Source organism: Pleurodeles waltl, chromosome 2_2 (genome assembly GCF_031143425.1).
Source record: "Pleurodeles waltl isolate 20211129_DDA chromosome 2_2, aPleWal1.hap1.20221129, whole genome shotgun sequence".
In the NCBI taxonomy this organism is placed as follows: domain Eukaryota; kingdom Metazoa; phylum Chordata; class Amphibia; order Caudata; family Salamandridae; genus Pleurodeles; species Pleurodeles waltl.
This window is the reverse complement of record NC_090439.1, coordinates 770,879,699-771,023,877: the sequence shown is the minus strand read 5'-3', so window position 1 is coordinate 771,023,877 and position 144,179 is coordinate 770,879,699. Positions and strand designations below refer to the sequence as shown.

The window sequence follows — 144,179 nt, the reverse complement described above, 5'->3', positions numbered from 1 at the left end:
AACAGCCAAATTTGTTTTCCCTCATTGAAGTAAATGGCCTTCATAGGCTAGAATGGGGAGACTTTATTTTAAATTTTAAAGTCTCCTTAAATGTTGCATACCAAGAATTTGGTATCAAATTAATTGTTGTAATAAATCCCACAACTTCCAGTTGTTGGATTTAATATAACTTGTTCAGGTAAAAAGTTTAGACTTTACCTAAAAAGTTGCCAATTTCAGCTCTGCATTGTTTTTGCTGCTGTGCTCTGATTGGCCAGCCTGCAGCAGCTTTTGCCAAGCTGCCTTGATGAGGTGTGAAGTGGCCTGGCTTCACAGAAAGGAATGTGCTTGGGGGAGAGAATCTCCCCTCAGCAGATGGTGAGGCAGGAAGGGGGAGGGCTGCCAAACTGGTCTTCAAAGGCAGAGAAGGACATCTGGAGCACCCAGCAACACCCCCACATCCTGCAACCCCAGATAACTAGGTGCCCCCTTGATTAGATTAGGAGAGGGCAGGAGAGGGGTGTGTTTATGATTTTTAGCCACACCAGTGGGTGGGCTTAGCCAGATGTAACCTCCAAAAATCAGATTCAGCCATGTTGGATTTTTAGAGACTGTTGCCTTTTGGGATGGATTTTTGCCACACTTCCCAGGAAGTGGTCATCACAGGGGGACGACCCTGTACCTGATTGGAGGACCAGGACCCCCCTGCTTTTTACCCAGGCGCAAGGATAAAACTGGCAGACCTGCCCCCACACCTCAGATCCCCGCCAGATTTCAAGAAGAAAAGAACTAAAGGAGAAGAAGGACTGCCCTGCTGGAGCCCTGGCCTGCACCTGGAACCTGCACTCAGAAGGACTGCACCAGCTGCACACTTGGGCTTCACCACAAGAAGGACTTTGCCTGGCTTCACCTGGTTCAAGGAGGGACTCCCTGTTTGCTACAGGTGAAAAATTGCTATCCAGAGTCCCCCTGCACCAACTCCTGAAAAGTGACCAGCTGACCACTGTCCAGTGGCCAAAAAGGAGGTTGCGCCAGGTGCATTCTGGGAGTTGAAGTCCGCACCCCCCAAGGACCATCACAGAACTTCTAGACCCTTGGGGTGAGCTGTGGACCCCAAAAGAACCTTAAAAGAACATCTGGGTGAAGCCCCAGAAGTTTGGAAAAGATTTGAGAATTTTTGAAAAAAAGCTCCAGAGAGGGACCGACCCGCCGCGGAAATTCTAGCCGGCTTGCCTCAACCGCGACCCGGCCTGACTTGGTGGTTCGTCCCGGTAAAGAAAAACCTCAGAAAAAGAGACTAAGTCCGAAGGTAAAAAGTTGACCGGGACCTCCCAGCCATCGTATCCGAGAAGGGCTCCACGGACGTCGGATCAAGATCCAGGTTTACCCCGGTCGAAGGATTTTCATCTCGAAAAAACGACTAAGTCCGAAGGTAAAAGTCTCCACCGAGGAAACCCACATCGCGTATCCGGACATGGGCTCCAGGAGGTCGGATTCAACTGGCAGGTTCGTCCCGGTGAAGAAAAACTTCAAAATAGAGACTAATTCAGAAGGTAACTTTTTAACCGAGGCCTCCCGCGACTTGTAGCCGAGCAGGGCTCCATCGCGGTCGGCCTGAAACTTTGACTTTGCCCCGGTCCTGGTGCAACCAGATGACCCGATTGGCGCTTTTTGTTTCTAAGCGCTAGAAAAATAATAATTTTTTAAAAATTCATATCTCCGGTTCCCTTTATCCGATTTTATTCGTTTTTGTGTCATTTTAAAGATAAAAATATAAACTATTTTTATAAATTGGTTTTGCATTTTTAAACTGTTTCCTGTGTTTTATTTAATTACTGTTTTGTGATATTTCAATGCTTTACACACTGTCTCCTAAGTTAAGCCTTGACGCTCGTTGCCAAGCTACCAAGGGTTGAGCTGGGATTAATTTACTGAGACCTAACTGTACCTAGGTGGAGGTGGGTGGCTTGTTGCTAGGTGTAGGTACCTACCTGCCCTTACCAATAACCCATTTTCCAACAGTGACAGAAGGCACAGCCCATTTAGTTGTGTGTGCCCACTCCTCCCTCCACTCTAGCACAGATGGCTCATCAGGATATGCAGGCTACACCCCAGCTCCCTTTGTCTCACTGTCTAGAGGGGATTCACAAAGAGTCCAACTGTCAAACTGACCAAGGCAGGGAATCCACAAACTGGCAGAGTCACAGAATGGTTTATGCAAGAAAATGTCTACTTTCTAAAAGTGGCATTTGCAAACTAACAATCCAAAAACCAACTTCACTAAAAGATGGGTTTTTAAATTGTAAGTTCAGAGACCCCAAACTGCATATTATCTGCTCTCAAAGGGAATCTATACTTTAATAATATTTTAAGGTAGCTCTCATGTTAACCTATGAGAAAGATAGGCCTTGCAATAGTGAAAACTGAATTTAGCAGTATTTCACTGTCAGGATATGTAACACACATCAGTAAGTGTCCCACCTTGAACATACACTGCACCCTGCCCATGGGCTACTAGGGCCTATCTTGTTACATGTATGAAATGGGAAGGTTAAGGACTGGCAAGTGGGTACACTTGCCAAGTCGAATTGGCAGTGCAAATATGCCAGTCATGGAGAAGCCAATTATACATACATTATACATAGGAGCACTTGCACTGTAGCACTGGTTAGCAGTAGTGAAGTGTCCAGAGTGTCGAAAACAGCAAAAACAGAGTCCAGTACACATCAACAACCTAGGAAGCAGAGGTAGAAATTTAGTGGAGACCATACCAAGGATGCCAAGTCTAAAACGTGTCCCCTCCAGCTGAAAGTGGGAAGTAACTACTCAACCTCAATGGAGTTTTGCTCACTAAGGAGGAAGAATCTGGACAGACCATCAGCATTGGCGTGTTCTGTGCCAGGGCGGTGTTCTACCGTAATGTAAATCCTCTGTAGGGAAATGAACCACCTCAACAGTTTTGGGTTCTCACCCCTCATCTGCATTAACCATCTGAGGAGCCTGTGGCCTGTCTGAAACCGGAAATGAGTCCCAAACAAGTAGGGTCTTAGCTTCTTCAGTGCCCAGACCACAGCAAAAGCTTCACGCTCAATTGCACTCCACCCACGTGACCTGGGAAGTAACCTCCTGCTAATGAAGGCTACAGGTTGGTCTAGACCCTCTTCATTTAGCTGTGAGAACACTGCTCCTATACCATCCTCTGGGGTATCAGTTTGCACAACAACCTCCTTTGAGAAATCAGGTGCCTTTAGCACAGGTGCTGTGCACCTGGCTGCCTTCAGGGCATCAAAACTGTCTGGCAAGACTCTGTCCAGACCACCTTCATTGGTTGCTTCTTGTAAGTCAACTCATTCAAGGGGACAACAATGGTGCCATAGCCCTTGTCAAAATGTCTGTAATATCCAGTAAGGCACAAAAAGGCCCTAACCTCAGTCTGGGTCTTGGGAGGCCCCCAAGCCAGAATGGTGTCAATTTTTGGCGGCAAGGGTGCCACCTTGCCACTCCCTACTTGGTGTCCCAAATACGCCATTGAACCCTGTGCTATCTGCCACTTACTGGCCTTACTAGTGAGGCCTGCCTTTTGCAAGAACTGCAACAGTTTCGAATGGTGCTGCAAGTGTTCCTCCAAAGTGGAACTGAACACTGCAATGTCAACCTGGCAGTCTGCACTGAAATCATCCAGTCCTTCCAAAACCTGGTTGACCAACCTCTGAAAAGTGGCGGGGCATTCTTTATCCCAAAGGGCATTACTTTAAACTGGTAGTGCCCATCTGGGGTGCAAAATGCTGACCTCTCCTCGGACCCATCAGTTAAGGCAATCTGCCAATAACAAGTCGTCAAATCAAAGGTGCTACGGTATTTGGTAGCTCCCAACTGATCAACAAGCTCATCAGCTCGGGGGATGGGGTGCGCGTCAGTCTTAGTGAATGCATTGAGATCCTGGTAATCCACCCAGAACTAGCATTCTGATGTGGCACCAGGAGCAACAGCCTTTGGGACCAAGACCACTGGGCTGGCCCAAGGACTATGGGAAAACTCAATTACCCCTAGGGTTAACTTCTTTGATACCTCATCTTTGATGCTCACCCTGACCTTATCAGTCACTCTGTAAACCTTCAGTTTAACAGATGAACTGTCCCCAGTGTCCACATCATGGGTACACAGGTTTGTGACCCTTGGGCTCAAGGAGAACAGGGAGGCAAACTGACCCAACACCTGGCAACAGTCCTTCTGTTATTCTGGGGTTAGGAAGGGGAGAGGTTGACACCGTCCACAGACCCATCCTTCTCTCCAGCAGACAGGAGGTCAGGAATAGGCTCACTCTCTTTCTCTACCCCATCATCTGTTGCTAAGAGCACAGACAATTCAGTTAGCTCAAAGTGCGGCTTGAGGCGATTCACATGTAGGACCCTCGAAAGGTTCCTGGGCTGCCGCAAGTTCACCAGGTAGGTGACTTCGCTCTTACACTCCACCACCTCAAATGGCCCAGTCCACTTTTCCTGGAGTGCGCTAGGCTCCCCTGGAGCCATTGTAGGAGGCTGGACTGGCTTGTAGTGAGTACCAAGGGGTACTTGCACCTTGCACCAGGCCCAGTTATCCCTTATTAGTGTATAGGGTGTCTAGCAGCTTAGGCTGATAGATAATGGTAGCTTAGCAGAGCAGCTTAGGCTGAACTAGGAGACGGGTGAAGCTACTACAGTACCACTTAGTGTCATATGCACAATATCATAAGAAAACACAATACACAGTTATACTAAAAATAAAGGTACTTTATTTTTTATGACAATATGCCAAAGTATCTTAGAGTGTACCCTCAGTGAGAGGATAGGAAATATACACAAGATATATATACACAATAGCAAAAATATGCAGTATAGTCTTAGAAAACAGTGCAAACAATGTATAGTTACAATAGGATGCAATGGGGAAACATAGGGATAGGGGCAACACAAACCATATACTCCAAAAGTGGAATGCGAACCACGAATGGACCCCAAACCTATGTGACCTTGTAGAGGGTCGCTGGGACTATTAGAAAATAGCGAGAGTTAGAAAAATAACCCTCCCCAAGACCCTGAAAAGTGAGTGCAAAGTGCACTAAAGTTCCCCTAAGGATAAAGAAGTCGTGTTAGAGGAATAATGCAGGAAAGACACAAACCAACAATGCAACAACTGTGGATTTCCAATCTAGGGTACCTGTGGGACAAGGGGACCAAGTCCAAAAGTCACAAGCAAGTCGGAGATGGGCATATGCCCAGGAAATGCCAGCTGTGGATGCAAAGAAGCTTCCACTGGACAGAAGAAGCTGAGGTTTCTGCAAGAACGAAAAGGGCTAGAGACTTCCCCTTTGGTGGACCAATCCCTCTCGCCGTGGAGAGTCGTGCAGAAGTGTTTTTCCGCCGAAAGAACGCCAACAAGCCTTGCTAGTTGCAAATCGTGCGGTTAGCGTTTTTGGATGCTGCTGTGGCCCTGGAGGGACCAGGAGGTCGCAAATTGGACCAGGAGAGAGAGGGGATGTCGAGCAAGACAAGAAACCCTCTCAGCAGCAGGTAGCAACCAGAGAAGTGCCAGAAACAGGCACTATGAGGATGCGTGAAACAGTGCTCACCCGAAGTCGCACACAGGAGTCCCACGTCGCCGGAGACCAACTTAGAACGTCGTGCAATGCAGGTTAGAGTGCTGTGGACCCAGGCTTGGCTGTGCACAAAGGATTTCCGCCGGTAGTGCACAGGGGCTGGAGTAGCTTCAAAAGTCGCGGTTCCCAGCAATGCAGCCCAGCGAGGTGAGGCAAGGACTTACCTCCACCAAACTTGGACTGAAGAGTCACTGGACTGTGGGGGTCACTTGGACAGAGTCGCTGGATTCGAGGGACCTCGCTCGTCGTGCTGAGAGGAGACCCAAGGGACCGGTAATGCAGCTTTTTGGTGCCTGCGATTGCAGGGGGAAGATTCCGTCGACCCACGGGAGATTTCTTCGGAGCTTCTGGTGCAGAGAGGAGGCAGACTACCCCCACAGCATGCACAAGCAGGAAAACAGTCGAGAAGGCGGCAGGATCAGCGTTACAGAGTTGCAGTAGTCGTCTTTGCTACTATGTTGCAGGTTTGCAGGCTTCCAGCGCGGTCAGCAGTCGATTCCTTGGCAGAAGGTGAAGAGAGAGATGCAGAGGAACTCGGATGAGCTCTTGCATTCGTTATCTAAAGTTTCCCCAGAGACAGAGACCCTAAATAGCCAGAAAAGAGGGTTTGGCTACCTAGGAGAGAGGATAGGCTACTAACACCTGAAGGAGCCTATCAGAAGGAGTCTCTGATGTCATCTGGTGGCACTGGCCACTCAGAGCAGTCCAGTGTGCCAGCAGCACCTCTGTTTCCAAGATGGCAGAGGTCTGGAGCACACTGGAGGAGCTCTGGACACCTCCCAGGGGAGGTGCAGGTCAGGGGAGTGGTCACTCCCCTTTCCTTTGTCCAGTTTCGCGCCAGAGCAGGGCTAAGGGGTCCCCTGAACCGGTGTAGACTTGCTTATGCAGAATTGGGCACATCTGTGCCCAAGAAAGCATTTCCAGAGGCTGGGGGAGGCTACTCCTCCCCTGCCTTCACACCATTTTCCAAAGGGAGAGGGTGTCACACCCTCTCTCAGAGGAAGTTCTTTGTTCTGCCATCCTGGGCCAGGCCTGGCTGGACCCCAGGAGGGCAGATGCCTGTCTGAGGGGTTGGCAGCAGCAGCAGCTGCAGCTGCAGTGTAACCCCAGGAAGGGCAGTTTGGCAGTACCAGGGTCTGTGCTGCAGACCACTGGGATCATGGGATTGTGCCAACTATGCCAGGATGGCATAGAGGGGGCAATTCCATGATCATAGACATGTTACATGGCCATATTCGGAGTTACCATTGTGAAGCTACATATAGGTAGTGACCTATATGTAGTGCACACGTGTAATGGTGTCCCCGCACTCACAAAGTTCAGGGAATTGGCTCTGAACAATGTGGGCGCACCTTGGATAGTGCCAGGGTGCCCTCACACTAAGTAACTTTGCACCTAACCTTTACCAGGTAAAGGTTAGACATATAGGTGACTTATAAGTTACTTAAGTGAAGTGTAAAATGGCTGTGAAATAACGTGGACGTTATTTCACTCAGGCTGCAGTGGCAGGCCTGTGTAAGAATTGTCAGAGCTCCCTATGGGTGGCAAAAGAAATGCTGCAGCCCATAGGGATCTCCTGGAACCCCAATACCCTGGGTACCTCAGTACCATATACTAGGGAATTATAAGGGTGTTCCAGTAAGCCAATGTAAATTGGTAAAAATGGTCACTAGCCTGTTAGTGACAATTTGGAAAGAAATGAGAGAGCATAACCACTGAGGTTCTGATTAGCAGAGCCTCAGTGAGACAGTTAGTCACTACACAGGTAACACATTCAGGCACACTTATGAGCACTGGGGCCCTGGGTTACCAGGGTCCCAGTGACACATACAACTAAAACAACATATATACAGTGAAAAATGGGGGTAACATGCCAGGCAAGATGGTACTTTCCTACACAACCCCCCCCCCCCAAACTAAGGACAATAAGACTAGCCATGACCTGATGAGTCTTCATTGTCTAAGTGGAAATATCTGGAGAGTCCATCTGCATTGGAGTGGCTACTCCCAGGTCTCTGTTCCACTGTATAGTCCATTCCCTGTAGGGATCTGGACCACCTCAACAATTTTGGATTTTCACCTTTCATTTGTTTTAGCCAAAGTAGAGGTTTGTGGTCTGTCTGAACAATGAAGTGAGTGCCAAACAGGTATGGCCTCAACTTCTTCAGAGCCCAGACCACAGCAAAGGCCTCCCTCTCAATGGCAGACCAACGCTTTTCTCTAGGGGTCAACCTCCTACTAATAAAAGCAACAGGTTGATCCTGGCCCTCAGAATTAAGTTGTGATAGGACTGTCCCTACTCCTAATTCAGATGCATCAGTCTGGACATAGAATTTTTTAGAGTAACAAGGGCTTTTCAGGACAGGTGCAGAGCACATGGCCTGCTTCAGCTCCTCAAAAGCTTTCTGACAGTTTGCTGTCCATAATACCTTTTAAGGCATTTTCTTGGATGTGAGGTCATTAAGAGGGGCTGCAATGGAACCATAGTTCTTAATGAACCTCCTGTAATACCCAGTGAGGCCTAGGAAGGCTCTCACCTGAGTCTGAGTGGTAGGGGGAACCCAATCAATAATTGTTTGGATTTTCCCCTGTAGTGGTGCAATCTGTTCCCCACCAACAAGGTGTCCCAGATAAACCACCGTACCCTGCCCTATCTGGCACTTTGAAGCCTTGATAGTGAGGCCTGCCTTTTGCAGGGCCTCCAAAACTTTCCATAGGTGGACCAGGTGATCATCCCAGCTGGAGCTAAAGACAGCTATATTGTCCAAATATGCTGCACTGAAAGCTTCCAGCCCTTGCAGGACTGTGTTCACCAACCTCTGAAAAGTGGCAGGTGCATTTTTCAAACCAAAAGGCATTACAGTAAACTGGTAATGTCCTCCAATGGTTGAAAATGCAGTCTTAGGTTTAGCATCTTCTGACAATTTGATCTGCCAATACCCTGCAGTCAAGTCAAAAGTGCTTAGATACTTGGCAGATGCCAGTATATCTATGAGCTCATCTGCCCTGGGTATAGGGTGAGCATCAGTTTTGGTTACCAAGTTGAGACCTCTATAGTCTACACAAAACCGCATTTCCTTCTTTCCATCTTTGGAATGGGGTTTTGGTACCAGTACCACAGGAGAAGCCCATGGACTGTCAGAGTGCTCAACCACTCCTAGTTCTAACATTTTCTTGACCTCTTGCTTTATGCAGTCCCTGACATGGTCAGGCTGCCTATAGATCTTACTTTTGACAGGCAAGCTGTCTCCAGTATCTATAGTGTGCTCACACCAAGAAGTGGTACCTGGCACAGTAGAGAAGAGTTCAGAGAATTGATCTAGGAGATTTATGCAATTGTCTTTTTGCTCAGCAGTAAGGCAATCAGCCAAAACTACACCTTCCACCAGAGCATCTTGTTCTGTGGAAGAGAAGAGATCAGGTAGAGGATCACTGTCTTCTTCCTGTCCCTCATCAGTTGCCATGAGCAGGGTGAGATCAGCCCTGTCATAGTAGGGTTTCAGGCGGTTGACATGGAGCACCCTAAGGGGACTCCTGGCAGTGCCTAAGTCAACTAAATAGGTGACTTCTCCCTTCTTTTCAACAATTGTGTGGGGTCCACTCCATTTATCTTGGAGTGCTCTTGGGGCCACAGGCTCCAAGACCCACACTTTCTGCCCTGGTTGGTACTGAACCAAAACAGCCTTCTGATCATGCCATTGCTTCTGGAGCTCTTGGCTGGCCTGAAGGTTTTTACTGGCCTTTTTCATGTACTCAGCCATTCTTGATCTGAGGCCAAGTACATAATCCACAATATCCTGCTTAGGAGCTTTTAAAGGTTGTTCCCAACCCTCCTTTACAAGTGTGAGTGGACCCCTAACAGGGTGTCCAAAAAGAAGTTCAAAGGGGCTGAAGCCCACTCCTTTCTGGGGTACCTCCCTGTAGGCAAAAAGGAGGCATGGTAGAAGGATATCCCATCTCCTGCGGAGTTTTTCAGGGAGACCCATAATCATGCCTTTGAGAGTTTTATTAAATCTTTCCACCAGTCCATTTGTTTGTGGATGAAAGGGTGTTGTGAACTTGTAAGTTACACCACACTCCTTCCACATGGCCTTTAAGTATGCAGACATGAAATTGCTTACCCTGTCTGATACTACTTCCTTTGGGAAGCCCACCCTGGAAAATATTCCCAGGAGGGCCTTTGCCACTTCAGGTGCTGTAGTGGTCCTTAAAGGAATAGCTTCAGGATATCTTGTGGCATGGTCCACTACCACTAAGATGAATCTATTGCCTGAAGCAGTAGGAGGGTCAAGGGGGCCAACTATGTCAACCCCTACCCTTTCAAAGGGAACCCCAACCACAGGCAGTGGAATAAGGGGTGCCTTTGGGGTGCCACCTGTCTTGCCACTGGCTTGACAGGTTTCACAGGACTTACAAAATTCCTTTGTGTCCTCAGACATTCTAGGCCAATGAAACAGGGGAACAAGCCTGTCCCAAGTTTTCATTTGTCCTAGATGCCCAGCTAGGGGAATGTCATGTGCCAGGGTTAGGAGGAACTTTCTGTACTCCTGAGGAATCACTAATCTCCTGGCAGCTCCAGGTTTAGGATCCCTATGCTCAGTGTACAAGAGGTTGTCCTCCCAGTAAACTCTGTGAGAGTCACTGACATCCCCATTAGCCTGTTTGACAGCTTGCTGTCTGAGACCCTCTAATGTGGGACAGGTTTGCTGTGCCACACTCAGCTCCACTCTGGCAGGCCCCCCTTCACCCAAAAGCTCAGCAGTGTCTGCTTCCAGCTCCTCTGGTGTAGGTTCTGCACAGGGAGGGAATTCTTCTTCCTCAGAAGTTGAATCCACTGTAGAGGGAGGGATAGTAGGAAGTGGTTTGCTTCTACTAGCGCTAGCTTTATGGAGCACTTGGTCCATTGTTCCAGGATCCAATCTTCCCTGTCCTTTTTGCTTTTTGGCCTGAGCCCTTGTCAAAGCAAAAATATGCCCTGGGATGCCCAGCATTGCTGCATGGGCCTCCAACTCCACATCTGACCAAGCTGATGTCTCCAAATCATTCCCTAATAGACAGTCTACAGGTAAATCTGAAGCTACCACAACTTTCTTTGGACCAGTAACCCCCCCCCCCCAGTTGAGATTTACAATAGCCATGGGGTGGCTAAGTGTGTTGTTGTGAGCATCGGTTACTTGGTACTGGTGACCAAGTAGGTGTTGTTCAGGGTGGACCAGTTTCTCTATGACCATAGTCACACTGGCTCCAGTGTCCCTGTAGGCCTGAACCTCAACACCATTTATTAGGGGTAGCTGCTTGTACTTATCCATATTAAGGGGACAAGCAACTAAGGTGGCTAAATCAATAGCCCCCTCAGAGACTAACACAGCCTCTGTGGCCTCCCTAAAAAGGCCAACCCCAACTAAGTTACCAATAGTGAGCCCAGCTACTCCCTTGGATTGGCTATTAGTAGGTTTGCTCCCACCACCACTGCTATTAGTAGGGACACTAGGTGTAGCAGTAGGGGTTGTAGTGGTAGGAGGCTTGGTGCCTTTCTTTGGACAACTGGGATCTGTTGTCCAATGGCCTTTTATTTTACATAAATAGCACCATGGTTTCTTTTCCTTGTTTTGATTAGAAGAGGATTTGGGCCCACCACCCCCACCAGAGTGTTTTTGTGGGCCTGATGAAGACATATTTTTAGATTTGTCCCCACCCTTGTCAGAAGACTTACCATCCTTCTTCTTGTTGCCATCTTTGTCACCCCCTGTATGAACTTTTCTGTTCACCCTTGTTCTGACCCATTTGTCTGCCTTCTTTCCCAATTCTTGGGGAGAGGTCAGATCAGAGTCCACCAAGTACTGGTGCAACAAATCAGACACACAATTATTAAGAATATGCTCTCTCAGGATCAAGTTATACAGGCTGTCATAATCAGTAACTTTACTGCCATGTAACCACCCCTCCAAGGCCTTCACTGAATGGTCAATGAAATCAACCCAGTCTTGTGAAGACTCCTTTTTGGTCTCTCTGAACTTTATCCTGTATTGTTCAGTGGTTAAGCCATAACCGTCCAGGAGTGCATTCTTAAGAACTTTGTAATCATTAGCTTCATTTTCTTTTACAGTAAGGAGCCTATCCCTACCTTTTCCACTAAATGATAGCCATAGGATAGCAGCCCACTGCCTTTGAGGGACATCCTGTACAGCACAGGCCCTCTCAAGTGCAGCAAACCACTTGTTAATGTCATCCCCCTCCTTATAAGGGGGAACTATCTTGTGCAGATTCCTGGAAACATGCTCTTTTGCAGGATGACTATGGGGAATACTGCTGCTGCCACCATGGGTTTCTAAACCCAGTTTCTGTCTCTCCTTCTCTACTTCTAAAGTCTGTCTATCCAAATCCAGCTGTTGCTTCTTGAGCTTCAGTCTGGTTTGTTCCACTCTCAATCTATTGAGCTCCCTTTCTAACAATCTGTCATCAGGGTGGGTGGGAGGGACATGCCTTGAAACAGAAGTATGGTGAGAATGGACAGAAGGAGACCTGTCCCTTACAGAGGGCACCCTAACAGCTTGGCTAACAGAAACATCAGTACCACTGTGGTGAGAATAAATGCTTTTGCTATGATGTGAGACAACACTATTTGTATGGTGTGACTCCACATCATTACCAACTATGCTAGACTGTCTAGTAATGGGCAGGCTAGGAAGTTTCTTTCCTGAATCTTTTCCTGGGGGAGTCCCTGGATCAGATTGGGAACCATTAGCTACTTTTTCAACAGATGGGACACTTCTTGCCTTATCTTGTTCTCTAAGCATGTTAAGTAACAATTCCAAGGAAGGATTCTTCCCTACACTCAAACCTCTCTCTATGCAGAGACTCCTTGCTCCTTTCCAGCTAAGGTGATCATATGCAAGTTTGGACAGATCAACATTTTGGCCTGTGCCAGAATTTTTTAGAGAGAGTTAAAGTGATAGAAAAAGATAAAAAGTTTGTCAGAGCTTTTAGAAAGACAGAAAAAAAACTTTTTCAACTTTTTAGAACTTTTTAGAAAGTTAGAAGTACTTTTCAGCACTTAGAAAAGAGTGAAAAGAGGAAATGCAAACCTTTTTGGCTATGTGTATATACACTGACCTTGTTTTGTATATTTTTCTCTTATGAAAAGTACAATGACAAGAGTGGTAAGTAGTCTCAAAGCACTTATCCCACCGCTGCACAACCAATGTAGGAGGCTGGACTGGCTTGTAGTGAGTACCAAGGGGTACTTGCACCTTGCACCAGGCCCAGTTATCCCTTATTAGTGTATAGGGTGTCTAGCAGCTTAGGCTGATAGATAATGGTAGCTTAGCAGAGCAGCTTAGGCTGAACTAGGAGACGGGTGAAGCTACTACAGTACCACTTAGTGTCATATGCACAATATCATAAAAAAACACAATACACAGTTATACTAAAAATAAAGGTACTTTATTTTTTATGACAATATGCCAAAGTATCTTAGAGTGTACCCTCAGTGAGAGGATAGGAAATATACACAAGATATATATACACAATAGCAAAAATATGCAGTATAGTCTTAGAAAACAGTGCAAACAATGTATAGTTACAATAGGATGCAATGGGGAAACATAGGGATAGGGGCAACACAAACCATATACTCCAAAAGTGTAATGCGAACCACGAATGGACCCCAAACCTATGTGACCTTGTAGAGGGTCGCTGGGACTATTAGAAAATAGCGAGAATTAGAAAAATAATCCTCCCCAAGACCCTGAAAAGTGAGTGCAAAGTGCACTAAAGTTCCCCTAAGGATAAAGAAGTCGTGTTAGAGGAATAATGCAGGAAAGACACAAACCAACAATGCAACAACTGTGGATTTCCAATCTAGGGTACCTGTGGGACAAGGGGACCAAGTCCAAAAGTCACAAGCAAGTCGGAGATGGGCATATGCCCAGGACATGCCAGCAGTGGATGCAAAGAAGCTTCTACTGGACAGAAGAAGCTGAAGTTTCTGCAGGAACGAAAAGGGCTAGAGACTTCCCCTTTGGTGGACCGATCCCTCTCGCCGTGGAGAGTCGTGCAGAAGTATTTTCCCGCCGAAAGAACACCAACAAGCCTTGCTAGTTGCAAATCATGCGGTTAGCGTTTTTGGACGCTGCGTTGGCCCTGGAGGGACCAGGAGGTCGCAAATTGGACCAGGAGAGAGAGGGGACGTCGAGCAAGACAAGGAGCCCTGTCAGCAGCAGGTAGCACCCGGAGAAGTGCCAGAAACAGGCACTACAAGGATGCGTGAAACGGTGCTCACCCGAAGTCGCACAAAGGTGTCCCACGTCGCCGGAGACCAACTTAGAATGTCGTGCAATGCAGGTTAGAGTGCCGTGGACCCAGGCTTGGCTGTGCACAAAGGATTTCCGCCAGAAGTGCACAGGGGCCGGAGTAGCTGCAAAAGTCGCAGTTCCCAGCAATGCAGCCCAGTGAGGTGAGGCAAGGACTTACCTCCACCAAACTTGGACTGAAGAGTCACTGGACTATGGGGGTCACTTGGACAGAGTCGCTGGATTCGAGGGACCTCGCTCGTCGTGCTGAGAGGAGACCCAAGGGACCGGTAATGCAGCTTTTTGGTGCCTGCGGTTGCAGGGGGAAGATTCCGTCGACCCACGGGAGATTTCTTCGGAGCTTCTGGTGCAGAGAGGAGGCAGACTACCCCCACAGCATGCACAAGCAGGAAAACAGTCGAGAAGGCGGCAGGATCAGCGTTACAGAGTTGCAGTAGTCGTCTTTGCTACTATGTTGCAGGTTTGCAGGCTTCCAGCGCGGTCAGCAGTCGATTCCTTGGCAGAAGGTGAAGAGAGAGATGCAGAGGAACTCGGATGAGCTCTTGCATTCGTTATCTAAAGTTTCCCCAGAGACAGAGACCCTAAATAGCCAGAAAAGAGGGTTTGGCTACCTAGGAGAGAGGATAGGCTACTAACACCTGAAGGAGCCTATCAGAAGGAGTCTCTGACGTCACCTGGTGGCACTGGCCACTCAGAGCAGTCCAGTGTGCCAGCAGCACCTCTGTTTCCAAGATGGCAGAGGTCTGGAGCACACTGGAGGAGCTCTGGACACCTCCCAGGGGAGGTGCAGGTCAGGGGAGTGGTCACTCCCCTTTCCTTTGTCCAGTTTCGCTCCAGAGCAGGGCTAAGGGGTCCCCTGAACCGGTGTAGACTGGCTTATGCAGAATTGGGCACATCTGTGCCCAAGAAAGCATTTCCAGAGGCTGGGGGAGGCTACTCCTCCCCTGCCTTCACACCATTTTCCAAAGGGAGAGGGTGTCACACCCTCTCTCAGAGGAAGTTCTTTGTTCTGCCATCCTGGGCCAGGCCTGGCTGGACCCCAGGAGGGCAGATGCCTGTCTGAGGGGTTGGCAGCAGCAGCAGCTGCAGTGAAACCCCAGGAAGGGCAGTTTGGCAGTACCAGGGTCTGTGCTGCAGACCACTGGGATCATGGGATTGTGCCAACTATGCCAGGATGGCATAGAGGGGGCAATTCCATGATCATAGACATGTTACATGGCCATATTCGGAGTTACCATTGTGAAGCTACATATAGGTAGTGACCTATATGTAGTGCACATGTGTAATGGTGTCCCCGCACTCACAAAGTTCAGGGAATTGGCTCTGAACAATGTGGGGGCACCTTGGCTAGTGCCAGGGTGCCCTCACACTAAGTAACTTTGCACCTAACCTTTACCAGGTAAAGGTTAGACATATAGGTGACTTATAAGTTACTTAAGTGCAGTGTAAAATGGCTGTGAAATAACGTGGACGTTATTTCTCTCAGGCTGCAGTGGCAGGCCTGTGTAAGAATTGTCAGAGCTCCCTATGGGTGGCAAAAGAAATGCTGCAGCCCATAGGGATCTCCTGGAACCCCAATACCCTGGGTACCTCAGTACCATATACTAGGGAATTATAAGGGTGTTCCAGTAAGCCAATGTAAATTGGTAAAAATGGTCACTAGCCTGTTAGTGACAATTTGGAAAGAAATGAGAGAGCATAACCACTGAGGTTCTGATTAGCAGAGCCTCAGTGAGACAGTTAGTCACTACACAGGTAACACATTCAGGCACACTTATGAGCACTGGGGCCCTGGGTTACCAGGGTCCCAGTGACACATACAACTAAAACAACATATATACAGTGAAAAATGGGGGTAACATGCCAGGCAAGATGGTACTTTCCTACAGCCATCACCCACATTTTCTGTCCAGGTTGAAACTCGACCAGAGTGGTATTCTGGTCAGACCACCATTTCATGTCTTTCTGGCTTGCTTTTAGGTTCTCTTGTGTGAGAGCTCTGAAGCGGGTAGTCTGATTTCTAAAAGCCAGCATGCAACTGAATGCATCCTGAGGAGGTTTTCTGGGGGCTTTCTCTAAGCCCTCCTTCACCAGACTCAAAGGTCCCCTGACAGGGTGCCCATACAGTAACTCAAAAGGACTAAATCCAAGCCCTTTTTGAGGCACCTCTCAGAAGGCAAACAAAAGGCATGGTAAGAGGACGTCCCAATTATACCTCAAGGTCTCTGACAGGCCCATAATCATGCCTTTCAAGGTGTGTTTGAACTTTTCAACCAGACCATTGCTTTGAGGGTGGTAAGGAGTGGTGAACTTATATGTTACCCCACATTCCTGCCACAGAGTCTTCATAAAAGTAGATATGAAATTGGTACTCCTATCAGATACCACTTCCTTTGGAAACCCCATGAGGGTAAAGACCCCCATCATCGCATGTCCTAACACAGGGGAGGTGAATGATCTCAGAGGAATGGCTTCTGGGTACAGGGTGGCTCATAAGCCTGTTGCCCATGCCTGTCTTGGGATCCAGGGGCCCCAAGATGTCAATATCAACTCTCTTAAAGGGTCTACTAACCACAGGAAAAGGTTGGAAGGGAGCCTTATATTTCCCCCCACTCTTGCCACTTGCCTGACATGTCTGGCACGACCTACAATGTGCATCTGAGTGCCTGCACATTAGGGGCCAGTAAAAGTGGGTGACTAGCCTGTCAAAGATCTTGTCCTTTCCCAAATATCCAGCTAAAGGTTCATTATGAGCCACACCCAGTAGGAAGGCTCTGAAGCACTCGGGTACCACCAGAAGAAGGGCTGACCCTGGCTCAGCAACCTTAGGCTCACTAGACAGGAGGCCATTCTCCCAATAGATCAGGTTACACCCTGGCTCCTTGCCAGCTGACTGGTCTGAAGCCTGCTGCCACACACCCTCCAGGGTAGGGCATACTCTCTGTGCCTCACAAAATGCCTCCGTGTTGGGCCTCCCTTCCTGTTGCCATTGCGACAGCTCAGGGACTTCCCCCAGCTCAGCCACCTGTTCCCCTGTAGCCTCCGGGGCATCACCCTCAGGTTCAGCCTCCTCCCGGACCATGGGAACTTCTTGGACCGGTTTCCCACACCCTTTGCCCTTCCTCTTACTGGCAGAACCCTGGGCCACTTTTTCAAACTCCAGAGGTTTCTGACCACTCCGACAGGCTGCCATTGAACAGATAGATATTCATACCCACACAGGCAGACCCAACATCTCCAAGTGTGACCTGTGTTCCACCTCCTTCCAAGGGGAATCCTCTAGGTCATTGCCAAGCAAACAATCCACAGGCATGGTTGGACTCAGCTACTTTGAACGGAGCTGAGATCTCCCTATTCAAAGGGAGCCTGTGCCACTCTTCACAGGCGCTTTGAGTTGTCTACCCCACCTACTTGGTGAAGTACATGGGGACCCATCTGCTCTTCAGACACCAGCTGACTTCCCACGGTAGTCACACTGGCTCTGGTGTCTCTCAGAGCCTCTACCCTCTGTGCATTGATGGTCACCCACTGCCTGTACTTCTTAGTGTTCTCAGGCCTAAGAGTTCTCCGGACTATCTCACTGTCTCCTAGTGAGACAAGGGTCATCTCAGCTGGCTCCCACCTACCTGGAACCAACTCCTCCCCAAGCTCTACACTGGCCTAACCCTGTGACTGAGCAGCAGTGGGTGGTGGTGTACCCTTGGAGCATTTGGGGTCCTCCCTCACATGACCCACCTGATCACATGTGAAGCACTTGTGGGGACACCCATCTATAGATTTCCCTTTGGAGAATCATGGTGTCTTATCACTGGAGGACTGGGAATCCTTTCCCTGGGAACTAGGTTGGGGTCCTTTAGAGAACTCCCCCTGTTTATCCTTACCCCCCTTCTTCTGAGATGGACCCTGCACACCCTTGGCATGGTCCCCCCCATAACTCTTCTGGACCTGGATGCTCTCCCAGCAGTATGCTTCCTGTGCAAGCTTCCTGGGGTCAGTCAGCTTGCTGTCAATCAGGTGCTAGGGCAGCTCTGGAAAACAAAGAATGCACAAGTGCTCCCAAGCATTTAGATTGTAACGCCCCTCATATAATGTTACCTTACTGCCCTTCACCCAACCATCTAGTGACCTGCAAAAGGAATCTACACACTCCAACTAAGTTTGGGACTCTTTCTTTTTGTAGGCCCTAAACCTGTTCTCATACTGCTCAGGGGGTCATACCATATCTTGTGTGTATGGCGTCTTTCATTATGGTGTAGGTGAGCCCCTGAGGATCCCCTAAGGATGTCAGAGTGTCCCTTCTCTCTACCTCCTCAAAGTGCTTCCACAGACCCGCCCCCCCAATGTGCCTCAGAGACCAGTTTCATATGGAGAGGGACTCACACCCCTTGAACCACATGTATATGTCATCCTCCCTCTTATAGTCCTTCACTAAGTCTTTAGGAATGTGTACCCTTCTCTCAGACTGCACTGTAGGGTTGCTGCCACCATCTCTACTGGACTCGCTCCTCTGATCATGCTCCCTAAAGCTGAGCTCATGAGCCAGCAGTAACTTTTTCTCTTCAATGGCCAGTCTCCTCTCTTCCATCTCCCTTTGCATTCTACACTTTTCTAATTGCAATTGGTGTGCCCTCTCTGCCTGCCTGTCCTGTAACTCTTCAGGAGTCAGACACTGGGACAACACATTGCTACCTGCCTGGAGACCCTCCCCGCAGGCATAACAGGTCCACCCACTATACCATTGTGTATACTCTGCACCTCCTCATCCTCATCCTCCTCTACTGTGCCCCCTAGCCTCCTTGGCTGTCACCCAGGTCCTCAGTGCCTTTTGCAGCTGCTCTTTCCTGGTGGAGCTCTTAATGGGAGAGGCAAGATCCTTACAGAACTGTTTCAACTGTGTAACTTTCCAGTTTCCCTAATTCAAAAACAGCTCCAGCTGGTGCATCTCCAGATTGAGATGTGATGGCAAATCAAAAGTGCAAGGTTCCAAGGCAAAAAAGAGTTCCCAATGAGAAGTTCAAGAATCATCAAAAATATGGAAGCAGGAAAAAAAAGTTCAAATAGAGCAAAAGCAAAACCAATACTATGTGGTCACGTAATGGTCTGCACTGAAAACAGTAGTGTACACTTAATCACTGTATGTCAAGTACAAATCCAAATCCAATCCTCACCGGTAATCACCAATGTTAGAAATTAGGTCTTTGTTTCACAGTCAGGTTACCCCCGTCCAAGCAAGGATCCTCACTCTGGTCAGGGTAATGGAGAAACACACTTAGATAACCCCTGCTTACCCATTTGGTAGCTTGTCACAGACATTCAGGCTTATCTCAGAACCAATGTGTAAAGTATTTGTACGAACACACACAGTAATACAGTGAAAACACTACAAAATGGATAACACACCAGTTTAGTAAAATAGGTAATATTTATCTAACTCAAACAAGACCAAAACAACAAAAATCTAATATACACAAGTTAAGATATGAATTTCCAAAAGAATTAACAGTCTTGTTCCATAGAAAACAATAGAAACGATGATTTTGCACAAAGTACGTGGTTAGTGTGAAAAATAAAGCTGCATGGGCGAGTGTGCATTGGAAAAGGCAGTGATGTGTTGATTTCTTCCTTGCAAGGGAGGCCGTGCATTGTTTCTTCTTCAGTCAGGTTGGTGATGTGCCGTTTTTCTCCCTCACAAGAGAGGGATGCGTCAATTTCCAGATGGGGCACCTCGAATCCACTCAGAGTAGGATTGACTTTGATGCCAAGAGACAATGCATGGAAAATCCTGCTGTACGGTGTTAGAAAACTGCCCTGCATGGGGTTTGCGTTGTTATCAGCAGCCGCAAACGAGTGTTGCATGTCGTTTCTCAAGACGCAAAGCATCAATCTCCTAGCTGTGTTGCAGACGGTGCGTCGAAAATGGATTTTCAACTCTTGTCTGCCAACTTCACCAGGTCCAGGTGCTGGCAGAAGAAGTCTTTGATGGCCCTGAGACTTCAAAACATTAGACAAGCTCAGTTCAAGGCCTTCCTTGGAGATTCTTCACAAGTAGGAATATACCACAAGGTCCAGTCTTTGTCCTCTTTCACAGGCAGAAGCAGCAACTGCAGGATAGCCAAAAAAACACAGTGACAGATAGGGGCACCACTTTTCCTCAGCTCTTCAGCTCTTCAGTTCTTCTCCTTTCCAGAGGGTCATCTTGAATCCAGATGTGATCTAATTTTCAGGGGGTTTGGATCCAATACTTATACCCCTTTCTGCCTTTGAAGGTGGCATACTTAAAAGGAAAGTCTCTCTTGTTCATAAGATCCTGCCTTGCCCAGGCCAGACCCCAGTCACACACCAGGAGGTTGGAGACTGCATTGTGTGAGGGCAGGCACAGCCCATTCAGGTGTGAGTGACCACTCTGCCCTCCACTGTAGTACAGATGGCTCATCGGGATATGCAGGCTACACCCCAGCTCCCTTTGTCTCACTGTCTAGAAGGGATTCACAAACAGACTAAGGCCCTCATTACAACCCTGGTGGTAAATGCCGCTTACCGCCGTGCTGACAGCCGCCAACATACTGTGATCGGGTGTTATACCGCTACGGTTATTATGACCCACTCAGAGAATTCAACCACCATACAGACACCCACACAAGTCTGCCAGCCCAAAGGTCAGTGATAAACTGGTGGTACCAAAACCCACACCGTTACGCCAACAGAAATACACCCACAGTATCAGGACCCACGAATCACCGCAGCGGTATTTCAACCGTGGTAAACCAATGGCAGTACACACTGTCGCACTCAAAATACACACACACACTAACAAAACTACACCACATTGGATAATTCAAAATACACACATCTGACACACATACACACACACCACACCCACACACTCAGACCACTATAAAACACACACTCACATTACCCACAACCCTTTCAATGAAAAAAAAAGATTGATAACTGAGAGAGAGACAAGCCGGGAGCACCCACTCAATCTGAGCCACAGAACACCATCACCTATACACCATCCACGCACCTCACAGCACACACCCCAACACAGCACCCCACACACCCTCACACATACCACTCACACCACATCCATGGCACCCCAAAGACACCACACGTTTTCAGAGGAGGAGCTAAGGGTCATGGTGGAGGAAATCATCCGGGTAGAGCCACAGCTATTTGGATTACAGGTGCAGAAGACGTCCATTGCTAGGAAGATGGAGCTATGGCGGAGAGTCGTGGACAGAGGTGGAACGCACCGACCTATGGGTGAAGGTGCGTTCCGTGGTTGCAAGACACCAGGTAGCCGTACAGAGGACTGGCGGTGACCCCCACCTCCTCCCCCACAACTAACAACATGGGAGGAGTAATTCTTGGCAATAATGCATCCTGAGGGCCTCGCACGAGTAGCAGGAGGACTGGACTCTGGTAAGTCAAATCTTTACTATTATATCCCCCACCCTTCCTGCATGCCATCACGAACTCCTACCCCTCCCTCACACTCATCACTCCACCACCTCACATATACCACACTATCACAACCCACTCATCACAAAACCAAGCCCTGCATGCCACACCAATGCATGGACACCCATCACAGACCTGCATGGACACCCATCACTAAAGCATGCACAATAGGGAGAATCACCTAGCCCACAAAATCACCACTCACACAAGAAAAAGCTGACAGGGCAATCACAACCATACAGGGAAACACACCCATGCACAAGATGGCACATACAGATACAATAACACTGAATTTACTTCCCCACAGGACCCCTACTCAACGTCACCGGAGAGGAGGTGCCACCAACATCCAGTCCCCCCCTCCCAGAAGAGGCCCCCAATGATGACAGCAGCCCTGCACACCTGGATCACGATGACCAACCTGGTCCATCAGGGACCTCTGGACAGTCAGTTACCCTGCCACAGTCCCATACCACCACAGAGCCTCCCCCCTTAGGAAACACCAGCACAGCACCCACCCAGTGGGCCCATACCTCTGTCCCCATGACACGTCAATCAGCAGTGTGTCCACCACTACTGGGACCCCAGGCAACCCCACAAATACAGCACGATCAGGGACCTGGGGTCAGTGGCAGTGGGCACACGATTCAGGGGACAGAGGCACAGGACAACAGGGAAGCTTGGAGGACTGCTGTGTGATAGGGGAGAACAAGCCTAGGGAACCCACTCTCCACGAGGCACTTGCAGCGATCCTGGGAGCATACCAACATTCCCAGGAGACGTTCGGCCAGATACTGTACAAGTTTCAGGAAACCCAGCGGATGCAGGAGGGACAGTACCTGGTGATTACGGAGGACCTCAAACACATCCACACCATCCTGGTCACCATTGCAGGGGTTCTGGCTGATATAGCCAACACCATGAGGGAGGCAGTGGCACACCAACGGGCCCCTGACACTAGCCACACTGATGAACAGCCCTCCACCTCCGCCGGCATTAGTGGACAGGAGGCCCCACCACAGGACCAACTGGCCACCAGCACCCCAACCCCTGCAGAAGGAGAACCACCCCGCAAACGGTCCCTGCGATCCAGGCAGAAGCCAGAGAACATTGCCAAGACCCCCGCCAGGAAATAAGTCTCTCCTGATTGTCACCCTTCTGTCCCACTCTGTTACCCTGTTCAACTTGAACTGCTATTGCTCCCCTTCCTATGCCCCACTGGACAATGCACCTGTGATACCAATAGACTGGACACTACCCTGGACTTTCCTCCATCAGCAACCCAGCCCATTGCAATACCCTCTCCACTTATTTGCACAAAAATAAACACCCTTGGAACTAATACAAGTATGGAGTCTGTCAATTGATTCAAATATGTATTCATTTAACAAGCTGTAAACATTGCAATTTAATTGTACAGTCATGTATACATAGGTATGACCTGTAGTGGGCAGCAGGGAACACACCAGGAGCCAGAGTGGGGCACATAGATCTGAAAATAGAGATGCGAAAGGGTACAGTAAGTGGGCATACAATATCGAAATTCAGGCTGCCATGTACAATGTCCAACACAAAACTTCAATGGAAAGTGAAGTTACAGTGTCTTACCTATGTGTCACTTGAAGTACTGTTGTATGAGTGATCTTCTGTTGTCCATCTTTTCTTCTTCTGTCTCCTCTTCCTCACTGTCCACAGGCTCTACTGCTGCCCCAAGACCATCTCCAGGCTCATCTTCCTGCAGAAAAGGCACCTGGCGTCTCAAGGCCAGGTTGTGCAACATGTAACGATGATCTGGCACACCTTCTTGGGTGAGTAGTACAGGGATCCACCTGTCTGATGGAGGTACCGGAACCTGGCCTTCAGGAGGCCAAAGGTTCTTTCAATGATCCTCCTTGCTCGCCCATGTGCCTCATTGTAACGTTCCTCTGCTCTTGTCCTGGCATTCCTCACTGGGGTCAGTAGCCATGAGAGGTTGGGGTAACCAGAGTCACCTGAAAATATTCGAGGGATACCTGTTAGACATACACTCACCCTTAGGGATAACCCCACACCCATATACCTACATCAACTGGGTGGGGACCATGGGCTCACTTATTAGCCACACCCTGTGCCTCTGGAGTTGAGACATCACATTTGGAATGCTGCTTTCCTCAAGATGAAGGCATCATGCACAGAGCCAGGATACTTGGCATTCACATGGGAGATGTACTGGTCCGCCAAACACACCATCTGCACATTCAGAAAGTGATAGCATTTTCTATTCCTGAACACTTGTTCATTCCTCCGGGGGGTGAGGGGGGCACATGCTACATGTGTACCATCAATGGCACCAATGATGTTGGGGATATGTCCCAGGGCATAAAAGTCAGCTTTCACTGTGGCCAAATCCTCCACCTGGGGGAATACGATGTAGCTGGGCATATGTTTCAGCAGGGCAGACAACACTCTGGTCAACACGTTGGAGAACATAGGCTGTGACATACCTGATGCCATGGCCACTGTTGCTTGGAAGGAACCACTTGCCAGGAAATGGAGCACTGACAGGACCTGCACTAGAGAGGGGATACCTGTAGGCTGGCGGATAGCTGAAATCAGGTCTAGCTCTAATTGGGCACACAGTTCTTGGATTGTGGCCCTATCAAGTCTGTAGGTTAGGATAATGTGTCTGTCCGCCATTGTTGTCAGGTCCACCAGGGGACTGTACACGGGAGGATGTCTCCATCTCATATTCATCCTCAGCGGTTGAAGTCTAGGGAGAAAAACGGTGAGCAGAGGGTCATATTCACACATATGTTGAAATAATGATGCATCACTTCCTTTACAGAAACAGTATGTGAATTTGAGAGTCAGTTGATGTGCCAATGTCTGCTGTGATGCAGTTAGGTGCCATGGCCTGTGCCCTACTGAAATTGCGGCTGCCTGACCTGTGAGGAGAGACAAGTGGAAATGAGGTAATTCCGTTGGCGTTGTGTGCCGTAGCGGGCGGCGGTCAACGACCGCCGCGCAACTTCACATTGGTTAACATTAGGCCCTATGGGTTCCAGGAGCCAATGGTGATCTACACCGGCGGTGACAGTACGCACCACCATGGACGTGACTGCCATTTTCTAACTGTTCACTCACTTGCTACCTGACCTTCAACAATAGAGGACCTACACTGCAAGTGCTGCTGTGACATGTGTCTGGAAGCGACAATGGCTCATGTGTCTGGGGAAAGGGCCCCTGCCTTCACTTTGGAGGAGTTGGAGAGACTGGTGCATGGGGTCCTACCCCAGTACACTTTACTCTATGGTCCTCCAGACAAACAGGTGAGTACAATGTGAGCATGATGTGTGGGCCATGAATGTTTGGAGTGCTGTGAGTGTAAGCCACATGTGGGGGGGGGGCGAGGGGTCCTGAGGAGAGTGCTACATGTATGGTGGTCAATGTATGTGTGTAAGGGGATGGGAGGGATATGGTGGGCCAAAGAGTATGACAGTCCGGATGGTATGACTAATCCCTTTTCTGCTGTCTTTTTCCTGCAGGTCAGCACCCATCAGAAAAAGGTATTTGGTGTGCCATTGCCAAGGAGGTGCAGACCCTGGGGGTCTTTGAAAGGCAGAGCACCCACTGCTGCAAATGATGGCAAGACCTGCGCCGCTGGGCAAGGAAGACGGCAGAGGCCCAGCTGGGGCTGGCCTCCCAATGAGGAAGGGGTGCCCATCGTACCCTGACACCCCGATGTTCCGCATCCTGGCGGTGGCCTATCCGGAGTTGGGTGGGTGCTTGAGGGCATCACAGCAGCCACAAGGGGGTGAATATAGATTCAGAATCATGACTTTGTACGTGTTAAGGTTTTACGTGGGTGGGGGATGTGGACTGTGGTGCCCCTAGGCCAGGGTGAACATAGCAGGGTCGGTCTCTTGTTGGTCAGGTTCTGAAGCACTCCAACCCCAATGGTGTTAGTGGGCATCTACTACTGGGCAGAGCCCTATTTGTTTCAGTTGTGCAGCTGATGGCGTTATGCTATGTACCTCATGGGCTGGTGACTATCCTTGTAACTGGTAGTGCATGGCCTAGTGCAGAGGGCTGCTCCCTGTGTGTTGTGTACGCCAACGGTAGTGTTGTTGCTGGCATTGACCAAGTGTATCCTCTGTCTCTCCCCCCCTTTATGTTTTGTCACCCTGTCCTTGTGTGCATTAGCATCATCTGGCAGAGGAGCAGAGGCACCAGTGACGGAGGAAGCTGCATCCCACATGGGCCTAGAGGCCGAATCCACCGAGGATGAGGGCACCAGTGGGACAGAGGGCATGGGGAGCACCATGACGGAGACAGGAGGGGACACTAATGACAGTGACTCCTCCTCCGATGGAAGCTCCCTGGCGGTGGCAGACACCTCTGTGCCTACCCCAACAACAGGTACAGCTGCCACCCCCCACCAGCACTGCCCTCCCAGCAGCCCCTCAGCATGTGCCCGCCCACCCAGGAGGGTGGGCATCTCCTTCGCCCCAGGCACCTCAGGCTCTGCCCCAGTCAGCCCTGCTGCCCTCAGTGAGGAGGCTATTGACCTCCTTAGATCCCTCACTGTTGGGCAGTCAACCATACTGAATGCTATCCAGGATGTGGAGAGGCATTTGCAGCAAACAAATGCATACCTGGAAGGCATTCACTCTGGCGTAGCAGCCCAACAGATAGCATTTCAGGCTCTGGCCTCCGCACTGATGGCAGCCATTGTCCCTGTCTCCAGCCTCCCCCCTCCAACTTCCTCTACCCAGTCCCAATCCCCTCAACCCCAGTCTATCCCAAGCACACTTTCAGACCAGCATTCACCCAAATCAACACACAGAAGTGGCTCAGGCAAAAACAAGCACCACACTTCATCTCACAGGCACTCACAGAAGCACCATCCCCATTCAGACACACCAACAACCACTGCCTCCACTGTGTCCCCCTCCTCCTCCTCATCCACCTCCCTCCTAGTAGCGTCTCCACTCACACCTGCATGCACTACATCCTCATCCACTACCTCCATCACCAGCACGCCCATCACTGCACACCCCTTGAGAGACTGTGGCTTTGCACTCCCCAGGACCAAGCAGCGGGCAAACAACCCACTTGACAGACTGTGGCTTTGCACTCCCCAGGACCAAGCAGTGGGCATGTAGCCCCCTCCAGGAGCAGTGGAATTGTACCATCTTCCGGCTGAGGTGCCCCCCCTCCTTGTCCCCCTGAGGTGCTTGTGTGTTTTCGACCTGATGCCCCTGCAGTGTTCTCTCCGTTTTGAGGCAGGAGTCAAGTGTGGGCTTGGCCTATGTGTTATGGCCCAGTGGGCCACGGACTATTTTTGTGTGGACATTGTCCCTCATTTTGTATATATTGTATATATTGTACATACTGTTCATTTATTTATGTACATATTTCTACGGATTTCTAATATTACACTAATTTGACTCCATTCCTTTTGTCCTTACGTTATTCCTGAGGGTTACGGGGTGTATATGTAATGTTATTGCATCTGTTTGTGTGTATGGTGTTGGAGGTGAGGGTAGGGGTGTGTGTGTTGTGTGTGTGTGTCACTCTCTTTTTCCGCCCCCCACCCCTGTATTCTAGGTGCAATACTCACCGTGGCCGTCGTCGCCGGCGTTGGTGCTCCTGGTATATGAGCAGATATACCAGCATGGGGAGGACCTGCATCTCGGGCTCCATGACGTCCTGGTTCTTCCTTGAGTATCGAGAGGTAAGTGGTTTCTCTTCAAAGTATTGTTTCTGCCGTGCTTTTGATGGCGTTGGTACCGCCCCAGAAAAGCTGGCGGATCGGCGTGTTGTAATTCTGTGGGTGGTACATTGTCTTCCGCCTGGCTGTTGGTGGTTACCACTGCGGTGTTTGTTGCTACCACCATGGTGGTCGGAGTGTTAAACTGGCTGTCTGTGTTGGCGGTTTCCGCCATGGTCATGATTCAATTTTTGTTAACGCCAGCCTGTTGGCGGTATTACCGCTGCTTTAACACTGACCGCCAGGGTTGTAATGAGAGCCTAACTGTAAATCTGACCCAGACAGGGAATAAACAAACTGGCAGAGTCACACAATTGTGTAAGCAAGAAAATGTCTACTTTCTAAAAGTGACGTTTTCAAACTAACAATCCAAAAACCAACTTCACTAAAAGATGTATTTTTAAATTGTGAGTTTAGAGACCCTAAACTCCATATTTTTATCTGCTTTCAAAGAGAATGTGCACTTTAAAATTATTTAAAGGCAGCCCTAATGTTAACCTATGAGAGAGATAGGCCTTGCAACACTGAAGACTGAATTTAGCAGTATTTCACTGTAAGGACATGTAACACACACCAATACATGTCTCACCTTGAACATACACTGCACCCCGCCAATGGGGCTACCTAGGGCCTACATGAGGGGTGCTTTACATGTATGAGAAGGGAAGGTTTAGGCCTGGCAAGTAGGTACATTTGCCAAGTCGACTTGGCAGTTTAAAACTGCACACACAGACACTGCAGTGGCAGGTCTGAGCCATGTTTACAGGTCTAGAAATGTGGGCGGCACAACCAGTGTGCAGGTCCACTAGTAGCATTTGATTTACAGGCCCTGGTACATCTGTTGCACTTTCATAGCGACTTACTAGTAAATCAAATGTGCCAATCATGGATAAGCCAATTACATATACAATTTACATAGAAGCACTTGCAGTTTACCACTGGTAAGCAGTGGTAAAGAGCCTAGAGTATCAAAATCAGCAGAAACACAGTCCAGCACACATCTATATCCTGAGAAGCAGAGGCAAAAAGTTAGGAGAGACCATACCAAGGATGTGAAGTCTAACAGATAGATAGATAGATAGATAGATAGATAGATAGATAGATAGATAGATAGATAGATAGATAGATAGATAGATAGATAGATAGATAGATAGATAGGTTATAAGGTAGATAGATTGTGTTTGAGGAGGGTTTTAACAACCACAATCCCATTCGCGGTTAACCATTAAACGTTACTAACTTAACCTGTGCTTAACTCTCTGGTAGCTTGGCACAAAGCAGTCAGGCTTAACTTAGAGGCAATGAGTAAAGTTTTTATGCAGCACGCAAACAGCACTAAAGTTAAAACAGAACACAAGATAAATCCCACACAAATTTGGAAAAATAGAGTGAATAAGGTTAATAAATTATTTGAAAACAAAACAACAAAAATCCGAACAAGAGATATGCAATTTCAAAGATTTTAGGTAATTATAGTGCCTAAAGGCACAAAGTGCCACTCACCGTTATTTGGTGGAGCTAGACCTGGGGAAAATCACAAGTTCAGTCTGATTGCGATGGAGTGCTGGCCAGATACAGAGACCAAGTTAGTCCCACTAAAAAAAGTTACCTTTTGAAACTCTGGTGCCAAGAGCCCAGTTTGAGTGGAGAAGGCTGCATAGAGCAAGGAAAGCATAATGGATGGTCATCGCTGTTGCACAAATAGCAGGCCGGACGTCATGGCCTGTAGATGTTGCAGCGCAAAGATTCTGTTGGGTGTAGCGGACAGTCATTTCTGGAGCATTAGCGGTCACCGTAGGCTGTCATCACTGTTCTGCACAGTGCAGATCTTGTGTTGCCAGTTATTGTCGGCCACGTAGCACAAAGAGTTAAGCCCACTGGAGCTTCACTTTGATGACTGTCACGAGCAGCAACATCTCAGTGTGAATAGGTCCATTCACAGTCAGGAAAATCCCAAAACTTCAGGATTACTCCTTTTCTTCACAGGAGGAGCCCAAATGATGCCACTCAAGGGCCCAGAACATAGGAAGCACCACTTGGGGATCAGGAACTCACTCCAGCAGAGACTAGTCAGGCAAGTCCAGTTGTAGGTCCAGGCAGGTCCAATGCAACAAGCCAGCTGGGCCATTGCAGGGAGGCCTCTGGAGCATGTTATATTCCTGTGGCTCTGAACAGGAGGCCAGTCGGCTCACCCATGGAGTTACTTCAAGCATCGGGATGAGGACTGCAGGCTCAGACATCCTTCTCAGACAGTAGGGCAGGCCTGAGGAAGCAGGGTAGTCCTTCTTCTGTAGTATTCACAGCTCCACATGTGTACTGAAAAGTTGGTCTGAGGGTCCACTATAATTACCTGATGCCAGCTTTGAAGTGGGTGAAACTTCTAGACTTCTCTCCACATCTGGTTCTCGAATTCCCTTCCTCCCTGTCCTGGTCCCAGGATGTCTGGAGTCACAAAAGACTAGAGTGAAGTTCTTTGTGTGTATGCTGAGAAAATCCTTTGAAGTGTATTTGTGGTAGGTGTCAGCTCTGCCACTCCCATCAGGTCGCGATGGTCTATACGGCCGATGTCCGGTCTCCCTTTGAGATACTCTCTGGGGGTAATACACAAAGGTAAACTTTCAACCTACTCCTAGTCGTGTAACCCGGGATACAACCTGCAGGCCCAAATGGTTAGGAGAAGGAATTGCCAATTTCTAAAAGTAACATTTTCAGAACAGTGATTTAAAAATCTGACTTTACCATTAATGAAGACTTTTAATTGATTTGATTATAAACACAGCATTTCTACTAGTTTCCCAACAAACGCTATCACTTTTTAAATCTAATAAGGTAACCAATTTTATTCTAGGGGAGAGGTAGGCCTTGCAGTAGTGAACAATGAATTTTAGTTGTTTACTACCAGGAGAAGTAAGACTTAAAAGTAAATGTCAACCTTTTTAAATACACCTCACCCTGACCCATGGTCTGTTTATAGCCTGCTTTGGAAGTGACATATGTATTAGATAAGAACTTTTAGATCTAGAAGAGGTTTATTTTGTCAGGTTGAAATGGCAGCTCAAAACTGCACACAGGCTGCAATAGCTGACTTAAGACATGTTGAAAGAGGCTACTTAGGTGGGTGGCACAATAAGTGCTGCAGGCCCACCAAAAGCATTTAATTTACAGGCCCCGGGTTCGTGTAGTATTCTTTTATTTATTTATTGCATTTATAAAGCTCAAACTGTCACCAAACTGGTATCCTGGAACTGAAAGCTTATAGATAGCCACAACACTGCAGACATAGAAATAAAGAGTGCACATGAATGAGTGGCGGAGTTACTCAGAGAAAAGCCAGGTCTTTACAGCTTTCCTAAATTGCAACAGTTCCATTGATGACCTGAAAGCAGGTGGTAGTTTGTCCCACAGCTAGGCCACCTTAACTGTAAAAGCCCGACCACCTTGTCTTCTTTTGTAAAATGTATTTATGCAAACAAGATAAGCAGCCCTCAGGTGTAGAAATCTCGTAGGAGTGTGTTCTTTCAATCTACATTGTAGAAGCACAGGGCATTTGCCATGAAGAGACGTACACACAATGCACTTCGCTCTAAAGATGATCGTTTGCCTCAATGGATGCTAATGCAAATCCCTCTTTGCATTGGATGCCACAGATATACAGGGTTTGTTTAAAGCAAGTTTAGCTGCTGCCACCTGGACTCTGTACAGTCTCCTAATCAAATAGTCAGGAGCTCAAAGTAATAGGGTTTTGCAGTGATGTAACCCTAAAGAGTGTGTCACTGCACACAAATGGAGATTTAGCTTGGATGGGTAGTAAAGGTAACACCTTCCTAAGGCCATGTAAGAGTGTGATACTGGTGCCTGCGACTTGATCGACATGGCTCTCCAGAGGTTTATCGTAGTCAAATAAGACCCCAAGATTGCGATCTGCACCTGATGGTCACAGCTTCTCTTCTGTTGGGAAGGGCCAAAAATTGTGGGGGAAGTTCCATGGGGATTCTATTTGCTGAACAGTATAAGAATTCTGCTTTATCCCCATTTAGATTGAGGAAATTTAAGATCCTCTAATAAACAATATCTGATAAGCAGCTCTGAAAAGCTACCAAGACGTCCTGCTTCTCCTTATTGAGGGACAGGCAAATCATGATGTGTATCATCTGCATAGTTGACCAGCCTGATGTCATATTTCTTTATAAGAGTGATCAAATGCCTCATATAGAGACTAAACAGGACTGGACTAAGTGCTGAGCTCTGTGGAATGCCTTGATGCAGACTTTTAATTTCTGATCAATAGGGGGAAAGGCAACAGCCTCACACAAATCTGACAGGTAGAATTCCATCCACTTTGGCACTGTACCCCACGCCAATTGAGGCTAGTCTAGTCAGAACGATTTTATGGTACCACTTTGCTAGTGAAATAATAAGTAAAATATAAATGTTTCAATTGGGTGTTACCATGTTTAGAGCAAGAGCACAAGCACTCTAGCACTGGTTAGCAGTGGTAAATTGCACAGAGTGCTAAGGCAAACAAAATCAAGGTCAGAAAAATATGGAAAAGTAAGACAAAATGTTTGGGGGAAACCAAACCAAGGATGAAAGATCTAACAGATAGATAGATAGATAGATAGATAGATAGATAGATAGATAGATAGATAGATAGATAGATAGATAGATAGATTCCAAGTAAAATCCAAAACTTCTAAAAAGAATTACCAAATTATAACAATTTAACAAAAGAGCAAAGAAGAAGGCCTCTGTGTAGGACTATGTATACCAGCCTCCTCTTTAGGACCATCCCTCTATAACTTCCGACTTTCCCCTTAAACCAATCTTCGGATATTTACCAGATTGAAAAATAATTATTTTTGCTATGTTTCATGGTAGATTTCATGCAGATTTCTCAAATGGGCCAAACCTTTAGCACACAATTGTTTTTTTTTTTATTATTGGTTTATGTGATCTAGCCATAACTACATTAGAGTTTCCACTCACTGTATACATATATATATATATATATATATATATATATATATATATATATATTGAAATGTTTTACCTTCACTTTGTAATGATAGGCACCTGGCACCTATCACGTAATAATATATGAAGTATTCTGCTGCCCTTGGAGTCTAGATTTATGGTATATAAATGTTTATTATTTTTATGATTATTATTATTATTTTAAGGTTGATGATTATTATTATTGTCGTTGTTGTTAATAATAATAATAATAGTAATAATATTTCCTTCTTTTAGCTCACTTGACCTCTCAATTATGTAATTGCTTGGTCAAATGTCCATTAGGTACCAGGCTTTGATGGCTGCCTGCCATCCTCATTGAACCCCGCGCTACATCTATTTTCAAGTGAGCCAGGCATTTTTTATTGGTTGATGAAACAAAGACAATGTTATTTGAGGAAAGACAAAATGTGAGAAGCTGTTGGCTAATGCTTCAAAACCACAGCAACTATAAGTAAACGACCGACACGTACAACACTATTTGTGAATTGATACACAGAAACAATTCACATTACCTGGTGACAATAAAAAACTTATTTTCTGCAATTGATGTACTTATAAAGGAAGCCGGCAGACCATCTGAAATCTTACAAATAAAAGGTTTTTTCAAATATTTTATCTGTCAGTGAAATACATCTCTTTTTATCAAGACAGACATTATAAACAGTTGCCATGGCAGCGAGGGCAACAGTTCAGTCTAATTTAGATCACGGAACCCCTTCTGAGCCAATAAAATTGCAAAAGCCACAGATAAATGCACATCCACTGATCAGCATCACATGGCCATCATTTTTGAACCACATCATTATAACTGCAGCGGCTTGCATTTGTGTACACCCGACAAACATTCGGAAAGGACATACGCTATATATTCCAAAAACGGATTCCTGTTTGCAATCTGTATTCACCCTCTGATATAATCTCTCTCATGTGACTACAGAAACATCTTCCAATGAAATGTGCCCTCCCGCAACTATCATACCCTGTAGCTGTCTGATTTTTTGTGTACCCCCTAAACTCCAGTCTCCGAAAAATGTGTGTTAGCTACTGTAAAACCACAGACCACATGCAAATCAAGGAAGATAATCAATCAAGGTGGACACACTGCAGGTGGAAATAGCCAACAAATGCCCTCGTCAAAAGGGAACACACAAACAAGCATCTGTGAAGGCCCTCTGTGCTCGAGGCAGTTTTCTCACAACTTTGTGAAACGCTTTGGTGAATCTTTATAGTAGGAATGAAGAACCAACTCAACGTGCTCGTTTGAGTCGAAAATGTTAGAAAGGCATCAGGCTTCGGCTTCAGGTGCGCAGGGTGAGTGCAGCAAGCCTGATGAGAATCTAAGCATGCCGGGAAAAGAGAGGGGGTGCTGCTGGAAAGAAAATGAAAGGTAATGAGATACCAGTTCATGCATTATGCATGACTGGAAACATGGCTACATAAAAAGGCAGTTATTTCCACAAGGTTTGACTGCAATCATGCACGTTATCTTCCAAAAGAAGGGATAGGTAGCCCCGTCGAAACCATGGGGCACTGAAACGAACTTCTACATCACACCTGTAGGTTTTTAAGCGCAGACAAATACGTCTTAACTGGGCGTAAGGAACTAGGCTTGTATTTACTTAATCAGATAGTTCTTAACAAAGACTCAACTTCCAAATATTCAACAAAACTTATTCTTAACCAAGCGGTCTGGTGTTTCCTCACAGTTGTGGTGGCGACGGTGCGTACGTAAGTGTGTGAGCAGGTGTGCGTTTGTGTGTGTGTGGGGGAGGTTCGTGGGAGTAGGTTTGCGGAATCTCATTGAAATAACAGGTTATATGGCATTTTTTCAAGATGTGATGAAAAAATGCCATTTGAAATCATTCATGCGCACTTTCAGCAGAAAGAATTCGGATAAACGTTGCCGCGATAGTCGGGCTTGAAAACCATAACGTGACTTATCGATGCCATAAAATTTTACTGCTTCTGATAAAATATGATATATTTGATTTTTTAGATAGTTTGAGTTTACTGTTTGTGAGTTTGGTATGTTGCTGAAGAGTTAGCTGCTATGTTGATTAATCTTGTGGGTCTACATTTTTTTTCCATATCTATTTGTATTATTTTACAATAACAGTCGCAACTGTGAAGCCTTTAAAAAAGGGTGCAATACATAGTTATGTATACAAACTACATACACATTCTCGATATGAACTGGATCAGGGGGAATAATAAACAAACCGAAAGGAGGACACGTGAGTGAGGGATAATAACGTGTGGGGTGGGGAAGGGGGTCGAGGCGTCGCTCAGCAGGTAGTGTGGTGAGAACGGCAGGCTTTAAGTATGGCAGAAGTTGCAGGGGGGTCTAGTGAGTAGTTGGGGTAGCCACCATGAATCCGGGGTGAGTCTCATGCTAGGCATTCACTTGAGCTTATAGTGTAAGGGACCTATGGGCATGTTATGTAGTTTCCATGCATAAGACTCAGCTTGAGTAACAAGTCATTTCCTCAAGGTGGGCAGGTATTATTTTTGGCTTTAATGTTCACATAAATGTCCCACTTCCCACTTCCCATGTCTGCCATTTCTCTATCTCAGAGGGAGCGCAACACACTGCCCCCCTTGTGCCCACTGTAGGTGCGAATTCAGCCATTTAGTAGTGTTCAGAACTGTAGCCTTCCACTGCATTGCAATTTGTTCTTTAAACAACACAAACACAAGGTTAATGAACCTGTGTAAATGGTTGTCCCTTTTAGATTTTTAGAGCCCGAGGAGGAAGGACTCGGAGATGGGAGACAATGCATGGCCCGCTAATTCTGCTGTGGTGGCAGGGGATCTCTACCCATGTCAGTTGTAATGGGGGGGGGGGGGGCAGTCCATACCATATGGTAGAATCCAGCCTCAGCAAGCTTTTAATGTGGGCACTCGGATGTGGATGTAGGGAACATACGCTGATGCATTGTGGGGAAAGATATGCATGGTGTATGTAATTAAATTATGTGAAACACAATCTGGGATTCCTGGATACCTCTTTTACTTGTTGTAATGCTCGTGTCCAAGTCTTAGTCATCAGTGGTTGTGAAGTACGGCATTCCAATGTATTAGCGCTATCCCCACATCTGCCTGCACTGTTGTGGTTAATGCCTCATATAATGTTGTGATAGTTCGACGAAGTCCACCATATGTGAGGACAATGTGGAGGATAGATGATTGGGGTGGTTCTATATTACCAACACCCACATGGCTCTTAGCGCATGCTAAATGTCATGATAACATAGAATGTACAGTCATAGGTATCTATAACGTCTCCGTAGGACATAGGAGTTCCCTCTTGGTAGAGATCTCCTAAGCTATCTATTACCACCGTCCTCCAAGGTGCCATGTTGTGTCACTCAGCCAGCCTTCTCATGCCTGGTAATTGCTCCAGGCAGATCGACAGGGAGTAGTGCATAATAGGTGTTCGCAATATTCGCCATTTGCATCAGACTAGACCCCCTTTGTGGAGGACAAGTGCAGCCAGTTAACCAGGTATACCATTTGGTCGCACCCATCCTGACACTGACAGCCGCCTGTTCTGCGCTCATGGTCCCCACAAGCCAGCACAGTGGCCACTACAGCTGTACTGTGGCATTACATAGCTCAAAGGTGGGCACGTCCAGACCTCCCTTGAGCAACAGCTGGTGTGCCATGGCTAAGGCTACACTCCAGCGACTCATTCCCCACATAAACTCCAATAAAAGACCATCTAGTTCTCAAAAGAAATGTCTAGAGTGCACGATTGATAGTGCAGCAGATGTTAGAGCACTAACATCTTAGCTATTGCCAATCCTCCAAGAATGGATAAGGACAGTGAGCACCAGAAGTGGAGAGATCCACGTATAGAAAGTAGCATTTGATTCACATTGCCCTCCTTGAGAGCTCTTCAGTATGGTATATTTCAATACCTAAATACTGAAATGTCTCATAGCACCATTTAAGTAGGTGCTCTGAGGGAGCGACTCTGTGGGGCTCTAAGGTCAAGACGAGAGGGAAGACACAGGACTTAGAATTGTTCAATGTGAGGCCAGAGACTGCTCCAACAGCATCCAACAGTCATATCAATTCTGGAAGGAAGGCTCGAACATTATTCAGGAACACCAGTCCATCATCTGCGTAAAGTGATACAATGTGGTAAGTGTCCAATTCCCAAATACCTTAGTGCTGTGCCTGCAATCATAGGCAACACAAAAGCGGCACCTGTACAATTGTGAAAAGCAGTGGCGATGGCAGACACCCCTGCCTAGTGCCTCTTATGATTGGGAAACTGTCCAATATCAGCTACCCTATTTTCATCCGGGCTACTGGGTTCGAATACAGGATACAAATCAAACCAGAAATCCCAGACTGAACCCCAAACATTGTCATGTCAATAAAAACTCCCAGCTGAGGATGTCAAAGGATTTCTAGATATCCAGGGATACTGCCACCCTTTCATATGCTTCTGATGATGTACCATGGAGTATCTGCAGGAGTCCCCATATATTGAGGAAAGTACTCAGACCTGGTATGAATCTCGACTGATCTTCATGAATCAGCGTATCGATTTGGGGAGTAACATTTTTGCGAGGATTTTACCTAGGACTTTGCAGTCAAGGCTAAGGAGAGTCAATGGGCGATAGAAGCGCACATCCAGTGGATCATGTCCCAGTTTTGAGAGAACCACTATCAGCACTTCACACTGTGAGCCTGGAAGCTGACTGCGGGTTTTAGCTTCATTAAACACCTTCAAGAGAGCTCGAGTGAGAAGAGTGGAGAATGAGGCATATTATTAGATTGGTAGTCCTTCCCAGCCCAGGGTCTTGTTCCTGGCTATCTGGGCTATGGCTGCTCCAATCTCCTCCAGTCAAATTGGTTCTTCCTGATAAACTTTCTGGAGCAGGGATGGATAAGGTATGGGGAGGCCATCCATGAATCTGTCCAACTGTGCAGAGGTTGGGGCCTCGACCACAGCTTACAATATGCGGTAGTAATCTCAGAAGTTATCGTTGATCTCAGCTTATGTGGAGGTCATGAAGCCATCATCACACCTGATGGCTCCAATCAAAGAAAACTGCTGGTTCTCCCTTACCAACCATGGCTCAAGCGATCGCCTTCAAGTGGTTCACGTTCAAGCGATGTTTATAGTCGTGTCTACTTTAAAGCGCCTCGGCCTCCATCTCCACCTCCCTGCGTTGTCTCTCAACTCTTCACTCCAGGCAGTCACTGCCCTCCCCAAGGGGTGCAGCTCCTGTTCCATTGACATAAGTTCATCCTGCAGTATCCACCAGTCACCCCAAGTGGTCATCATGCAATTATCCTGCACCACTACTTAATAGACGTCCCATTCTTTAGCCCAAAGTGGAGTGGATTCCTTATTATGAAATGAAGGGGAGTCTAAGAGTGTTTCAGTTGGAAGGTGCAATGTTGGGATTCCCACCGGGCATGGTCTGCCCCACTGTAGAACTACTTGCGGTGGGTAGTGATTTGAAAGAGTATGGGCTAAGTATTCCAATTATTGGATCAATGGGCCCAGTTGGTCAATGCTAAGAATCAGATCGATCCTAGAGTGAAGTTCATGGACCAACGAATAAAAGGAATACTCGTGATCCGTCGGGTGTCCAAGATGCCATAGGTCATAAAGCTGCCTCTGTGTCAGGTCAGTCAGGTACAGAAGTGCTGCAATGTCAAGTTATCCATCACACCCTGTATAGGGGTAACAGATATATCCCAAGCCACATCTGGCATGCAGTTAAAATCCCCACTCTATATCCATGGTGCCACTGGGTTTCAGAAGATGACATGAGTGAGTAAGTCAAAAAATTCAGATTGATTGGAATTGGGCACATTGAGTCCCACTAGTGACACACAAGTGCTATTGAGGTGCCCTTCCAGTACTACATGTACTACATGTCTACCCTTTGTGTACAGCATCACTAAATAGAGGCCTTCTGGTGCAATCCATAATAATACATCATGGGAGAATGCTGAGAAGGATGTTCCATATGCTTGTCCTCCCCATTTCAGTCGGACTTTCTGGTGTTCTGTGGCCGTGAGGTGAGTTTCCTTTGGCATGGTGATATGTGTGGTGGCGATTAAGGTATGCATGAATTTGATGGTGTTTATTATGAGTCATCATGCCTTGCACGTTTCAAGTAATCACATTGTAATGCAGGGTAATAAATTGGTGTGTATACCCATCGTGTATATTGACAGTGTGTGTACCAGGTGGTGGATGGGATACACCTGGTGACCCTTGTCCACCATACACAGTAATTGGCATGTGAGTACTGCAGCTGTGTCTCTGACCAGAAAATCCTTCACCAATACAGGTTTGCATATAAAGGCTTCACATAACCAAAGTTAAAAAAACTTTAGAAAAACATGCCCCCCAGGTAAGGTGACAGTTGAACCCTCCGCCGAATGCCCCTAGACAAAAACCTTAAATGAGGAAAACAATACAGTGGATGAATCATGCCCATTTGGTAGTCTCTTAGTGGAGTGTGGAACTCTAAATGTTTATCATCCCCTTGACCGAAGCCCGATTCAGAGGCCTCAGCATCCAGCACCCAGCCACTGATAATTAATACCTTACCTTCAGTATGCCCACACCAACCATCAGTGATTGAGTGCCCCTCGCAGTCCAGCTGGGTTCTGGTAGATACTTCAGATATAGAAGTGCAAGGAAAGCTGCATTATAATGTGAGTTACGTAATCAACAAGTGCTGCTCCAGGGCAAAAATGTCCGATCTCTACATGTAATCAGTGGAGCATGGTGTGACCTTCGGGCCCTGGTATCTGATGTTGACATTCCCGAACATCCAGTATCAGAGCCAGACCCTGGGAGGCACTCAGGTTGTAAAAGTTTGAAGGTGTTCATTTTGTGCTGTGAAGCCTTCTTCACCTCCCCGGCCTGTTCCTCCAATCCCTGATCCTTGGAGTGTCTGAATGTTATAGATTTACATCTGCACTGGTGAGGTCTTAGCATAAGCCATTCTACCACATATGGGTCCTCCGAGGGGGTTGTGCCATGCCCTTGACCTGTAACCAAGTCCAGACATCTTTAGGGGTGAAAAAGATATGAGACGTCTCTCCATCCACCACTCAGAGTTTTGCTGGAAATCAGAGGGTACACTGGACGCTCGGTTCCCATAGTCATTGCTTGAGTTTGGTGTAGATCCCCCACTGACCATGTACTTCTTCCATGAAGCCTGGTTAAGCAGTTATGGGTGTGCCCTTATATCTCCAGGGGCCCTTCGTTTGGAAGCGCTCGAGCACCAGGTCCCTGTCTCTAAAATTGAGAAGTCGGGCTATAATGGATCATGGCAGAGCTCCTGGGGGATGGGTGGTCTGCCAGGTATCTGATGCGTCTTCTGAACCAAGAAAAACTTAGGAATCTTGTCAGCAAAAACCATGTCCATCAGCCATTGTTCGACAAAGAGCTTTGTATTGGGGCCTCCTGAGCATTCAGGAAATCCTAGGAGGCGAATATTGTTCTGCCTAGACAGCTCTTCAGCATCCTCTGCCCTGCGGTATAGGAATACCACTTCTATGATCAATGATTTCATTCGCTCCTGCTGTTCCTGCACCATTTCAAAGTGGTCAGGGTGAAATCCACTTTATCTACCTAGTAGGAAAGCTTGTGGCGATCGGACCAGAGCAAATTGACATAAGGGAACCTGTGCTGATTTTGGCTTCCAGTGACATTTTAGAGTCCAGGATCGCTTGGAGTACTTTCTCAAACTGGTTAGAGTGTGTCTGCAGGGTGGCCTCCAGGTGATTCAAAGGCCCTGAGGTGCAGTCTGCAGAAGCAGGAGAGGGGGTCAGACCCGTGACATCTTGTGAGAAAGGTTTGGGGCCTGGGTTTCACCATCATGATGAGGTGCAGTTCACAATGTAGGCTGGGAGAATGGGCAGCGGGTGTCACAGCATTTTGATTCCCAGTATCATGAGGAAGGACCAAGCAGTTGGCTGTCGCTAGTATTGAGCAAGGTTGGAATGCAGCAGCCCCTAGGTGTGGCATCGGCTGACAGCACCACGTCTGGCAGGGGGCAGCAGGGTATGCATTTCCCATCTTCTGGGGAAAGTGGCTTGCGGCAACAGGTGGCCTCCCTGTTACTGGATGTTGTGCAGTATATCAGAGACTGCCTCTTTGTGGGCTTCACTGGGCCCAATAGCACCTGCAGGGCAAAGGTGGAGCCCGGGTGTACCAAAAGGTAAAGGCAAATTAGTAGTGGAACAAAAGAGGATGCACTCCAGTTCAAGCATTGCAGAGGCAGAGGGGCCGAGACCAGCAGCTAGATGCATTTTCTTTGATGTACAATCCATGTGGAAGGCCCCTCTGGGACAACAAGAGGCAAGGAGGCCTACATTTGGTACAGACAAGGCAATTAGGAGGCTGAGCAAGCATAGAACAGGAAAGCATGCTTCAATGATATAGTCCTTTCACAGTTTAGTTCAAGGGGCCTGGCCCGCAGTGCACACTGGTGGCAAAGACACTCACAGAATACCCCTACCACACTGCCCAACGAGAAGTGCTCCCCTCCTGGCTTCCGTGCAAGAGCACTGTCAATGCAGAGCAGTGTGGTGGGCTAACAGAAAGAGTCCACGCAGTAGTGTCATCACTCACCCTCTGATAAGGGTAGCAGGTCCACAAGCTCCAGTCTCACTCAGGGGCAGTGGTGTCCGTATGAGTGCTCCCAGTACATATCACGGGGTCCCCTAGAGCCTGGATAGGGGCAATGAATGTCCCTCAGACCACCATGAGGAAGTTAGGAATGGCCACGTAACCTCTACTCTAATGGGCAGGGCACCTGATGCATCACTCCAGCAGGCGCTGCTGACAATAGTGTTGCTCCCTTTGCAACCAGATCAATGGCAGCATACAGATAATGGAGCGGCCCCCAACATGTCTGCATTCACCTCACCCTCTGCAGTTCCTCTTGTGCCCAGACAGGTATGGTAAGGGTGGGTGACAGCAGCACTGCTTCTTTGACTTGCTGCCTTGAAGCAAGTCTGTGTGCCTGAGGGGGCATGCACAGCCAAGCTAGAGATTCCTCAGTAATAGCATCAGGTGTCAGCTGCTGAGCTCCAACTGACACTCCCACACCAACACAGGCAATAGCGGTCCAGCTCACTGTCGCTTCAGGGTCATCAGCACTCCTTATGCAGGCCTTCCTCACTCGTCCAGGTGGCTCTGAAGGCTTTGGGTGAGTGCAAGGGAGGTGGGCAACTTCTTTCACCAGGCATGTCACATCCAGGGCTTCACTGGGGCAGGAGCACCACATGACAAGGATGATATTAAGTGATGTACCCTTGCTGCACGAGGTGCTTGGGCAACAAACCTTAGCTTTTCTGGGTTGGAAAGACAGGATTTGTGACGGACAATGTCTCGGCCCATCGGAGAGTTCATTACTGTGTGTCCATTACAACCATCATCTTGTGGGTCTTCACTAAATTACGATTAGAGCCTTCCAAGGCAGGCCATTAAAGTTTCTTTGGGTGGTAGGAATAAGTATTACACAAGTACACACTGTCTTCCTAGATTACATGGAAACACAAGCCAGGCTGCCGAGTGTAAGAGGGCCTTGAGTTTTCATTTTCCAGTGAGGGGACTTCTAGGGCTCATTCATTAAGAGTGGACGGGGTCAGGTCAAACCCTGGATGCTTTTAGACGGAGCCGCACATTGCTAAGATAGCACCCTGGGTGCAAGGAATTTTGGTGCCCTTGTTGATGCTAGAGAATAGAATGGAGGCATCAGGGGCCTCTTTTGTGTTCACTGATCAGTCCCTGGCTGAGCAGTGACTGGACCCTGAACACAAACATCTCCGTGCTCTCTCACACTTTTGAGGGTACTGTTGATGTGTTTCTGCAGACGGGAGAGGGTAAGGGAGGGTAAGAGAGGGCAAGAAAGGGGGATAATAGGGTGTTCAAAACACTTCCGATGGTATGATAATAAAGGACTATTTTAAACTGACAAATCTGACAGAGAAACAAGCATTCAGGGACACAGACAGGTTTGGAGCAAGACGAGAGTGGAGCTGCAATTTGCATAACCTTAATACACACGGCTGTGTGTGTCCCTCTGAAAACTGGTACCCTCAGCCCGTCCCAGCTTTCCCATGCCAAAAGACGGCCTTGTTTTTAGGCCAGTCACACATTGCTACATGTATGGATACCCACACTGAACAATGATGTGTTCTTTAAGATATTTATTTTATGGAGTGAAAGAAAACAAAGTTCTTCACAAAGCAATGCACAAGGCTTCTTTTATGGAGTTAGCACCATTAAAGACACTTCTGGCAGTTCTGAGCACATCCGTAATCAGTGAATCACCAGTAACACAGGCTTATTACAGTCACTCCCACTTCTTTCTGTTTGAAATATCTCATGCATTTCTTTTGCTTCTCAGAGTCCTCGACCAAAGGAGTCTTTGTTTTGTAAGTAACCTTGGGGAAGTTGGTGACAAAGACGATATCAAGTGCCACGTTATATCAATAGCGGTGTTAGAACAATAAGGGATTTATTAGTGTTGATCCTGTGAGAACATGCGCTAGTGCATGTGTCTTGCTTGTGAGACACTGTTGTTAACAAAAAGGGCTTAGAGCCCGCCAGTTGCTTACCATTTGTTGGCTTGCATGGCACTCTTCTTTACAGCCTCGTAATTCATCACTGCAGGCCTAGCATCATTTCCTTTCTGCTCTGTAGAGCAGGTACCAAGCACTGATTAATTCAACTTAATCCATGCCCATCTGCTGCTCCCTAAGTGATTGAGGTACTATTTTGTTCTTTTCAACTTTTAGTGCAATGCAAACAGAAGGTGTGTGACAGAAAAAAGATGCCCAGCAGGACTAACAAAATTCCAAATATTTATTTTCTATAGTCATTGCTTTAAATGGGCTGGTACTCACCGGTACTGAGTACTAGCACTTTTTAATTTTCTCCGTTTGAGTACGGGACTTCTTCTCAGGCAAAGAGAGTACTGGCACTCAAAGGGACCAGGCCTGATGCAGGTGGTGGTCTTCTTATTTTGTATCTCAGCAGCACTTTCCACACTTTCTGCACTGATCACTGTGAAACCTAGGCCGAGCGGGGGCAAGAGCACCAGAAGAGAAACTCTTGTCACAGGGACATGGCAATCTGCATGTGCTGCTTACTCTGCAAGTCATCAGAGCAGGGGTGTGTTGGCAGTGTCTTTGGCTTACCATGTGATGCTGCATAGTGGGGGTTGAGAAGGGATTGTAAAACCTAATGGGCAAGGGTGTGGGATGCATTCTTCAGGGCAGTTTAGCTTTAAGCATGCTCATTGTTTTACATGACTGAAAATCTTTGTTCATCAGTGATTTATACTAAACATTTTTACATGAATGTAAACCCAATGTAAACCCATGCCCTCTCTACCAATTGTATCAATCTCAAGGAAATTAAGACCTAAAAGATAATATATATCTATCTATATCTATATCTATATCTATATCTATATATATATATGTCTCTCTCTCTCTCTCTCTCTATATATCTATATATAGAGAGAGAGAGAGACATATATTATAGGTAGGTTCCTAAATTTACTTGGAGAATGCCATAGAAATTCAGCAGTTATAGTTAAAGTTATTTCAAGTAACTATAACTCGCGCCCTCACCATGCACTGTTTTCCCATAAAAAAGTGACTGTTAATGTTTCATTGATATTTTTAAAGATGTTATAAAAGTTGTCATGAGTGCTGAAATACCTGGGGTAATTAGCAGTGCCTGGTGAGGGGGTGAGTTATAGTTACCTTAGAATCACAAGTTATAGTTACTTGAAATAACTCTAACAATAACTGCTGAATTTCTATGGCTTTCTATGAGTAAATTCAGAGCCTAACTATAATGTCCCTGTAACCTTTGTTTTTTTTCAGTGAATTTCTATGTTTTGTAAAAATTTTATTTCCTAACAATAACCTCCCTGTAACCTTTGTATTTTTTCTGTGAATTTATATGTTTTTTTCAAATATAATTTTCTTTTAATACCTTTAGCCATTTTTAATACCTTCAGTGTTTTACTACCTTGAGCCAGGCTCTTCTGCCAACCTCCTATAACCAACCTACCGTGCGTCGTCTTACCCTTTGTTTCTGCCTTTCTGCTATTTTTTTTCCTTCTGTTTGTTCATCTCTACTAGTTTCTTGCCTTCTTTTTCTGCTTCTCTGCCCATTTTCCGATAGTTTCTTGCTCAATGTTTGTGCCTTCCTGCTCATCTCTTGCCCTCTGTTTGTGCCTTTCTGCCCATTTCTCGTCCTCTGTTTAAGCATCTCTACCCGTTTTTCGCTCATTTCTTACCCACTGTTAGTGTCTTTCTACTCTTTTCTGCCCTCTATTTATCTCTTTCTGTCCAATTCTTGCCCTGTGTTTGTGCCTTTCTAGTCATTTGATGCTCATTTCTTGCCTTCTGTTTTGGCCTTTCTGCTCATTTATTGCCCTCTATTTATGCCTTTCTGCTTATTTCTGCCCTCTGTGTATGCATTTGTGCCTCTCTGTTTTTTTCTGTCCAGTTTCTTGCTCTCTGTGCCTCTCTGTCCTTTTTCTTTTTATTGCTTGCCCTTTGTTTGTACCTCAGTCCTACCAAGTGTCACGCTTGTAATGTTAGGGTAATGCAATTTAAGTTAGGTTCCCCCATTACCGCATGATCGGTAATTTGTCACACAAACAAATCTAAATGGGATAATTGCCTGTCTTGTTGTGAAGGGCACTACTCTATTCAATTAGCTGCCAGACAGTGACACCAAGTGGCAGCCAGCTCCAATGATCAAAACAACCTAAAAGTACTCCTGGCACATGGGCAAGCTTACATACATACCTGGGAAGGGATGCTGTTACCCGACCAGGCCTGAAGAGTGTTCCGAAAGAACTATGCCGGAGCTGCTGGTAAGAGTATTGGGACAAAGTGGATGAGGTGGCTTAAGACTTGCTGATTGTAGTGCTGTAATGCATGGGTGGCAAAATAAATCCAATACCTTCTCATTGCGCTGTTTGCTACATATTAGTAATTGCCACTAGCAATTTGTCCAATCCATAGTTAATTTATTTTTAGCACATCATGATCACAGGCCTAAGTAAACTGGGAACCAAGTTAGTGCCTGTTGGACCTGGCCCTTTTTGCAGGGTCATCCCAAACCTTTTGCCTCCTTCCTCCTATTTCTTCTGACCAGTATTTGTTAGCTTTAGGACTCTGGGCACTTTACCACTGCTAACCAGTGATTGGTTTATCCATGATTGGAATATCTGTTTTACTAATAAGTCCCTATGAACATGCAGCAGAGATGACCAGGGCTTGTAACTCAAATGCTACTAGTTGGCCTGCAGCATTGACTGTGCCTCTCACATGAGTAGCTCTGTAAACATGTCTCAGATCTGCCACTGCAGTGTCTCTGTGTGCAGTTTTAAACTGCCAATTCGACCCCCAACCTTCCTTTTTTATACATGTACAAACTCCTAAGGTTAGCCGTAGGTAGCCCCATGGATTAAAGGTAAGACATGTACTGATGTGTTTTACTTGTCCTGACAGTGAAATACTGTCAAATTCGGTTTTCACAGTTGCAAGGCCTATCTCTCTCATAAGTTAACATGGGGGCTGCCTTTAAATATTATTAAAACGCAGATTCCCTTTGGAAGCAGACAGACATGTGGAGCTTCGGGTCTCTGAACTCACAATTTAAAAATACATCTTTTAGTAAAGTTAGTTTTTAGATTGGCAGTTTGAAATTGGCACTTTTAGAAAGTGAATATTTTCTTGCTTAAACTATTCTATGACTCTGCCTGCTTGTGTATTCCCTGACTGGGTCAGACTGACAGTTGGGCTGTTTGTAAATCTACACTAGACAGTGATACAAACCAAGCAGGGATGTAGCCTGCATATCCTGATGGGTCACCTGGGCTAGAGTGGAGGGAGGAGCTGGCACTTACACCTGAATGGGCTTTGCCTGCCCTTACAGAATGCAGTCTCCAACCCCCTGGTGTGTGTCTGGGGCCAGGCCTGGGCAAGGTAGGATCTCTTGAACAACAGAGACTTTCCTTAGAAGTTTACCTACTTCAAAGGCAGAAAGGGGTATCAGTAGTGGACCCAAAACCCCAGATTTCCAAATGACTCCTGGAACCAAGAAGAGCCTCTGCCAAGGAGAAGAGCTGAAGAGCTGGAGGAGTAGTACTAGCCATTTGCCTGTGACTGTGCTTTGCTGGGGTGGCCTGCAGTTGCTGGTTCTACCTAAAAGAGGACAAAGACTGGACTTTGTGGTATATTCCTGCTTGTGAAGTGACTCCAAGGGCTTGGACTGAGCTTGTCTCCTGTTTTAATGTCTCAGGGCCATCAAAGACTTCCTCTAACTGCCCCTGGACTCTCTGCTGAGACTCCTACCCTGCAAAGTGGTGCGCTATCCAATCCCTGGGCACTTGAAAGCTGACGCTGGTGGAACCAAAGTGGAAATCCATGCACAGGAGCCATGTGGAGAAAATGTTGATGCACCACCTGCAACGCGGCTGTAAAAATGACGCACAACCTGCAGTGCGGCTGAAATCAACGCACCACCTGCATTTGTGGCTGGGAAATTGATGCATCGCCTGCAACACGGCTAGAGAAACGATGCAACACCCACTTGCGCCTGCTAAAATCAATGCAAGCCCCACGCAGGGCGGATTCTCGTCCTCGTGCGGCTGGATTTTGCACGCAACTTTGGTGGGCATCAAAATCGACGTGAACCTTTCAAAACCCGAGGTGAGTGTCTGGAAATCAATGCACCGCTCTCTTGTGGAAGAGAAAAACAATGCATCGCCTGCCTGTCCAGAGCAGAAATGATGCACGTCCTCACTTGCTAGTAAGGAATCAACACATCGCTGACTTTTCCGACTCGCCCCTGCTGCTTTATTTTTGACGCAAACCAGGTACTTTGTGTAACATTAATGCATCTATTGTTTTCTATGGAGTAAGGCTCATTTTACTTGAAAAATTCATAACTTTACTTCTGTATGTTAGATTTTTGTTGTTGTGGTCTTGTTTGATTTAGATAAATATTGGTTATTTTCCTAAACTGGTGTGGTGTCCATTTTGTAGTGTTTTCACTGTATTACTGTGTGTATTGGTACAAATACTTTACACATTGCCCTTGAGGTAAGCCTGATTGCTTGTGCCAAGCTACCAGGGGGGTGAGCAGTGGTTATCTTAAGTGTGTATCTCCATTGCCCTGACTAGAGTGAGGGTCCCTGCTTGGACAGAGTGCAAACTGACTGCCAACCAGAGACCCCATTTCTAACACCTGTGCTCAGCAGTGAGGATAGGACTTGTATTTGTACTTGACATACAGTGATTGGTGTACATTACTGTTTCAGTGCAGACCATTACGTGACCACATACAGTTTTTTCCTCTTTTGTTCTCTGGTGTCCTCCTAGATGTATTGTTGATACTAGGGACTCTGGTTAGTGGTTACACATGTGAGGCATTGGCAGAATGAAAGTCAACCTCTGGCACCTGTACATCTATACAATGAGGGAGCTAAAAGTTTTCTTCAGGAAAGGAGACTGCCTGTGAGGAGAAGGTCCACAAGGGAGGATCTGGAGTCAGCCCTGTTTTGTTATGAGCTAAAACACTGGCAAACAACAGATGATTCTGAGGAGGAGGACTACTCTGAAAGTGAGGGCAGTGGCCCTAAGAGAGAACAAGAGAGAGAGGGTTGGCTTCTAGCTCATGAGTAGAGTCCAGGAGAGCTAGATGAAGAGGTCGAGAGAACTGAGGCTGAGGGAGCCTTAGCCAAGGAAAGATAAATGTTTGCAGTTCATTGTCGGAGCTTTGGAGAGCTGAAGCTGGAAGCCATGAAGGCTGAGTCCAGTTCAGATGGTTGAAGGAAAAGTATTGCATCCAGTGCTGAGGAAGAAGTGTGCATGCCCAGAGACTTGGGCCCATATATATGCTTTTTGACGCAACACTGCGCAAATGCAGTTTGCGTCAAAAAGTATAGCGTTGTCTTGCATCCGGGCATCAACTTTATGGAATGCCGCAAACCGGCAGAAAGGGTGGGCTAGCGTAAAAAAAAGTATGTTAGCCGGGTGGGGGTGAAGGGGGTTTTGTACCAAAAATGACATTAGGCTGGTTAGAGGCAAAAAAGAAATGCCTCTAACCAGCCTAGCATCATTTTCTGACGCAAAACTATCCATACCACATGACTCCTGTCGTAGAAAAGACAGGAGTCATGCCCACCACCCCAATGACCAGCACAGGGGACCAGTGTCCCCTGGGCATGGGCACTACACTCTGTACCATGCAGGGGGGCCCCAAGTTAGGCCCCCAATGGCACTTTAATTTAAAAAATGAAATACTTACCTATACTTCCCCTACTTACCTGGGACGGGCCCCCATCCTCCGGTGTCTCTCTGGTGTGGGTGGGGGTGTTCCGGGGGTTTGAGTTGGGCACCTTTGAACCCATTGAATGGTGTTCAACCGTTGAAATGGGTCCACGGGTCCCCTAATGCCTGGTCTGACCCAGACATTAAATACTGGTGCAAACCAAGCTTTGCACCATTATTGAGCTCCTCCTCCCACCCCTGAGTAATTTTAGCATGCGGGGATAAATATGGGGCTATGGGGTTAGCACCATTTTTTGGATAAAAAAGAAGGCCCTTCGGTGGTATGCACAGGTCCAGAAGTGTACTGTACAGTGGGACTTGGGGTCTTAGTTCTATATGTGGTCCCAGCCTTGAAGTAGAATGAACTATTGAAGTTTTGCCCCCACAGAAGGGTCTGGAATTTCCTGCCACTCTGCCTTGGCTTCACCGGTGTTGGGGTCACAAAAGGGGAGTGTGAAGTTCTTTGTGTGTTTGCTGAGGCAGTGTCTTTGAAATTCAAGTGTGAGAGGTGACAGCTCTGCCCTTCACATCAAGTCATGATGGCCCTTATTGCCAACACCCAAACTCTCTAATGTGTGGTGGTCTGGGAGAAATACACAAAGACCCACTGCCAACTATGCCAAGTAATGTGACCCAGCAACTGGCTGGAGGCACCAAAAGTATTAGGATGAGGACATGATAACTTTCTAAAAGTGGTGTTTTCAGAAATGTCACTTAAAATCTGACTTTACCAGAAAAGAGGAATTTAAATCACAATTCCTTACACACCAACCATGACATTCCTAGCTGCTCCAAACAAAAGTTATCACTTACTAAGTGTAATAAGGTAACTCAATGTTATCCTATTGGAGAGGTGGGCTTCACAGTGGTGAAAAATGAATTTGTAAGTTTTTCTCTACCAGGAAATGTAGAACGTAAAGGTACATGTCCAACTTTTTTAAATAAAATGTAGTATGGGCTGTTTACTGCCTATCATATGGGTGGCTTATATGTATAAAAAAACAGAGCTTTAGGCCTGATTAGGTGTTTATTTTGTCAAGTCGAATTGGCAGTTTGAAATTGCATATAGGCTGCAATGGCAGACCTGAAACATGTTGAAAGGGGCTACTCGAGTTGGTGGCAAAATAAATTCTGCAAGCCCACTGGTAGCAATTATTTTACAGGCCCTGGGTACATGTACCACCACTTTACTAGGGACTTATAAGTAGTTTAAATGTGCTAGCCAATTTATTCTGTTTGGAGGAGAGACCACAAGAGCTTTAGCACTGGTTAGCAGTGGCAAAGTGAGCAGAGTCTTAAAGCCAACAAAAATGAATTCAGCAATACAGGAGGGGTGAAGGCAAAATGTTTGGGGATGACCCTAAAGAGTGGGTTAGGTCCAAGAGGAGGGTGTATGCATACATTGAGGTTGTGCTTTGTCTGCTCATATTCCATGCCAGAAAAAAGTATTTTTAATTAGTCAAATATGGTATCTAACAATAAAACAAGTAAATAAAGCAAACTTTACTGCTTCTGTTGCTATCATCATTTTCCACATGTTCTTAATTGGTTTTCCTAGATATTGAATTAAAAGTAAAAAAAAAAAACATACCTTCAAAGTTAAAGTAAATGCATGGAAGGACTAATTTCAATTAACTAAATGCCTTTCTTGAATTTTAAAGATGATGCTAGCCACTGCTGGTAATATGTGTGAAGTTTGGATAAGCATGCTTTGACTACGTTGGCAGGGAGTCGTTTCTGTGAGAGGTTAAAATCCATTATTGTGCTTGTGTTTACCTGCACACCAATGGCAATAAGCACATCCTATAACTCCTAGAAGATGCTGCTCTTGTCACTACTGCAATTTTCACAGTGGGTGGTCTGTTGTCCTGTTATGTTACTATATAGTAGGTGGACACAGAATCCACTTACATGAGAAGGCCTTGGAATTCTTAAAGTTCTGACCAAACACCCGTAATGATAGCTGTACCTCTGAAAAACAGGGATCGTTCCTTTAAGAACACGCACGTTTTACAAGCACACAAATCTGAGCGAAAGTACAACAAAAGAGAAGGCATTCAGACCCATATTTATACTTTTTGATGAAAAACTGTGCAAATGCAGTTTTGCATCAAAAAGTAGAGAGCTGGCTTGTGTCATTCCAAAGCACCAGCCGGGTGCCAAATTAATGGAATGCCGCAAGCTGGCGAAAGGGTGGGCTAACATTTTAAAAAAATGACATTAGCAGGGTCGGGTGGCTGTATGGGAGAAGAGGGTTTGCTCCCAAAAATTACATTAGGCTGGTTAGAGGCAAAAAAAATGCCTCTAACCAGCCTAGAGTCATTTTCTGATGCAAAACCTTCCATACCAAATTACTCCTGTCTTGGAAAAGACAGGAGTCATGCCCACCACCCCAGTGGCCAGCACAGGGGACCAGTGTCCTCTGGCCATGGGCATTGCACCCTGTGCCATGCAGGGGGGCCCAGGTTGGGCCCCTGATGGCAATTTAATAAAAAAAAACATACTTACCTTGGATGGGGTCCCCCATCCTCCTGTGTCCCTCTGATGTGGGTGTGGGTGTGGGTGAACGTGTTCCTGGGGCTTGAGGAGGGCACCTGTGGATCCATTCCATCATATTCATCCATGGAAATTGGTCTCCAGGTCCCCTAACACCTGGTCTCACCCAGGCATTAAATAATAGCCCCTCCTCCCACCTGTGCGTCATTTAAGCATGGGGGGATAAATATGGGGCTATGGGTTAGCACCATTTTTTAGATGGGAATGCCAACCTTGCTTCTCATCGACGCAAGGTAGGTTCATGAATTTAAAAAATGGTGCAAACTCCAATATTTTGACATTAGACGGGTCTAACTTCAAAATATAAATATGGAGTTCGTTTTGCGCCACATTTGTTTAAAAAAATGACACAAATTTGGCACAAATTGAGTATAAATATGCCCCTGACTCTTATGTTGCAGAAGCTGAAGGGAAGGTGCGCCACTATGTGTTCAGCCTTTTCTGCAACTTCCCAATTGTTTAAAATGAGAGTTTATGTTGCATCAAGTTATGTTTTTCCACATCGATACTGGATGTTTGAGTATGATTTTCAAATTCAGTGTGGCTGTTAAAACCTATGAGGAAGGACAAGGCACAGTGGATAAACAACCCCATCAATTTAAATCTACATATGGAAGCAAAATCTATTATAACAAATTGTAAATCTTTTGGTTTTTGTATTGAAGAAAAAACATTAATTTATGTCCTTTGAAAGAATGTGGAAATTCACTCACTTACTGCAGATTAACACATTTCTTTTGTGGTGAAGGAAATGTGCATTCCTCGTAATAATATGTAGTTGATGCTGCTGCAATGTGTCACAGTTTGTCTTGAGATTTTACAAGAATCATGGAACTGGCCTAAACTACCTGTATATCCCTATATTGACAATGGGGGCACATAACATTTAGCTATAATTTGTAATAAATCAGAAGTTACTGATTAAATTGGGTAAGAAGATCCACTGTAATACGGTCAGAACCCCACCTGATTTGTAATGGTGTTCTTGAGCCCAAAAAATTAGTGCCTTGGAAAGAGATGAAATGAATATCTCAACCAGTGATTTCTGATACCAGAGGGATTGGAATTCAGTGTGTTAACTAACTTCTGTCAAAGACTCTGATAATTAGGGGTGGGCAAAAATATTCTGCTCCACCAGTGGAATTTGTGGTGTTTTGGCCACTCTGCTTTATGCATATAACCTGGAGGTTTGGCTGAATTCCACACTCTGCCACTTGGCGAGTGACTATTGGCACCCCCTAGCTTGATTTTCAATCATGGGAAGGTACCAGGTGAGAGTTTCCCAATGTGGGCATTTGCTGCGATTGCAACCGTTCGAGCTGGAAAAGTTGCTACTCGAGTAGAAAATCTACATGGGCAACAGCAAAACCAACTTCAGCAGCAGCGCCCTTTGGTGTTCAGCATTGTTCTGTTCACTGTGAATTCTGAGCACGGAACAAGCTCCCAGCCCAAAAAATCAGCACAGGCAGCACAACATACCGATTTCTGCCTGGAACTCTACTTTATTTCACAGAGTTTTTATGTAACTCCATGGAATTTCATGGGTGAATTCCGCCCACTGAGAATGCATCATGTGGAGCAGAATTACCATATGGAATTCCACGCCATCTGATCATGAGTGGGCAGCTTTTTCGGCACCCGTTTTTCATGGTTGCTGGTTTGCCATCCCAATATTATTGGGTAGTAATTCTGGCAGTAAAATCTAATGATCATTTGGCAGCAGCAAAGCAACAACCTCCATTTTTTTGGGGCAGTGGAAGCATTCACAGATGATGCCCTGCCAGACCTTATCAGCCCTTTTTTCCCTTCTTGCACTTGCATTGAATGGCTGAGCAGAGCACATGTTCACTTTTGTAAATGCAGAGTGCACCATTTGGCCCTGGCTGCCTGCATTCAGCAGAGGTGAAAGAAAATGAAGTTATGCCCATGTTGCTAGGTGGCCTCTGAAGACAAGACAGTCACAGTAATCACTGTGCTCAGCCTGACGAATAGAGGACAGACAATGGCACTTAGTTAAGGAACATAAACCTAGGAGAGAGTGCTGGAACTTGAAGTATGAATGATTTCAGTAGTGTTTCATTTTATGCAAAAAATGCACAGGTGACTTTGAGCAACTTCCTGGTGTTTCTAATGTACAATTCGTCCTCAATAAACCAGAATTATGACTAGTTATCCTTCTGAGACCCACAGTTATCATGACTCCATCTTGTGCCCTATGTGCTGTGGGTTTTACTCATCGGGCTCATGTCATCCTTCCCCTGTGGTGACTCTCTGCCCTGAGCACTCCAAGTCATTCTTCCCTTGTAGCACCTAATTGTCCTGAGCACCCCTTGGCCCACCACCCATGAAGCTTGAACCATTGAACCTCCTGCTCTCTTGCTAAGCAAGTTTAGGCTGTTTTTGCACCCGCAGATTATCATGTGTCTTTAGGACTAGTTACCCTATCCTCTGTGACCCACTGAACTGCACCATCATGCACTTGTGGTTCTATTATACTTGTTAGTTATTTCCAATTACTGTTTGACCTGTCAACTGTAAGGCCTCACATCCGTTGTACTTAACACATGATTTTCCCAAGGTTGACTGGAATATTCCACGCTTCCACATGGGACTCATGCCTTCTCTGACAATATTTTCTTCCAGTATAAATACCCCGTCTGAACCTACCTCAGCACTCCAGCTCCCTCGACGCATCCTTCATCTCAGCCTCCCACACAGCCCTTCTTGTTCCCCGATGACTTCAAGTGTCAAGTCCTCAAGACCTTCTGCAAACTCAGGACAAGCTTAGGATCTTGGCTAAGCACTCAATATCAGGTGAGTGCACTCGAATCCTTTTATGGTAGTAGCAGGACTGAGTATCAAGATCTTCAAGACTATAGACTTGCCTTCTGTTCCTCCTCCATGATTTTCCTCCATCTCTTCTTGCCTGTTCATGCTCAGGACTCATCTGATAACCTTGGTGTATGAGCTGTTATTACACATAGACTAAAGACATAAACTCTATGTTTCTTGGATGTGCAGTAATGCCAAAAAGAAAACCCTTAAGAGTTAGTGATATGTTAATGAACCTTGTAAGTGTAACCTTGAATGTGTCCCTAATGCCAACTTAGGTTTTGAGTGTCACCTTGGGAGAGCCAGTAACTCCAACCTGTGTTCCAAGTGTAACCTTGGGAGTGCCAGCAACTCCAACCCATGTTCCAAGAGTAACCTTGGGAGTTCTGAGCACCCAAACATAAGGTCAAACTATGGTCCTCATTACAACTTTGGCTGATGGGATACTTCCTCACAAACATGACAGATATCCCGCCCGATATTTTAGGACATAATGGAACTTGTAATATGGCCGCCGTTTGTGATGGAGTATCCAATCTGTGAAGGTTGTATTCAGGCCCTATGTGTTTAATGTTTCTTTGAGCTTTATTTTCATCCAGTCAAATTGCCATTGACCATGCCAACACATGCTTCATCGGTGCTGCATGAGTTGCAGCCAGCTTCTTCAGGGCTATAAGTCTCAATATTGTAGTGCCACGGCACGCAGACTCTTGAGTACTCTCCCCGGCACTACAGGATCCATACTATATAGAGAGAAGGACAGTGGCTGCTGGTTTGTATTTACTGCAGGGGGATACAATATAAATATTTTTTTTCAATAGGCACCTGACGTAACAGGTCTCCCTCTCTCTTATGGCGCCCTCCTCATTGCAACTCCTGCGCGGGGACCAGGAAAGAGCGCTGGAGTCCTGTGCCTTCTCTAACCCAGCTACCTTCAGACAGCTGGGTTAGAGATGTTTAAAGTGCGCATGTCTGTCTGACCATCGGAAGATGGCCGGCCAAAGGGACATGCGCACTTTTAACTAAAGTGCACATCTCCCTGCTGCTGACACTCAGCAGCACAGCAGAAGTCACCCCGCCTCTTCCTGACATGCCATTCAAGATGGGGTGCTGAAAAATAAAATGGTAATAAAGTTTATTATCATTTTATTTTTCAGCTCTGGGACATTTTTGGGTCATTCTTTTAGTGCTCTCTTTGAGGGGCTGCCCCTGGAGAAAGATGTATTACAATTGATATTAATAAGAGATGCTTATACCATGGGGTGTCTAATGCAATATATATATGAGACTCGAAGAGATCAAGACTTATCACCCTGAAGAAGTCAGCTGCAACTCATGCAAAGTTGATGAGACCTGTGTTCAAATGGGCAATGGTGATTTGACAGGATCAAAATAAAGCTTAAACGAATATCAAACATATAGTTTGGACTTACTTTTGAGTGCTCGGAGCTTCAAAAAAATATTGTGGGGATTACCCTAGTCTGGGAAGACAAGGTGGCTCTTCCCTTCTCCCTGAGCACCGGACACTTACAACTACATTCTTCGAATTTTTACTGCAAGAGGGAGTGTGCCGTCATTCACATCCAACTTCATTTATGTACTTTGAGTAACCTTGGGAGTGCCTGTAACTTTAACCACTAAGTGTAACCTTGGGAGTGGCAGTAGCTCCAATCTTTGTTTCAAGTTTATCTGGGGAGTGTCAGAAACTCCAATCAGTATTTCAGATTCTTCATCAAGAGTCTCAGAGGTTCTTATCCAGGAACCTGGTTATCCTGCTCCCATGCCATGATTTGGAAGGAATCTGTAAATGATTGTCACTGAAGTTAATGCATTGTTAAAGTATGATGCCTGCCAGTGTCTTGAAGGTAATTGCCTCTTTGTGTTGTTCCTAGTCTAATGCATCTTCACGAACCAGAGGTTCTGGTTTATTGCACATCCACCTGCACAAACAAAGAAGGTCTCAGGAGCATCACATCCTGTTAAGCAGGGTTGCACCATCACTGAGCAGATCCAGAACTGCAAGTCTCCCTTTTTCTTATTTTGTTCCAACCCTCTTTCCCACTCGGGATGATGCAGGATCAAGGAGATTCATCCCTGGATCTTGTGCAATCCTGAGAAGTATAGAAGATCCAGCATCAGCTCCAGTGTTGTCATTGCAGTTTGAACCAGCTAAGTGCATGACAACGGGAAACAGTCACAATCTCTGAAAACAAGATGTTGCTTCTCAGAGGGAGATACTGAGAAAAGGTAACTGCAGTAAGTGTTTATACACAGTACTGTATTAGAGATGGGAAAGTCTACAAATTAACAGGGAGAGAGGACTTAAGGTCTGTCTTGGCTTTAAAATGCTCTTGGCTCTAAGAGCCCAGGCACTGACTGAGCCATGGGAACATTTGACATGATAATCCAGCAATAAATATTATGTAAAAATATGATAAAGTGTCCAAAAAAAAGTATATTTCTTTGACAATCATTTCACATTAGTACATCAGTTTCTATCACTGCATTGAGAGGCATTTATGAAAAGGGAACAGAGAAACAAGTCTCTTTTCATATGCACCCCATATGTGTGCTATATTCTAATTTTTAATGGGGCAACATTATAGTCAATTAAGTGAAACACAAGAGAGATTTTCGTACGGCACCCATCCTCATGTATGTCAAGGTTTTCTCAAATGCAATAATGAAAAAATAGGAGGCACATTAAATCAAATATTTGCCTAGGAACATACAAGATCGTAAAGTGGCAAATAGAGGACTGATTCCAGGTTTTCTAAGCTCACATTGTTTAGACCAGTCTCTACATTGGGCCCTGGATAGGCCAAGGGTGAGAGGTGGCCTGATGACTGTCCCTGGGTCACCAGTCGAGGCTATAGCATGGGTTTAAACATGGCAAACTGCAGGGAGAGAAGAATATTGGGGTAGGGTGCACATCATCCATCATCGGTCCAAGTGCAGGAAGGGTGACTATATGAGGAGGAATGTGTCAGCCTTCTCTTGCAGAATATAGATACGTTTTTCAAATGAGGATGTTTTATACAATTTTTTTAAACCATTCCTCATGGGTGGATGGGTGTGAGGAATACCAGTGATAGAGAACACAGATCTTTGCCATTGTAGTACCATATGAGGCAGACTGGGTTCATGATGGGATAAAGAAGAGGAGTTTGCTGTGTTACGGAACATGATTGGGGAGTGCAGCATCAGTATGGAGTTCACTATTGTCCCACTCAGTGTATATCCAATGTCCACCCGGAATGTTCATATGTCAGAGCAGTGGTTCAGAATGTGCACAATGTTGCAGTGTGTATGGTCGGAGCAGCAGTAACTGGAACAAGGCAGTAACCCTGCCACCTTGAGTTTGTCAGAGTCCAGTGCCATTAATGTATCATCTTGAAGAGGGGAAATTTCATCCTGGCCTCTCTTGCTTCTCAGCTCGGATTGTCCAGGGGCTCATCCCAGTCTTTTGACTCATATTTTATCTGGAGGCTAGTCTGCCACTTAGCACACAATCTCCCCACCTAGGCCTAAGTGTACAGGTGACAGATCAAGAGACTGTAAAAGCCCAACATTGATCCTATGAAATGCCCCGTGTATTGATGCAAGGAGCACAGGAGAAAATGAGATGACCCAGGGCTCGGGGACTAGTCATCTTGTGAGACAGTGGCATAGTTGGGTTTATTTCCACTCCTGATGGAGGAGCTTGGTGGAATCCTCCTCACAGTATCTAAAAGGGCCTGAATGTCCCCCAGACTTTTACATGATGCAGAGAGAGGATCCCCACCTCACACCATAGACACCAGTTGAGCATTTTTCCTCCAATACAAATGATGGTGTTGACCCATAGAGAACCTTATCATGGCAATAGACATCCACCGAAAGGAGGTAGTGCTCATGGTTTGACCATGGCCTGGATCATTGGTTTCACCTGCCCAGATGCAGAGGCGTGGAATTTGTACAGCCAGTATCGCCCAGTGGGCTTCTCATTATATTGTTCTCAATCTCAACCCCCAATGGAGGCTCTTGGTAATGAGGCTGCATGTAGGCAAGATCTGCCAGGTGCAAGGACATGCAATAGTGCTCAACAGAGGAGAGTCCTAGGCCACCATGGGACCAGTGGGCTACAAGTTTACCTATGGACAGTTGAATGATGGAATCACGTATGCTTTAACCATGCATTCCTTAAGAACGCACTCTCAACAACGACCATGTCTTTCCCATGCATGCTTTTACCACTCATGCCTTTACAACAAATGTTATTGTAAAAGCATGTGTGGTAAAGAAACATGCGTGGTAAATTGTCCCTCACCCTGCCACCTTAAACCTGATACCATACTATGCAATCCACCTTGCCCCAGCCCTTAAAACTGTCCTGCTCTGTACTAAAAACTACCCAACCCCCGCCCCCGCCCTGAATCCTAAAACCTACCATGCCCTGTCCTAAGAACTACTCGACCCCCTGCCCCCACCCTGAGCCCTAAAACCTACCCCGCCCTGTCCTAAAAACTCCCCCAACCCCCTTACCCGTTCCTGAGCCCTAAAACCTACCCCATCCTGTCCTAAAAACTACCCCACTCCCACTCCGAACCCTAAAACCTACCCCACCCTGCCCCCTTACATCTGATACCATACTCTGCAATCACCTTGCCTCAGCCCTTAAAACTGTCCTTCCATGTACTAAAAACTACCCGACTCCCCGCCCTGAATTCTAAAACCTACCCTACCCTGTCCTAAAAACTATCCCATCCATCCGGCCCTGCCCTGAACCCTAAAACCTACCCCTCCCTGTCCTAAAAACTACCCCAAACCCCTGCTCCACCCTGAACCATAAAACCTACCCTGCCCTGTCCTAAAAACTACCCTGAACCCCTCGACCTGAACCCCTAAAACTTACCCTGCTCTGTCCTAAAAGGTACCCTGACCCCCAACCCTGCCCTGACCTAAACATTCTGCTCTATGCTCCTTCCTGTTCCCCTGGACAGCTAGACTGCTCTCTCTGCCTTCACCATGCATATGCATAGTAAAGGCATTCATGCAAAAGACATAAGTGCTAAATGCATATGCGCGGTATTGGCAATGTGGTAAATGCATTGCATTACATTGACTGCATTGTAAGTGATATTTCCCCCTATGGACAGCCTAGGTCTCAATTTCACCCCCCAAAAAAGTCTTAATTCCCTTGTCTACGTACTGTAATGTCTTAAAGGGTATTAGCAATGGTAACATTCCTAGTACATAGGTGAACCTTAGTAGTGTCACCATTGTTACTTCCTGTGTCCTCCCTATACCAAGAGTTTGAGTTAAGACAACTTGGCGTAGTTAAGACTAAACCTTTCCAAAAGTGCTTCTATGTCATCTGCCACCATGTGATCTAGGTCCTGGTTATGGTAGATCCTCAGATGCATGAGGGTTTTCAATGAAAGTTGTAGCCGTCTATGGCTGCCCTAGCTATGGTATGTGAGATTGGCAGAGCCTCTTACATCCAGAGGATGCCGCAAATGTGGAGATAGTAACCATAAGAGCCAGGATGGAAGTGGAGGGGCAGAGATTGTGAGCAGAATCTCACCTACATAGAGATAGTGCCAATGGGCCTCATGGAGTGGGGATTCCTACTGTCTGCTTCAACTGTCGCAGAGCCATGGATAGATGCTTGCTAGCCAGGAAGAGGAGTAGTGTTGAAAATGGGAACCTGTGTCATGTTCCTCTGTGGACACGGAAGGGGTCCGAAAGGACACCACCACATTTGATTTGCGCTGATGGGGAGTCATAAAGCCATCGAATCTATAAGTAAAATCCTCAACAAGGAGTGTCACAAAGAGATACCCGCATTCAGAGTGTAGGGCCAGCGCTTCTTCTTCAATTAGATATTTGTCTAGCCACAAGGCGTGGGCCATGTGCGAAGATAGTTCTGGGATGACCTCCTTGCAACATACCTGTTAGAAATGGGGTCTTTGGATGGCAGTCCGGCTACCCCCTGTCCAAGCAAGGACCCTCACTCTAGTCAGGGTAAAGGGGAATCACTCAGTAAACTCCTGGTTACCCCCTTGGTAGCTTGGCACGAACAGGCAGGCTTAACTCAGAGACAATGGGTTAAGTATTTGTACAAACATACACAGTAATGCAGTGGACCACTACAAAAGTACACAGCACAGGTTTAGAAAAATAGTAAATATTTTAACTAAATAAACATGACCGAATACGATAGAAATCCAAAATAAATAGTTAAAAATAGGAATTTAGAACTTAAAAACATGAAAACAGTGTCTTGAGGCACAAATACTGAAAGTTGGTATTATGCGGTGTCGTGACAGAGTTGTTTCCTACAATGCGACGCCAATGGTGCCATTTACAGAGTCGTTTGAGTCCCAGGTACAGTACATTAAGAAGCAAGTAGGAAACAGGCTGGTGGACGGAGTCCGGGAGAGCAGCTTTGCTGGGTCTGATGAGGCGTTGGTTCCGGTGTCACAGGGCAGAAGGGTGGCGGTGTTGCGCAGCAGCGTCGGGTCCTCACTACACGTGGTGGAGGTGAAGCGGCATCAGATGCCAAGTCAGTTCCTTGGTTCCGGCAGATGCGAATTCTGGCAGAGTCACTATGCTGCGGGGCAACCTCACGAGTTTGCAATAACGTTACAGGGCAGCAGGTGCTGTGATGGCGTCAGATTGGTACGGATGTTGGGCTTAAGACACTCCGGTGTCAGCAAAGTCAGGCAAAATCAGCAGCTGCAGCGACGCAAGGCCTACAGGTCCATCGGACTTCTACGAGGTCCATGGCCCCGGGGCAGGCGGTGGCGCAGTTCCGGGCAGTGACGTCCTTTGCAAAGTCGCACGGAGGCGTCCGGCATCGCTAGACAGTTTTTCTCTCCAGGACTTCACTTCCATGGGTCCAGGAACTGGAATAGCACCCTCTGGTAAGCTAAAGCCGCAGCAAGTAGACTTAGGTCTGGTTGGTGAAGCCTTTGCTGTCCCTGAGGCTTCAAAACCTGAAGCAAGCTCTACTTCAAGCCCTGGGAGTCACTTGGCAAGCAGGAATGCAACAAAGTCCAGTCTCTGTCCCTTGCACAGGCAGAAGCAGCAACTGCAGGATAGCCCAACATAGTACATCACAGGCCAGGGCAGCACTTCTCCTCAGCTCTTCTCCAGGCAGAGGTTCCTCTTGAATCCTTGAAGTAATGTAAAGTCTGGGGTTTTGGGTCCAATAATTATACCCCTTCTGCCTTTGAAGTTGGCAAACTTCAAAGTAAAGTCTCAAGTGTCTGTAAGATGCTTTCTTGTCCGGGCCAGGCCCCAACCACACACCAGGAGGTTGGAGACTGCATTGTGTGAGGGCAGGCACAGCCCATTCAGATGTGAGTGACCACTCCTTTCCTGTCTTCAAGCACAGATGGCTCATCAGGATATGCGGGCTACACCCCAGCCCCCTTTGTGTCACTGTCTAGAGAGAGGTGCAAACAGCCCAAATATCAAACTGATTCAGATAGGGAATCCACAAACAGCAAGAGTCACAGAATGGATTAAGCAAGAAAATGCCTACTTCCTTAAAGTGGTATTTTAAACACAATCTAAAAATCAACTTAATTAAAGATGTATTTTTAAATTGTGAGCTCAGAGACCCTAAACTCCATATTTTTATCTGCTCCCAATGGCAATCTGCACATTATTAACACTTAAAGGCAGCCCGCATGTTAACCAATGAGAGCGATAGGACTTGCAAATGTGAAAAACGAATTTGGCAGCATTTCACTGTCAGGACATGTGAAACACATAAGTACATGTTCCACCTTTAACATACACTGCACCCTGCCCATGGGGCTACCTACGGCCTACCTTAGGGATACCTTAGATGTATAAAAAGGGAAGGTTTAGGCCTGACAAGTGTGTACACTTAGCAAGTCGAATCGGCAGTGCAGGACTGCACACACAGACCTGCAGTGCAGGTCTGAGACAGGTCTACAGGGATACTTATGTGGGTGGCACAATCAGTGCTGCAGGCCCACTAGTAGCATTTGATTTACAGGCCCTGGGCACCTCTAGTGCACTATACCATGGACTTACTAGTAAATCAAATAGGCCAATCCTGGAAAGCCAATTACACATACATTTTACATAGGAGCCCTTGCACTTTAGCACTGGATAGCAGTGGTAAAGTGTCCAGAGTATCAAAAACAGCAAAAACAGAGTCCAGCACACATCAAGAACCTGGGGAACAGAAGTAAAAAGTTAGGGGAGACCACGCCAAGGATGACAAGCCTAACAATACCCCACTTGGGGGCGGTGGACCATGGAGGGGATGATCTTCTCGAAATGGGCCACCAGAAACTGGCTAATATCTTGATAACCAAGTTGAGAAGAGAAATTGGCTTGAAGTTGCTGCAAAGGAGATGGTCCTTCCTGGGTTTAGGGAGGACTGTGAACAGGTCCTTGCCTGCCTTCATCCACTTTTGGAACATTGCAAGAAAGCAGTCTTCCTGGGGGTGTTATGGTACAGAGGATGGAGATGACCTATGTTATCTCCTCCTTGGTGATTTCTCCCCGGAGCAATTTCCTACCTGTCTCATTGAGGTTGAGTAAGTGCATTCTGACATAGGGTCTATGTCTACTTCGGGGATGTGGAGTTCCCAATAAAAAGCTGAAAACATGTTCATCTTTTTTCATTGGGGTTACTGATGATGTTTCTGGAATCAGTTCTTCTGACTGAGGTAGCCATTACTGCTTGCCTCTGCCTCAATTGTGTTGCTAGTAGCCTATTAGCCTCCTCTCCTTGCTTGTAGTGATGGCTTTTCAATTTTCTTAACACATATTCTGCTTTAGAAGTGAAGAGTGTGTTGAGATACATGCACGTGTTTTCCAAGCAGCGCCTAACAGTAACAGAGGGGCAAGTCGTATAGAGGCAAGTTAGGTTCACTATGACACTCTCTAACACCATCTGTTCTTCTGCCTTCTGTTTATTGGAAATGCTAGTACCTCTCCTCAGTTTCGCTATAATAGTTGTCTTGGCTGAGGCCAGCACATTTGTGCCAAGGCTACTGACCCCCTTTTGTACTCCAGGTAAGTGGCAACATGAGATTTAAGTCTGTCCGTGCCTTGGGGCAGCTTGTAACAAGACAGGTTGAGGTGCTAAGGTTTGTGAATCAGAATGGTAAGTTCCAGATTCACTGAGAAGTGAATTGTGGAGTGTTAAACCTGACAGACTTACTACTGATGACCAATGGTAAAGTGCATGTGCTCTCTCCCTAAACATGGTAATATTGGTTCCTACCTGATTGGTATATTTAATTTACCTGTAAGTCCCTAGTAAAGTGCAGGAGAGGTGCCCAGGGCCTGCACATTAAATGCTACTAGTGGGCCTGCAGCACTGATTGTGCCACCCACATAAGAAGCCCCTTAAACATGTCTCAAGCCTGCCATTGCAAGGCATGTGTGTACGGTCTCTCTGCCACTTCGACTTGGCCTTTAAAACTACTTGTCAAGCCTTAAATTCCCCTTTTTCTACATGTAAGATACCCCTAAGGAAGGACCTAGGTAACAAATAGGGCAGGGTGAGTAAAAGGTAGGACATTTTGTCATGTGTTTTACATGTCCTGGTAGTGAAAAACTCACAAATTCATTTGTCACTACTGTGAGGCCTGCTCCTCTCATATGGCAGCATTAGAATTGCCCTTATTTACTTTTAAGTGGTAAATTCTGATCTGAAAGGAGTGGCCTTGTCATGTTTAGTATGGCCAGAATGGTATTAGAAAATCCTGCTTACTGCTTACTGGTGAAGTTGGATTTATTATTACTATTTGTTAGAAATGGGGTCTTTGGTTGGCAGTCAGGTTGCCCCCTGTCCAAGCAAGGACCCTCTATCTCGTCAGGGTAAGTCACACACAATCCATATTATCCTGTGCCCACCCTCTGGTAGCTTCACACTGAGCAGTCAGGCTTAACTTAGAAGGCAATGAGTAAAGTATTTGTGCAATAAGCCATGCAATAACACAGTATAACACCACAGAAATACACCACACAGTGTTTAGAAAAATATAGAATATTTATCTGGTTAAATGCAGGTCAAAATGATCAAGGTTCAATCAGTACACGTTCAAATATCACTTAGAAAATGATATAAAGAGTCTTGAGTTCCTAAAAAGCAACAAATGTCTCTTGGAAGCACAAAGTACCTGGTTAGTGTTAAAATTCTCCCCAAGGGACCACAGAGGAGGAGATGCGTGGAAAGCGGGAAGGTGTGTGTCGATTTTTTCCGGCGCACACAGACGATGCATCGCTGAGTTTTCATGCAGGGCAGAATTTGCATCGATTTCTGGCACGTAGACTGGGATCCTTTTTGGGTTGCTGGGTTTTTGGACACCCTGGGGATGATGCATTCAAATCCTGAGTGTGCAGGACGAAGTCACAGAAGCTGTGTCGATCCGGTGGGCAATGCGTGGAAATTTCTGCCGCACGGCTGGTGCTTGCGTCGATTACTTTCAGGAAGTGGGTCTGCGTCGTTCTGGTTCGGCTTTGCGTCGATTCCGTGGGCTATGCGTCGAAGTTCCAGTCGTAATGTTGGCACTGCGTCAATATCCACTTCGGGGAGCTGGGCTGCTTCATTCCGGTTCGGTGTGCAGTGATTTTCTGACCATGATGCAGGCTGTGCATTGTTTCTTGCAGGCTGTGCATCAAATTTTCACTGCACAAGGAGTTCTTTTGCAGGATGAAGTATTTTTGGTGCTGAGACTTCAAGGAACATGAGGCAAGCTCTATCCAAGCCCTTGGAGAGCACTTCTTAGCAGAGCCAGAGGGCAGCAAAGCTGAAGGGCAACAGCAGGGCAGCAGTCCTTTGCAGAAAAGCAGTCAGGTGAGTCCTTTGGGCAGCCAGGCCGTTCCTCTTGTCAGGTTGCAGGTTTTGGTTCAGGGATTCTTCTCCAGTGGTATCTTGTCCAGAAGTGTCTGAGTTGGTAGGGTCAGAGACCCTGCTTGAATACCCATATGTGCCTTTGAAGTGGAAGAGACTTCAAAGAGTGACATAAAAGTGCACCAGGTCCCCTTTCAATTCCATTCTGTCTGCCAGGCTCCCAGTAGGGGGTTTGCCAGTCCATTGTGTGAGGGCAGGCCACTGCCCTTTCAAATGTAAGTGTCAGGCCTTCCACCCTCCCAGCACAGGAAGACCCATTCAGTATGCAGATATGTGCAGGTGTGACTGAGCATCCTGTGTTTGGGGTTGTCTGAGTGAAATGCACAAGGAAGCTCTCAAATAACCCAGCTAGACGTGGATTGGAGACAGGCTGTAAGGCACAGAAGGATTTGAGTGTAGAGAAATGCGCACTTTCTGAAAGTGGCATTTCTAGAATAGCAATATTAAATCCAACTTCACCAGTCAACAGGGTTTTGTATTACCATTCTAGCCATACTAAATATGACCTGATTACTCCTTTCAGATTAGAATCTACCACTCAAACAGTGCATGAGGGTAGCCCTAATGCTACCCTATGAAAGAAGGAGGCCTCACAGCAGTGTAAAACTAATGTAGGAGTTTTACACTACCAGAACATATAGAACACACATGTTCATGTCCTGCCTTTTACCTACATAGCACCCTGCCCTATCTCTGGGCTACCTAGGGCCTACCTTAGGGGTGACTTATATGTAGAAAAAGAGGAGTTTAAGGCTTGGCAATTACTTTTAAATGCCAAGTCGAAGTGGCAGTGAAACTACACACAAAGGCCCTGCATTGGCAGGCCTGAGACATAGTTAAGGGCTACGTATGTTGGTGGCACAACCAGTGCTGCAGGCCCACTAGTGGTATTTCATTTACAGGCCCTGGGCACAGGTAGTCCACTTTGCTAGGCACTTACAAGTAAATTAAATATGCCAATTAGGTATGAGCCAATGTCACCATGTTTTAGGGAGAGAGCATATGCACTTTAGGACTGTTTAGCAGTGGTAAAGTGTGCAGAGTCCTAAAGCCAGCAAAAATGAGGTCAGAAAAAGAGAAGGAGGAAGGCAAAAAGTTTGGCGGTGACCCTGCAGAAAGGCCATTTCCAAGTCTATTTTGGAAATTCTACTTTTAGAAAGTGGACATTTCTTTGCACTTACTGCCTTCTGTGCCTTACAACCTGTCTTCAATCCACATCTGGTCTGTGCTGGTTGAGAGCTACCTTGTTGCATTGCACCCAGACAGCCATAAACACAGGACACTCACTCACATCTGCATTCATCTGCACACTGAATGTGTCTCTGTGGGCAGGAATGGTGGAGGTGCTCTCTCTTACACTTCAAAGGCCAGTGGCCTGCCCGCACACAAAGGACTGATGACCCCCCCCACAGGGATCCTGGCAGACAGGGTTGGGTTGAAACGGGAACATCTGCACTTCAAAACCACTCTTTAAAGTTTCCCCTACTTCAAAGGCATTTTTGGGTATATATACTGGGTCTCTGACCCCATCAAATCAGACACTTCTGGATGTATACCTGGACTCTGTCAGAGGGACTACCTGGCTGCCCAAAGGACTCATCTGGACTTCTTTGCTGAGAAGGACTACTGCCCTGTTTGTTGCCCTGCAGGCTGCTGCCCCCTGAATCTTCTGGAAGGACTCTGCCTTCCCTACAAGTGCTCTCCAAGGGTTTGGATTGAGCGTGTATCCTGTTTTGACATTTCAGGGCCACAAAGACTTCACCAAAGAGAAGAAAATCCCTGTGCATCAGAAAATTGATGCAATACCTGCAGGAATTGACATAGCACCTGCCTTGTGGCTGAAAAACATCGCACCTGTTCCTTACTAGTAGCTCATCAAGGACTTTCAACGCATCATCCCTGAAATATCCCCACATCACAGTGAAGAACCAAGGTTGCACTCCTGGAAAGTGACACATCACCTTGCAACATTGAAAGAAATGAAGCATCATCTGTACCACACCGGAAAATCCTACGCAGTGCCTTATTTTTCAACCCATCTTCTCCTCTGCAATCCCTGTGCGTCATAATTTTTTACGTATCCCTGGTACTGTGTGTTAAATGGTTATAAACATTGATTCTTAAGGATTAAGATTAATTTCAACCTTTAATAAGTGATATCTTGGCTTGTCCATATTAGATTTTGGATGTTTTGATCTCATTTTATTCAGGTAATATCTATCTTCCTAAACTGTTGTGGAGTACGTTTTGTGGTGTTTTCCCTTTATTACTGTATGAGTTATTGCACAAATACTTTACACATTGCCTTTTAAGTTAAGCCTGCCTGCTCTGTTCCAAGCTACCAAAGAATGAGCACAGGAGAATTTAGGTTGTGTAGTGACCTATCCTTATTAGGATTGTGGTCCCTTTTTGGACAACGGTATATTTCTCTGCCACCTAGTGACCCAATTTCTAACAAGGAGTGATCTTAAGGTGCTTCCTCGAGAGTCAGAGTATCAGATGATACAGTGACCATTAGTTGAGGGGAGAGGAAATAATACAGCCTCAATTGAGTGCCGTGCACCGGTAAGAAGTAGCTGAATTCCCTATCTGCGGGATGCAGTAGGTGCCATAAATGCCAAATGTCAAGAAGGCAGTGTCCCACGGTGATGTCGCCCAGGAGGGCCCGGTCTACATTGTTGCCGTGTCAACTGGGCTGGTTTCTTCTAAGATCTTATCCCAAGTTTGATTCCAGTAGCCCACTACAAGGTAGTGGGTAGTGTCTATCTCTTTTAGCATGCAATTGAACTGTAGGAGCAATAGATGTTTCAGCCCAGTTGGTGCATAGAGTGTGCCTACACCCCGGTTCTGTCACTATTTCAAATCTTGACAAGTGCACACCATCTGTCTTGGTTGGTCCATGTCAAATGCACTGTGAATTGGAGGGACTTCTGTAGTATAAGAGCTACCTCACAATTCCGGAAAGTCACAGTCCCATTGTCTGATGACAGTGGGTGGCTGCTGTGGAAGACTTTTCCCACCCAGTGAGGCTGTAATTTCTCTGCGTCCATAGTCATGAGGTGGGTTCCATGAAGCAGTGCCATACCGATATGTTTGGAGTTAAGGTATGTGAGCACTTTATTACATTTTATGCAGTGTGTATCTATTCACAGTCCATGATATGACATTCAGGGGGTCATTCCGACCCTGGCGGTCCATGACCGCCAGGGCCGGGGACCGCGGAAGCACCGCCAACAGGCTGGCGGTGCTTCCTGGGCCATTCTGACTGCGGCGGTAAAGCCGTGGTCAGAAAAGGGGAACCAGCGGTTTCCCGCCGGTTTTCCCCTGGCCCAGGGAATCCTCCATGGCGATGGGGATTCCGACCCCCTTCCCGCCATCCCGTTCCCGGCGGTTTTTACCGCCAGGAACAGGATGGCGGGAACGGGTGTCGTGGGGCCCCTGGGGGCCCCTGCACTGCCCATGCCACTGGCATGGGCAGTGCAAGGGTCCCCCAACAGGGCCCCATAATGATTTTCAGTGTCTGCTTTGCAGACACTGAAAATCGCGACGGGTGCCACTGCACCCATCGCACCCCAGCAACTCCGCCGGCTCCATTCGGAGCCGGCTTCATCGTTGCTGGGTCTTTCCCGCTGGGCCGGCGGGCGGCCTTTTGGCGGTCTCCCGCCGGCCCAGCGGGAAAGCCAGAATGGCCGCCGCAGTCTTTTGACCGCAGTGCGGTCATTCGGCGGTTCCCGCGGTCATGAGGCGGTTGGAATGACCGCCTCAGTGTCCTCTGCAGTGACATCATAGTGTGCTGCATCAGGAAAGAGTGACAGTGGGGCTAAGAAGGTGGTGTGCTTTGCCATGCTGCGTCGCTGGCACTGTCCCAGAAAGACCTGCCCTGTAGAACAGGATGACAGTGGTATAGGGACCTAGGGCAAAGGGCACTGGTCAATGAGTGCCGGGGGGCTTAATGATACTGGTCTACCCGCTGTAAATGCTCAGTGGGTCATGCCTTTCAGAGTCAGGTCAGGAGAGCACCACATGAGGAACATAAAAACATTAGAACATTCAGGCCAGGTTGTGTGCTTCGCCTTGGGTGAACAACATTAAACAACAATCAGTAAACAGTGAACAGTAGACAAACAGGTGATACTCACCTGCTAGCAACAGGGACACAAAGAGGCAATTGTCTATGTGCACATCAGTCTGCACTGGTCATATCTTCAAAAGGGAGTGTGATTTGTCACATTCTCTATCCTGCACCACTGCTCTGATCTCCTTTTCCTTTCATCTCTGCAATCTGGTTTATCTGTCCTGATGTTTGCCTCCTCGAAGGAGCAGGACTCAGCCTCAGGGCTGGGTGCATCCACAGTCTGTGCAGTTGTGTTGGGGTGATGTGGGCCAGGTATATACTCTGGTCCTAGAGGCCTTCTAAGAAAGTTTATCCGGATCATGAAAGTCTTTAGATTTGCCATCCATCGTGATTCAAATACGTATTGGCTTGAAAAGACCAAACCTAATGCTCATTTGCACAATTGAGGTCCAAGGAACAAGAAGGCCTTTTCCCCTTTTGTTCATCTTCCTCTTGTACAAGTCCACCAGATATGGATCTTGTGGCTATCCTAGTCATACAGTCCATATGTACGAGCTGCCACCAGTATTGGCGTGCCTGCTCATGATGGAGGAAACATGCTAACATGGGCCGCTCCCTGTCTGATGCTATTGGTCTTGTGGTCTCATTCCCTGGGCCCTCTGAATATCTAGAGGGGCCTAAAAACAAGCCCCTTGAAGTTAGGAAGGAGCTCCCTGATGAAGACCTATGCGTCAGTCCCCTTCACCTCCTGTGAGATGCCGAATAAGCAAACATTGTCCCTGGTACTCCTGTCTTGCAGGTTGGCAGCCTTACTGCGTAGGTGCCATAGTTCATAGTCTCTGTCGGGCATGTGGTTGAGTCTTGTTTCCACAACTGTCAGGCATTGGTCAACCTCTCCACCTTGTCATGGAAGTCGACAATGTCTTCCTGGATAGACTTTGTTTCTGTCATGATGTTTGACATTTTTGCATCCTTGACCTCCAGTCTTAGCCCCAATATCATGAATTCTTTAAGGATCGGGTCCATCATGTTATCTGAGGAGTCCTCAGGTGGGGTGGTTGTGGTCTTGCCTTGAGAGAATGTCACTCCAAAAATCAGCTCTGTGTTATTTTGCCAGAGGTCAGCATTTGTGTTTCCTCCTTTGGAATGTGAGCTGGGCTCTGGTGGTTGACGCAATGTTCCCACCTGTAGGGTGAGCTGATAAGCACAAGAAAAGGGGAAACATGCAGATATCCTCCTCTCTCCAAGTTGGGACTCCCCTGGCAGAGTCTGTTTGCAGAGGGTCCCCAGTGCCCCTTGTGTGTCCCCCGAAAACTGCCACTTGAAGAAGGAACACTGAGGAGGTGGGGCGATGGAGCAGAATTAGATGAAGAGATCCCTTGGTTGTCGGGGTGCAGTCTGTGATATACCACAATTCCCCATTGAAGCTCACCTGGTATCTGTGACGAGGGCATGGAGGCCCTCCCACCTGGCCTTGGCTCTTTGTATTCTGCCACCAGTGGGTGGGGGAATCAGTCTGCTCTCCTGGAAAAAGGGGGGTGAAGGGGCACTGACATCATTCTGGGTCCGTCTTGCCCAGCTGCAGCTTCACATGCCACAGGTCATTCTGCCCATTCACACAAAAGATCTGAAGGTCTTCTGCTAGGGTGGGGAGGTAACACCCAGCCGACAGGCTTGCAAGCTAAGTCCTCTGTCTCAGGATTGTCTGGCTTCAGCAGTCCCGCCAGGCCTCATGCCGCTACCCACAGACTGACAACACTCCCGCTTCACACGCTCCAGGCCACAGTGATGTAGAGGGGAGGTGTGGAGAATCCCCCAATCAGGCCACAGTCAAGTTTGGAAGCCCTCACTGATCTATCTATGGTTTTAAAGTGTTGTATTCTGATGTTGTATCCTCTGAGTCTCCCTGCAGTTCTTCCATGCCTTTGAAGAAAGCTTGTACTGGCTAGCATTCCAGTACTACACTTGTTCCATGTCTTTAAAGGAAACTTGTTCTGAAATACCACAATTGTTCAATTTGTTCTGGGAGCACTGTTATGCTCTTAACCAGTACAGAATGTCCTATGTGTGTGTGTTCTTGCTCCACATGTTCTATCTATTTCTCTATGTTTAAGGTCTGACCAAAGAATGTTTGAGCTGTCTGACCATCCTCATGGTCAAAAATGATACATAATCTTGATTAGAGAAAATGGGCTTTAGGTAAACTCACTTCAGTTTTTCATCATTCACATATTAGATCAGCCCTTTCAAACGGAATATATTCAAATGAAGATAAGATCATCCCTTTTCAGCCATTGCCTTTGTTGCCAATATTTGGCTCTACCTAATAGAAAACAGCTCATCTTTAGGATGTCAGGTAGTCTGAGTAACAGTATTTTGCCTGCTTGCAATGTACACCCTGCTTCTAGAGAAGTCCAAACACAGGAGATATTGCCTTCAGTTCACCCCCATCAGCTCACCTGCAAATGCAAACCAATGCTAATTAAGTAATAAGAATACCAGCAGCTCCCCAGCTATTGCTACTGGACCACAACTTTCTTATACAGAGTGTCAAGAATCACTGCACCAAGCTTCAAAACCATGCCACAATCTTGAAACTGTATTCTGCATGCTCTATAATTGTTCACTGTTTGAAGACGGCTTACAAGTGTAAAGCTTACCTTTTTTTAAAGCACATGCTGTCAACATTTAGTTGGCTTATTTATTTTTGTGTGTTTTTCTTTATTTAATTAAGCGTAAGCTTGCACCACAAAGAAAACCACTACCTTGATTTTTAGGAAGAAGGTGACACAAGTTTTGATGCAAGGAGTCTTCTCTGAAAAAGTCTACAAAGATCAGTCTCACATACTCTGCAGTGCTGGTCCAAGTGTGGCAAATAGGAGATTAAATATCCTCATTAAACATTCAGGGCTCAGCGTAGCTTACTTTAAGTGCTTTGAATTCCACTAGTGAGCTGATACACCACATACTCACCTGTGCCTCCTATACCACTTTCTGTCCAATCCAAACTCTGCTACTTCCTAGAGAATGGTGCACCTGGGTGTGAGCCGTGTGCTTACGTGAGTGCAGGATATTCAGCATATTTTGTGAGTGCGTTTTTAAGGGATGTGCCAGTGTAAAAGCAGGATTACGATTGTCTTTTGTGAGTGCAGGGTAAGAAGTCTGCAATATTGAAAGTTGTGCCTGTGTGAGTGCAGAGTGAGGCATATGCTCCTTCAGTGTAGCGTGAGGTACCTACCCATGTAAGGACAGTAGTGACAGTGTAGGGATCTTATATGTTATGTCTTTGTGAGCATGCACTTTACAAGGGACAAACGTATTGGCATTGGTAATGTTAAAGATCATGGCTTTGATTTACTTGCAGAAATGCAGTGTGAGGAGTGGAAATATAATATTGTGTACATGAGAATCATAGTGAGTTTGGATGTGGCAGATGCAGACTCTGTTGAAGGAGGTTGTGTTATGTTGGGGTAGCTAACAGACTAAGGGGGTTATTCTAACTTTGGAGGAGTGTTAATCCGTCCCAAAAGTGACGGTAAAGTGACGGATATACCACCAGCCGTATTACGAGTTCCATAGGATATAATGGACTCGTAATACTGCTGGTGGTAAATCCGTCACTTTTCCGTCACTTTTGGGACGGATTAACACCTCCTCCAAAGTTAGAATAACCCCCTAAGTTGTTGCCTTCATGATGGGGAGGCTCAGTTATTTTGCTTGCACTTGGGTCAGTGGCAATCTAGATACACCACTGGTTCAATTTGTAATTGCACAGTACTCGAACTGTATTACTGTGCAATCACATAATTTTTGTATGTTCATTTATGACACAGCCAGTACTGTACAACTCATACCCATAAATTTGTGACGTAAAATGTGGACTTGCCATTTCTGCACTACAATGTGCATCTCTCAGAATTTACTGTCTTTATCCATGGTGCATTTGAGAAGGTTTGATCTGTTAAAATGTACCCTTGGGAATGTTTTTGCTATTTAAGTAGCTTTGCATGAATTCCTGCAATATTATTGCCAGAATATTTGCCAGTCTTTTTACATCTATGTTAATTAGGGATATTAGCCTGTAGCCAACACATAGTACTGGGTTTTTCTGTGTCCTAGGTGGGAGGATTTTTATAACTTTATTGATTTGTTCCCAGTATTAGCAGGATATCCCAGCTTCTTTCTAAACCACTTATAAAATGCGGAGTAAAAGGGGTGTGCTGATTCTTTAAAATGAATGAGTATCACATCATCTCCCAGTAATTTATCAGACAGTATGTCAACTATCAATTCTGATATTTATTTATTTATTGACGTTTTACATAAAATGTACTAAGACCTTGAGCATCAAAGTATAAGTATTTAACAGTCTAGTACTAAATCATAGCACATAATATACAGCTCTAAACCAGCTGACTTAAAGAAGATACAATACTGATCTACAACATCCTCATATTTAATGACTGCTCACAATTTACTCCTAAACAACAATATGAGATCATTATATACAGTAAACAGGAACAACATACAGATACACTGTAATACACAAAATTGTGCAAAAATTTAGATCTGAAATTAATGAGTAGAGTTTGCAGGTATCACATACCTAGTATAACTTGCATGCAACAAATATGAGCTGTATCAACAGCTTTTTGGCTCGGGTAAATATTGTGAATTCCTTCATATAGTGAGGCCTTTGTATCCTTTTCCCTTGTAGTTATTAACATTTGCTATTTTATGTTATGTAATGTTATGTTATGTTATGTTATGTTATGTCATGTCATGTCATGTCATGTTATGTCATGTTATGTTATGTTAGAGCACACTAATCACTTTCGGGAACGCAGCCAGGGGGTAGGTGCCATATCTGACACCGGTTGACTACAAGTCTGTTGTAAACCTGGCAACAGGCCTGCGTGATCCCATGAAGCACGTTCTCTAGTTGGGATGGGTGACTAATAGGAACAGCAAGTCCGGGTTAAAGTGAACTCGAATCTGTTGTAAACCTGGCAACAGGCCTGCGTGATCCCATGAAGCCCGTTCTCTAGTTGGGATGGGTGACTAATAGGAACAGCAAGTCCGGGTTAAAGTGAACTTGAGTAAGTGACTGTAGACGTCTTGACTGTGAGCGTCAGAGTGCAGGAGTCTATATTATCTGTTTTTCTTATTGGAGAAGTCCAATGATATAGTAGGTCCTGAAGAAGCGTCATAGGATCCGTGTGGACCAAAAGAGACGCAAAACATGTCGACCGTGTATTGAGGAACGTCTGATAATTACTGACTTCCTCCACGTTCTATCATTTTTTCCAGTGAGTGTTTAAGCATTATCTCTATTTCACTCCCTTGTTATTTTTTAATCTTGGCCATCACCCAACATCAAAGAATAAATGAATATTTAGTGAGGGTTCTGAGCCAATTTTATTCTCTATTTTGGTTTTTCTTCTCCCTCTACGGACCCATATTTGGTTCCGTGGCATCATCGATAACAAAAGACCTCCGGCAAAGAGCCCCCCTTCAGGGGGTGCCCGTCAGACTTTGCAGCGCCGGTCTGACGAGGAGCTGTCCGATGATGAAGCATGACACCTAATATGGTGTTTGAGGACTCTTGCTCCTATTGATTAGGACTCCCTAGTATTTTCTCCCTTTATCTCTCTTGGAACAGTGTATTGTATTATATAAATAGAGCACACTAATCGCCTGTGAGGGTATGCCGGCCCTGGAGCACATGGGTGAGTTTAGGTCTGATGGGGCTTTCTTGAAGAACAGCTTCCTGCATAATTCAAGAAGGGAGGAGAACACTCTGATGTTTTGTGGGCAGTCGTCCTAGGCTTAAGGATCCATGTAAGAGATGATGTGACCTCCTGATCTGCATTTGTGTATGTATGGGGTGTATGCTACTGAGAGTCCATCAGAGCAGAGATGCCTGGTGGGGTTGGTGGAACTAGATGCTGCTGCTATTTATGTACGCAGGGCCTATGTTGTGGAGTGTGTTGTAGGCGTGGGTGAGGGGATTGAAGTGTGCACATTTGTGTATTGTGAGCCAGTGGAGTTCCCTGAGGTAAAGTCTTATGTGGGCACAGCGTGGGAGATTGAAGACTAGTGTGGCAGCTGAGTTCTGGATGGTTTGAAGTCTCCTTGTCAGCTGGTTAGCTTTTCCAGAGTGCAGAGGGTTTCTGTAGTTCAGTCTGCTGGTGATGAAAGTTTGGGTGACCTTTTCCCTGGTGTTGTCTAGTAGCCACTTGAAAATGTTCTTCAACATGCTCAGGGTGTTGAAACAGTACCCTGCAAGTATGTTGACTTGTGCAGCATGTTCAGTTTATTGTCAATAATGATTCTGAGGATTCTTGCTTATGGGGTGGCCATGGGGGTAGGTCCGAAGTATGTAGGCCGCCAAGTGGAGTCCCACAAAAAGGTATCTTTTCCAAAAATCACCACCTCAGCTTTGCCTGTGTTCAGCTTGAGACACTTGGACTTCACCCAGGTGGCAACTTTGTTCACCTATGCAGTGACATTATTTCTGGTGTTGAGGGATTTGTCCAAGAGGGGCAGTATTAGTTGTGTGTCATCTACGTAGGAGGGAATGTTGATGTTGTGCGCCGAGATGAACATCTGCCAGCAGCCCATGCATATGTTGAAGAGCATAAGGCTGAACAAGGAGCCCGCTGGTGCTCTGCAGTTAAGTTCCTGTGCTCTGAGGAGTAGAGTGGAATGTTGACAGTTTGGGATCTTCCAGTGAGGGTGTACCCTTCGTTTTATGGAATTGTCTGATCAGGATGGGGTGGAAGATGGTATGGAAGGCTCTGGATAGGTTGAGAAGAATGCGGGCTGTGATTTACCCCTGCCAAGGATCATCAGGATTGTAGGAAAGTGCTCCTTTTTCAAATGGTCACCCCCACTTTTTGCGTGATACCTCACGCAATTTTGACTGAAAGTGCACTGGGTTCCTACAATTCAGGTCCCCTTTGCCAGAGCTCTTTCTCTAAAACTGCTCAATTGTCCCCATTTGGCAATACCTTTGCCCCCTTGTAAGTCCCTAGTAAATGGTACCCCTTATACCTAGGGCATGGGTATCAGAATGGGTCCCTGGGGGCTGCAGCACATATTGTGCCACCCTCAGAGATCCCTTACCTAGCACATTCAGACTTACATTGAAGGCTGCATGTCTTGGTACAGCTAAAAGTGAAAACACAACATGTCACACAGCCTGTGTGCCATGATCCCTAAACACTGTATGCAATATATGTAGGTCACCCATATAGCAGGCTTTACAGCCCTAAGGCAGGGTGCATGATATTACATGTGATGAGATATGTGCGAGAAAAGATAAGCCCCTGGTGTGTCTTTGTCGATTCCTATACATAGTGAGTGAACAGGGAAGCTATTTTAAGTGCATGAACTGGACACTGTTCAATACGAGTTCCCCAGATACATGATGGCTTCACTGAATATAGAAATGTTTGGTATCAAACATCTGGTATTAATAAACCCTCACTGTTGCAAGTGATGGATTTATTAATACATGCACCACAGGGCACCTTAGAGGTGCCCCCTGAAAAACTACCCATGGCTGACTAGCTTCAACTACCACCAACAGACAGGTTTCCTGACCCACAAGTGTCAGAGCCTTTGCTCTTGGGTGGACAGGAAAAAGCCTGCTCTGGCAGGGGTGTTAGCACACTTCTCCCAACAGGATGACCTGCAAATCTAAATCCCAAGGCAGAGATTCTAACCCCCTGCCCCACTTGGACCAGTGGGAAAAATACAAGTCAGGAAGGTGTGTCCACTTTACAGTCAGTTTTACCCCCACAGTGAGCTGCCTGATGTAGACATTAATTTTTAAAGTCTGCCATCTTGGTGATGGGAGAACTAAGAACTCATGTACAGGGTTATGCCCACTTCTCAAAGGAAGTGGTCCTCTAAGATGCGTAGTGATCCAAGGGGTAAGTAGCCCATTGGCTACTACCCTACACTCTCCTAAATTCCCCTAAGTTCAGTATTTAGGGGAGCCAGTGGCACCAGGAGATCAGATCCTCCTACCTGAAGAAGGACACTCCGGAGATGCAAAAGGCAGCAACTCAAGACCAGTGACTGACTCAGTGTGAAACCTGTTATCCTGCCTGCTGACTTCGACAGTTGGGAGAAAGGCACTTCCTCCTCCAGCTGCTGAAACCTCCAAAAGCCCAGAAGGACTGCTAGCCTTTACCCCAGTTCAAGGAACTCCTGTGGAGTAGTGAGCTGCTTCCATGTCTCTTGCAGGCACCCAAGAAACACTGAAGAGGACTCCGGGCTGCCAAAACCTGATGCTGGACAGCACCACTGCACCTGTGCCCCGTAGTCCACGTTGAAGTGGGCTGATGGTGCCAATGTGGTCCCCAGTCCCTCGAGAGACAACGTTCAATGTGGGTCTCCCCACTGTGAGCTTCCAACTAATTCCTGCAGTCTTTTAGTGCAGTGCCCCCTCTACCGCAACCGCCTCTGGTCATAGAAACCCAACGGTCATTTACACCTCTATACCCGGCCGCCCTGGACGGAGGAGAAGAGGACCACTTGTGTCCCTACATCCCTGAGTCTTGTAAGACCTGAGCCCAGTTGTTGGTTTAGTTAAACTGAACTCCCAGTCCACGCCTGCAGTCTCTTTCTGCTGCCCCCCCAACTGTGAACACCATTGTGGCCACCAGCTATGATAGAAACTCAATGTCCCTTGCACCTCTGCACTTGGCTGCCTCAGACTGAGGAGAAGGGGACCACTGGTGTCCCTGAGCATTGCAAGGACTGAAGACCCGAATGAACCTCCAGACCCTTCCTGCAGTGCCTTTCTGACCAGACCGATCACTATTGACTTCCCCGAGGCATTCAATGCTGAACTACACCACTGCATCTGGCTGCCCCAGTGCTGCCTGGGGTGACCTCTTGGTATGGCCTAGGACCCTGCCCCCTTACCCACCTCATGTCTGGAAGAATGGTCCTGTAAGTCACTGCTGAATACCAGTGAGCCGTGTTTGGTGTTACTCCATAGGATAGCATTGCAGCGTCAGAAAATTGCACCTTGTCAACTTTTCCAACTTGTGATAATGATCCATTTTAAAACATACTTACCTGATCATATTGATGATAGGTGCCCAAACATATATAAAGATACTTGTTATTTTTGTAAATTGGTGTGGATCTCTTTATTGAGCCGTGTGTCTTATTTATTGGCTGTGTGCCAGTGGTAAATGTCTAACACTCCTCTCTGATAAGCCTAAGGCTGTGCAACTACACTACTCCCCCCAAAAGAGCACCTTGGGATTACAAGAGCAAGCCTCTGTCCACTAATAATGGGGCCCTGGACTCTTTGCACAGCATACCTCATTTTGGTATTCTTTTTAAAGAGCCGTCCTCCTACATGGATGTCATCTGTTGCTGCAATTAAGGCAGTTTTGGTGCTGTTGTTGGGCCAAAAACCTGATCAAATGACATAAAGAAGCTGGTGAGTGCCAAGGTGATCAGAGAGGTGCCTTTCTGGGTTTGGAAGGAGGGATACTGGTTAATGGTTAGCAACTTTGATCAGTTTCGCCAAAGGACTTCTTCAGATAGGCAGTTGGTGGCAGCATGCTTCCATGGCTCCCGAAAGATGGCTGTTTTAATGGAGGTGTTGAGGATGTGTGTGAGGGCCTTGTTGAAGGTGTGGTGTGGGCAAGGGTCCGATAGAGATGATGAGAGTATGCTTTTCATGACTGCTTTGGTTTCCTCTATGATGATACTATCCCATGTAGTTATACTGTTGCCTTTGTTTGTCACAGGGAGACTTCTGACAAGTTTCATGGGGTCAAGTGGTAGGACAGAATTATTGTATATGGTTGTGATCTTGCTGCAGAAGTTCAAGAGGTTGTCACACAGTTCTTGAGTTGCGCTGGAGTTGCTCGAGGCTGCTGTGTGTGTGGTTAAGTCTCTGCTGATTGCAAAGATGTCTGTTCAGCTGTTGGACCTGATGTCCATTCTTTCAGCTGGAGCTTTCTCCTTGGTTTCCCGGATCAGTTATCTCTTCAGGGAGACTTTGACTATGTCATTTTCCACTTCCCTCTGCCTGTTCTCCACCTCTACTCTAGTTGTTTACATGGTTGTTTGGATAGTTTAAGGTCTTCTGTATACCATTTTGAGCTCAAACCAAACTCTCACTTAAACTCAAACACTTCCCATGCCCCATGGAGCACTGGGAGTTGGAAACATCTTACTATCAAGATTATTAATCCTAAGAAATAGGTAGACAGTTTCATTCATCAAACTCTTATCTGTGGTCAGTTATTCCTAGGGAAGGAGTGAGAGAAGCATTGGCAGAGGAGGAAGTGTTCTAATATATTTGAGGAGTGAAAATCAATCTTGTACCGGAGTAAAGGTTGTCTGGGATGAATCGAGTAGAAATTCTTTGAGAACTGAACCTGAAGTGGTGCATCATTATCTCGTTCTGTATGGTGTCAAGAGTTGAGGCCAATGCAATAATTTTGGAAGGAGATTAAAAATTCAGTTACAGCTTGGTGCTATTGGCCGTACTGGGTGGTTGTATATTTTGGATTCTTTTGTTCTGGCACTGGTGCAGAGCCTTTAGTACTGTTTGATATATTGCTACCAGGTATGAGAATGAGTGGCCCAATGTGATCTGTTGTAATCGGTTGTCAGGGTAAGACTTTAACTTTTCATCAAAGACCATGTGTTCTTTTAAGGTGTTGAATAAGGATGCCATTGTTGACACTATATTGAATGTCTCTGATAGATCTAGTAGAATCAAGTAGAATCAATAAGCATGTGCCACCACTGTATAAGATTCAGAGAGCTTTGTCAATGATTTGTGTGATGTTTTTTTAAATACTACAAATGGCTCTCAAACTAGAATTGAAATCATCAAGAATATTTAAATTTTTGATGAACTGTTTGAGCTGAGTATTTCCACAGCTTTCCATGATCTTGACAAGGAATGTAAGCTCAGAAACCAGGTGGTAATTTAACTCATGAGTTATATAGTGTTATTTTTGGGAAGAGGAGACAATTGACCAATTCTAAAGTAGGCCAGAAATACTCCATGTTTGAAAAAGAGATTGAGGAGGCAAGATAGTATGGAACTGAGAAATTGCCCATCTTTAGCCACGTTAGTGAGTAGCTGCTCATCAAAGTGGTCTGAGAGATTAAGCCTGGAGATTATGTTAAGGAGCTCAGATTGTGATATGTCTCTGAAGTTAGATCTTTTTAGCTGGAGTAAGACCTGAATTATTGGAGGATGATGGAAGGGACACTTTGAGCTTTTTGACCATTTTGTCCAAGAAACTACCACATTCATCACATTTGTTCAGCTTCAGATTTTATTAGCAGAGATGTTGATTTTGTCACCACTTTGACTATCTCAAAGAGCTTTTGTTGGTCTGTTTATGAAGAGATCTGTTTGAGGTTTGATCAAAATTTGTCTTAAAATATAGAAGGTAATCCAGCTTTGTTGGGATATTCAATGTTATTTATAGTGAGTTTATGCTGCTAAGCACATTCAATAAGCCAGGGAAGCTATATTTCTTATTGAGTTTCTTAGTACACCAGTGGTAGGATATTTTGCTCATGAACCTCTCCATTTTGTGAGAGACTAAGACATGCAGGTTTTCAGCCACATTGTTTTTAAAGTTCCTTGTAGTATCATTTATATTGTGATGATTCAAAAAGAATAACAATAAGATTCCTCATTTCATCCCTTTTGCACGAGGGACCATTTCAACTTAGTCCCACCAGGACTGATATGTAGTAAGTCTGAGATTGGAGGTATCCATGTGGATTCAGTAGATGTCACTGTGGCTTGATTGAAGTTGGTGTTCAATATACTCACATGGGAAATGGCTCATTCAGAGTGGTATCAAACCAATAGTAACATTATTTCTCAGGAAGGAGAGGCAGGGTTGTCCTGTGTGGATGGGGTAAATAATTAGTTTGGGGAATGGAATAAAAAGCTCTACACAGAGGAGAATGAATCTCTATTCTGACCAAAATAATTTTCCAAAGAGTCCTTCTTGATTGGGGGTCTGAACCAAGTTACTGCTTACTCGGCAAAGCAACATGGCCTTATAACAGTTGTACAGCAATGGGTGCATGGTGCACTCCTGTACGTGAAAAAATTATGACGCCCATGCTGTATGCGTGGGAAATTTGACGCAACATGGACAATATGGTGGACATGTCATGTACCTTATTAATTTATTAATTTTCATATCATATTTTTTGACTCTGCGTTCTGTGCACTCCTGTACGTGAAAAAAGTATGACGCCCATGCTGTATGCGTGGGAAATTTGACGCAACATGGACAATATGGTGGACATGTCATGTACCTTATTAATTTATTAATTTTCATATCATATTTTTTGACTCTGCATTCTGTGCACTCCTGTACGTGAAAAAATGATGACGCCCATGCTGTATGCGTGGGAAGTTGACGCAACATGGACAATATGGTGGACATGTCATGTACCTTATTAATTTATTAATTTTCATATCATATTTTTTGACTCTGCATTCTGTGCACTCCTGTACGTGGAAAAATTATGACGCCCATGCTGTATGCGTGGGAATTTGACGCAACATGGACAATATGGTGGACATGTCATGTACCTTATTAATTTATTAATTCTACACTAGAACTGTAAACTCAGCCTCACAATAATGTAAGGGAACAATGAAGAAATTAATTTTGACTCTGCATTATGTGCAATGTTATGCGTAAAAAAATATGACGCACAATGTGTATGCGTGAAAATATGACGCATAACGGGAAAATAAAAACAGCGGCCATTTTATGCAGGAAGTGATGTAATAGGATATCCTGTTTACAAAATCTGTACTGGGAGTTAACTTTCACTTTCACTTTGCAGTCTCAGATTTATCTAGACTGTGTGGTTGTGTGAAAAGTGTAGTCCTGTGTTTAACTGCTTTTGTGTCCTGTGTACCTTGTATTTTGTATTTTTGTGATCCTAGTCTTGTTGTCTAATATTGTCTCAGTCTGTTTAGTGTACTTTTGTCCAATCCTGTTTTTGTTTGTATTGTCTGTGGGAGTCTGTTCTGGGTAGTTTAACTTTGGGGTTAGTTGGGCTATTTTTCTTAAGTTTTCTTTTTCCTTCACTACTCTACCTTTCCCCATTTCCCACTTTTACTTGTTTATCTCATTTTTCTCCTTTAAATTATTTAATATGTCAGGTAGGCCTCGGCTTGCCAGGATGGGTGAGGAGGAATTGGGGGGATTAATTTGGCTCATTTGCCATTTCCTCCCACTCATGCTGGAGGCTGGGGGCCGTGTGATACAGGGGTATCACACGGAGGCACGTAATGTCCGGTGGGGGAAGGTGCGCCATCACCTGGTCCGGGTGTACGGGAGCATGAGGAATGAGCATCAACTAAAGCACCGCTGGGCTGATCTCATATCCAGGGAGCAGGACCTGCTGGACCACCTGGGAATCAGGATTGGTGGCCATGTTGGTGAGTACAAATCAATTACATGTGAATAAAAGAAATCTGTGTGGGGACATGTGATGATTGTTACCCAATCTGCTAGATAAGTAGCTGACTGTGTGTAATGCTAGGGAAACCTAGGCCCATATTTATACTTTTTTAGCACCAAATTTGTGCCGCTTTTTGACGCAAAAACGGCGCAAATGTACGAAATACAATTGTATTTTGCAAGTTTGCGCCGTTTCTGCGTCAAAAAATGACGCAAATGCGGTGCAAAAAAAGTATAAATATGGGCCCTAATGTGTATTTGTAGCACAATGTGTAGGAAGACCAATGCTAGCAGTCAGATGGCTCATGTTTTCAACACATACCGGATGCCTGTAGCTGTATGTAATGTAGTGTTGCCTTTGTGTCAGACAAGGAACACGTTAATGCCTCTATTTGAACTCTACAGGTCATATTGGCCAGTGAGAAAGTCATGTAGAAACAACATACCTACATATGTTGACGCCATAGCTAGACAGAAAATTGTAAACCCATAATGATGCTATAAATGTGTGGTGCCTTCACGTCACATGAAGTTAGCTATGTTGTCCACACATATGTCACATGTGTGTCTGGTTGCTGTGTGTTGAAAATGTCCACCTAGCCTGTTTGATTGTGAGGGGTCGTGCAGTCCTCAAGTAACCAGCTTTTGGATGTCTCTCTGGGATGCACATGATGAGATGTATGCAAGACATTATTGTTGGGGCATACTAATGTAGGGGTATCTTTGACAACACCTGACTGTCCTGGCCACTGCATGTGTGTAGTAGGGTGTGTAACTGTAGCAGGAGACTCATCCAGTGTTAATGTTGAATAAAAATTCATCCATGCAGTATGAGCATGTGGGAAAGTGTATCATTACCATGTCATATTCACACAGTGTCATAGTAACTGCAATTATTTGTCAGTGCACCGAGTCTGAGTATATTCTTCCTTTCATGCTTTACAGGTGGACCAGCACCGTACACCGTGGGAGAGGTGGCACATTTTGAGGACCCCGATACCTACAGTGAGTGTGGCCTGAGTGCTATATTTATTGTTTGCTAGTGATGCATGATGGACTACTGTGTGTTCAACAGAATTCATGATTTGATGCGCTGGCCGTTCATTGGCATTGTTGCTTTAGTGGGATTTCAAATATCACTTCTGTTTCTGTAGACCAATACTTAGCCATCTCTCAGATTTAGGGGCTGTAGGTCATTCCAGTTGGGCCGCTATGGGGAATGGGATGAGTCATGTGGAATACACTGGTTAATGTAAGTGTTGCTCTGGGACTTGGCTTGAACTGAGTCTGCATATCAGACTGACATTCTCCCAGATAGCTTTGGCAAATGGCTTGTATGAAATTTGCAGCTTCCTAGTTGAGGATGCACTGTGTACACTGTCGGTTGGATCTTCCGGGGGCATGTACTTCCACTAGTTGAACTAGAAGCGTGTGTGACTAGAGTGCAATGGCCTAGGTGTTCAGTCGACTCATGATCATGGGTGTTCTTGCTCCTCTGTGTGTGTTGTAAAACATGCCTCAATGATAGTATGTGATGTTGGCCTGAGTCAGAGCATTTTGACATGTGTGGACCTTGGATATGACAATGTTTGGCTGACTCCAACGTGTTGCTAGCCCTTCATTGGTGTTGTGTGTGAAGGCACATACTTGTTGGCCTTTCTATACACTCCTGGGTGTGCATTGAACCTGGGATTGTTGGTTGTTCTTCCCACCCCACCCTCAAAGACTGCCATGTGATTGGGAATAGGGTACCTAGGACTGTAGCAACCAGTATTTTACACGTACTTGTGACCTTTTGCAACTTTGTTTGGAACCTAGGGCCAGATGTAGCAAACAGTTTTCAAGTTGCAAACGGCAAATATCGCCCTTTGCGAGTGGCAAACGTCTGTTTGCTATGCAGAAATGCATTTTGTGAGTCGGAACCGACTCGCAAAATGCATTTCCGACTCGCAAATAGGAAGGGGTGTTCCCTTCCTAATTGCGACTCGCAGTGGTATGCAATTCCATTTGCGACCGAGTACGTGGTCGCAAAGGGAGTGGCAGTTACCATCCACTTGAAGTGGATGGTAACCCACTCGCAAACTGGAAGGGGTCCCCATAGGACCCCTTCCCCTTTGTGAGTGGACCCAAAAATATTTTTGCAGAGCAGGCAGTGGTCCAAGGGACCACTACCTGCCCTGAAAAAATCCGAAACTAAAGGTTTTGGTTTTTTTTCTAAGTGCAGCTCGTTTTCCTTTAAGGAAAATGGGCTACAATTGGGAGAAAAAAAACCTGCTTTATTTAAAAGCAGTCACGGACATGGAGGTCTGCTGTTTCCAGCAGGCCTCCATCCCCGTGAGTGCCCATAGTCGCTAAGGGGGTGCAAATTGGGACCCACCTCTTTGATATTAATGAGGTGGGTCTTTGCGACCCCATAGCGACTCGCAGACGGTGTCGGAGACATCGTTCTGCATAGCAAATTGAAAGTCGCAATTTTCCGTCTTCCTACATCTGGCCCCTAGTGTACACATTCGGTTATGGCCCATGGGTTCAATATTAGCAAACAACAAATTACAAATGGCCTTGAGTGAGGGTTGTGATAGTTAGCACATAGAGTGACATATGTAGTGAAGTCAGTATGCGGAAGAGGTTCAGCCATAATGTCAGATGCATTAGGCATTATTTGGATGAGTAGTTTAGGCTGATGTCATCCATCATGTAGAGACATGGATATGCTAGGTGTGAGATGCCCTTATGTATGCAGGCTTCACATGTACTTCCTCTGAGACTTTAAGTGAACTATGTTGTGACAATTGCTGCAACAAATACATTACAAGTAATGTACAAATAACCCATTGTGCTACTCCACCCAATGCAATTCCAAAGGTAAATATTTGCCATTTCTCTTCACAGCTGCAAACATGAGTGCCGCAGATAGACACCAATTTGAGAGGCGTGCCATGCGATACAGGCACATCCTGCAGGTGCAGTCGGGGTACCGGAGGATGGCCCGAAAATATCAATCAGATCGGGCCTCCGGGGCATGGTGGGCCACACCACAGGGTGGGCCTACATTGCCCACAACAGCCACCAACACCACATCCACCAGGTCTCCCCAAGTGGCCCCAGCAACGTCGGGCACAGTTGACCCTGGTTCCTCATCCAGACCTGGACCCAGCTATGTTCAACAACCAGGACAGTCCAGTGGGCATTCAGCTGCTGGCACAAGGTCCACCTCGGCCGGCACACAGACAGCATCAGCCCCTCCTGTGGACCCAGCCGCATTCCTGGCATTGAGCCGTAAATTGGACAAGGTGTTTAATAAGGTGGACAAGCTGAGCCAGGATGTGGCGTATATAAAAAAAAGGGTTCGCTCCATCAGGCGGACCCTACGGAGGGCCAACCTCTAGGACATTTGCCTTGTTTTACTTTTACCCCTCCCCTCTCTCCTCTTTCCTATTTTGTACTGATAGTTGGGTTTTGGGGATTAGTATTAGGTTAGTATAGGTAATTAGCTTAGTTAGTGTTAGGGAAGAGGGTGGGGGGTCCTTATTCTTTCTATCTTTATTTTTTGGGTGGGTGGCTGGGTGGGTGGGGGTCAGTGTGGAATTCCTGTTTGTTTAAAAAAAAAAATACAAAAAAATATATGATTGTTTAGGATAGTATAGTATGTGTGTAGGTTAGTAAGTGTTGTCCTGCATGTGTCCTGTCTCATAATGGTGGGTGGGGGGTTGATGTTTAGATCGTTTCGTTATATGTGTAGAGTAAGTTTAGCTTAGGTTAGTTAGGGACAGTTGTGGGTTAGTAGTAGTCAGGTTAGATTAGTGTAGGTATTACTTTTCCCTTAGTTGCCTCTTGTGTGAATAAATAGTAATAAATATATAGTTAACCCTTTACATGATGCGTTAGGTGCTACTTTATCATGGCCTTGACATCAGTGTAGGTGAATGTTTTTGTATGACATTAGTGTCCTATGCTAGCCATCCCCAGAAAATGGAGGTTTAACATGCCAGCTACCCCTGTGATAACTTGGTAAGTATCCACCATTTGGGAGACCCACCATTGATAGTTTGCATTGATCACCAAGGTTTTGTGTTGGTGAGTATGTATTCTACTTCACAACGTGTGCTTCCAGACTTGTTATTGTGGGTAATTTCATAGGTCGGACTGCAGTGTGATGTTCAGGGAGATCATTGTAGATGGGGTGTTGTTAACACTCTTGTCTTGTTGCCTTCATTGCTGACCTACATCATGTGTGTGCTAATTCTGCATGACTTTCCTTCATGGAAGTATACTCAGAAAGGGTGATTGATGCAGTGTTTTTTTTTTATGTTTGCTTACATTTTGCAGCATAATTTCATGTTTTAGTATTGCATGGTGCCTACATATCTCAGCCACCATTAGTTGACTAGAATTGCTATAGATGGTGCATCATTCTGTCCAACACAGCATGATTGTGTGTGGTTAGTCCCTTCATCAGTTATTCTCCTCAGTATGGTAAGGCTATGATGCAATCCTGGCCACTGCACAGATGTATCAGACTACATGATGTCAGGACAGTTGTATTGACAAACTACATGGTTGCCACACAGGCACTTTGGAGTTATGTACTGCACAGTTGAAGTGTGAAATAACACAGAGACATATTAGGTGTGCAAGTGCTATTTATTTATAGGTGCAGTGGAAAACAAATTTACTATATTTTAACTACCAGGACAGATTAAACTTAAAAGTATATGCTAACTTTTTAAAATCACTTCACTCTGCCCTTGGGGCCAACCAGGGTTTAGTTTAAGGTTGGTAAATATGTAATAAAATGTAAGGTTTGGGCCTTGCAAGCTTGTACACTTGCCAGGTGGAAATGGCAATTTACAACTGCACATACCTGCTCTGCAGTGACAGGTCTAAGACATGTTTAAAGGGCTACTGTAATTGGTGGCACAACCAGTGCTGCAGGCCCACCAGTAGCACTTAATTAACAGACCCCGGGCACATGTAGTGCACTTTACAAGGGTCTTACTAGTAAATTAAATAGGCCAATTGTAGATTAGCCAATGTCACCATGTTTTAGACTACAGAGAACCTGCAATTTAGCACTTGTTAGAATTGGTAAGGTGCACAGAATTCTAAAGCCAGCAAAATTTAAGTCAGAAAAACAGGAGACCAGGAGGCAAAACATAAGGGGAAACCACACTGACAATGCCCGGTCCAGCATATGTGTTATGACATTTAGGCACCTATCAACTTTAGACTATGGTGGTCATTATGACCTTGGTAGTAAGGTTACATCCATGCCGGCGATGGCAGTAGTACAGTCGCCAGGCCGGCGGTAATGACTGCAGAATAATGACCATGGTGATCCCTCCCATAGACAGCCAAAGTACCACATCAACCACCAGCGTGGTATGACCACTGAACACGGAAATAGCCACCTACAGGCAGGCAGAAGACAAAGATCCGCCTACCATTTTATGACATAGCACACCTCCAGGATTTCTGGGGTGGTAGCAACAACACCAAAAGCCTGGCAGAAACACATAATTTAAAAGGAGACACTCACCTACAGGGACATTTAGGAGTCTGCGGCCACCATGGAACCAGAACTGCAAGTCTTCCTGATGATGTACCATGCCATGGTCTCCAGGAGTGCCAGCGAAGATAACAACGGTGAGTAGAGCCATCTAGCACACAAATGAGGGGGGGGGAGTGACACACACACGCACAACACACACCATACACACACACCACACATCCAGAACCAGCTGCAGAGTAAATCGACAGTAACAGGAGCCAGGAGCAAAGAAAGCCAGGACACATACCTCAGTTCCAACCACTGTAATTATGTTGGATGAAAATTCAAATAAAAAAAATACACAACTGCATATATACATTCAAACCCACAGGCGAGTTCAAAGTCTCTAATGCCCACAGGGCAAAGTCCAAGCCCCAGCTTGACTTCTGACAACATTGAGACTCCACTGTTCAGGGGCATCATGTTGGAAATTGGTAGGCACCTTAGGGTTCTGGAGGGGGCTTCTTGCACACTGGTTCTGGAGGGGACCCTTGCCCATTGGTTCTAGAAGGGGCTTTTTGCCAACTGATTACTGAGGGGGCTCCCTGCCACCTGGTTCTGGAGGAGACCCTTGCCCACAGGTTCTGGAGAGGGCTCCTTGCCCACTGGTTACTTAGGGGGCTCTATGCCAACTGGTTACTGAAGGTCTACTTGCCCACTGGTTACTGAGGAAGCTCTTTGCCCATTGGTTCTGGAGGGGGCTCCTAGCCCTCTGGTGTTGGAGGGGACTCCTTGCTCTCTGGTGTTGGAGGGGGCTCCTTGCCCTCTGGTGATGGAAGGGGCTCCTTACCCACTGGTTATGAAGGGGGTCCCTGCCCACTGTTGATGGTGGGGCTCCTTGTCCACTGGTTCTGGAGGGGTGTCCTTGCCCTCTGGTGATGGAAAGGGCTCCTTGACCACTGGTTCTGGAGGGGGGTCCCTGTCCTCTGGTGATGGAGGGGGCTCCTTGGATACTGGTTCTGGAGGGGACTCCTTGGCCTCAGTTGTGTGAGGGGCCTCCTTGAGCTTAGCTTTTGTAGGGGCCTCCTTGGGCCTAGTTTTTGTAGGGGCCTCCTTGGCATTGGTCTTGGGAGGGGCCTCATTGTCCTTGGTCTTGGAAAGGGGTCTCCTTGGCCTCTGTCTTAGGAGGGGTCTCCTTGTCCCTACGTTTTGAAGGTGGCTCCATGGTCTTGGTTGTCTGTTTGGGATGTGGTGGCACTTTAGCCCTCCGTTTTGAGGGGCAGAGGAGTTTTCCTTGGGGTGGGGGGCTGGTGTCACACTCATGAGCCCCTTAGTGCAGCTGGAGACTTTGGGGGTGGTACAGTGTCAGACAGGGTGCTTGAGGTACTGGGCTGGGGGGTGGGACCTTCCTCTTATGGGCAGGAAGGGGGGAGGGAAGAGGTCAAGGTGTCGAAGTAAGCCTCAGCAAGGCCAACTAGTGCAAGGGGTTCTCCCTTCTCTGCACAAAGTCCTCAGACCATATAGGAAGCAGTTGGCACAGAAACTGAAATAAGAGACAAAGTTTAATAAACCTCAAGAGGTGGTACTACAGTTCAAACAGCACCCTTCAGCAATGTTTGAAGTAGCACACTGAACTAAGAGAGCATGGTCCTTTTATACCCACGCAGGGGCTAAAAAGAAGGTGATACAATTATAGAAGCAAGACTTATATACATATAAGGTCATATGGAAATGCACAGTCAACAGGTAGGAGGGGCTAACAATTTTCAAGGACTAGTAGACACATTACTGTCTGTTACTAATTACTAACAGCTGCAGATCTTACTGGGCATGTGCGAAAGTGGGAGATGCTAAATATAACTTGTCACTAGACAGATTTTCAAGAGAAGTTAACAGGAAGGTAGGACAGAGCACATGGCGAGCACATGGCAACATGTGGCCGAGATAATGGCTGCCATGAATACAAATGGATTCCGCAAAATGTTCACAATAGTTGCTAAATACAAGATGTCTTCTGCTAATGCTTAATCTAATCGCTACTAAATCACAACAGACGACCCTTTCAGCATTAGCTTAAGACATTCGTCTTTCTGGGAAAATCTAAATGTTCATCTTGTATATTTATGCTCATCATTTCAGCTATTTCGTTATCTAACGTGTTGTACTTTAATTTCTGTAATATTTCTTTTGGTAGGCATACAAGCAGTAATACACATGGAGCAAAACATTGGACCACAATGAATACAGATACAGCATGTGAAAAATATTGCAATCATTACACACAGGATAGTCAGTAGTTTCCAGCCCCAGGCGGAAACAAGAGCCCAAAACCATCCAGAAAAAGTCCAAGTACCTGTCTCTGTGTGAATTTCTGCAGCAATTTTATGCAATTTAGATATTGCAGCATATACTGAAGGTGAGTGATCTGGAATGAAAACGCAGCAACTCTCTACCGATGATGCGACATGCACCAATTCGATCAGCTGATATCACATCTAGTACCATACGATTTTGGAGCGCTACAATCCTCGCAATTTGGAGCTCCTCTGTAATATTCCCAAGTGCCAGAGCTGCCTGATTGGTAACAGCTTCCACAACCCTAGTCAATCGTCTCACTTTCCTACTGTTTAACGCAGCACCCACAAAGGAGAACAACCCTAAATTCAAATCAACATATTGTTGCAGGCTAGTGTCCATTTGGTCTACCTCATTTGTACTTATTGTCCTTTTATATCTATTTTTAAAGATGTCATTGAACAGTTTAAAATCTCGGTGATATGATGCAGGTGCCAAAAACACAGGGGGTAATAGAAAAGATACATAACACACACCTGACCACCCAACAGGTAGTTGGTAATATCCATAGTTACCACAAACAAAATATGTATTATGTGAAGCTGTAAAACTACTAATATTTACCCCCTCAATAGTTAAAATCAAGGTACAATCGCTTATCCCCACTGGAATTCGCCCAATGCTACGTATACATAAATCTGCTTTAGTTTTTGTAGCAGAAAAAACAAATTGTTCTTTCTTGTCAGAGTCTCTTATATTTGTGAAGACATATGATATTGAAGCATTGTCCAGTTAATAGTCTTCCCATTCCCATTTAGTTCCTTTGGCTTGGGGCTACCCATCTTTGTCTTGGTAACATACTTTATTAAGGCGAAAAAGAAGTCCGCCCTCTGTACGTTTTCCAGATGCAAACAAAAGCGTATACCAAGCTTGACAAGAACCATTGTGTGAAAAAGGAAGAGGAATGAAAGGTGTTCCTCCTTTCTTTTGATGCGCAGGTATCATTCCACATACCCAACAGTTAGTAGTATTTGTAGCATTATGAGTATGATGCAACATCTGAATGAAAGTATTATTGAAGTACGATTGACGGTGCTTCTGCTCATGATAGGGAAGCGTAAAGTAATAGTGATCCTCTATTATTGGAGTAGTGGCAACAAAAAAATCACAAGCAGGAGCCATCTTTTCAACAAACCAGGTGATTATTGCAATAACCCCAAAAACAACAACAAACCCCATAGTACTAATGATCACTTTGTTATTCATTTTAGCAACAGTGATAATCGACCCTTCCAGAAATTAATTAAAAACAATCGTTGGAGCTCTTATCCCTGGGCAGCCGCTGATTTCGTCACCACGGGCCAAGACGGGTGTCACTACTCTAATGCATGGCTGATTCCCCCCCCCTTGCCACATTGGCTCTCCGTTTCACTAACCGAGGGCGGTAGCTCAACCACTTTTCTCCAGCACTACAGATTCTTTCCTCGGTCTCAAATTATATCGCGACACTCCAGAAATCGTATGGTCCGGGAAGAACTCTGCAGATTAATCAGGTGATATAGCACGGCCTTTCTCTGTAGTCAAAATCTCTCGATGATCGGTCAGCACAGCAGGTCCCACCAAGGTAGGTAGCACTCTCTTGCATTGAGTACTATGGACCCAATTCTTTCGGTTCGTCACTCGAACTGCTGTCCTTGTCGCAAGGAGCACCTGCTCTGGGCCTCGCCACCTTGGTTCCAAGCTGCTTGATCTTTCAAAGGACTCAATCATCACCTGGTCGGAGTTCATGGCCTTCACCTGTAGATCTGTCAGGAAGTGCTTCTCAAACCTGTTGATGAATAGAAACCAAATTGTCAGTTAACTGTGCCAAATAATCATTCATCAGGACACAAGGTACATCATATACAGAATTTGGCTTAGGAAATCCCCAAATATTCAATGGCCTTCCAAATACTATTTCATAGGGGGTAAGGCCTGTTTGAGAGTGTGGCACTGACCTAATAGACAATAATGCCAACGGTAATGCATCTGGCCAAGTTAAAGATGTGGAAGCCTGTATCTTTGTCAACTTCAGCTTCAAAGTAGCATTATACCTTTCCACCAACCCTGCTGATTGTGGGTGGAAAACCGCATGGAACTTCTGTTTGATCCCTAATCCTTTCAAGACATACTTAATAACTTCCCCCAACAAAGTGAGGTCCCTTATCATTCCATAAAAGTCTGCAAACACCAAACCTAGGGAAAAATTCTTTCAAAAGCACCTTCGCTGTGGTAATGGCAGTATTATCCTTTGTGGGGTACACCTCTGAAGGCACATACCACCACCAAGACATACTTTAAATTGTTGCAGCGTTCAAGCTGAATATAATCCATTTGTAGAACTTCGAAAGGTGCAGTTGGTGTAGCAAACCCTCCTGCAGGAGTTCATGTCCCATTTCCAGGATTGTATTGTAAACAGATCAAACAAGACTGTACTACTCTCTTAGCTGTACTGGAAATCTATGGATGCTCCCAAACATGCGTAAGCAACTTCATTATTGTTGAAGCTCCAACATGTGCCAGTCCATGTGCTATCTGAACCATTTGTACAAAAGCTATAGGCAATTTCCATGTATCCATCTGCATATTCAGCCAACAGCCCTCATAATCCAATTCTCCTTCTTCAGACCATTGCTCACGTTCTTTCACAGAAGCAGATTTCTGTTTATCTAATACGTTTTGTCTAGCATTATGCCAACGTTTAGCTTGTGACTTCACTGCAAACATAGAAGTAGTACTTCGCTGCATCGCAGTCTCACGTGCTACGCGGTCCGCAAGGGCATTACCTTGCCCTATCTTATCGGTCACTTTCTTGTGTGCACTACATTTCACAATAGCTATTTTCTTAGGATATGTCAATGCAGTCAAGAGGTTATGCACTAATTCTCTGTGCATTATCTGCATCCCGTGGGATGTGAAAAAGCCTCTCTCCTTCCAAAGCAAACCAAAATCATGAGCCACTCCAAAAGCATAGCGGCTGTCTGTATAAATGTTCACACAAGTCAGTGCTAAGCTCACATGCTCGTGTCAAAGCTATTAGTTCAGCTGCTTGAGCTGACTTCTGTGGTATACGAGCTGCCTCCACTACTGTGGTATTTTGTGATTGCATATGCAGCTGAGGTCGTACCGTCTGGCAACTTCAAACAAGAACCATCAACCCACAATTCCCCGTCTACATCTGGAAGGGGCGTATCTTGCAAATCAATACGACCCTTTGTCTGTTCTTCGGTAAGGAATATGCAATCATGTGTATCTTGTGACTGAGGCTGAGTCACCGGATATGGCAACAAAGTGGCTGGATTTAGTGTTGCACATCTCTTCAGTGTAATGTGAGGAGCCAGCAATGTCAATTCATATCCTGTCAGGCGAGCGCTAGTTAAATGTTGCGTCTTTGTTTGATTTAAAAGAACATCAACCGCATGGGGTACTAACACCAACAGCTTGTGTGACAAAACTATCCCTTCACTCTGACATATTGACACAGCTGTTGCTGCAACTGAACGAAAACACCCAGGCAACGCTCGAGCGACAGGATCAAGTACTGATTAAAAATGTGCACAGGGACGCTGCTTATCCCCATGTGTCTCTTACTAAAACTGACAATGCACATCCATCTTTCTCATGTACGTAAAGTGCAAAAGGCTTTGTTTAATCTGGAGTACCTAAAACTGGTGCTGAACAAAGGGCTTGTCGTAGCTGCCGGAAAGCAGTCTCACATTCATCTGTCCATGGGAGGGACATTGGAGTATCTTTAGTCAAAAGTGCTAGCAAAGGTTTGACAATGTGTGAAAACCCTAATATCCATTGCCTACAAAAAGAAGTAAGACCAAGGAATGCATGAACATCTTTCTGAGTAGAGGGTACTGGTGTGTCTAAAATTGCTTGAATACGATCTGATGTAAGTGCACGACCCTCCTTAGACAAAAGGTGACCTAAATAGGGTACCTTTGGTCTACAATATTGCAATTTCTTTCGTGACACTTTATGATGGTGTGAAGCAAGAAAAGAAAGTAAGGACAAAGTGCACTTATCCCATTGCTCAGGGGTACCAGCTGCCGACAAAATATCATCGACATATTGTATGAGAGCCACACCTTCAGGCAAAAACAAAAGAATCAAGTGGTCGTTTTAACGCTTGACTATAAATACTAGGACTCTCAGTATTCTCAGTATAGCCTTGAGGAACTCTGCAAAATCTATATGATCGTTTATTCAAAGTAAAACCAAACAAATATCATCTGTCAGGATGAATAGGGATCGAAAAGAAAGCATTCTTCAAGTCTTTCACAGAGAACGTAGTTGCTGTCGTGATGTCAGATACCACAGGATATTGTGGTACCACAATCTTGTTCACTTCTCGTAAACTAATAATGAATCGGTAAATCCTAGTATCAGTATCCTTTTTCAGAATAGGAAGAATCGGACTGTTACAAACATTATACAGAACTTCCTCAACAATTCCAACTGCAATAAGATCATGCAAAATTCGTATGAGTGCTTCTTCGCCCTCCTGTGAAATTTTGTATTGAGGCAAACGTGGCAATACAGCTCCCTCCTTGACACTAAAATGTACCGGTGGAATAATCAGTTGTCCCACATCGGTATCTGAAGTAGCCCACAAAGTACTAGGGAGTGAAGCTAATGCAATATCCTCTTTAACAAGACAAACTCTTTCCATCACAGGATGATTATCATTCAAAATAACACGCACCCCTTCAGGAGAGCATCGTATTGTAACCCTGAAATACTTGAGCATATCAAGACCCACAATATTGTCTGGTGTATTTGGAGAAAGCAAAAATGGACATGGAGCAGTAAATTTATCAACATGGAATGCAAGTGGTTGTGACAATGGGCTAGGGGAAGGTGTTCCATCGAAACCTATCGATGTAATGGTTAAGCCAGACAGGGGAGCCCTTGGAATCAATTGTTTAGACAAGGTGCTACGAGTAGCTCCTGTATCAACCAGAAACTGATCAGTAGACCCCTCTGATCTACTGGAACTTCATCTGATTCCTTACCCCATCCTAGGCAATCCTATGCATAAGCAGAATCTTGGAAATCAGGCTGCACATGGTTAGACATCTGGTATTGGTTCCGTCTCTCAAAAGTGTTAAACCCATCCTGCCTTCGTGCATTAGCATCAAACCTAGCATGATCATTTGTGCTTCTTCTAGGCCCTGAATATCCTGAGCGATTTCTCATTTGTCCCCGACCACGTGAACACTGCTGAACTCTCGTAGTGCTGGACAATCGGCAGCCCAATGCCCAAATTTCTTACAATACGCACACTGATCAGCAGACAAATTCGAACGAGTGTAAGAAGAACCATAAGATCCACGTCCACCTCTATCACTACCTCTAAAAGGCGGACCATAAGATTGAGCCAACATAACCTTCGTCTTTAATTCTTTAATCTTTTTATCCTCGCTACCTTTTGCTTCTAATTTATGACGTTCATAATACTGACCCATAGTCAAAAGAGAAACCGGAGTAGAGGTAGTCCATGAACTTTCACTAGCTTTTAGACGACTAGCTATTCCTGGTAACAGATTTGCGACATATTTATCGACAAATAAATGTCTGCCCGTATCATCTGACAATAACTGGCCGCTAAAATCATGAAATGCTTCTTCAAAGCGTGTAAAGAAATCAGAGACCGATTCATCTGCCTTTTGCTTACAAGACGCTAAAACAATCCAATCTATCTTTTTAGGGGGAATAATCGTTTTTAACTTAACTAATATAGCTGCGGTAAGATCTAGAATCAACTGATACCTCTTCTTCGCAGGTTCCATATCCCTGTCCATCTGTTCTAAATCTTTCCATGACGCTCCAAAAACGACACGATCATCAACTTTACGAACAGTTCGCCACATATCTGGCGGTAATATCAATCTGAAAAATAAATCAATGTCAGCCAAAGTCATAGTACAAGAATTAATTGCTCCCTCAACTTCCTCATAAAAGGTGGCTGGATTTTTCCACGGGTCAGGTAATGCTGTTTTAGGTGCCATTACATCTTCCCTATTCCAAGGAGTATACACCCAATTATAAATAAAATAACCCTTAGCATCAACAGAAGTTTTATCATCACTTGTACCCGATCCTTGAGGAGGAACATACAAAGGCGCGGCCTCCCGCATTGGTTTCTCGTGAAGTATCATAGTCTTATCTGTTCCGAAGATGGAAGCTTGCACCCCACCGGTCTGAGATGTCCATGCATTTATGTCCACGGCCCTTTTCTCCTCTCGCAAATGGACTGCCGCAACACATAATTTCACCAAACGCCTGATTGCATCAGCCACCTGGGAGAAAACAAAAAGACCATCACGCATTTGCTTACGATCAGCTGCTACATCATCGGGCTCTAACTCATCAGAATATTTCCAAAATAGTTCAATAACTTCTGTGCCAAATGCCTCAGTAAAATATAGCTGCTCCTTTTCCGTCCACCCTTTCATGTTGTCTAAAAGTTCAGAAGCAGAGACAACGCTACAAATTGTTTTACGAGCAATAGATCTAAGCTCAGACTCACGGTCAGCAGGCAACATAGAGCGACTGTCTCGTATCTTCTGTTGCTCCGAACTGGAGACCTCAGCTAACTCATGAGGGGCAGAAGGAACGACATACGGAGGTGGAGGGTGATCTAGTAACAAAAAAACATCGTGCGGTTTATTAAGGATAGGATAGAGAGGTTGCGAAACAGTGTATTGGCCAGTTATCTGTAATCTACGTTCTTTCTCTTCCCTCTCCTTTAAATCGTTTATTTCTTTCTTTCTCATTTCCAATGCTTTCACATATACATTCTTCCGCTGCTCTTTCTCAAGCAGGGCTTGCTCACGCTTCATTCGTCCACGCACTTCCTTCTCCCACATTCGTACACAGTCAAACATATCTTGCCTAGACCTTTGCTTACACATACATTGTTCCACATACTCAATCTTTCGCAAATCAAATGACCCATGCATAGGCCAACGTAACTCAGGATCCGCACAAGTGTATTTATTCCATAATGTGCTGTACATTATAGAAGAAAGACCATGTTTAACAAACATATCTCTATTGGGTGTCCCCTCTGGGGGTGCGGGTTGCGATTCTTCCAGTCTCAAATTGGTACCATTACAAAAGCAGCACATCCTATGAAGTGCGCTAAAAACAGGCATGCCAAAAATAGTGCAGAATATGCAGTATTATAATCAAAGTAGCACTTAAGGTACCTCTAGTACGATGTGCCGTTCAAATCAAAATTAAATTGGAGAAAATTCTCCTCATTACCTGCCTATATAAATTGCAATTTATATATCAATTCAAAGGACACAAATTGACTAGTCACCCAAAACACGAGAGCCACAGTAAGTGGTGCTAAACTTCATTACCAAACAAAGGCATCAAGGGTTCGCCCTTCTCTGCACAAAGTCCTCAGACCATATAGGAAGAAGTTGGCACAGAAACTGAAATAAGAGACAAAGTTTATTAACAGCTGCAGATCTTACTGGGCATGTGCGAAAGTGGGAGATGCAAAATAAGAGACAAAGTTTATTAACAGCTGCAGATCTTACTGGGTATGTGCAAAAGTGGGAGATGCTAAATATAACTTGTCACTAGACAGATTTTTAAGAGTAGTTAACAGGAAGGTAGGACAGAGCACATGGCGAGCCCATGGCAGCATCTGGCAGAGATAATGGCTGCCATGAATACAAATGGATTCCGCGAAATGTTCACAATAGTTGCTAAATACAAGATGTCTTCTGCTTCTGCTTAATCTAATTGCTACTAAATTACAACAAAGGTGGGAAAGGAAAAGCTTCTTAGGGCCAATGGGGCAGGATGCGGGAGGAGGGATGGGAGTGAAGGAAGAGTGAGCGTGGTTGTAGGAGAAGGAGGTGTGCTGGACTTGGGTGCAAGTGCACGGACAGTGTGTGAGTGTGTGAGGTGGATGGCTGTTGGGGGTCTGAGTGCAAGCGTTTGTGTGTCTTTGGAGGGGGGCAGACAGGGTGGGAGAGGAAAAACAGGTTGTATGGATGGATGTTGTAGTGGTGTCTACAAGTGAGGTGGGTTTGCTGCAAGATGTGGTGATGGTGGTGACTGCACCTGTGGTGTGTGGGGTGCATGTCTGCGGGTCTGCTGTTGTGGCGTCTGTGGGCAAGGATGTGTAGGTGGCAGGGACTGTTGATGTAGTGTATGCAGGTGTGAGAGCGGATGTGACTATGAGGGAGGAGGAGGAGACAGTGGAGGCAGTCGATGATATTGTGTGTGCATCTGTGTGTTGGCTGTGTGAATGCTAGTGGACTGAAGTACTCTGCCTGTGTTTGTCTGTTCGAATCTTGTGTGATGTTTTGTGTGCATGCTTGTCTGAATGTGTGCATGGGATGGGTTGGGGGTAATGAGACTGGGACTGGGAAGTGGTAGTTGGAGGTGGGATGGAAGAAACAGCGACACTGGCTGCCATCAGTGAAGAGGCCAGAGCCTGAAACGATCTCTGTAGGGCCACCAAGCCACTGTGAATGCCTTCTAGGAAGGCACTGCATTGCTGCATCTGGGATGTAAGTCCCTGGATGGCATTCACTATGGTTGACAGCCCTACAGAGATGAATCTCAGGAGGTCAATAGCCTCCTCACTGAGGGCAGCAGGGCTGTCTGGGGCAGGGCCTGAGGTGCTTGGGCAAAGGAGATGCCCACTCTCCTGGGTGAGGGGGCACAGGCAACTTGGTGGGGGGCTACGGGGAGGGTGGTGCTGGTACGAGGGGTGGCAGTAGAACTTGCAGCAGCGGTGGTCCCAGAGAGGTGCACCCCCAGCAGGGAGCTCTCATCAGAGGAGGAATCTGTGCCAGTGGTATCAGCTCCTGTCCCTGCCATGGTGCTCCCCTCGCCCTCTGTCTCGCTGGTCCTCTTAGCATCGGTTGACTCGCTGGTGCCCCTGCTCCTTTTCAAGATGATGCTAATGCACACATGGACAGGATGACAAAAGGAGAGAGGGGGGAGAAAGAAACAGAGCACATGGACACTCACAGCACCAACAGCACAGATGGCATACACATCACTGTCACACACTGAGGCTGAGAATGGGCAGTATGGCTGACACTGGCATTTCAGTGGCTCAGGTAGGAACCAAACATTGCCAGCTACATACCCACTGGGACCAACTAAGCCCTGTCTGCCGTGGAAAGTCATCTACCTAGCTATCCAAAACATGCATTTCACCCTATTTACCTAAGCTGGACCATGCAGCAATGTCTAAACTGGCATATTGGGGCATCCACTGACAAGTACGCTGCACAATTCCAATGCCAGGCAACACAGATGGTTGTCAAACACACTTTGTGTCTGCAGTGATGCCCTCACGTGCCCATCCACCTCTGGGTAGGTCACCGCCAGTATGCAGGCCATCAGGGGGTTCAGGTTCTGACGGGTACCCTTCCCACGTTGGGAGGCTGTCCCCAGCTGGGCCTCCGCGGTCCTCCGGGCCCAGCGTCTTGGGTCCTCCCACCGTTTCCTGTAGTGGGTGCTCCACCTGCTATAGGCTCCCAGGTTCCATACTTCCTTGGCGATGGCACACCACAACACCTTTATCTGATGGGCGCTTACCTGCAGAGGAAACACAAACAGTGGGACACCATGAAAAAGACAATCCAGCATGTCACACATATGGCCTACAAACTGCATTAGCCCCTCATCAGGCACACACATGACCCATACCCCTGCATTAACACTTCCACCAGCCATACCCCCCAAATGACACACTGCTAACACAGTCATATATCTACATGCAGCCATGATGTACTCACCTGTTGGTCTGGAGGCCCATACAACTTCCCATACAGGGGAAGGACCCCATCAACGAGCCTCTCCAATTCCTCCGATGTGAAGGCCGGGGCCCTTTCCCCTGTGGCACGTGCCATGGTAGGTTCCAGACGCAGGTCACAGCAGCACACGCAGTAGAGATGTCATCCTGTAGAAAGTCAGGAAACAAGTGAAGTGGTAGAAATAAAATGGAGGTCACATCCATGGTAGTGAACACTGTCACAGCTGGCGATGGTCATCATTGGTTCCCAAACTCCATAGAGGGCCATGTTAGTCAATGCGGAATTTCACGGTGGTGAGGCCGCCTCCCACCATGATGCGAACGCGGGCTTAGTGAGGTCAGTTCCACCTTCTCTGTATACAGGACAGATGGTTGCAATTTCCTAATGCTAGTACACATGTACAGATTAATAAGTGCGTCATTGTAGTTGAATGTACTCACCTATACTATTCCAGTGTCCAACAAACAAGCATGCTTTGTGTACACTGCTGTAGTGTGTTCATGGTTCCTGTTATCACTCCCTTCTTACTTTTGGGTCCCTTAGGTACCAACCACTGTGGAGGAATAGGAGGAGAATGCAAGCACCCAGGTACAGACCACTTGTGGACTTAGCTACACTGGAGGACAGGCACATCATACTCATCTATCGTCTGGACAGGGCCACAATCACAGAGCTATGTGCACAATTGGAGCCTGACCTATTACCTGCTATCCGTTGCACAACAGTAATAACCCCTCTTGTGCAGGTACTCTTAGTGCTCCATTTCCTGGCAACTGGCAACTGGCTCTTTTCAGGTGACAGTGGGCTTGGCTGCAGGAATGTCACAGTCAATGTTCTCTGTGCTTGCAAGGGTTTTGTCCGGCTTGCTCAAACACATGAGCAGCTATATCGCATTCCCCCAGGTAGATGATTTACCCATTGTGAAGGCTGGATTCTATGCAATGGGACATATACTGCATGTAATTGGGGCCATTGACAGGACCCATATTGCCTTAGTCCCCCCCAGGGCCAATGAACAAGTGTACAGGAATAGGAAGAGTTTCCATTCACTCAATGTCCAGATGGCTTGCCTTGCTGATCAGTACATCTCCCATGCCACTGCCAAGTATCCAGGGTCGGTGCATGATGCCTTTGTCCTGAGGAATAGCAGTATCCCACAGCTGATGGCACAACTAAAGAGGCACAGAGTGTGGCTTATATGTCAGCTTGAGTCCCCACCCAATGTATGTCAGTGTATGCCTTCAGGAGTCCTAGCCCATGCCATTTTGTAGGGCTAATGTGTGTCCTCACTTCTTACAGGTGACTCCGGTTACCCAAACCTGACCCCTGTTAGAAATCCAAGTACAGGCACTGAGAATAGGTACAATGATTCTCATGGGTGTACCAGAGGGTTGTTGAAAGGACGTTCTGGCTCCTGAAGGCTAGGTTCATGTGCCTCCATCTGACAGGTGGATCCCTATGTTACTCCCCTGAAGGTCTGCAGGATTGTTGTTGTGTGCTGCATGTTGCACAATTTGGCCCTCAGATGTTATATGCCCTATCTGCAGGAGGAGAGGGGGTGACAATGCAGCTGTGTCAGCAGTGGACACTGAGGACAGTGAGGAGGAGTAAGAGGAGGAGGATGTTGCCAACAGGACACATATGATCCAGCAGTACTTCAAATGAAATTCAGGTAAGACTGTTGAACTAAACATTTCTCCATTTCAGTGTTGTGCTGTGTGGCTGTAGCATAAAATCATTACCTTTGCATCCCACCTGACTGTCACCTATGGCTTCCCTTATTGCAGAGGTTGCTGGGGTTACAACAGTGTAATGATGTGATGTGTACAGGCTGCTGAGACACATTTGTGTGATGGATCAACATATTACTGGACATTTACACAGGGTCATGCAGTTCATTACAGTTCATCAAATTGTGCATTACCTTCAGACAAAGCACTATTACTCAAGTTATGTCCAAGGGTGTTTATTAAAATTGTGTATACAATGCAAAGTGTAATAGAGTGGCGTGATGGTTGGGAATGATACAGTGCAGTGGGCCAGTCTGTTTGTAGCACAGGTCCAGTGTCCAAGGGGCCATAGAAAGGGGAGCAATAGCAGTTCAAAGTAGACAAGGTGACACAGTGGAACACAAGGGGGACATTCAGGAGGGACTTGTTTCCTGGTGGTGGTCTTGGTCTTTGCAACTGTCTCTGGTGTCTGTCTGGGTCACAGAGACCGTTTGCGGGGTGGTTCACCTTCTGCAGGTGGAGGGGTGTTGGTGGCCTGTGGGTCCTGTGGCAGAGCCTCCTGTCCACTAACTGCAGCAGATGTGGAGGGCTGGTCAGTACACTGGCTAGTGGAAGGGGCCCGCTGGTGTGCTGTGTAGTCCCTAATGATGTTGGCCATATCACCCAGCACCCCTGCAATGGAGACCATGGTGGTGTTCAGGGCCTGCAATTCTTGCTTGATCTCCTGGTGGTGTTCCCCCTACAGCTGCTGGTTCTCCTGCATGATGTTTTTCACCTGACCCATTTTGTCCTGGGATTGTTGGAAGGCCCCCAAGACATTAGTGAGTGCCTCCTGGTCAGTCGGTTCCCTGGGCCTGTCCTCCCCCTGGCGCAAAGCTGTCCTCTGACCGTCCCCGGCCCCCAGTGCCTGTGTCCCCTGAATTGTGTGCCCACTGCCACAGGCCCCAGGACCCTCATTGTCTTGCCTGTGAGGTGTGGGCTGGGGTCCCTGTACAGGGCGGCACACTATTAATTGACGTGTCCTGTAGACAGAGATCTGGGGGACGTTGGGTGGCTGCTGTGGTATTGGATTCTGAGGGGGGCTCTGTAGTGGACTGGGAGTGGGCTGGGGTAGCCGACTGACCAGTGGTCACTGATGGGCCAGGAAGTTCATCCAGATCCAGAGCTCCAGAGTTGCTGTCATCACTGGGGACATCTTCTGGTGAGACTAGGTAGCTGTGGCACCTCCTCACCACTGAGATTTGCTGGGGCAACTGTGGGGATGTAAGTGGTGTATTATGCTACATGTCTGTGACATATTCTGCATCACTAGCTTCCCCTATACTATTACTGTTGCCCTGCTACCTTTGTTTGTGTATGGTGATGGACTGTGGGATTGTTAGTTCTCCATGCTGTACATGCATTGGTGGTGGGTGTACATGCAGGGCTGGAAGGGATGTGCATGCAGTGGGTATGGCATGCAGGGCTTGGTGTTTAGGTTTGTTAATTGTGGTGGTGCACTGTGTGGGATGGAGTGGGGTGATGGGTGTCAGGGTAAGGGGTGGTGGTGGCTTGCAGGTATGGGGAGTGATAGGTAGTAGATGTTGACTCACCAGTGTCCAGTCCTCCAACTACTCGAGTGAGTCCTTCAGGATGCAGGATTGCCAAAACTTGCTCCTCCCATGCTGTCAGCTGTGGGGGAGGAGGTAAATGTTCACCGCCAGTTCTCAGGATGGTGAGCTGGTGCCTTGCTGCAATGGAACGCACCTTGCCCCATAGTACATTCCACCTCTTCCTTATGTCGTCCCTTGTGGGTCGACGTAGTCCCATGGCGTTCACCCTGTCCATGATCCTTTGCCATAGCGCCATCTTCCTAGCAATGGATATCTGCTGGACCTGTGCTCCAAACAGCTGTGGCTCTACCCTGACTATTTCCTCACCCATGACCCGCAACTCCTCATTGGTGAAACAGGGGTGCATTTGTGGGGACATGGGTGTTGTGTGGTGTGTGTAGGTTGTGCAGAGGGTGATGTGTGATGTGGTGGTGTGTGTGGTGTGTGGTGTGTGTGGGATGAATAGGTAGTTGTGATATGTGTGTGTAGTTCTCTTTTATGTTAACGTTGCAAAGTGTAGCCGTCTAGTCATGTTAGCAAAGAATTGTGGGTGGGTGTTTTATAGTGCTGTTGGTGGGTGTGTGGGGTGAGTATATTTGTGTCAGGTGTGGGGTTTTTGTTCTGTCCAATGTTATCTTGTTTTGTATTTGGGTGGCCTTATCTGTCATGGCAGTCTTCACCGCCAATGGTTTATCACCGTTGAATGTCCGCTGTGGTGATTCGTGGGTCATTATTCGGAGGGCGTAGTATTGGTGGCATAACGGCATGGGTGGTAGTTCTGACCGTTTATCACGTTCAGTGGGTCTGGCGGCTTTGTGGTTGTGGCTGTTTTCTGTTGGTTTGGCGTGTGTATGTCATAATTTGGCAGAGGGATGTTCACCTCCGTGGCAGTATGGTGTTGGAATTCATCTCCAATGTCATAATGAGGGCCAAAGTATGGTGTAGAGGTTTTGCCTTTAGATGTGAACCCACTGTGTCCAAGAAGGTGTCAAGATCTATAGGTATGTGAATTCTCTATTTTTTGTCAGCAGTCGCAAGTATTGTGGCTGATTCCAGCAATTCAGATGTGATTCTCCACTTACATACGGACGAATGGTGTACCAAGAATTTCTTAATCTGTATATTGGTCTCAATAGAGTTGTCTGTTGAAATAAATATCTAATGGGACTTGACAGTAGGGGGTCATTCTGTTTTTTATCCAAGGATATCACTTGAAAGGCTTTTGAGGCCTCACAAACCAAACTATAATTGGTATTGGGGGATTTGATTTTGATGTAGCTCTGAAATAGATCTTGTAGACACCTATGAATTCCAGGGTTGATTTGAAAGTCTGTTTTGTGAAATCTGGGATTACACATAAAGAAAAAATTATTGTGTCTTATTACTCCAGTCCCTCTAGAACCCTCAAAAATCTAATGTTGTACCGACTTCTGTCTTTTATGTCTATCAATGTCTTGTATGGAGGCCAATCTTCTGACCAAGATATTGATCTTTGTGTATTTGCTCTTGCTGATCTTCTAGTGCAGATACTCTCCTGTCTGTGGTTTCCAATTTAGATAGTACCGGTTAGTTACCTCATCAGTGTTTCAAGCATAATTTATATCATGTCTGCAGTGGAAGCAAACTTAGAAGCTGTTTTTGAATGTCCGATAAAAGCTTTCATCAGCATCAATCAAAACTCATACATTGGGCATTTGGAACCAATACAGTTCATTTTTATCTCCACTGCTAGTCAATATTATTGAGAGATTATCAGCTCACTCTCATTTTCTACATTGCATTATTTTTCACTCAGTTGTTGATCATTTTCAGTGGCTTGAAACTGTTATGCCATAGTTATCTCAGGGCTGTTGCCCCAGTGCTTCAAAAAAGGTAAAGATCTGAGGTCTTGCTTACAGGTACTAAAACTTCTTGCAATTACTTTTCGCCAAAGAAGACAAGGATGCCTTGACAAGAAATTGGCCAGAGAAATCTACATAGGTGTAATAGTTTTTAAAGACTAACTCGTCAATGTGGTGGCAACCTATTGTGCACATCTCTGAATGAATCCATGAACGCTCTCAAATGATGTAGGTACTTTTTCTGAAAGAGAACGTACCGCGTAAATTGGCGATTTTCTTTCTCCTACCTGCAGGGTTCATTGTGAGTACCATGAGGCCTTCAAACTGTCCACCATCACTTTGTATGGATTTTTATTGTAATAGTAAGCATGCTACACAGACGGATTTTAACCAATATGACAACTAGTATATGGTTGTAACAGTCCTATATACAACTGCTCTAAAACTAACTCACCCAAAATTGTTTGAACGGTTTCATCTTTTTTTTTGTTTTATGCTCCTTCATCATGGAAATAAGGAACAAAAACGGAAATGAAAATAAGCTATACCTTACTCAAAAAATATTGACTAAGTTCTAGACTGGTGGACAAATCTCTTCCCAATCAGTGGCTTCCAGACAGTATTGGCTGTGTATCCTTATATATGCTAGAAACCCCAAGAGATCACATGTTGTACAAAAAAGTCTGCAGATTCTCCATCACTAACTCACAGCTCTGGTACATACTACCGCTGGACCCTTGACCCAGGATTCACCTCCTGTACGTCTAGGAGCTAAAAAAACGTTTTTAACACTCAGCATTTCCTAATCTAAAATAATTGTTTTTCATTGTTAACTGCAGAGAATCATTTGTAGTGCGTTAAACAAGTATGTAAACGAGTTATACCATGTTATTACTGACAACATTTTACTGAAGCCTTTTGTTTGACTTTTTGACAGAAAAATCTGATTTGGAGTATTGGCCGTGTGTGAAGCTACAAGGGTGAATGAGCCTCCATTTAAGAAGTCACACACTACGTTTAAGGGGTAAAATATGCTACTGACTGCCTCTGGAATAATATTTCACCAAAACCAGCTTTTCTTCACCTCTATTAGTTTAGTTCTAAAAAATCGTGAGATCAAACATATTACAGTGAGGCCTACTGCGGAGCTTAAAATGAGTTTTACAGTATTTAACGTTGTCCAATATAAAGTAATACACTCTGCCTCATATAATATTCAAAGTTAAACGTGCATGAAATTTGAATAAATAGAATATTAATATTTAATTGAACAAGAAAATATTAACATATGATTATAAGTGTTTAATTAATTGGTTATGAATAATAGAAATCCAATTTTGTACAGCATAGATTTACAGTGATTATGTTGCTTGATTATGAGAAGAATTAAAATAGATTCTATGATAAAATGCTATATGGGATGTATTAAATTGGTTTATTAAATGTTCTATGAATAATGATGACAAAATGAATTCTCAAAATGTATTGAGCAATGATTAAAACAGCGAAGGGAAGACTGTTTTAGTCTCCAACAGCTGCTTTGTAGCTTAGTTCTGCTTCAGACTTATGGTCTCCATTAGCATCAATAGAACTTTCTACTGGCAACTAGCAGTATACTTTGGCGGCTTTTGAAACAGCTGGGGCTGCAGAGTGCATTCGAAACATTCACGGCAGATCAAAGTCTAAGACACCCAGGAAAGAGAATGTAAATACATTTCTTATAACTGATCAAACACTTCCACAAGGCAATCAGAATATCGAAAGCTCTAGATATTTAGCGGTATATATTTTTCCGCAGCTTTTCAGTGGGATATGTGGGCATTCATTAATGGTACAGAACTATCAAGCTTAGGACAATTTGTCAATTTCCAGGATGTGACCATGCAGGGTGTATAAGTCACGTCTGGAGGGGGCGGAACCATCGACTACACTGTTGCCCCCTAGCCCGTTCAGCAGCAGGAACAAAGTTATTTGGCGTCTTTTCCCATGTCCTCGAGAGGGGTTGATTGCAGACCAGCTGCGAAGAACATTCACGTCTGAGTTAGAAACCTATTCTGTGCAATGGTTTACACTCGTGTGATAATGACTCTTCAGGTTTCCTAGTCTGATGAGTAAAGAAACAGTGTGTGACACGGATCTATTGAACTGCACTTGGTTTCCTTAGCACTGAGAGATAATGCCAACTGATTAGTTATCCCTAATGGTAGTTTTCCCCAAAACTAAACGAAAGCCCTTATCCACCACCGCATCACACTCCATCGATAGGCCCTTCCTCACCGTGGATCCCAAGTCCATGGGTAACCCTTCTGAATGAAAGTTTGCCACTGGATTAAAAGCTCATATTTCATATAAAAGATCCCACATCACTCTCCCTATTCCTTCCCATATCCTAGACATCACTCAGCTTGTTGCAATCAGTATAATGGTCTACCCAGGTTTGCCTTTGTCCACAAAACTAATATTCGTGTCTATTAATATTTACCATGCATACCTTTCCAGGTTTCTATTTTCTTTACTCCATATGCCAAATTAGAACATGAAACGTTAGAGTGAAAGCAATGTTATATTTCAAAATAGTTCCGTCACAAATAAACTCTTCATAAAAAACTTTACAAGCTAGCCTAACCTAGCCAAACCTTCTAAACATTCATATAACTTTCGTCAAAAAACAAGAAAACATTTTGTATTCACAAACCTTTCAATTCGAAAAATCATAGGATTTGCATATCAAAACTTTACGCAAATTGCAATTGTTTAACAGTGGCGTGTTTTCCTTAATTCACACTGCTAAATTCATGCAAGATATTTAGATTCACTTAAAAAATAATAAAGGTAAATGGATGGTTACACACTATTCCTTTCTTTCTTTCAGAGCTGTAAAAAAAGAACACTTTCAAAATGGCAGTGGTGCTGTCAGAGCAATAATCGGCAAACTTGGCAAACTTGGCAGTCTCGCCTTTGCAGGCTCATCCCTGATGGAAACATTTATCAACAAATGCTCCCCAGTGTGGGAAAATAAACATTGTAAACACAGAACTCTGTCACCAAAAGGTTCTGCAGTCCTTCATTGCACTTCATTTGCTTTCTTTTTTATATGTCTTGCTAAACCTATTGTATAATAATGTGAATGTACCACAAAAAAACATTTAGGAACACGTTTTTAATTTCCTTACAATGTGCTTTGCACTTAAAATTGAACTTAATGTAAATTTTTTTCATAAAACACATTTTAAATATTAAGGTATTATCTCAATAACAATGATAAAGCTCCACAATGTGCTTTTGGGGACTGTCTCTAGAATGATGAAATCCATATTAATAGGAACCCCTGAAATATTTAAATATTTTCCATGTTTCACAGGTGGAATTGAATTAGGTATATATATATATATATATATATATATATATATATATATATATATATATATATATATAGACACCAATTATTCCTCTAAATTAAAGGAAAGCCGAGACACCTCCAAGCTGCTGGCAATAAGTAGAAGCCTTTATTTGGAAAAGTGACTTCCCTCCAACGCGTTTCGGCCGTAGCCTTTTTACTATTGAGTATTATTATTCATTTGCATTTGGTTGAAATAAAATTGTAATCCTTCCTCTGTTTCTTATGAGAAATAGCTTGGTTTTTGCATTTAAAAATGTGGTTATCCTAGTACCATGTTTACTTTACTGAAAACAAAGTATAATTCTGATCCATGTTCTATTCTACTATTTTGTTTTTCAAAATCGCGGTAAATCTGATCATCACGATTTCATTGTTAATTGCGAAGACCGTGTGGATATAAAAAAATATAAATCATACATATATAGGGTACAGATTTAATATTTGCACTTGTTCTGTTATTAAGAGTTTTTCAAGTTGATGGTTGGATATAAATGCAGTTTTTGTCCTGTTTCTTTGGAGATTACTTACTGTGCAGAAGTCGCTGTGACATAATTATTCGCGATGACCATGTATTAACTAAACGATGCAAAAAATTTACTTAAAAGTGTTTAGGGTGCTGCTTGCTGATAAGGGGTTTAGCAATATAGGGCCAGATGTATGAAAAAAAACCTTAGCGAGTCGCAAAGAGCGATTTTTAAGAAATCGCTATTTCTGAGTCTCAAAATGCAATGTAACAAAATTGCGATTTGGAAATAGCGATTTCTTAAAAATTTGAAAATCGCAAATTGCGAAAATGGACACCTAGCACAGCCTGATGACATCAAAAGCAGGAAGTGAGTCAGTCCAGGCTGTTTCCAGGAGCCACACCCGAGGGAGCAGTGAGAGAGACACAGCCCAGCCCAAGGGAGCAAGTCTGTGAGCAAGCCAGGACATTACATCAACATGGCCAATGCTGCTAATGGGAAGGAAAAGGGAGAGAGGAAGAGAAAGTTAAAGTTCAGTGAGCAAGAATTGGAGGTGCTCACTGAGGAGGTGGTGAGGAGCCATGACCGGCTATTTGGGAAGAGCTCACTCCAGGTCCCAGAGAGTGAGAAGCGAAAACTCTGGGCTGACATCCAGACCAAAATCTGTGCAGTGGGGGATGCGCAGCGCTCAGTGGAGGAGATAAGAAAGAGGTGGTACGACCTGCGTTCCCGTGCCAAGGAGAGGGTGGCCAACAGGCTAAAGGAGGCAAGGAGCACAGGAGGTGGACCATCCACCCAGACACCCTCCACCCCCATGGAAGACCTGGTGGCGTCGACACTGCTCCCATAAGCTGTCGTTGGGGTCACTGTCATAGACACGTCCGGCACACCAAGCACCAGTAAAGGTAAGTCCAATAATGAAATGTAACCCCATATGTGTATGTAGATATGTCCCTTAGGAAATAGCAAGTAGTGCAAACCATTGTGATAAGTACTCCATTCCACATCTTAGATGCGGCACAACAATGCCTTATGGGAGTGGTAGTCCACAACCCAGGGCTGAAATTAGCACATAGAATGCAATTAATTAGAGCGACACCCAGAAGAACACAACACCCACTACATAGTGATACGATGTAAGTGTACATTTATTACCATTTTGCAACATTTGGTGATACATACATAAATGACATGCTGCACATTGTCGTTGCAGATGGCCCAGGCCCAGCAGCAGCAGATTGTGCCATTGTGGGGGATGCAGAAACTCAGCCTCCATCCGACTCCAACACCAGCGAGTCATTGAGTATTGCGCCAATCAGATGCAGGGCAAGGGTGTTACCTCTCCCCGATTTGAGCCTGGACTCAGATGACATGTGGGATGAAGGCCCCAATCCATCCCCCGAAGCCAGATCCTCCGTAAGGCAGCAGTCCCTGCCCCAGCGTCACTCAACTCCCCGCAGGAGGCCTCACGATGCAGGCACACAGCACACGGAAGTAGGTGAGGGCCCATCATTCTTCGGTGGCCTGGAAGCATCAATGCTCAAAGTGCAGCGCCTGCAAAACAAAAACATGAGGGCAATGCACAGGCAGATGCAGACACACAATGCCAACATGGGGGGGGGGGGCTGCAGAAGCAGTTGGAGTGTCTGAATACAAACATTTGCAAGCTGCATGAGAGACAGCTAGCAGCTGCGGAGAACACCAGGGAACGGACCAATGCAGTAAAGGAACTCTGTACTGAGCGAGTCAGCCACTGCAGGCATGAAAGGTGATTCATTGGGATGTTCAGTGGCTTTTGTAGATCAGTCAATTGCCTAGCTACATCTACTGCCCTCATATCACGGCATGCTGTGGCCGCACAGGTGGAGGCAGCACATAGCAGTCGGGATGTAGCCCAGGGGCTGGTCCTGATTTCCAAATTTCTGGATACTATGCTGGCAAATCGCAGTGCTACACCCAGTGAACTTGGAGTTGGGGATACTGAGGAGTCATCTAGCCTCAGCAGCCTTGCAGTGCCCATGATGGATCCTAGGCGTCGCAGTGCCAGGCACAGCACTGCCACTGAGGCTGATACAAGAGGTGCCGGTGAGGCCACTGTACACTCGAGTGGAATGCGTGGCTGTAAAAAGTGACTTTGATGGCCACAGGTGACTAACTTCACGTTGAACCACAATAAACTATGAAGACAATAGTGCAACACTGTAAATGGCTCATTTATGACACATGTGTATTGCTTTGTCCTAGTGACACGTATGTTACCTGAAGTCAAGGTAATAAAGGTGCTAACTACCATAATACATGTCAGTGAGGTTGTGTTGTCATGACTTACATCTGAAATGATTGTGCATGATGTCAGCATTCCTTTGCCTGCCCTCTGCTGCACTGGTCCTGTCTGCTGGCTGTAGGGGTGGTATGGGATCAGCATCTGAGTCTGGCTCTGATATTTCCACAGGTATGTCCCTGGTGGTAGCTATATTGTGCAAGATCACACATTTGGCCACTATTCTACAAGTCGTGTCCGGGCTGTACTGTAGTGCCCCTCCACTTTTGTGGATGCACCGGAAGCGACTCTTCAGCAGGCCAAAGGTGCGCTCCACCACATTGCGGGTTGCCCTGTGTGCTTAATTGTATCTCCGCTCTGCTGGTGTTGCAGGATTTAGGCAGGGCGTCATCATGTAGGTGAGCACTGCATAGGCACTGTCTCCTGGAAGGAACAGAGGGTATAATGAGTAGCTGAGCCATCTGACGTCACACTACCATCAATACACCATTGTAAAGAGGGAAAATACCTAGTAGATATCTTTCACCAAATTTCCCAGCTAGCAGTCTTGTGTGAATCCCGCTGTGGCAAAAGATGTACGAATCATGTGTGCTCCCTGGGCACCTGGCCACGAGATCAGTTATGATATAGGAGGCATTGCATATCACCTGAATATTCATGGAATGTTGGTATTTACGGTTGCGGTACACATACTCTGTGGCCGATGGTGGACAGATTGCAACAAGTGTCCTATCTATGGCACCTAGGATGTGGGGGAACTGTGCTATCTGGTAGAAATCTATTTTTGTCTGCAGTATTTCCTGTGGGCTGTGGGGGAATCTGATGTACTGGTGTATCCTACTCAGCATGGCATTTAGAAATGCATTGAAAAATCTAGAGAGGGCAATTTGTGATACCCCTCCAGCTGCTGCTATGACCCCTTGATAGCTCCCTGAGGCAAGTAGTTGCAGAGAGCATAATACCTGCACATGGGTGGGTATGCTATTAGTCCTGTGTGTTGTGCGCTGCAGTATGTGTCGTAGCTCAGCTATCAGGTCATGTATCATGGCTGAGTTCAACCTGTACTTCTCAAATATTTCCTCCTCAGTCTGGTCAAAAAGGGTAATGTGCACTCTGAAAATGTACTCCTGTCTCCTCCTCCCTCTCCTCAAACCTGCCAAGATCCTCATTCTCTTCGCCATGACGTAGAGTGCAGCCATTGTGGAAAAGAGTCTGAGGCATTCTGGGCCTCTTTATATAGGTTGCACCTGGTTACCACCTGGTTTCAATTTTTGATGCATCTAATTGCGACATGGTTTTGCATGTCGCATTTTGCGTCTCGCAATTTCCGACGTGAAATACTGATTCTGTATTTGCGAGTCGATATTACGACTCGCAATTTGCGAAATGCGACACGCAAAACCATGTTGCTGTGCTAAAAATCACAAATATTGCGATTCCTTGTTTTTGGCCTGCGAATGCCTTTCATGTATCGCAGACCACGTTTTTGCATTCGCAAACGGCCGATTTCTGCGATTCGCACCGTTTGCGAATGCAAAATCGTTTGATACATCTGGCCCATAGTTTCCTAAATGTAGAACTGAACTTATTTTTGGGCTAAAACATATTTCTAGATTTGTGAACATCACAATTACATTCGTAATCATGATTATCATGTGACCCATATTAGAGTAATATGATTGGCTAAGAGAGTTTACAATGATTTCTAAAGGCACCAAACCCATTTCATTTTATAAGAAGGCTCTATTGCTTTCAACAGCTCACACCTGGAGAAGCAAGAAGGAGAGAGAAAAAGGAGATATTTGTTGATTTAGCATTTTACACAGCCAGCTTTGCTGAAAGATGGCAACTATAGGAAGAGATGGTGATATACCTGAACATTTACTGCACGAAGAAGAGGATGAAGAGGTGAAAAATGAAGACTCTGCAGAAAAAGGGCCTTGTAGTCACAATGCTACTGCGGCTTGGGATTTCTTCACAATTCCTAGTGGAGAATGTAAAACTGTGGCAAAACTTGTTAAATGCTCTCTTGGTGACAAGGTGTTGTCAAGAGGAGCCAAGAAGAAATATTCATGTGATACAACATCAATGTTGCACCAGTTAAAAACATATCATGGAAATCAGCTGAAAAGAGCCAGAAAACAAAGACAAGTTGGACAAGAAACACCAGTTTCACCAGGCAAAACAATTTCTACTGAAGTGGATACTTAAGTAGATGTTGCTGCAGAATTTAGTTGAATGGCCATATACTGCATGGATTGTAAAAAATATTGTGTCTGCTGGAGAACAGTCTGTTAAACAACTCTATCATGCAGCAAAGCAGCACAAATGTTAATTTCATATTAAGAAGTTTGTTTTTGCAGCTTACATTATTTTTATTGCTTCTTGTTTTAGTTTTCGCTTTAAAATTGCCAGTTGCTTAACAAATACAAGAACAATATATAAAACATTACAAAAGCAAAAAAAATGCAAAATCATTTTCCAAAAAAACATATTTTTTTCTGAAATCAAAATTGTATGTGCGTATATGAGTAAATAAGTATAAAGCAAGTCTATAGATGATTGAATGCATGAACTGAGGATGAGTGCACGTATGGATAAGTGAGCAAGTGTATGAGTTGTACGTGTATGAGTTTTACGTGTGTAATTGAGTGAGTACATTAGTGTGGGCATAAGTCAATGGGTGTGTGTATAAGTGGTATATATCCGATTGAGTGAGTGCATGACTGTATGGGTGAGTGAGTGAATGGTTTAGTTGTGTGTCAGTGACTCTTTAAGTGTATGACTGATTGTATAGATAAGTGATGTAGGGTGTGAGTAGTTTTTGAGAGATTGACTGAATGTGTGAATGGATATTAGGGTGAAAGAGTGAGTGTGTGACAGCTGCATGGGTGGGACAGTGAGTGTATGAGCACTCTATGGGTGAGAGAGGGCATGACTCTCCTATGCATCAGTGAATGAATATATTGATGCTGTATAGGTGAGGGGGTGAGGGTGGGGATGTGCGTGGGTTACTCATTGTGTGTATGAGTGCACGTATACATGAGTGAATGAATGCATGAGTTGTGCATGATTGATTGAGTTAGTGAATAAATGAGTGTATGAGAGAAAGAGTTGAGAGTATAAGTGTTAGAAAGGTGATTAACTGAGTGTGTAAGTGTCTCTGTTGTGGTGATCCCCTCGCCCTCTGTCCCACTGTGCTCTCACCTTCGGTGTATTCGGCCTCCAGAGGGGTCAGGGTACGACAGGCACCCCTTCCTCGTTGTGAGGCCAGCCCCAGCTGGCCTCCACCGTCTTCCTTGCCCAGCAGCGCAGGTCCTCCCACCGTTTGCGGCAGTGGGTGCTCCGGCTGTCAAAGACCCCCAGGGTCCGCACCTCCTTGGCGATGGCATGCCAAATACCCTTTTTCTGATGGGCGCTGACCTGCAGAAAAAATACAGTGGAAAAGGTATTTTTCATACCGTCCAGACTGTTATATTCATGGCCCGACATATCCCCCATCCCCTTACGCACATACATTGACCACCATACATGCAGCACTCTGCCCAGGACCCCTCAGACCCCCCCCTACACGAGGCTTACACACACAGCAATCCATACATTCATGCCCAACGCATCATGCTGACAGTGTACTCACCTGTTTGTCTGGAGAACCATAGATAAAGGGTACAGGGGTGGGACCCCATCCACCAGTCTCTCCAACTCCTCCGAAGAGAATGCGGGGGCCCTTTCCCCAGACACTCGAGCCATTGTTGCTTCCAGACACAGGTCACAGTAGCACTTGCGGTGTAGGTCCTCTCCTGTTGAAGGTCAGGTAGCAAGTGAGTGAACAGATAGAAAATGGTGGTCACGTCCGCGGCGGTGCATACCGTCACCTCCGGCATACATCGCCATTGGCTCCTGGAACCCATAGGCCTCAATGATAACCAATGCGGTGTTGCACGGCGATCGTCGACCATCGACCGCTGACCGCAACGGCGCACAACGCCAGCGGAATTACCTCATTTCCAATTGTACCTCCTCACAGGTCAGGCAGCCGTCATTTTAGGTGGGCACAGGCCGTGGCACCTAACTGTGTCACAGCAGATATTGGCACATCAACTGACTTATGAGTTCAAATACTGTTTCTGTAAAGCAAAAATTACATGTAAATGTTGAAATATGTGTGAATATGACCTTCTGCTCACTGTTTTTCTCTCTAGAGTTCAACCTATGAGGATGATTAGGAGAAGGAGACACCCCCGTGTACAGACCCCTGGTGGACCTGGCGACAATGGAGGACAGGCACACTATCCTGACCTACAGACTTGATAGGGCCACAGTCCACTAACTGTGTGCCCAATTGGAGCCAGACCAGATATCTGCTATCCCTCACCCCACTGGGATCCCCCCTCTAGTGCAGGTCCTGTCAGTGCTCCATTTCCTGGCAAGTGGTTCCTTCCAAGCGACAGTGACCATGGCATCAGGGATGTCACAGCCTATGTTCTCAAAACACATGCGCAGCTACATCATATTCCCCCAGGTGGAGGATTTGGCCACAGTGAAGGCTGACTTCTATGCACTGGGACATATCCCGAACATCATTGATGGCATTGATGGTACACATATTGCATTTGTCCCCCCCCCCCGGAGAAATGAACAAGTGTTCAGAAATAGAAAAAGCTTTCACTCTCTGAATGTGCAGATGGTGTGTTTGGTGGACCAGTACATCTCCCATGGGAATGCAAAGTATCCTGGCTCCGTGCATGATGCCTTTATCTTGAGGAATAGCAGCATTCCATATGTGATGTCTCAACTCCAGAGGCACCAGGTGTGGCTAATAGGTGAGCCCATGGTCCACACCCAGTTGATGTAGATATATGGGTGTGGGTTTGGCCCTATGGGTGAGTGTGTGGCTAACAGGTATCCCTCGATATTTTCAGGTGACTCTGGTTACCCCAACCTCTCATGGCTACTGACCCCAGTGAGGAATGCCAGGACAAAGGCAGAGGAACATTACAATGAGGCACATGGGCGAACAAGGAGGATCATTGAGCAAACTTTTGGCCTCCTGAAGACCAGATTCCGATGCCTCCATCTGACAGGTGGATCCCTGTACTACTCACCCAAGAAGGTGTGCCAGATCATCGTTGCATGTTGCATATTGCACAACCTAGCCTTGAGACGCCAGGTGCCTTTTCTGCAGGAAGGTGAGCCTGGGAATGGTTGTGTGTCAACAGTGGAGCCTGTGGACAGTGATGAAGAGGAGGCAGAGAAAGAAGATGTGGACAACAGAAATACACTAATTCAATAGTACTTCCAGTGACACACAGGTAAGACACTGTAACTTCACCTTCCATTGACGTTTTATGTTTGATATTGAACATGGCAGCCTGATTTCCCTATTTCTATGGCCACTTACTGTACCCTTTGGCTTCTCTATTTTCAGATCTCTGTGCCCCACTCTGGCTCCTGGTGTGTTTACTGCTGCCCACTATAGGTCATACCTATGTAAATATTACAGTACATTTGAATTGCAATGTGTGCAGTTTGTGAAACTAATACAAATGCCAAACAATTGACAGACTCCATATTTGAATTTGTTCCAAAGGTACTAATAAGTGGAGGGGGTATTGCAATGGGCTGGGTTGCTGATGGAGGAAAGTCCAGGGTAGAGTCCAGTCTATTTGTATCACAGGTGCATTGCCCAAGGGGGCATAAGAAGTGGAGCAATGGCAGTTCAAGGTGGACAGGGTGACAGAGTGGGACACAAGGGTGACAATCAGAAAAGTCTTATTTCCTGGTGGGGGTCTTGTCAATGTTCTCTGGCTTCTGCCTGGATCGCAGGGACTGTTGGCGGGGTGGTTCTTCTTCTGCGGGGGTTGGGGTGCTGGTGACCTGTTGTTCCTGTGGCGGGGCCTCCTGTCCTCTAGCGTCGGTGGAGGTGGAGGGCTGTTCTTTGGTGTGGCTAGTGTCAGGGGCCTGTTGGTGTACCACTACCTCCCTCATGGTGTTGGCCATGTCTTCCAGCACCCTCAGCAATGGTGACCAGAGTGGTGTGGATGTCTCTTATGTCCTTCCTGATCCCCAGGTACTGTCCCTCCTGCAGCTGCTGGGTCTCCTGCAATTTGGCCAGTATCTGGCCCATGGTCGTCTGGGAATGGTGGTATGCTCCCAGGATGTTGGTGAGTGGCTTGTGGGGAGTCAGTTCCCTGGGCCTGTCCTCCCCTGTCACACAGCAGTCCTCCCAGCTTCCCTGCTGTCCTGTGCCTCTGTCCCATGAACCATTTGCCCACTGCCACTGACCCCAGGTGCCTGATCGTCCTGTGTTTGTGGGGTTGCCTGGGGTCCCTGTAGTGGTGGACACACTTCTAATAGAGGTGTCCTGGGGACAGAAGGATGGTCCCGCTGGGTGGGTGCTGTGGTGGTGTTTCCTGAGGGGGGAGGCTCTGTGCTGGGTTGGGACTGTGCCTGGGTAACCAACTGTCCAGAGGACCCTGATGGGCCAAAGTTGGTCATCGTGATCCAGGCGTGCAGAGCTGCTGACATCACTGTGTGCCTCTTCTGGGGGGGACTGGATGTGGCTGCCACCTCCTCTCCAGTGACATTGAGTGCGGGTCCTGTGGGGATGTAAAGGCAGTGTTATTGTTTCTGTGTGTGCCATCTTGTGCATGGGTATGTTTCCCTCTATGGTTGTTATTAGCAAGGCAGCTTTGGCTTGTGTGAGTTGTGATTGGTTTGACTAAGTGATTGCCACTAGTGTGGATGCTGTGATGATGGGTGTCCATGCAGGTCTGTGATGGTGGTCCATGCATTTGTGTTGCATGCAGGGCTGAGTATTGGGATGGGTGGGTTGGCTCTCCCATCTAAAGTTGGTATGATTGGCTTATACCTAATGGCATATTTAATGTACCTATTAGTCCCTAGTAGAGTGGTATCTCTATACCCAGGGCCTGTAAATTAAATACTACTAGTGGGCCTGCAGTGCTGCTTGCGCCACCCACCGAAGTAGACTTTCAAACCTGTCTCAGGCCTGCTAGCGCAGGGCCTGTGTGCACAGTTTTGTGCCGCAGGGACCTGGCATCTAAATTTACTTGCCAGGCCCAGAACTCCCCTTTTACTACATGTAAGTCACCCCTAAGTTACGCCCTAGCCAGCCCTATGGGCAGGGTGCTGTGTATTTAGAAAGCAGGACATGTGCCAGGTTGTGTGGCCTGTCCTGGTAGTGACAAACAGCCTAACTTGGTGTCTCACTTCTGTGAGTGCTGCCTTCTCACCGGATGGCATTAGACATGCCCTGCCTTATGTGTAAGGGGTATTGTCTGATTTATGAGGGGTAGCGTAGGAGTGTTTGGTATGGTTGTTGGTGATAATAAATGCTGCTTACTGGTGTGGGTGTATTTTTTTATTACTATCACAGAAATGCGACTTCTAGAAAGTGCGCATTTATCTGTGCTTCTGACTCTGGTGTTTTGCAGCTTGACTCCAATCCACGTCTGGGCAGAGGGACAGTTAGGGTTTGTGCATACTTTTCAGACAGCCTGTGCACAGTGAGGGTGGAGGCATCAGAGGTGCATTTGCATAATGAATAGCCTTCCTGGGCTGAGAGAAGGGAGAGCCGGGGCACACCTACATTTGTAAAGGCTGTGGCCTGGCCTCACACAATAGGGTCGTTAACCCCCCACTGATGTTTGGAGCCTGTGATGAAGGAGAGAGGGGGGCACTCCCAGAACCAGTTGTAACTGGCTGGAACCTCCTCTCCCTGCCATTGTAAAACACTGTAAGGACTAAGTATAAGTATAGTGGAATTTTCCCCACAACTTGGAGACTCCTTGAAACATCTTGGAACTGGACACAGAAATGCTGGAAGGACTCACCAGGGACCACCATGGACTGCTGCTGTGCTGACTTGTGACCTGCTAGGTCACTGTAAAGGACTTGCTGCCTGCTGCATTTTCTTTGTGCTGGTCTGTTGCACGGCCCCTCCACCTGTGGGCCTTTTCTTTGGACTCTGTCTCCCCAGGGGCAGGGTGCTGTGGACCCTGACCCCTGCCACTGTGTGAAGCACGAGGAGTGCTTCAATACTTGCCAATATTAGCGCTTGGGAAAGTGCTTCCCTTTTTGGTTCCTCAAGCACTTTGAAAGTGCTCTTTGCAGCCAGAATCACTGCCACAGCCCGAGCACCCGAAATGAGTGAAAGCGCTGTATGAAGCCCTGCTGCCTGCCTGAATCACTGCCATAGCCCGGGCTTCCTAATTATCCGAGCGTCCGGAGACGCGTAGATTTCTGTGCCCTCGGGGCACGAGAAAAGCACCAAAGAAGTAATTTGAAGCAAGCGTGCTCCTAGCGGTGCCCCCAGGGCAAGGATCGCTCCGAGGAGCGGCCGCGGGGCACCAGGAGGCCCTTACTTGGGCCCAAACACCGCCGACACTCGCGCACCAGACCGGGTGCGAGCGAGTGCCTTCCGGCAGCCCTAGGAGGAAGGAAGACCTCATCGGAGGTCTCCCTTTGGATCCCAGGGCCGCTCTGTGAGCAGGATACGGGAGGCGAGGGAGAATCCCTCTCCCCTGCACCCTGCGTGAGGACCGTGATCGCTCCTGAATCCCAAAAGCATTTTCCTGATTTTGCCCCCCTGCCCTCGTGAGGGCCGGTGGAGGCCCGGGGGGGGCCCCAGTGACCGCGGGCCCCCGTTGGGGCCCATCCTTAAAACAGAGTGGGTGCGTGGCGCCCCCCTCCTCTACCAAAAGTGATTGTTGACCTTGGCCCCCCTCGAGAGGGCCGGTGGAGGCCTAGGGGGGCCTCCAGCAATCGCATCCCCCCCAGAGGGGCCCATCAAAAGTACAGAGAGGGTGCGTGCCTCCCCTCTCAGCCCCAGAGCTCACAGGAGGCCCCCGTTTGGCTCAGAGGAGCACCGGGAGCCCCATTTTTTGTTCTATAGGCACTGGAGGTGCCTTAATCAAACCAGGTACATTTGACCGGACAATATAGATCATAGGTTCTTTTTAGAGACTTTGCTGATTTATTTATTGCCCACTTGTTTAATGAAGTTTTTATGGACATGATTTGCTGATATGTATTCCTATGACTTGCCATATGTTTCTAATGTTCCTACTATGGGCATTTTATGAAATTCATATGACAAGTGCTTTGGTGTAATAATGTGTTTCCTGACTATTGCTTAAGTTGCAGAATACTGAGTAACCTGTGTGTTATGTGTGACTTCTGCTAGTTTGCAGAGTAACTAATGTGTAACGTTCTGACAAGTGCTAAGGTAACAGGATAGTACTGAAGTGTGATGTTTGGTCTACTAATTGCGTTCTGTACAATACAGTATATTTTCATATAATCTGGTGTTGTGCTTCCTTTGTGGTGGGGATATTGTGTCATGTGTGTTGTGTGTGTTGTGCAAATGCTTTACACATTGCCTCTGGGATAGACCTGACTGCTCGTGCCAAGCTACCAAGGGGGTGAGAAGGGGTTATCTTGGACATGTAACTCCCCTGCCCTGACTAGAGTGGGTAAGTTCTGCCTGACTGAGGTGCATACCCTAGCCAACCAGAAACCCCATTTCTAACAGCAAGTTATACAGATATGTGCCTAGGTACCACAGGCTGGTGAAGTTGGTGTCATGCTACTCTTGGCTTATCTGGTGGCACAAGCCTCTCAATAATATCCATAACGCCATGCAAAGTTTAGCTGTGTGGCTCATCCTGGGCTCATAGCTATGGAGTAAATTAAGGCACCCCAAGAGGCTCTCTAGTGTAACTCTGTGTAATGGGTATATTGCAGGGACCTTGTTGATGCATTATTGCTGGACAACCCCCAAGGATAATCAGGATGACTCATGTAAATTTACGAATGCCAACATATGGCTGTTGAAAAGCCCCATACCTCCACCCAATCTGCTGTCAACTTGTAGTACAGTACTCTCAACACTTGCACATAAACCATTCATGGAATAGCCCTACATGGCTAATGTGCGCAACAGAATGAAGGACACATGGAAACAGATGGGTAAAGGTCACATCAATTTATAATCCTTGTTCAGGCTCTACTGGGGATGTCGGACAATTCTGGGACTGTGCCAGCCCATGTGAGTCGTGTTACCTGTCACAGTGTCAAACATGGGTGTGCATGTGAACTCCCACTGCTACCCACAAGCAACACCACCTTGATGCAGAGTCTAGCAATGGTGTGATGTATGCTGTCTTGCTGTCCTCAATATTTCTAAGGTCATGCTAAGTCATGCATGGTGGTCTAACATTGCACCATCAGCATGAGTGAGAATCGTGGGCCATGCTATAGTGAAAATCACTCTAATTTGGACCTTCTGCCATATGTAAGATGTGGGGCTAGGGGCAAAGTCAATCTCTGTAGGTCCACTGGGAGTGCACCTCTTAATGGGAGCCCCGGGAGGGGGAATACGGCCATGTGGCCCCATCTACAATCCCCTTCCCGGTGGGTCCAGCCAATCACAGCACCTAACTGCAAGGGAAACTGTTAACCCCCCCACCAAGTTGCCTGACACTGTGGTACACTGCCCACATTGTCAGAAGGATGCGCTGTATTAGATGTGGGTGTGCTGACCCCATGCAAGTGCAAGTTTGCAGCACCCCTGGGGACATCTCAAGCAATATAATCAGATGTCAATACTTATTTGGCACACAGGGCATCTCTTGTAAGTTTTGCTGTTGTGCTACTAGAGGGATTGTGCTCTATGCATTGCATGATCCCAGAAATGCATGCACTCACACTCTGTCAACACACACATTACACACATGCAAAGACAGTAGGAAAGTCACTTCAACTATTCACAGGCAACACAGCAATCCCTGTAAATGTTTACATGTATTGAACATCACATTACACAGAAAAACACACATCTGCACCATTGTGTCAAAAATAAAGATGCATTAGCCTAATACATGTTTTTTATAGCTATCGCGTCAGCCGAAAATGACACTTCCCACCTTACGTGTCTGAATTACTACATGGTGCTTTGTCAAGCTTTTTTGTGAAGTCCACGCATTAGCTGGAAGCGTCAAAGAAAATAAAACATCCATTAAAACCTCCAAAGCCATACTGCAAACCAGGAGCTTTGAAGTTACATTCATTTTCTCTTATAGGCACAGTCCATTTGTCTGTGTGTGTGAAAGGGTGTTTTTTGGTGGTGCTGGAGAGAGAAATGATGTTTACAGAGATTGTTGTTCTGTCTGTGGTCCCTGCAGTGTCTCTAATGTGTAAATTGTCCTTTGCAATTGAATATTGTATTGTTTTGTGCTGTGTTTTGCCGGGTGTACGTCTTTAGGTGTATTATTGTTGTTAGGGGTATGTTTTTTTGTTGGTATTTTGGAGTTTGTTTTATTTCAGTTTGTATTTGGGTAGGGGCATGTCGGGGAAGGGAATGTACTAAGAATGCCCAAGAGTTCAGTGGGCTCCTGTGGCTAATCAGCCACTACCTGCCCAACATGATAGCCATTGGTGAACAGATCATCCAGGGCAACAAGACAGAAGTGCAGAAGCTCAGGTGGGAGAAGGTCCGGTGCCACAAAAAGAGGGTCTTTGACATAGAGCAGACAACCCAGCAACTTAAACATTGCTGGGCAGATGTCATCAGCTGGGAATGTGACCTCCTGGATTACATCGGAATCTAAGTTGGTGAAACCTTTGGTAAGTACGCATAGTTTGTGAATTCTTCAGTTGGTCTCATTTTCCTTTAGATGGTTTGTGCTTATGGTGCCTTTGGCTCAGATATGTTTTAGCGAAAAAGTTGCAACGCCCCCACAAACCATTGTTTACCAGATGAAGAATGCTACAAAGGCATTTAACCACTGGGCTGTCATGAGCCCACAGTGATAAGTGGCCCCATCATATCTATTAAACACTTTGGGGGTGATTCTGACCCCGGCGGTTCCTTACCGCTGGGGCCAGGGTCGGCGGGAGCACCGCCAACAGGCTGGCGGTGCCCCGCAGGGCATTCTGACCGCGGCGGTTTTGCCGCGGTCAGAAGTGGAAAACCGGCGGTCTCCCGCCGGTTTTCCGCTGCCCTGGGAATCCCCCATGGCGGCGCAGCTTGCTGCGCCGCCATGGGGGATTCTGACAGCCCATACCGCCATCCTGTTCCTGGCGGTTCTCCCGCCAGGAACAGGATGGCGGTATGGGTTGTCGTGGGGCCCCCGTAAGAGGGCCCCACTTTGTATTTCAGTGTCTGCATTGCAGACACTGAAATACGCGACGGGTGCCACTGCACCCGTTGCACCTTCCCACTCCGCCGGCTCAATTCTGAGCCGGCGTCCTAGTGGGAAGGGTTTTTGCACTGGGCTGGCGGGCGGCCTTTTGGCGGTCGCCCGCCAGCCCAGTGCAAAAGCCAAAATACCCTCAGCGGTCTTGCGACCGCGGAGCGGTATTTTGGAGGGGGGAAGTCTGGCGGGCGGCCTCTGCCGCCCGCCAGACTTAGAATGACCCCCTTTGTCCGTTTGCACCATAGTGCACTTGTAAATAGGCATGCTGTGCACAAATTGAGAGGGTGTGCATATCTCCTTTTTATGGCCTGCTACTAGGGCCTCTGCTAAACTGCGCTACCCGGGGGTACATGCTCTTTCTGGAGCTGTTCCCATTTATTACAGTCCAGTTGTTTCATTAGCTCTCATTGTTTGCTACTTAGAAGTCTAAGTCATGATTTACTGTGGAGGAGTTAGCATGTCTGCTCAGGTAATGTTAAGTACACTCCTTTGACTTTGCTAGCAGTGTTTAGCAATATATTTGACTAAGTGATTTACCTATGGACAGTTACCTGTCAGTTGGCCATGGAATTTCATGAGCTAGCCACAAATATCATTAAGCAATGTCCGTGGCAATCTGGATGTGAATGGATACACAGCCCAACACAGGTATTCACATACAGTTGCTCTGTGTGGGTAAGTCACGCGACATGCATTGGAGGGATGTTCTTAAAGCATTTTCCCTAATCACAATGATGCCTGCCCCTTGAACACTTACGCTTATATCATTTGCCTGTCACAGCAATGTTGTTTGGTTGCTACTATCCATGGGTATACCATCCACCTACGGTGTTACTGAAATCACTTTAACATTGACTGCATGTTATCTGTTGCACTTTATGCTTACAAGCTTGAGTAACTGTTTTCTAGTCAACATACACATCGTGTTCACCAAATATGTTTCATTCTGTCTGTATAGCTTTGTCCCCGACATGTCCTTTTGGCAAGTAGTTTGTGTGTTTGCCTCACATAACACACCATGTTCAACTTAGTCCTGACTAAAATACACATGCAGTACACCGGTTATACTAATTGCTTTTATTTATCTGTGCAAATAATTAGGAGGTTCACAGGAACAATTCATAGGACATCAACCCCAACAGATGCATAGAGCCAGTGGATTTCCAGACAGAGTCTATGGGGGAAACATATCATGGGACACATGGAGGAGAGGTGCGCTTCAGTGAGTAGGAGGACCACAATGCCATTAGGGTAGATTGTTCACATTGACAGCCCACATATGTGTGAGGTCGAGAGGGGGAGAATAAAATCAAGGACAGTGTTGGTGAATTTTACACAGGCATGTTCATAAGCACATGGCAAATGAGAAACTGGGTATGTGGCACAAAGAAATGCTACCAGGTACTTTTGCAGGTGAAAGAGGTGCCGTCCACATCTTCCTCATCTTATGTGTGCGGTGCCTCCCATGAGAGGTGTATTGTAGGTGCCGGAGTAGAGGGAGGCACACACACATCAGGGCTGAAGAGGTGGAATCCATGTCCATATCAGCATTTCTCTGTCGCAACATGGAAGGCAGCACAGCAGCAAGGGTGGTCTGCTGGTTTGGCAACACAGCAGCAAATCACTGTGGTAGACAGCCATGGTAGCAATGATGGAGTCCTGCTTCCGCTCCATAGACTCCAAGATGGTTCTGATTGCCCTCAGCTGGTTGGCAACCTCATTGGTGCAACTTTGGCAGGGCATTAGCTCATTCCTCTGCCTCATGACACCAGCAATGTCAGCCAGAGGCTGCTGGAGGCCATGGAGTGGAGAGTAGGTGCCTCATATGGTGACACAGTTGTCCTTATTTGGACTGCCTCTACGGTGCCTGCTATCGTATCCATCCTCACATACACCTGATCTGCCAGCTCCAACTGGATTTCTACCGCAGTCTGTTGGAATCATACTTGTAGGTCTTAGGAGTCCAGGGCTTTGGGGGAGGGGGGGAAGGGCAGGTGGTCTCTGTTGGATGGTTGGTGGATCATCTGGAGAACCCTAAACACTGTTGAGCCTCCCCACAACTGGAGATGGTGTCTGTAAGGATCCCAGGATTTGCTGGAGGGTGTCTGTGTTTAGGGTTTCCAGCTCATCATCCACATCAGCGCTGAAATCCAGTACAGTCTGCTGGTCAGGGGGTATGGGTTCATCGTCTGTAATGAGACAGAGAAATAGTAATTATGTTCGCTGTTAGACGTTGACATGAGCAATCAGGTTGATGATAAAGGTTTCAGATTTAGCACTTTCAGTTTAACAATGATGTGTAGGACACCTGTTACGCATGGATATTGATGGCAAATTGCACTGTAGTTCCCTTACAGATGGCAGAATATTAGTATTGTTCTCACAAACATTGTAAGCCTATTCTGAGGGGATGAGCCTTGTCCAACTGGTAGACATCCACCCTATTTCTTAATGATCAGAGTTAGTTATCTGCAGAGTGTCACACGTCATGGGCCCACGCAGTTGTATGTGTACATGCTTCCACTGATTACCCATGTTAGGGTCCTGGGACATAAGTTAGTGCCACACAGTGTTGCTACCCAGATCATAAATTCACTGCCATGTGCCTACAACGCATAGATTAGGCGTGACCATATCCAAGGGAGCTACATGTTGGTTTGTTAATGAGGGCTTTGGGTCATGCATCACCCCACATGGAAGTAATGCTGGGAATAAGGCCAAGTACCTGCCTACATTTCCCACATCACTAGGCCCACCCAATTCAGCCTGGGACCTTCAAATACTCCTGTCATTTGTGGTGGCTAAGTAGTTCTTGCTATCCCTTGTCAGGTCCCTGCTTGACATTGTCTAACTTATGCATGTGGCACTGTGAGACAATGTTGTATCAGACTCCCTCCTGACACATATTACATCTTCCCCCAGGTCCACATGACATGTAGGATGTGGTACCCCAATGGGTTGTTCTGTGTCATCCCTACCCAGCTGTGACACAAGTGCGGCACAGTCAGACACAACAGTACATGTATATTGGTGAGGTTGCTGTGCAGTACACATTACCATTCTCACCTCCCCGACATACACATTCTCCCCATTCAGACCGAGTGACAGATTTACATGCACAGCCAGCGCCTACAACGCAAAGCAATAGCAGAGGCCCATCAGGCCCACACATCATCATTGGCTTGGACACATGTTTCTCTGGTGTGAATTTCTTGCATTTCCTTCCCCTACCCAGGCTAATTTAGTGGATGAGAGGAGTTCAGGTGGTCAATTCCATGGCAGCTGACACCTGTGTGCTCTCACCCTGCACGTCAGGTCAGCTGGGTGCAGTATAGTTTTATGCAGGGTACTATAGATGTGTCTCTTGCCATATCCCTATGAGTAGATACCTTCCATGGCTCAAACCTGGCCCCTCTCTCTGATGAGTGGTTTCTCTTCTGACACACCCATTCCATTTCAAGGATTTACAGCATTGATTAGTGTGCATGGGCCCAAGTAAGACCGAGTAGCTTCATAGTACAAGGTGGCCTGCAGACTCCCAGTGAGGTTGTGCAGGATAGCAGTGTGTGTGCATGATGTTTGTTCCATTACATGTTTTTGCTTTGTATTCTGGGAGTTGTAGTTGTGGTGAGTGATGTATATTCCACTCCAAATGCTAGTATTCAAAGAAAGATTAATGTGGACTGATGCTCCACATCACACATTCAACGGAGGAAGGTGATAGCGCTGGACTGAGCTGTGCAAATTGTAATTGGTCACTGCAAACTACATTTATGTGATTTATGTGATGTTTAACCATATATGAGCCAGCATGCTACTTCTGGCCTGCAGACAGTGCAGTGTAGCACTAGGACATAGCTACCTGTGCCTTACGAAACTACCTAGTTGCCACATTGCCCCTCGTTGCAACTTACCATGTGGGACTTCTTGTTCATCATAAGAAGCACTGTCAAGTCCGCGGACTCCTGCCACCAATACCTCTTAGATGACGGCTGTCACCATCTCCTCCAACTAATCCAGCTGCTCCTGGGGCACTGGACTTTCAACTCCAGTCTGCTCTGCAATACTGCATTGATGTTCCTATCCAGTTTCTCCTTTGTCCTGCGCTTGAAATCATGACAACGCTTCTTACAGCCAGTCACTGTCCTCTTGACTTCTGCCACACTGTCGACCTTATCCACAATAGACTTCCATGTGGCCTCTTTCCTTCCTAATGGAAATTGTGATGTGATGAAGATCTGGTGTTCCTGCTCTGACACATCAGTGATCAGGATGATATTCTCCTCTTCACTAAACTTGCACTTCCTCTTCCTCTTCCCCTTCCTCTGCAAGTCTGTCTGAACATCCTGACTGGTACTGATGTTGCTGGGGTTACCCAGGACTCTGCGGTCTGCTCTATCCTCAATGGCTATTTCAGGAGTGTGATCCTTTTTTTAACCTTTTTTTATACTTTCAGCACTCAAAAGTGATGCTAGGACGGCTTTTGTTTATTTACCTGATGTAAATTAGCCTAACATCGCCTTTGCAGCAGTAGCGTCAGATTTCCTAATAACACAGAGCACAGGTTTGCATCCATTTTTGTGACACAGCCAGGATCCATACCTCATGGTGCGGCGTATTGTAAATCTGTCGAACTGCAGCGTTACATTTTGTGATGCATCACTGCATTGCGGCAGCGATGCATCATTTCTTGTAAATATGCCCATAGTTTGGGAAAGTTGTAATTCCTTGAATTCTGCAAATCTTTCAAGCAGATATTCAGCTTAGCAAGATCTATGACAATGTTTGATGGAGTTAGTGTTTTGATATATCAGAACTATTTGCATATTGATGGAACATAATGTTTATTTGAGCCATCAGATTGATCAGAGGCTCCATGTACATATTGAAACTTTTGGAGTCATAAGGGAGCCCCCAGATGTACTGGTGGCTTTGGGAATGGCCACACATATATTGACCAGTTATATGGATTTGTGAGGAATGATGTGAAGTAACTCATAGCTCATGACTTTGCCACAAGAACCCATGCAGGACTCAAGGATCCCTCAGGTCTCTGGTTGTCAATTGCATCAAAGTCCTCTGATAAATTGAAAAGAATAGGAAGACTAAGACAGCCCTTTTCCAATGTGCTGTGGTTGTCTACAGGATATTTAAATATAGTTGTTTCAATATGGCATCTCTTGCATTTGCCAGATTGAGATTGGAGTCTAAACGTTCACAATTGTCATTGTGGGAAGTTAGCTAGTCTGCTAGAAATGTTATGATGGCTTTGCCTACAAACCCGGAGGGTAGTGATTGAGCAATAATTTCAAAGAACAGGGGTTCAGGATCCGTGTTTTTTCTTTACCAATGATATGAATGAGCTAGTCTTCATTATGTCTGGCGACATCCCTTATTTTTCGGAGACATTGATTCGTTAACATCGTATTTTGTTGAAAAGGTGAGTTGCTTTTGAAATTTAAGAATGGAATAACTTCATTTTGTTTAGTGGCGAGTTTTATATTTCTAATAATCTTGCATACATTGTCTCCTGTGATTGGATTACATTTAGTCAATTTTCTATTAGCTCAAGGGGGAAGGTCATTTCAAGCTTTTGTATTGTGTGATGTGACAATAGAATGTCTCATAATTTTGATTTTGTTTAATGTGAATTATTGAATTTTCTAAAATCTGTTGTTTGAGTGGGTTGGAAGGAGTCTGAGAGCAGCGCTTCATCATCTTTGAGTATTTGAAAGAGTTATTTTGATTTTTTGGGTGAACTGTAGATTTTGCTTGGCGATAAAAGACATTTTTGATATTTTGCTTGCACTTTTCCTTGGCCACTTTGAGGATCGACAGAGTTGGGACTGTTTTTTGTTAGTTTATTGTTTCCTTTCTAGTTTCCAAAGTTCCTTTCATTTCATGAAAAGGTTTTCTGAAACATTAGGGGCCAGATGTACAAATTTCCGATATTGCGACTCGGAAATTGCGAGTCGGTGCAACTCGCAATTTCTGAGTCGCAATATCGGATGCAGAACGGTGTCTCAGACACCGTCTGCGACTCGCTATGGGGTCGCAAAGACCCACCTCATAAATATTAATGAGGTGGGTCGCATTTTGCGACCCCATAGCGAGTCCCTGCACTCACAGGGATGGTGGCCTGCTGAAGTCAGCAGACCTCCATGTCAACGAGTTGCAAAATAAAAAAAATAACGAAACCATTTGGTTTCGTTTTTTCAGAGTAGGCAGTGGTCCATTGGACCACTGCCTGCTCTGAAAAAACCTTTTGGGCAACATTCACAAAGGGAAAGGGGTCCCATGGGGACCCCTTCCCTTTTGCGAATGAGTTACCACCAGTGTGACACTGGTGGTAACTGCGAATTGCTTTGCAACCGCATTCGCGGTCACAAAGCAATTCTGCATTGCGATGCGAGTCGGTACCGACTCGCAAATTGTGAATGAGCATCGCATAAGGCTGTTTGCATGGCGCAAACTGCGATTTTCGCAGTTTGCACCATGAAAACGGCTTTCTACATCTGGCCCTAGGTTCCTAGAGTTGCATGATGTTTTTCACATTTTGTTCTTTTATAGATTTCTTGTGCAATTACGTTCTCATAGTATCGTGATATGGAGTTGGTATCAATGTTGACTTGAAGATTAACTGGGTCAATTTTGCATCTAATGGCTTTAGTTAGATTAGTTCAACGCTGCCGATTATCCATAGGTTTAATATGTTACCATTGGTTGCAGTGGACATCTTCAAAGTCCATTTTAAACGTAGGGGCAGAGAAGATTTTGAAGCGGACAGGATGTTGAATTTCGGAGGATGCTCACTTTGTGTTGAAGACTCCTGTGAAGATGTTTTTGTCAGAAAGAGTTTAATCTTTAGTCAGATATTCAGTGAAATTGTTGATGACATTTATTTTTCATTTACGTTTTTTTGTTTCCTAGTTTTTTGTGTGTTGTGGTCTGCTGTTTTACTGAACTGTGATGCCAAGATGTTTTGTGTTGTATTGCTGTAATGTGTGTATTGTGAAATTCTGGTGAGAGAGGTGATGGAGCACCAGCATCAACTCTTCATCACCTTTTACTTGCCAATTGGGAGGAGAGAGGCAATTTGGCAACAGATTGTGGACAAGATTAACAGAGTGGCAGAGGTCAGGAGAACTGTCACTGAGTTCAAGAAATGCTGGCATGGCTGCAAGCGCAGGACAAAGGAGAAAATGTCAAGAAACAGGAAGGCAGCACTGCAGACCGGAGGTGAGAGTCCAGCACCTCAAGAGGACCTGGACGAGATGAAGGAGATGGTTGCTGCTGTTATCCCGGAAGAAATCGTCACTGGTATCACAGGACAGGACAGCACAGACTACCAGGAAACAACACATATGCAGGATAAGTTGCATGGGGGACAAAAATGCCTAAATGTCAGGTGCAAGAAGGGGGAGGCACATACCTACTACACAATGCATGTCAGCCCTGAAAATCAGGCAGTGGAAAGGGCAAAGGGGCACAGCACGGGACTCCCTGCTCTGCCCATGTCAGGTGCATGGGCAGTGCAGGGGCATCAGGGGCACAGCACAATACAACACCAACAACCTTTGCATGGGGGTACACCGCCATGTCAAGACTGCTGGAAAAGCTGAAGCAGACCAGGAGGGTAGGGTAGAACGTAAAACTGGTCTGGTGTCACAGGAAAGCTGGTATTGTCAGAATGTAAACTATAGGTCGCTGCCCAGCCCCAGACCATTGGCTCAAGCGGCATTTACCATTGACAACAGTTGCCACTACTACCTGTGCTGTGTGTGCTGGTCAATTAGGAAATGGCAGTTAGGTGCCCATGGCAAAAAACACACTCAAAATGAGGGTTCAGTATGACTACGTGATCAATCCCCATCAAACCCTATTCAAGTGCAACTCCTGTCAACTGCTCATGTCCATAGACTCAGTAACCATCAGGCACTGTCACATACATTATGCTGTACACAGTAGCAATCTCATACCTATGCTGCCCATTCCTGGGTTTAGCCCTGTGCCTGTGTCACAATAGCTGCAATGCCACCAAGCCATATCTCAGGTGTCATAGTGCTCAGACAACTGCATTGAGGGGGAGGACATATATGTGTAGGTAGGCAAACATACCCGCACAGTCATAAGAGGAAATGGAACTCTGCCAGGCCCATCAGTGCAATGCAATGTAGCACACATACGCAAACATCAACTGAAGAAACTACCAATGGTGACATGTGCATAGTTCCATGGAAATGCAATACATGTTATGGTGCTAGGTCTCAGCACCACATAGGTGTATGTGAACAATTATAGACTGGGACCGGGCCATATTGTCATGTGTGGTACATGTGGCATCAGCACAGCAACAATCACTGCAAGGCCCCACCATGCTAATGGAAGCAGAGGGAGGACTGATGAGGACAAGAAGGTGGCAAGCCACAATTTGGACAGAACCCACGTCTAGAAGATGTGACGCAGACAATTGCCCAAATTGCCGACATTACATGTGACATGCAGGTGGGGCATTGAGCTGAGAGACTGCAAACATTAATGACAGTAACAATGCATGGGAACCAAGATAACAATGTACCACCAATAGGAAGTCAGTGACGTCACATCACAACTGGCACAACACAGACACACTAATTGTACAACATCTTATTGCAGAGGACGATGGCTCTCCGGTGGATCTGTCTGTCCTGGACTACCCTGATGACCTGGATGACCAGCTGACAACCATCAGCCAGGAAACCCTCCAAGATATCCTGGGAACCCTCCAGACACCACCTCCAGTCGCAAGGAGGAGCATACATGTAGCAGCCATCCCAGAGGATCCACCCACTGCCCAAATAGTACGACCTGCCAGCTCAAACACAGCTGAGGACTCTGATGACACAGGGACCACCTTTAAGAGGACAGTAGTGGGAGTGCTGCGGGAGCTGGCCATGGAGGTGCGGGTGGGGATGCAAACTATGGCAGCCAGCCTTGAGGGGATGTGCATGATGACATCCGCAGAACATTCAGCAGCCATACTAGTCACACAATCCCTACTGCAAGGAGTCCAACAGTGGGTGAGGGACCTCACCACTGCTGTGAGGGAGCTGCCACAACACCTGCCCTCCCAATCTTGCAGCTGCATGCATGACAACAAGCTGGACTCCATGCACTGGGAACTTCCTCCCTCAGGGCAGACATGTCTGCCTGCCACAGGGTTGTTGCTGCCATACTAAATAATCAGCAGCTCCTTCTTGCTGCAGTGATGCCATATGTTGTTCCACAGATGGAGGCTGTTGGAATTTGGTGTCCACTTCTCCAACAACTGAAGTGTGTGTTGCCCCCTCAAACCCACCAGCACCACTATAAAGGGCAGAGGAGACAACACACACATCAGAGGATGAAGATGTGGAACAGATCATCTTCACCCGTAGGAGTACCCAGTAGCACCAGCCGATGCCACATGGGCACTGATTTTCCATTGTCCTGTGCTTGACAACATGCCAGTGTTGATGCAGTTGGTGACATGCACTGTTCACCAACACACTGTTAACCTTACCACTATGGACAGCAATTGTCTCTCACTACTCAGTTGGCAATTCATGTTCCTCTGCACTAAACAACACTTCATCTCAGCATGTCAAATTACATGTCCCTTAACCTTGCACTTGTGATGCAACACAATAGAATGCTTTACACTAATGGGGTCACAGACCTGGACTATGTACATACTGCACTACAACACTTTAAAAATAAACAGCACCTACACACCCACTTTGACTGTGTAATGTGACACATCTACTTTGCTGGAGATTTTCGATGCATGTAACATGTTTATGGTCACAAGGTGTCAATACCAGAGTGCAGAAATAATATGGGCAGATATCTACGCACAAGGCCATGATTTTTACATTTTCTGCACTGCATTTATGTCATTTTTTAAGCAAAAGGAGCACAAACTTACAAAATATCATTGTATATTGTAAGTTTGCGCTGCTTTTGCATCAAAAACTGAGGCAAATGCAGTGCAATAATAGTATAATTCAGGGCCAAAGAATCTACAAGATGAAAATCAATGCTGGCCACATCACCTACAAGCAAGTCATTGTGTATGTGACATTTCCTTTAAAACATACATGCCTCATCCACAACATATAGCAGGAATGGCTGTGTAAGAGTGTTTGGCCAATAACGTCAGCTGGGAGTACAGGTAAAACACATTGGCGTGAATTTTGCATACTTGACCTCATCTGATATTGACACTACTCAGTTTAGCAGTGTTGACATGAACTTCAGGCTGAAGGCAGACGTCCCAAGATGTGCCCAAGATTCCGACACAGGACCCAAACAATGACAGCTTTAAAACCACACCTACCTGTCCAATACATGGGAACCATAGTCACGTTGAGTGGTGGGTACAATGGATGGCAGATGCATTAACCCCTTCTGTGCCCAGGACGTAATGGTTACGTCCTGAGACACAGTGCTCATGTGCCCAGGACGTAACCATTACGTCCTGGGCACAGAGCCCAGAGGGAGCGCTAGCGCTCCGTCTGTGGGGTTCCCCCCACCCCTCCCAAGGCAGGGATGGAAGGGGAAGCCCTTCCCCTTCCACCCCAGCCCCCCCACCCCCCCTGTGACGTCAGCGCGTGATCGCTTCCAGCACTATCGGAAGAGAAATGCAGCGACTACTTCACATAGGCCAGGCTGTTGGAAAATGGGTTATTGGTAGGGCAGGTAGGTACCTACACCTAGCAACAAGCCACTAACCTCCACATAGGTACAGTTAGGTCTCAGTAAATTAATCCCAGCTCAACCCTTGGTAGCTTGGCATCGAGCGTCAAGGCTTAACTTAGGAGACAAAGTGTAAAGCATTCAAATATCACAAAACAGTAATTAAATAAAACACAGGAAACAGTTTAAAAATCCAAAACCAATTTATAAAAATAGCTTATATTTTTATCTTTAAAATGACACAAAAACGATTAAAATCGGTTCAGGGGAACCGGAGATATGAATTTTTAAAGTATTATTATTTTCTAGCGCTTAGAAACAAAAAGCGCCAATCGGGTCATCTGGTTGCACCAGAACCGGGGCAAAGTCAAACTTTCAGGCCGACCGCGATGGAGCCCTGCTCGGCTACAAGTCGCGGGAGGCCTCGGTTAAAAAGTTACCTTCTGACTTAGTCTCTTTTTTGATGTTTTTCTTCCCCGGGACGAACCTGCCAGTTGAATCCGACCTCCTGGAGCCCTTGTCCGGATACGCGAAGTCGGTTTCCTCGGTGGTGATTTTTACCTTCGGACTTAGTCGTTTTTTCGAGATGAAAATCCTTCGACCGGGGTAAACCTGGATCTTGATCCGACGTCCGTGGAGCCCTTCTCGGATACGATGGCTGGGAGGTCCAGGTCAACTTTTTACCTTCGGACTTAGGTGGTCATTCTGACCTCGGCGGTAAAAGGCGCCTACCGCGGTCAGAAATCCTCCATAATCCCGCCGCGGTCGCGGAAACCCGCCACGGTCATTCTGACCCGCAGAAGGCAAACCTCCGAAAATCCGACCGCCACAACAGACCGCCAGACCAGCGGTCGGCGGAAAGGTGGAGGTGACCAAACCTCCACCGCCACGCCAACAGAAATACGCCCATGCCATTACGACCCACGAATCCACGCGGCGGTCATTCAAACGCGGTATTCCATTGGCGGGACACACCGGCGCGGTCAGAATACACACAAACGAACAAAACTCACCCACATTGGACGATTTGAATCCCACACACCTGATACACATACACACACCACTCCCACACACACAATACCATATAAAACACCCACCCACATCACCCACAAACCCCTACGCTTAAAAATTCGTAAAGAAGACAAGAGCGAGACACCAGCATCCAAAACATAACAGCCACAGCCACTCAACACCATCACCCACACACTATCCACACACAAAACAACACACACCACCACACTCAACTCACTTAAATACACATACTCCACCCCACACATCATACACACCACCCCATGGCACCCCAAAGACAACCCCGCTTCACAGACGAAGAACTCAGGGTCATGGTGGAGGAAATCGTTCGGGTAGAGCCCCAGCTGTTCGGCACACAGATACAATACACCAGTATTGCCCGGAGGACGGAGCTATGGCAGAGGATTGTCGACAGGGTGAACGCAGTGGGACAGCACCCCAGAAATCGGGAAGACATCAGGAAGCGATGGAACGACCTACGGGGGAAGGTGCGTTCCATGGTATCCAGGCACAACATCGCCGTGCAGAAGACTGGCGGAGGACCCCCACCTCAACCCCCACAATTCACATCATGGGAGGAGGAAGTCTTGAACATCCTGCATCCTGACGGCCTCGCAGGAGTCGGCGGAGGAATGGATACTGGTAAGTTGAAGCTTCAATACTGCTTCCCCCCCACCTGCATGCCAAATCAGACCCCAACCCTCACCCCCATCCTCGAACCCCACCCTCACCCCCACCACCATCCTCACCCCCACCCCCAGCACACCTATTCCCCGCCAATGTCTCACCATCACAACCCACACATCCCAAAACCTAGGCCTGCATGCGTCCACTAAGCATGGACACCCATCACCAAAGCATGCCCAATGCATATACACATCCCCCTCACAAGCCACCCTCACCAAAGCCCCCACACACGAATGCCAGCACTTGGGGACACGAGAACCCACAGATACACCCATATGCCACACATTGAAACTATAACCATACCTCTATACCCCTGCAGGACCCGACCGTCAACACACCGCGGCGGAGGGGCCAGAATTCTCCACACCCCCCACCCAAGAGGCCGTCAGCGATGACAGCAGCTCTGTCGACCTGGACACCGATGACCAGCCCGGACCATCGGGGACCTCTGGACAGTCGGTTCCCCTCACACAGGCCCAGGCCACTACAGACCCTAACCCCTCTGGGAACACCAGCACAGCTCCCACCCAGCGGGCCCATGCTTCTGTCTCCAGGGCGCGTCAATCTGCGGTGTGTCTACCACTACAGGGCACCCAGGATAACCCACCACCCCAACAACAACAGGGACCTGGGGGCAGTGGTAGTGGGCACACCGGCCAGGGGGCAGAGGCCCAGGGAAACAGGGCAACTCGGCGGGCAGCTGTGCGACAGGGGGGGGAGGAGAGGCCCAGGGAACCCACTCTCCACGAGGTCCTCACCACCATCATGGGAGCATACAACCGCTCCCAGGAGACGATGGCGACGGTACTGGCCCGGTTCCAGGAGATCCAGGTGCTGCAGGAGGAACACTATCGGGGGTACAGGGAGGACATCAGAGCCACCAACACCACCCTGGTTACCATGGTAGGGCTGCTGCAGGACCTCGTAAACAGCAGGGCGGACACTGAACAACACCCAAGGGCCCCTGCCACTAGCCTGGACCAAGAACAGCCATCCACCTCCGCCGGCGCTAGTGGACAGGAGGCCCCCGCACAGCAGCAGCCCACCAGACCCCCACCTCCTGCAGGAGAAGAACCACCCCGCAAGAGGGCCCTGAGATCTCGCAAGAAGACAGAGTAGGATGTCAAGACCCCCGCCAGCAATGGATACCACCTGATGTCATCCCACTGTCCCACATTGTCACCCTGTCCATCCTTGAACTGCCCATGCTCCATCTCTCCACAGGCCTCTGGACAATGCACCTGTGTGACTGTTACTCTGGACTCTGCCATGGACATTCCTTCACCATAGCCCCCACCCACTTGAAACCACCCATCCCATTTTGAGCACTTCAATAAACACCTATTTTGCACCAAAATATCAGGAGTCTGGCTGTGATTTCAATAGATTGTAATTGACATGACAGTACAAATATGTCCTTGTACATGGTGAAGTCAACAAACAGCTGCCACAAAGCTGTAGTCCATGGGAAAACGAAGCACAGGACTCGTAGTGGGGACCCCAGATCTGAAATAGGGAGGGAAAAGCCAAAACTCAGTCATCATACACTGGGGCAAATAGACAGGCAGCAGAGATGCTGCAGAGTAGTTTACATTTACTAAATTATCTTTGAAATGTTACCTGTGTCCTATTGGAAGTACTGTTCAATGATTCTGTCCCTGTTGTCTGTTTCAGCCCCGTCGTCTTCCTCCTCGTCACTCTCCTCAGGTTCCACCGCTGCCACAACACCACCGTCTCGACCATCCTCCTGCAGGAAAGGCACCTGGCGGCGCAAAGCCAGGTTGTGAAGCATGCAGCAGGCCACGATGATGTGACACACCTTCTTAGGTGAGTACATTAGGGATCCACCGGTCATATGCAGGCACCTAAACCTGGCCTTCAGGAGGCCAAAGGTGCGTTCGATCACCCTCCTAGTACGCCCATGGGCCTCATTGTACCGTTCCTCTGCCCTGGTCCGGGGATTCCTTACTGGGGTCAGTAGCCACGACAGGTTGCGGTACCCAGAGTCCCCCACTAGCCACACACGGTGTCTCTGTAGCTGTTCCATCACGTAAGGGATGCTGCTATTCCTGAGGATGTAGGCGTCATGCACTGACCCTGGGAATTTGGCATTTACATGCGAGATGTACTGGTCAGCCAAACACACCACCAGGATGTTCATTGAATGGTAATTTTTTCTGTTCCTGTACACCTGCTCCCTGTCTCTTGGGGGAACCAAAGCCACATGGGTCCCATCAATGGCACCAATTACGTTGGGAATATGTCCAAGGGCGTAGAAATCACCCTTCACTGTAGCCAATTCGCCCACCTCAGGGAAAATGATGTAGTTCCTCACGGATTTCATCAGGGCAGACAACACTCTGGATAACACCTTCGAAAACATGGGCTGAGACATCCCGGAAGCAATTCCCACGGTTGTCTGAAATGACCCACTTGCCAAGAAATGGAGTACTGACATGACCTGCACCAGAGGGGGAATCCCTGTGGGTTGGCGGATGGGGGACATCAGGTCGGGCTCCAGCCGGGCACACAGTTCATGGATAGTGGCACGGTTAAGACGGTAGGTCAGGATAATGTGGCGTTCTTCCATTGTCGACAGGTCCACCAGCGGTCGGTACACGGGAGGATTCATCCGTCTCCTCGCCCAACCCAGCGGACGGTGCCTAGGAAGGACAACATGGAGCACACAGTCAAGCAACCCACAGGTACGTACTCACAGCTAGCACAGTATACGATTCTCTATGCAGTGAATGGCGTGTCTGAGTGGCTATGCAAGGCCTAGGCCTGTGTGACGCAGTTGAAATTGAGCCATGTGGGCCCTGGAAATGGCGGCTGCCTGACCTGTGAAGTGTGACAATGGGATGTGAGGTCAATGCGCTGGCGTGGCACACCGCGGCGGGCGGCGGGCGAAGACCGCGGCGCGAAGCCGCATTGGTTAACATTGAAGCCTATGGGTTTCAGGAGCCAATGGCGAAGGGCGCCGGCGGTGGCGGGACGCACCGCCGCGGTACGCACCGCCGCGGACGTGACCGCCATTTTCTATCTACTTATCCACTTGCGACTTGAACTTTCACAGGAGAGGACCTATACTGCAAGTGTTGCTGTGACCTCGGTCTGGAAGGGACAATGGCTGCTGCACCTGGGGACAGGGCCCCTGCCTTCACTGGAGAGGAGTTGGAGAAACTTGTGGATGGGGTCCTCCCCCAGTATGCGCTACTCTACGGTCCTCCAGACCAACAAGTGAGTTTAATTCAATATGGATTTGGGGCCACTGGCTGGCTTGGGGGCCTGGCGGGGATGGGGGGCATGTTGGGCCTGGCGGGGGGCCTGGCGGGGATGGGGGGCATGTTGGGCCTGGCGGGGGGCCTGGCGGGGATGGGGGGCATGTTGGGCATGGCGGGGGGCATGGCGGGGGGCCTGGCGGGGATGGGGGGCATGTTGGGCCTGGCGGGGGGCCTGGCGGGGATGGGGGGCATGTTGGGCCTGGCGGGGGGCCTGGCGGGGATGGGGGGCATGTTGGGCATGGCGGGGGGCATGGCGGGGGGCCTGGCGGGGATGGGGGGCATGTTGGGCCTGGCGGGGGGCCTGGCGGGGATGGGGGGCATGTTGGGCATGGCGGGGGGCATGGCGGGGGGCCTGGCGGGGATGGGGGGCATGTTGGGCCTGGCGGGGGGCATGGCGGGGGCCTGGCGGGGATGGGGGGCATGTTGGGCCTGGCGGGGGGCCTGGCGGGGATGGGGGGCATGTTGGGCCTGGCGGGGGGCCTGGCGGGGATGGGGGACATGTTGGGCATGGCGGGGGGCATGGCGGGGGGCCTGGCGGGGATGGGGGGCGTTGGGCCACTGGAAAGGAAAATGCTGAGTAACTTGAACGTGGTATTTCTCCCTCCCTGTACGTGTCACATAGGTCCGCGCCCATGAGAAGATCGGGATTTGGCGTGCCATCGCCAAGGAAGTCCGGGCCCTGGGGGTCCACCATCGACGGGGCACCCACTGCCGCAAGAGGTGGGAGGACATCCGCCGCGGGACCAAGAAGACCGCCGGGTCTCTGCTGGGGATGGCCTCCCAACGTAGGCGGGGTGCCTGCCGTCAACTGAGCCCCCTGATGTTCCGGATCCTGGCGGTGGCCTACCCTGATTTGGATGGGCGCGTGAGGGCAGCACAGCAGACACAAGGGGGTGAGTACAAGCATTATCTACTCTGTTGTCGCGCAGTGGAGGTGTCTGGGTGGGGGAGGAGGGCTGGGGGTCCCCCTAGGCCAGGGCGATATCTGTAGGCTGGGCACCCCCGTAAGCCCCTGTGTCCCCAGCCACCACCCTCAGTAGTTTGTCAGTACAGCCATCCCTGGGCCGTGTCATCCATGGGTGCAGTTGTCAACTCTAGGCGTGTAGGGCATGTTCCACGGAATGCGTAGCGTACCCCAAGTGCGCAACTTAGTGCAGGGGGCATCTATGTCTGTCATGTCCGCTAACTGTACCGGAGATCCATGTACTCAATATCCCTTTATTTCTCTCTCCCCCCCCCCTTTTTGTTTGTCTTTCTGTGCTTGTGTGCATCAGCATCATCAGGCGGAGGAGAAGTGGCATCGGGGCAGGAGGGAGCTGCATCTCACATGGCCCAGGAGGGCCATGCCACAGAGTCAGACTGGACCAGTGAGACGGAGGGCGAGGGGAGCTCCACGACGGGGACGACTGGAGCCTGCAGCGACACGGACACGTCCTCGGAAGGGGGCTCCCTTGCGGGGGTGGCACCATCCGTGCCCCCCGCCATTACAGGTACAGCCGCCACCCAGCGCACCATCTCCGCCCTCCCAGCAGCCCCTCCGCGTTCGCCCCGTGCCCGCTCTGCCAGGAAGCCGGGCATCTCCTTCGCCCCAGGCACCTCAGGCCCTGCCCCTGTTACCCCCGCTGCCCTCAGTGAGGAGGTCATTGACCTCCTCCGAACGCTCATTGTTGGGCAGACTACCCTTTTGAATGCCATCCAGGGGGTGGAGAGGGAGGTTCATCGCAGCAATGAGTACCTGGAGGGCATTCATTCGGGTCAGGCTGCCCATCAGCGATCGTTCCAGGCTCTGGCCTCAGCACTGACGGCAGCCATTGTCCCTGTATCCTGCCTGCCTCTACTAACTCCCTCCTCCCAGTCTCCTGTTCCTCTGCCTGTCCCACCCACACCATCAGACCAGCCTGCACACACCTCAACACCCAAGAGAAGCTCATCCAAACATAAGCACCACAGATCACGCAGACATTCACACACGCAACATTCCGATGCAGACATGCCAACAGTCACTACCACCTCTGTGACCCCCACCTCCTCGTCTCCCTCCTCCCTCCCTGTGACGTCTACACTCACACCTCCATTCACCTCACCATCAGCCAGTGTTTCCATCACCAGCACACCCTCCACTCCAGTCCGCACACGTGCAGTCACCACCCCCACTGCCATTTACACGTCCCCTGTGTCCTCTCCCACTGTGTCTGTCACCCCCTCTTCCACACCACACAAACGCAGCCACCCACCCACCCAACAGCCATCCACCTCACGACAGCCTATCCCTCCTGCACCTGCACCCAAAGACAGCAAACGTGACTCACCTACAACCACATCCTCTCCCTCCACTCCCATTCCCACTGTACCTACCACTCTCCATTGTCCCAAGAAGCTCTTCCTCGCCACTACTAACTTCTTTCCTGACCCTGAGCCCCCCCCTCCTTCTCGTCGGGGTAAGAAGAGCACCTCAGCCACCACCAGCCCTGCAGCCCCCTTGACAAGGGTGCAGGGGTATTGGAGCCCGCCAGCCCGCATGTCTGGATCTTCGCCCAGCAGCAAGGGGACAGCCAGCCCACCCCCTGGGAAGAGGAGCAGAAGGCGGAAGGGGCGCCGCAGGAGCCCGCCTTCTACATCCCCCCCGGACACCACCCAGAGACAGTCACCAGCCACAGCTCCAAAGGGAGGAAAGGGCCACAGGCCGACGACTAAGGAGGGCAAGGGCAGCAAGTTGGAGAGGTCAGGCAGCAGGCCTGCTGCCCAGGAGGAGCCCACAACCCCCATAGCCGCTGCCCCGGGAGGAACCGGCACAGCTGCCCCGGGAGAGCCCACCAGCCCCATAGCCGCTGCCCAGGGAGGACCCAGCCCAGCTGGCCAGGAGGGCCCCACCACCCACAGCCCAGGTGGGCAGTGAAGGAGCACCATCCCCGCTGCCCAGGAGGGCACCACCAGGCATTTAGCAGTTGGCCATAGACCGTCCGCCGTCTCAAGAACCGCTGAACTGGGCCCTTCAAGGCAAGAACCGCTGAACTGGGCCCCGCCGTCTCAAGAACCGCTGAACTGGGCCCCGCCGTCTCAAGAACCGCTGAACTGGGCCCTTCAAGGCAAGAACCGCTGAACTGGGCCCCGCCGTCTCAAGAACCGCTGAACTGGGCCCTGCCGTCTCAAGAACCGCTGAACTGGGCCCTTCAAGGCAAGAACCGCTGAACTGGGCCCCGCCGTCTCAAGAACCGCTGAACTGGGCCCCGCCGTCTCAAGAACCGCTGAACTGGGCCCCGCCGTCTCAAGAACCGCTGAACTGGGCCCTTCAAGGCAAGAACCGCTGAACTGGGCCCCGCCGTCTCAAGAACCGCTGAACTGGGCCCGCCGTCTCAAGAACCGCTGAACTGGGCCCTTCAAGGCAAGAACCGCTGAACTGGGCCCCGCCGTCTCAAGAACCGCTGAACTGGGCCCCGCCGTCTCATGAACCGCTGAACTGGGCCCTTCAGGGCAAGAACCGCTGGACCTTTGGCAGACGTGGCAGGGCAGGATCTATCTCGGGCAGGGCTGCAGGATGTCTTCTGGCCAACTTGCCTCCTCCAGTGGCAGTGGGGTCTGTTATGGACTGTATGGACTGTGGCTTTGCTCTCCCCAGGATGGCCCAGTGGGCAGGCCACCCACTGTATGGACTGTTTGGACTGTGGCTTTGCTCTCCCCAGGATGGCCCAGTGGGCAGGCCACCCACTGTATGGACTGTTTGGACTGTGGCTTTGCTCTCCCCAGGATGGCCCAGTGGGCAGGCCACCCACTGTATGGACTGTTTGGACTGTGGCTTTGCTCTCCCCAGGATGGCCCAGTGGGCAGGCCACCCACTGTATGGACTGTTTGGACTGTGGCTTTGCTCTCCCCAGGATGGCCCAGTGGGCAGGCCACCCACTGTATGGACTGTATGGACTGTGGCTTTGCTCTCCCCAGGATGGCCCAGTGGGCAGGCCACCCACTGTATGGACTGTTTGGACTGTGGCTTTGCTCTCCCCAGGATGGCCCAGTGGGCAGGCCACCCACTGTATGGACTGTATGGACTGTGGCTTTGCTCTCCCCAGGATGGCCCAGTGGGCAGGCCACCCACTGTATGGACTGTTTGGACTGTGGCTTTGCTCTCCCCAGGATGGCCCAGTGGGCAGGCCACCCACTGTATGGACTGTTTGGACTGTGGCTTTGCTCTCCCCAGGATGGCCCAGTGGGCAGGCCACCCACTGTATGGACTGTTTGGACTGTGGCTTTGCTCTCCCCAGGATGGCCCAGTGGGCAGGCCACCCACTGTATGGACTGTATGGACTGTGGCTTTGCTCTCCCCAGGATGGCCCAGTGGGCAGGCCACCCACTGTATGGACTGTTTGGACTGTGGCTTTGCTCTCCCCAGGATGGCCCAGTGGGCAGGCCACCCACTGTATGGACTGTATGGACTGTGGCTTTGCTCTCCCCAGGATGGCCCAGTGGGCAGGCCACCCACTGTATGGACTGTTTGGACTGTGGCTTTGCTCTCCCCAGGATGGCCCAGTGGTCATGGAGTCCCCTCGTGGATCTGGCGTCGTGTACTCAAGTGGCTGAGGTGCCCCCCCTTCCCTTCCCCCTGAGGTGCCTGTCCTATTTTCTTTCTGATGCCCCTGCAGTGTTCTCTCCGTGGAGTTCTTGTCGTGGGACTGGGCCTTGCCCCTTTGCACAGGACCCCTGTGATCCACGGACAGTGGTTGGACTACATTTAGTAGCTGTATATAGTTTGTACATAGTTTATTTATTTATTGGGATTAATGGCGTACATATTTCAATATATCTGCCCGTTTATGATCTCTTCTTTTGGTCTTTGCATTATTTCGGAGGGGGGTGGTTTGTGGGTTGTGACAGTGATCTGTGGGAATGCATTGATGTGTGTGTTGTAGTGGGTGTGGGTGGGTGGGTGTGTGCC

The 144,179-nt window shown here is 46.9% G+C and overlaps 1 long non-coding RNA gene across 1 annotated transcript; it reads left to right on the top strand.

Moving 5' to 3' along the window:
• The first annotated feature begins 33,512 nt into the window (after window positions 1–33,512).
• Window positions 33,513–108,151, top strand: LOC138273991 (uncharacterized). The gene is made up of 3 exons (XR_011200361.1): window positions 33,513–33,545; window positions 106,108–106,194; window positions 108,043–108,151. It is a non-coding gene; the product is annotated as an uncharacterized lncRNA (long non-coding RNA).
• The last annotated feature ends 36,028 nt before the right edge of the window (window positions 108,152–144,179 follow it).